The sequence below is a fragment of the Trachurus japonicus genome, chromosome 1 (genome assembly GCF_045865225.1).
Source record: "Trachurus japonicus isolate A0001 chromosome 1, Traja_1.0".
Taxonomy (NCBI): domain Eukaryota; kingdom Metazoa; phylum Chordata; class Actinopteri; order Carangiformes; family Carangidae; genus Trachurus; species Trachurus japonicus.
Window position 1 is genome coordinate 11554636 of NC_140907.1, and position 125401 is coordinate 11680036.

Below are 125401 nucleotides of genomic sequence, written 5' to 3' on the forward strand. Positions count from 1 at the left end.
TAGTGTGTGTGTGTGTGTGTGTGTGTGTGTGTGTGTGTGTGTGTGTGTGTGTGTGTGTGTGTGTGTGTGAACCCATCATGTGGAGTTTGGTGGAGGAGCAGCAGACAGGTGACATGTTCACGGTTTCTGGTCGCCTGCTAAAAGCTTCCTGGGCACTATTTCTTTAGAGTGACACGCCGCCAAGTAAAGCGCTCAGCCTCTAATTGACGACCGTGTTTCTTAAACTCGTCGTTAATTTAGGAATGACGCAGCTGAATTAACAGAGAGGGTGCATGGCGCTGCTGCTGCACGCGGTGCCGCGGGGGGGGGGGGGGACGAGCCGGTGAAGAATATAACGGCTGTTTTCACTTCCACTGCTCGTTAAATAGCATTTGGAGATGATAGACGAGTGAGAATGTGCCAGTTTCGTCTCATTTCGTGTGATATTTCACCGCCGATTTGCACTCATTGCCTTATAAGGAAAGACGGTCGTGCCTTTCTGTAATAGGCCGAGCGCTGCAGCCTGGGAACACTGCACTTTAACCCCTTCGCTGCTGAATTTTATTTGGTGCAACCGCCCGATACAATGGACCCGACGACTGCGGTGGCACATCTTTGTGTTTATTGAGGATGAAATACATCGAAAATGAACCAATACCAAATGTTGGTCGATTAATAACAATAAATACTGGACACATGAGCTGTAATGGCACTTAACACTTGGAAATGTGATGAAGCTTCAACCCCCCCTTTGTCCAGTTATACCAGAATGAATTCTGTGTTATGTGTCACCTTGGGCACTGCCGCGGCCCAGTGAAGCCCAGCTCTGGTGCTGGGTGACGGCTGTCTGTCCCTCCAGGCCGGAGCTGCCTCACAAACGTATGGTCCAGTGTGTGCGTGCGAAGTGCTAAGTGGGCCGTGTGGTGCAGAGAGAGCCTGTCGGGGGCTCCGCACTCAGAAATAACCCCTCTGAGGTTAAACCCGGCGGGGCTAAAGAAGCTGACCTACATCGACTGCTACACAACCAGGGCTATCTTTTAACACCGGAAAATCCCCCCCGCCGCACGGAGCCGTCTGAAATGTCATCTCATCGAGTGACCTTGACTCCGCGGGAGGATATGGAAATGTACTCGTTGTAATGCGCACAACAGCGACCAGGTTCAGGTCGTAATTTAACTTTACACAAGCAATGACACGACCCGCATTATCTCCCTCAGGCGGCTTTATCCCGGCGGCTGTGGATGTGTTTTCCTATTTCACCACGGCTCCCGTATAGAGGAGGAGGCCTTGTTATGGAGGCGGTGATACATCAATGTCAAACACGCTGTGGCCTTGACGGTGGTCGGGCCTATAGGTGGAGGAATTCGTAATGATGGCCTATCAGTTGTCTTTACAGCGAGGCTACAAACGTGTCCCACTGATTCATGCACCCGGCTCATGGACTCTAGACAGGGACCGGGGGACGCGCAGGTGGACGAGTCGGTGTTTTGTTGTGACAGAAAACACGGCACGTCGCGACAGGCCTCTCCGGGCTGCTGACTGTGGGCCGGTGAGCAGCACACACACACACACACACACGCTCAGGCCATCACGGCTGTGGACAGAGACACAGCGACGCTCCTCTTTCACAGCTCCCTCTTGCAGTTGGATCTCGCTTCACATCCACTGACAGAGGAAAGAGACGTGTTGCCTTCACGGTCTCGCCTCAGCTCGTATTTTGGACGATCCCAAATCACTCCTTTAGATTGTAGGAAATTTCCTCGCTCTTAGCTGTCATTGTAAAGGACTTACTATATGATAGTTGTAGGCCTATGTTATGTGTAGTAATGGGAGGTGACAGTTCTTGTGTCTATGCTGGTTTCCTCCTGATGACATGGCTCAGGACAGAGCACCGTGTCATGGAAGGAAAATTACTGTGACACATCTAACCGATTGGATGTGGTTCTCTCTAATGTATGACTGATTTGACCATGGGTTTCAAATACAATCTTTATCTTATAAAACATATGAAAGCTTAGATCTTTTCATACCTTATTTGTGTCGTTTTAATGGTTCTTCCACTTTGAGAACCACCATTATACGCTACTGCACCTGTTAGGTGAGTGAAGATGCCTTCTTAATATGGCCTATGTGTCACATACATGTCAAATGTGTATAGAGAAACAGAGAAGAGATTTACAGACCAAAGCATGAAAAATGCAACAAAATGGTCAAACCATGAATTAGGCCTCATTAAGAAAATGCACTTATGTGTTAGGTTTCCATACTTATCACTGAACGTTAAAGTCATTGCATCAATTTAAAAACTCAAACATTATATCTTCATGAGCCGCGGTGGACACTTTTCCGACCGCACGTGAACTCACCACGGGAACAACCCCCCCCTCCCTTATCACCGCCCCCTTGCTCTGACGTCACGCCAACGGCTATTTGCATGAAGTGTTTTGTTGCTGCAGCTTCAACTCGCCTGCAGAGCGAGAGTCTCCGAGGGGGGAAAGCGAGGGAAGAGAGGCGCAGAGAAAATTAAGAGGAGAGCGGCTCTTGTGTTTCACATCAGAGGAGCAGAAGGAGGGGGGGAAACGGCCTGAGCGCGAGGATAAAGGTGTCAGATACCAGAGAGCAGAGGAGCAAAACAAACAGAGGAGCCGCTTCTCTTGGATTTGGAAAATGGAACTACCCGCCGCGGGAGAGCACGTCTTTGCGGTGGAGAGCATCGAGAAGAAGCGCAGCAGAAAGGTTGGTCTCCAGGCCGTGGAAGGACATTTTTAACGCACATGCACATGGCAATGAGTGTGATTTTTTTTTTTTTTTTCAATTTGCTTTTCTCTCTTTCCGGTGGACTACATGTTTGTTTTTTCCCCCCCACCAGCTAATTTATGAAATGACGGCGCTGTAGTGTGCACATTGCATTTTGCTGCGTAAAGTGACGTTAATCTGATAATCCCGTTTCTGTCCATTCACAGGGGAGGGTCGAGTATTTGGTCAAGTGGCGAGGATGGTCTCCAAAGTAAGTCCCCTTATGCAACACTACACAAGTGTGTTCGTTTGCGATAACACAACATTGAAGATACAAGTATGTTTGTTGAGGTGTGCGTACGGTACGTATACGAGCGTGGACGCGCGTATGGGCGGTTGCGCGTTCTTGCTTTAGGCGCTCGATTCCTTGGCCTCTGTGATGGATGTGGTTTTTTTACCACGCATGCAATCCCCAGTGTTCCAATTAAAAGAGGACATCTCTGTAGCTGGACAAATGTTTAAGAAATGTCCATATATCTACAGTTGAGAGGAGGCTGGGCCGCCGTGTCCCCTCCCCCATACGCCCGTGCGTAAAAGTTACTCATGATTTATTACACGTGCATCCACAGGGAGTACAAGTGTCTCAGTTAGTTGTTGACAAGCGTACTACAAATGAGACATGTGATAAGAGTTGATAAGTTTAAGACAGGGTTTATGGCCATTGAGGGTTAAAGTTGGTGCAGAAATCATCAGCTATTACCAGCTGTATCATTATTATTATTATTATTATTATGTCACCCACTTTTGACTGGCAATGTTTCCTTACTGTTCACATTCACCTCTCAACAGATACAACACGTGGGAACCAGAGGAAAATATCTTGGATCCAAGGCTGCTTGATGCTTTCCAAGCCAGGTGAGTGTAGAATCAGATAAACAGCGTCTGCAAAATGAAACTCACCATGTACGTTACATTCACCATTACTACTGTTCCAGTTCTTGACTCAATGCCATTGTATTTCCTGTCCACATGTGCCAAGCAGGAACTCTGTGTGTGTATAATGAGGAAATATGCAGCCAGGTCACACTGTGTGGATAATCCCATGTTGATAAACTGTCCACACAATGCGTGGGTCAGAAATGCAGTGCCTGGGGGTTGGATTAGGATTAACACTGGTGCCATCAGTGGGTCAGCTTCAGGGTTAAACTCAGGGCACTTTGACACTTTGTCAAGCATCTCCTTTTTGCCATTTCAATAGTTCTTTAAGTGTCAGCATCAGTGTATCATGCTGCAGTGTTGTCCTCTTACCTTCCACAGATCATTGCAACCAATTGAAGTAGCTAATAATAGCCCACATATTATTGATTATACACTTCTCTGTGGCTAATTGGATATTTAGTCTTATAGAAATTTAAACACAACTCCAGCTGTTATTAAGTATTGAAATATAATTGACTCATAGTTTCTTTCATAATGTAGGCTATATGAATATTATTTCAAAAGTTGAACCTTTTCCTACTTCACTGAGATTCCAAGCTTCCACATCACTTGTATTTAGGTGCACACTAACTATCTATGATGTCACACATTTTTGGCTGCACCTGCACTTTAAACTGAGGTTTAGGGTTAGGGATAGTTTAACCACATCAAAGCTTTCTTCCTTCAACTGACAGATGTACACAAACATCACCACACAGCAAAGGTCAGGCATTCAATTGAAGGAACAATAGGCAAAACACTTTCTTTTCTTTTTTTTGCATGGAGGGAAATTCAGATTATGGTGCACATATTTTCTTAATCTGCTCATGATGTAGTGGAAAGGCACGAGGAATAAAGTAAACAGGAAACTTAAGAGTGGTTGAGCAGTTGTCATAAATCACAGGTTCATGCATGGTCTCAAACTTTAAACCAGTCACGGCCTGTGTTAGTGAAAGGCTCTGTGTGTCAAAGTGGCTACCATGGTCACATTAGCTGCTTGGCTAATTCCTAAATAGTCTGTTGAGTGACCGACCAGACAGCTCCACATGAAGGACGGCGTAATTGAATTTCTCAAAAGCACGGCATGTTAAACTGTCACTGGCTTGTCTCTGAGCCTCCCTCAGCTTTTGCTTACAGCAGCCACTCTCTCTCTCGGGCGCAGGTCACACGTTAAAGCAAAACATCGACATCACTCCGCATCTGTTTTTGCAATTACCTCTCTCTCTCTCTCGAAAGGGGAGAGATTTTATTGAAACTAATTGCGTGTCTCTCCGGGGAGCCAAATCGTCTGAATGCCAGGCTATGAAAATACACTGAGTCGTCATTGTAATTAGATGTGAGGGAGGAGGGTGGGGGAGGGGACTGACATCACTCCTGTCTGCGGTATTGAGTTACCGCCTTTGAGAGACTTGCATGGAGAGTGAGGAAGGCCAAGGAAAAGTCAAGACAGGAGAGAGGCCTTTATCTTCTGCTGTGCATACGGACATCATGTGAGATGTTGAATGTAATCTAATTAAGAAAAAAAAACTGACTAGCCCTTTATAGTGAAGAAAGAAGAGCGATGCTGTGTAAGGAAAAGGTTGCTTGTGTAGAGATAAACACATACTGATAAAATAAATACAATGAATGCTCCTTTAATCACTGTTGAACGAGTGTCAGTGTGCATCAGGAAGTGTAACTCCAACCTGTAGCGCGGGCTCGGTGTTTCCTAACCGAGCCTGAGGGGGACACCCGTGACGTTGTGTTGCCATGCAACAGCAACTCATCTCTGCAAGATGGTTTCGCTGATTGGCTGCCGGTTTCTCTTCCCACAGAGAGCGTCAGGAGCAGCTGATGGGATATCGCAAAAGAGGACCCAAGCCCAAGCACCTTCTGGTTCAGGTACGGAAATAATGACACATGATACCTCTCTAATACCTCATGCATAAATCCAAGGAGAATTTTCCCATTAGGAAAATTCAAATATTCACATCAGGGATTTGATCTTGCACTTCCATGCATCGCAAAATCCTTATTTGAGATGCAGTGTTAGGTTCCATTTGAAACCTGCCACCTCCAGATTGTAAAGCTGAGCTGAGATCTGCTTTGTCAGATTGTGAAGTTTAGCATTTACTAAATCCACAGAAGCTGATGCTAACCCCCCTCCACCCCACCACCCCCACCCTCTGGTCATGACATAACTGATCTACATGCTTAAAACGTTCCCCTTCCACCTAGGTATTGGAAGTGCTCGCACATTGACAATTACAGTGTTTATTACAAACAATAAATTTTATTTGGTTCATTAAATTTTATAGGGATCAGTTCCCTGACCTAACAGTTGTAGCTAAGTGACTGTGAATAGTACATTTAACGCATCAATCAGCAGTCCAAAAGGCCAGGGGAATCCCTCAGAGGAGTGTTTTTGTTCCTCTCAGGAGGGTGTTGGTTCTAACACATGGGACAAAGTCAATGACGGGACACAAAGCAGCCAGTGACATTCCTCTGAGCTGAGGTCACAGCCACAGGAGACACTTGGAAATATCACCCTGATGCCCGGGCTTGTGCCTGAAAGCGCCGCTCCGGAGCCGTAGGAGGGCTGTGTGAACATGGACCAAGGCCCCTGAAATAAACTGTGCTTGTTCAGGCCTCAGAAGGGCCCCTTCACACATTCCAAGCACCGCTCACAGATCAGCTCATGGGCCCCAGTGAGCTGTGGCTTTTTGTTGGAGCCTGACACAGACACATGTATAGATACTGTGGACAGTTGCACCATTAATCAAATTCTCCACCCAGAGGGCTGTCCTTTCTTTTTAAACACTCCCTAAAAGCTCCCTAACTCTTCATCACACCATAGTTTTGTTACTTTTGATTCTAATTACCGTCTTGTTTCACAGGTCCCTTCATTTGCCCGGAGATCCAGCATCCTGGCCGACCTCCACGAGGCGTCCCTGGAGGAAGACGGCCGCCAGAAGTCCGGCCCGATCCAGATGCTCCGTCCCCAGGGCCAGCAGTACCAGCTGAACAGCAAAAAGCACCACCAGTACCAGCCGCTGTGCAGGGAGCGCGAGGCCGAGCAGCAGACCAACGGCAAGAAGTTCTACTACCAGCTCAACAGCAAGAAGCACCACCACTACCAGCCGGACCTCAAGGCCCACGAGCCCATGTTCGCCAAACCTCGAGACATCAGGGCCCCGGAGCTGCCCAACAAAGGCTACAGCGTGCCTCCGGTGCTGCAGCAGAAGTGGGTTCGGGACAAAGATTCCGGCTGCTTGACCAAAGTGAAGGACATCACTATGGAGCTGAAGAAACTTCCAGCGGACCTCAATGGGCACAAAGAGCCAGAGAAGGTCAAACCTAAGGAGGATGCTCTGCCACAGTCTAACGGTGTCAGCAGCAGCAAGCTAAAGATCGTGAAGAACAAAAACAAGAACGGGCGGATTGTTATTGTCATGAGCAAGTACATGGAAAACGGAATGCAAGCAGCTAAAATAAAAAGTGGCGAGTCGGAAGCCTCTGGGAAGCTGCCGAGGGGAACTGATGATAGCACAGAGAACCACCTGGAGAAGATGAAACTTGTCAAGAAGCTCGGCCTCATGAATGGATTTGCAAGGAACCCCAAAGACAAACCAATTGTTCCCGGCTCCGGTTTTAACGTCCAATGCCCCAAAGAAAAGGAACAGTCCCCTAAAACGGAGCCAACTGTGACGGAACAGGATAAACATGTCGAGGTCAGGGGTCAGGGGCAGCTTCCCGCGGATCAGCCTATACAACTGACAACCAAGCCTAATCTGCTCACCCTGCCTTTGGATAGGGGAGTTCCCTCGGCACAGGACAAAAGAGAGGCCCAAGGTGGATTTCAAGGACTAAAGCGACACCTCTCTGACACAGACTGTGAGGAGCATGGGAGCAGTAAGAGGTTTTTAAGCTCCAGGAGCGTGAGCGTTCCTAATACGGCGTCTTCACCCAGCCAAAGCATCAGCGTCGACCAAAACGGCCAGCAGAGCCACAGCGGACTGCAGCTCTGCGGCTACGCAGACCAAGAGGAACCCATTGACTTGAGTATTGATAAGTCCAGGCCTAAAGCTGCAGCCGCCGCAGCCCGCCAGCCTGAAACACACACGCAGGCGGAAAGTCTAGCACAGGCTGAAACACACACACAAGCTGAAACACAAACCCAAATGGAAACACGAACAGAAGCACAGCCCCAGACTGAAACACAGAAACCTGCAGAGGAGGTGAAAGTCGACTCGTCGACTGTTTGTAACACTGAAAAGAGGAAAGAGGAGACGTTTCCCTCCTTCCAGCCTTTCCTTGGGAATATAGTGATCACAGACATTACTACGAACTGCCTCACTGTTACCTTTAAGGAGTACGTAGCAGTGTAGCAGAGACAAACATCTACCATGTAACTGTATAGATGTACATTAGATATATTTGATTTTTCAGATGCTTGAATGTACAATTGATCCCTTGATGTTTTTTTTTTGTTTTGTTTTGTTTCATTTTGTACAGTTCAGACAAAAAAGTTGATCTTTTAATGCATTGTTTGCATATCTCTTATTATAAGCGCTATCTCTTGTTATTTCTGGAGATTCTAACACATGCAGTATCTAATTTCAGCAACTTAGTTTAAAAAGCAAAATTAGATCAAATAGATGTCGGAACTTTAATTGAAGATGCACTTAACTCTTGTACATACTCTTCACTTTTCTATTGATATAATTTTGATTTATACATTTGACTGTCTACATCTGAGATAACATTAAAAATGTAGGCTATATGGAGAATTTTGTAAGGAAGAAAAATTATATTGAATCATGGTAAATTACACTGTGTGTGTGTGTGTGTGTGTGTGTGTGCGTGTGTGCATACGTGTGCGTGAGAACAGATGGACAAGTTGAAACAAGGATGCATGCTGCTCGGACACACGCCGTTAGTCATCCTTAAACAAGCAGATAAAGAAAAATGAAGCGCCTTTCTGTCAATAAATGTGATTTGCGTCGAAAAGGGAGAGGGTGTTTTTTAAAGATTGTTCATGGTTAATGTTTGATATCCTGGTATTCAGAGTCCAGAGTGTTTTTGAGTCACGCATCGCCAGATATAGTATGGAGCACAAATCAATTCCATTAAGACAGATGATATTCAACCATATGACCGTATTTATTTTAATATTTTGCAGCAGTGCGGTAACATCATACTGAATTTTATCAGTCACAGATCTGTGTTAACACTGCCAGCTGAGCTGTGTAATCCATTAGCGTCAGCCGCTGGGCGCTCCATGATTCACCTTTTCCCCATTTTCTGACATGTGTAAGACACTCTGTTACGGGAGAAGAGAAAACGTGGTTTTCATGAGAAAATACGAAATATTTGTGTCATATTTTGTGTAACTTTTGCAACAAATTAAGAGTCTGTAAAAGCACACCTTCTTGTCATAATCACATCCGTTCCCTTACATCAAACATGCCTCCTCTCCTCTTTGAAGAAATCCCTCTGCAGCACCATGTGACCTGAGCTGCTCTGAGAACATTGAGATGCACTTTTGATGTTTTATCTGAAGGCTAAAAAAAAAAAAGTCAAGACTTCCTATGATGTGTTTTGCAATAAAATTGTTTGCAAGTGATTTATGGAATATGTCTTTTTTTATAGCTGCTGTAGCTTTATAACCCTAAGACAGCCTCAGAAGGAGAAACCACCGCTAGTGTCCTATCACACGTGACCTTGGCTGAAGATTTTAGCAGGACAGGGCGGCTGCTATATAATGCTTTTTAATGGCTGCCCCTCCCTCAGATGATGCTATATCTGTATAAGGCTCTATTTGTGTGTGTGTGTGTGTGTGTGTGTAGGCTAAATGGGCTGCAGACTGTAAGGCTTATTACAGATCCTGTCAGTTTATTTCCAGATAGATTGGTTTAGAAAGTTAAAAGCCAGGCCTCTCCGTCCATTTATATGATAGAAAAACTAAGCTGATTCAAAATTAAATTCTCAACCCCACATTATGAATTTCATTATGGCGTGTGAATATCAGGTCCTTGCTGGGGTCTATACTTGATCTTCAGCTACCTCCATCCACCGTGACCTGGGCTTTGCTCCTATGTTTTATCACACACTTAAACATGTCTGTGAAGAGGATATAATTAGTGTAAAGCTGGTGATTTTGACCTGGGCAGCTGTTCTTGTCAGACGAGAGTGGAATAAATCCTCCTGACACACTGGGAGCTGCAGCAGCAGGCGGCTGGTTCCTCCGCTCGACCTGCAGGTTGAGTTTAAAATGACACAACACCTGCCCGGCTGGCTTCTATCCTGTTTCCTCTCTTATAGCCTACGGGGAGCCAGTGGCCCGCCGGTGCTCTGAAGAAGAAGAGGGTGCTTTGAATTAAACATGTTCAGCTCCGTCCTCTCCTGCCGAGGAGGACAAACCCCGACCCTGCGCCTGTTGCCTGTTTCGGACCAGTGTTGGGCATGTTATTTTTTAATAAAAGTAATTTGTTTTAGTTAGACTAGTTCCTTCCCCAAAAAAGTAACTGAGTTAGTGGGCTAATTGATTTACTAGCCTAATCATCGTGGAAAGTAACTATTGCGTTATGTAGTATGGAGTATGCAAGCTACAGACATACATCACATGGCATATTGCCTGACCCAATGTTATCCGTACTACTAGTGCCAGCCATTAAAGATAAAACATGTAAAGCATCAAGCTTAGATAATTACAGACCTATTGCTCTGGCAAGTACCCTATCTAAAGTGCTAGACCGGATTTTATTAGGCAGACTCCAAGAATGTATATAACAACGACTGAAAATCAATTTGGTTTTAAAAATGAGCATGGCACAGATCTGTGTGTGTATGCACTAAAAGAAGAAGTGTCTAAATATAAGAGATGCAATATTATATTAGATGCAACTTTAGCTTTCCACCGAATCAACCATGGCAAGCTGTTCACTGTGCTGTACTGGTACACTCATCAAACCATGAAGGTCAGATGGGGCAAGGCGATGTCACCCAGCTTTCCTGTTACCAACAGAGTTAGACCAGTCCTTTTTAATCTGTATATGGATGGTCTGTCACAGAGATTACAAAAATGGATATGGTGGGGAATAGGCTCATCAATCATCTGATGTAGCCTATGCGGATGACTTGTTCTGTGCTGGCCTACAGCAACTACTGAGAGTGTGTGCTGAATATGGAGTGCAATATAACATCAAATTTAATCCAAAGAAGAGAGTGGTTAATGATAGTCAGAACTAAGGAGGACCTAAAGCCAAAGTTGACCTCTTTTTAGGCGTATCTGTCTGAGCAAACACTTCATGTTGTCACCAAAGTTAAATACCTGGGGCATGATCTCTGTGATAGTGATGTGCAATTGCAATGCTGTAAACTGTATATGCAAGAAAACATGATTGCACACAAATTTCACATGTACTCAAAGGATGTTAAAATTGCTCTACCGACAGCACACCTCTGGTGCAATTATAGCAAAGGTAAGATCAAGGTTGCGTATAATGACGCCCTTCGAATCTTACTGAGGTACCCAGGTGGGAAAGTGTGAGCCATTTGTGACCTGTAGCTACCTACATTCAATGCCTTGATAAGGAATTTTATATAAGTTTATGTGTAGGCTATAATGTGTCGATCCAAAAATGGAATTATAATGTCTCTGACTCAGAGTGACACAAGATACACCTTCATGTAGGCTATTGGAAATACTGGCTTGAACAACTGCACCTTTTTAGCTTGTGTGTACTAGTGTGCTGTCTAGCCTATATTGTTTATAAACTGTTTGTCTATTAGTAACCTGTTGCCTGTTTTTTAATTGTAGGCTAATTGGACTTGGAGTAAATAAAGCTATCTATTTTTAATAAAATGCTCAATAGGCTATGTCAAAATTACTTGGACTCGCCCCCCTAACCATAGCCTAACCATGACCTCCTGGTAACGGCGTTATAACGGGGGAACAGTTAGGCCTAACTTTTTTTTTTTTTTTTTTGATTAGCCTATATTGGTTACTGAAAAAAATAGTGCCAACACTACTGGGGACAAACGCTTGATGTTTATATCCGCCTGTCCCTGCGGAGTGTGCGCGCACATGGCCGGTAGCGGAGTGAGCGGGTCGACGGCTGAGAGAGCCGCGGCTCTCGGCCCGGTCCCTCCGCCGCAGCCCGCCTGCAAACAAACCGCGTTAATGTGTGAGCAACGACAGAGAAAATGGCTGTCCTCCTCCTCCTCCTCCTCCTCCTCCTCCTCTCTCCGTGCTCCATCCACTCCGCTGCTTGTCGCCTCGCAGCTGCTGCAGCCGACAGACAAACGCAACATTAGGACGTTTCAGCTTCGGTGGGAATTTCCCCTCAGGATTTCAGTTTCCTCCGAGTATCACAGCTCGTTTCCTTGTATCTGAATCAAACATAAGCCGCTGAAATAAATCTACTGCGTGCCAACAACATGTCTTCTTGACGGTCCACCCTCTTTCTCTTCTTCCTCTTGTCGGTTGAATCTGTGCTCGCATGACTGAGTCAGGCCCGTCACAGTGCTCTACATGCTCAACTTCTTCAAAAAAACAGTTTATTGTTCAGTCTGGAGCTTTGACGGGGACACTGCATGTGGACATTATGGGCCACGCGCCTGCAGCACCTGGGCCTTCAGGTCCCCCACCCATCATATAGGCTGCGTGCGTGCACAGAAATCTGAGGTGCACGCGCTGCAGATTTCTACATCAGCTCAAACCCACTGAATTAGGACCGAGACTGAAATATGTCGTTTTGCGGCAGCTGCAGTGACTACAGTCATTTTAACTGTTAAGAGCTGACCACAAATCAGCCTTTTCCTGTTGTGAAATAACGACAACGCACATTAAGTGCAAATGAAAAAAAAAGAGAACTGCCTAAATGATGAAGAGAGTTGAAGGCTATAAAGCTGAAGAGTTCAGAGAATGGCTCCCACTAAAACGATGGGTTCACAGCCAGAGATGTAAGAGGCTACAAAATATTCTTTTCAGATCTGTTAATAATAAGATATTAATTTATTATAACACTGCACGTGCAACCCAGCCATGTCCCCGAATGTAACTGCATTAGATTCGTTAGAAAGGCAAGGCAAGTTTATTTGTAGCTATAGTCCATTTTACAAACAGTTTGTCTCAAAGGGCTTTAGCATCATAACAACATCCTCTGCACTTAGACCTTCACATCGACTGAGGAAAAACTCCCAAGAAAAAAAAAAAAAAACAGGAGAAACCTCATTGTGAGCAGAGGAGGGATCCCCTAGATGTTGTGTCAAGAAAACAGTTTGCAACATGGAATATGGAAAAACATGGACAATGGAATCGGAAAGTGGACAGTGATTGTGAGAGGCAGTGGGGGAACAAACGGACAGAGTTCATTGATTTAGGAAACAGTGTGGATCACCTTGATGGCAGACAGAGCAGTGATCATCTCTGATCATGGTGCGTCGGTGCTGACAGGTCTTGGTTCGACACGGGGCCTGTCCGAGCGCGTGTCCTCGCTGCTCGTCCATGCACAGACAGGTCAGCCTGTCCTCAGGTTGACTCTGAGGACTGTAGCCTAAATCTGAGACTATAGGTGGGACACTGAATAAATCCCTGGAGCGCAATGTTCAGACCTGGGTGAGAGATCTATCTCATGTTGCTCAGCCTGCGAGATTTCTCCAAATGTTCCCCGTTAAAAGGGTTTTCCTAGAGTTTTTCCTCAGTGTGAGGATCTAAGGGCAGAGGATGTTATTATGATGCTATAAAGCCCTTTGAGACAAACTGTTCGTAGAAATGGGCTATACAAAATGGTCTTGCCTTGCCTGTGTTTATGAGAACCGTAACCTGCTGCTCATGCCTCACCTTTACATTATAATGTAAAGGTGAGGCATGAGCTATAGCGTTTATAAAAGTGAGAAAATGAAAGTCCACGATGGAAGAAAGGATGAATACCCTTTAATGTTGCTGTTTGATGCTCCGCAGCATTAACCCATAGGCATAACCGTTTATTATCCACCTCTAACAATAAAATTAAATCATAATATCATTGATGCTGATGGACATTCTGCCAGCTTTCCTCTACCTTGTCTTTTCATAGAACTGGTCAAAGTGGACCGGGTTTTCCTGGATATTTTTTTATTTCTTTTCTTTTTTTGCGCACACCGGGAACCCGCGTCTTGCCCGGATACAAGCCAACCAATGGTGTTTTAAGGGCGGCAGCGCTGCTGCACTGCAGGCGCGCCGAGACCAATCGCATCCAAAGCGTGAGGTGCGCCCATCTCTCCTTTCTGTCTGTGTGCTGACTGCCTGTTTAGGCTGCATGCGCGCTTGAACATGCGGGAGGGAAAACGGATGAACCGAAAGGTGGACATCCAACTATACACTCTTGTAAATTCACGTCACGCACGTCTTCGTTAATGATATAGGCACATGCTTGCAAAAAGCACGGCCAGGCTTTGTTCCTCTTCTATTAGCGCTGCATCTGTCCGACAGTCTGCAGCCTACACCTCCACAATGTCACTGTCAAACAGTCATGTTCCAAAAACGACACTTATTTCCGTCATATTTGATTTATTTGTGAGTAAAATGTGTGACTGAATGAGAGTCTGGGTGATTTGGATGAACCTTCCAGTCTCTTTGTAGATCAGCAGCTCTGTGAGGACCGAGGCGGACTGTGGTCTGTCCTTCTGTCCGGAGCGCGAGGTTCAGCACATCACTAGTTTGATCTGAATAGTTGTGTCTAAATGAAGACTGCTGAGAACATTCAGTTCACCACAGCACATTTTGTTATGTGTCACACAGTGTTGATCTGCGCTGTCTATCTCTGGTACCATTATCATGGACAGGATCTCCTGATGAGTTTGTGAGATAAGGCCTTTACACGGATCAAAAAAGATGAGAGGAGTGGTAGGTCATAAACCGTTGGTCCTCAATAACCCCACAGTGTCAATTGTCTTGGCCTATGAATAGATTTTTTTTTTCTCAGTAGAATAAAAATAGATCAGGTTAAGTCTGTGTCAGCTGCCAGGTTCTTTAAATCGAGCCGGTGCTGTAGGTCCGGGTCTTTCCAGGCGTCGCCTCTTCTCCTCAAGTCAATGTAGCCTAATTATTTCGTTATAGGTTTTATTTCTTTAGTTTCATCAAGCCCGAGTTCATGAAATGAGTTCATGTCCTCTGCAGCACAGAGGAGTAATAATTGTGAAACAGGTTATGTGATCCTCAGTGACTGACTGCAGGTGCGTGATGCTGCTGCGTTTCTGATGGATGTTTATCTCACGCATTGCTCATCTGAGAAGTTGTGTACAACCTACAACCAAACTGACTACCGCCATTAAAAAAAAAAAACATAATTAAGGAATATAATAATAATCCCATCGCTACATAATAATAGGCTAATAATAATATTAATAATAATAATGATAGCATACTACTACTACTACTAGGCTACTAATAATAATAATGATAATAATTTAAAAAATTTAAAAAAAAACAATTTTATGGGCAAATTATTGTGTCAAAAATAATTGCAGTAAAAGAAAGCACATGGCAAATATCATCCGATATCAAATCGTCAGAAAACAGAGGAGGGTTTTATGAATGAAATGAAGGTGAAATGGTTTCATGATTCAACTAAAAGAAACGTTTTTATCGCCTCTGATATTATAAGCCCGTTCTATTTTGTTTTCTTCTCCGCAGACATAAAAGGAAAAAAAAAAAAGTAGCCTACTGTCAATTTAAAATAGGCCTACTTAAAAAAACAAAAAACAAAAACAAAGGTTGTGATATTTATTTAGGCTATCTATTTTTTTTTTTTTTTTTTACCATAATAATAGCTAATTATAATGATAAGAGTAATAACCTACAGGTAGGCCTAATGGCTTAATGCTTCGTAGTGAATTAATTGTCCTGGTAGTCTTTTGCCAGAATATAACCACTTCAAAAGTTTTTTTATTTTCATTGATTTTAAAAATGTATTTCCCCGTTAGTCTTCTTTCGCCCTGTGAATTACAGTCTTACTCTCACATCACATCACTTTTTTTGTCTCTTTTCTTTTCTTTTTTTAAGGGACATAGGATTGTCCTATATTTTGTTCCGTTGTTGTATTCAGTCTGGTTGGGATGTTTTAAAATTCTAAAATAATAGATTGTTTATTTAATATTTTTTTATTCTTTATCCCTGATATTTGGTTCCATTCTTTTCAGGCTACCTAAATGTATTGGCTGGTGCATTAAAATAAAAACCTCAGGGCTAATAAACGCCTGTACAGACTCGCAGGTCATTTGGGGGTAACGGCCTAACGCCACTGCCTGGAAGATAATAGTAGGTATTGTGTTGCCGCTGTTCACAGTTGAGATACGGCGGAAAACTCAGAAGTCAAAAAGTGAAGTGGTCATTTGGCTGCAGGGAGGAGGCGGTGGAAGGTATTTGCCTTAACGTAGCCTAGAAATGTATAGCTTCCCTCTGCGTCGACAGATAAACACGCATCACATCCTGCTTATTTACGACCATGACAACAGCTTCCTTTGCTGCACTAGATTTTAAAATGCACGCTCACTCTGCGCCCTGTACAATGGGCTGTGACAGAACCCCCCCGGACTATGTTTTGTTTGTTGTTGGAAGTTTTTCCAGTGAACTCCGAGTTCACCCACTTCCACCCGACGTGGAAAATGTGGCTTGAGAAGATAGGAACAAAAGCCATAAATGTTGGCCAAAAATAGACGGGCTGAAAATTTTGCCTACAAGGTTAACACGCAGGCTTTTAAGTCGACGGGCCTGTAATCTGAATATAAATAGCCGACAAAATTTGCTTGACAGAAATAGTGCGTTGATGCTCTGTCTTTGGCCTGACACGCGGGGACAAATGATGGATGCGGGCGGAGGATCATTCTGTAACGAGGTCGCGCAGAGCGTCCCGACCTAAAACAATAAACTCCGCTCATCAGCTGATTAATAAAATGCTGGATGGTCTCAGAGAAAATGAGGGATGTCTCGTTTGTCTCAACTGTTCCTCAAGCGGTAAACAGAAACCGAATAACACTGTTACGCCCTAGTTTCTCTACACGGCGACACCGTGGCGTGTTTATAACCAGGCAACTTTTGATAACCACGTGCAGTGAACGGCTCACATAACTTTGCGCGAAATGATTCACTGTTCGCGCGGGGAAGCAAAAAAAAAAAAAAAAAAAGCCACCATTTTCTCCCCCCGAAAGAATTCACACAGGCTCACGCTCCTCCCCTCACTTAGCAACCCGAGCACGGAGCAACGGTTGGACCAATGGGCGCTCGTGTAGAGGTTCCACCGACTGCGGTTCCTAAGCAACGCAGTAAAAAAAAAAAAAAAATGCGCTGACGTCCATTCTGTTCAGGAGTATTATGGTCTGTCGGGAATTCAGAGCGCCTGGGACGGGAGAAAAATATCTGCTCTGCTAACGTTAGCGTCCGCCGAGCTAACGGTAGGAAGCACTGGGGTAAACATGGAGCTGTCTGCCGTCGGGGAGAGGGTGTTCGCCGCGGAGTCTATTATCAAACGCAGGATAAGGAAGGTAGGCGCCACACGTAACATGCTGCTTTTCTCTACAGCGGTGAATATAACGCACCGCCGCGGCACTCAAATACAAACGTTACTGTTGCCCTGCAAGCTAACCAAGTGATTTCTGTGTCTGGTGGTATGCAGGGTCGAATTGAATACCTTGTGAAATGGAAGGGCTGGTCTCCTAAGTAAGTGCTGCTTCATTGTGTCTCCTGCATGTGTTGTGTTGTGGTGTCTGTACTGTGTGTGTCGGCTGTGGCTGTCGTTAGCTCAGCCAGAGCTAGCGAGCCAGCCAGCCAGCCAGCCGGATTAAAATTGAGGAGGTGCACAGCACACAGCACGATGGAGATTTTTTAGCAGGCAGGCTAACGCCGTGGCCGTCCTCACACCGTGTGTGTCAGCGGCACGCTGCCTCGGTCTGACTGGGTGTTTGAATCCGCAGATACAGCACCTGGGAGCCGGAGGAGAACATCTTGGACTCCCGCCTGTTCGCCGCTTTTGAGCAGAGGTGAGATGTCTCGGCTCGGCCTGTGTGTGTGTGTGGGCAGAGCCGCTCTGTGTTAACATGTCCAATAATAATATATGGTGTCCTCGTTGCACTTTGCTCCGTGACACTCAAAATGGGAGTCTGTTGTGCTGCTGTGTTTTCACAGGGAGCGTGAAAGAGAGCTGTATGGGCCCAAGAAGAGAGGACCAAAACCCAAGACGTTTCTGCTCAAGGTAATCTCAGCACCTCTGTCTCGTGGGTCTGTAATGAATCGCACGGTCACGGCTAATTTACACGACCAGCGTCACCAAGCCAAATTCCTAAGACTTCATTTGTGTCAAGCCTAGATAATATGTGTTGATGTTTTAGCTGTCAACTTCAAAACACTTACAAATTGTTATCGGTCTTTAGCATCGCGGAAAGCTCCTTAATTAGGCTATGCTAATTATGCATATTCAAAAGACAGCGCATCCATTAGTGTGTGTATTCAGCCTGTGTAGAAGATAATGTGGAACTGTTGCTGTGTTAGAAATAGCTAACAAACAGCCAGTCTGGTCCAGACGCACTCACTGCACAGTCCTTAATCCTTGTGAAAACTCGTTTTTGTGCCAAATCCCCTCATTAAATTCAGATGCTGATAGTAACTATTGTATATGGAGGCGGTGGTGGAATTTAACTAATAAATGCAGTTACATGGTGTAGCTGGTAAAACCTATTGGCATATATATTTGTAACTCAGTTTGACTCTTTTCATTGTGTGTAGAAAAAGATATATGTCAGACATGGGCAATAATTGAAATAACGATCAATAGACCTGTTTCATAGAGTTGGATAAGTCAGGAGTAAAAGCTAAGATGTGTTTTATTTGATAATGGATGATTTCTTTTACCTGCTTCACACTGGCTAAACAAAACACAACACCGCCCACACCAGTACATCTTACCCAGAATGAGGAAATAAATTAGCTCCATAAAATGCTCCTTTAAAAAAGAAAAATAGATATATATGAATGATTCCTACCTGAGATCCTCATATAACTCATTTCATACCCGCATAAAACATCTTGCACATTCTCTTTAAATTAAGTGAATTAATTAAAAACATTGCCATAAAGTTTGTGTTGATGTCATGGAAATCTACCTGTATCCAGACTGTTTTTCAAATGATTAAAACATGTCCGTAAAGAATGTGATTTGCAATACATCATGATGGGATGACACATTTTTCTATCTTTACATTAATATACTCATGCCTATTAAGGTGTTTAAACAATTAAAAAAGACTGTAATTTTTTAGTATTTGGATAATGATTTCTCTGTGTTTTTATAAAAATTGTCTCATAGGCTCAGGCCAAAGTGAAAACCAAGTCCTATGAGTTCAGGAGTGAAGCAGTCCGAGGGATGCACATCACCTACCCAACCCCAGAGCCAGTTGTCACCCCCAGAGCTAGAGAGGGCCTGAGAACTGTTGTTCCCACCATCTTCCCACCGAGCACCGTTAACCGTGGAGAAAGCGTTCGGGTTCGACCTCCAGACCTCGGCGCCCGTGAGCTCCAGCAGCCTTCCCTGCAGCACAGCGGCCCTGACGGACTCATTCATGTGCCCAAAAAGAGAGGGCCGAAGCCTAAGCCCCGCTTCAAGGACAGCAGCTACAGCCCCGCGGCCTCTGAGCCGCACAAGAGGAGGGCAGAAGAGCAGGTGAGCCACAGCTCGCACAAACTGGCCAAGCTCCAGGGGGTCGAGGACATGAGGCTGTTCAAAGTGGCCCACAGACATCCAGAGAACCACGGCCACAAACACCACCATCACCACCACCACCATCACCACCACCACCAGCAGAACAGGGAGCACTCCGGAGGCAGCTCCTACAAGCGGCTCTACTCAGACAGCAGCCTGCATCCGCACAGGATAAACGTGGACACACACAGGACTAAGGAGGGACCCAGCTACCTGGCGCCCGCACACTTCAAGCACCAGCCCAAAATGAGCCTGGGCCAGAGCCTGAGCCGCCCCCCTCAGCTCCCGCTGATGGAGAAGCCGTACTTCCTGGACAGGCCGTCTCCGACCCGGCTCGACGACGACCTGGACGAAGTGTCGTGGAGGCCGTCCCTCGGCAGCGTGGAAAAGGTCCTGGTGACGGACGTGACCACCAACTTCCTGACTGTCACCATCAAGGAGAGCAGCACTTCTAAAGGCTTCTTCAAAGACAAAAGATGATTGTTTGCCTGCTTTTTTTTTTTTTTAATGCCACACTTTGTTTTCTCTGACTTTCATCAGATCATTCTTACGTTTATAGGACATAGTGTGATTATTAAGCAAAAACATTTTTGTATGTAATGTATAAAGGCAAATTACATGATGTGCATATGTGTATATATTATAAATTTGGACATCTATTTAATGTATTGACCAAATCAAAATGAAGTCCATTTTGCTCCATGCACAGGTGAACATGAATGGGTTGCATGTTTCCTTTGCAGCAGCTGGCTACTTTCTGTACAGAGCTTGTGAATTTTACTATTTTGCAAATATAACTAACTAGAATGTATTTTTTTTCCTGTTTCCAGCCTGAGCTAATGCTAGAAAGCTATGAGGCGAGATATAAAATCCAGTCTGGATTGAATATATCTCTATAATTTGAATTGATTAGACTGAAGTTACCCTGTTCAATTCAGTAAGGTTTAAATACATATACTATATATATATAAAATAAAATAAAATAAAAACTAAAGCACTTTGAAGTCAAAAGTATTAAGAAATAATCCGTTTGGTAGTCTTTAAAGACTGGGTTTGCAATGTCTCTAACATTTCTAATTGTAAGCTAAATAAATAAATCCAACAGACACTTTGAAAGTTTTCCCAAGGCGCATTGAACTCCTCACCATATGGTTTACATTTTGTTGTAATGCAAATAACGAAGTTGGTGTCGAATTGCTTTTTAGACGCTTTTCAATAAATACGTTGAATTTTCTCATTTCCTCTTGTTTAAATGTCTCAGTCATTTCTGACCACTGCGCCGTCGGCCTTGACACAACACCTTAAATCCATAGATTAGACTGTAGGTTAACTCAGAGCCCGCGGCGCAGTCAGGCTTTTTAGGCCCCAACTAAAAACAACCCGTTCTCCTGTTGAGATTTAATTGCTTCAATTACAGCTCAATGAGAAATTAATCCCACGCGCGGGGGGAAAAATCTCTTCAATTATTACCCAGGAGGCCTCGGGCTTCGTGGTGAAACGTCACTGATCTATAGAGGCTCCACGCGCGGCTGCTCAGAGCTGGTGACAGCCCATAATCCCACGGCCCGGCCCAGAGAGGAGAGGACCTTTTCATTTTATGGTGTTTGTCGGACATGTTCTATCGGATTTTTATAAATCACTTTTGAATGAGACGTTTGAATACCTAAATGTTAAACCCGCGCCTCAGTGCAGCTGTCAGTGTGACAGGCCCTGGATCAGTGGCGATCAGTGTATTGATTTATTTCATGTTATTAGACCAACACCGTAGCTACACACGGAGCAGAGCCACACACCAGAGTGTTTATCATCTGACCCTGTCCGCATCGGGCAGGCCGATCTCTGGACGGGCTGCTAAAATAACCTATTTTCTGACCGGTCGAAGTTCGCAGTCCGCCGGTTCAGCCTGCGGCTCATCAGTAATGTAGGCTGCTGCTACACTGCAGACAGTGACGGTACATTCACAGGTTCATGCACTAAACGTGGCATTAACGAAATAAAAATGTTAACAAGGTTTAAGCTTTTTAATCATACAATCTCTCCCTGTGTGGAGAGATTTAGATGCAGTCTATAATAAGTTATGATAGGCTAATAATAAAAACAAATAGCCTAGATAAAAGGGAGGTTATTTTCTCTGGTTTAGATGACTCACAACTTACGTCATGACGTCCATCAAACTATAAATTCAGTTTTTACATAGCCTATAAGCCCAAGTGTGACCAAAGCCAGGCTCTATAGGCCAGCCAGCCTATAGAGCGTCTCCCCGAGGTAACGTCAGCGCCCCTCCCCTTTCTGAACACTAAAGGAAGGCCGTAACACAGTCATCTCCAACACAAGCGTTCATGCATTTTGCTTTATTTTTAATTGTTCAACAAACTTCCCTCTGAGGCGATACATGATACAAAGGATCTGTATGAAATACATGCAAAAATGACTGAAAACAGCAAACTACACAGCTGTGATACAGCAGGGTTATATAATATATATATGAACATTGACTCAGCATTATGCACATGGTCATTTATATCTCAGGAAAGAGAGAGGAAGTCTTCCCAGTTGCCATTGTTGAGTCTATGTTGTCAGTTCTGTGGAGAGAAAAAAGTCCATTATGACTCATACAAGACACAGTCAACATCAGAAAAAACAGCACCAGAGTGTATCTGTCTATCTGATCTCTCTCTCTCTGTGTTTTAACAATTATTATTATACATTTTTATTGTTATTCTTCTAAGTTATTCTGATTTTCTTTTTTTGATCCATGTATCATGTCATCCTCCAAAACCTAAACATAGTTTTGATTCTTCTATTATGTAAACTGAAAACTACCTGATCACTTTAATTATTATTATTAGAGTTTCTAGTATTGAATTAACTTTCTTTTTCTGCCAGCATGTTAAAATTATTAGATTATTTGTCATAGCCTGCATTAGATGACATGAGCCTGTCAGCCCGACTCTGAAACTGCAGGGTGCAAAAGTTATCATTGCATAGCAGATGTGATAAAATCAGAGAAAAACAGGAAGAGCAGAAAAACACAACAGCAGTGAGATATTTCTTGAACAGCATCAAGTAATTCATCATGAAAAGGAAAAAGGTAACACTTGCATAAGTGTGAAGAAAACTTTGCATACTGCCTGTTGGTAAAAAACAAAACAAAAAAAAAACTGATTTAAATAAAAAGCGATGTTGCCGTGTGCATCCACAGCAAGGATGTGGCTTTGAAAGTGAAAGTGGAGACTTGTGACAACCTTCAGTAATCATCTTCACACAGGGTATCCATAGTTCCTGTTGCAGCGAGGGTAGCAGTGAGGGTTGAGCCAGTTCTCCAGGTTGGTCTCCTGGGCCCTCTGATCCAGAGCCTGCATGTGGAGCAGATGCTCCTGCATGGACAGAGATGAAACAAAGATGTCAAGCAACAGAGGAAAGCACATTTGCACACATGACAGGGGAAATCACCCAGCTAGAATAAAACTCCACAGTCTCTATATGACAATACAAACAGAGAGAGGAGTGCAGCTAAACAGAGGAGGGGAACATGTTGAGACTTGAATAATGATGAATAGCCGCTTTACATTTTCCTCTGGTCAGGCAAGAAATGGAAGAAATAGTGTCACATGTTATTCAGCTGAATTAAATTAGGTGATTTAGATCCTCATTCAATAAAGACACATTACACAGTTAAAAGGGCTGGTGATGTGTCAGGGGGAAAATCTTAGTCTGTTCTGCTGAGAAGCACAATGTGATCAGCTAAAATCCTCCTCAGTCCCACAGTGACCACAACAGATAATTGTTTATTTTTATATCATGAATTCAAATTTCACTTATGTTGAAAAAATAATTTTAATATATTTAATCAAGGTATTTTAGATTTGGATTTGGATACAAAATAAATGAATAATAGATAGATGTTTTTGACATAATAATCTTCTTTACTGATTATAATAAAGTATGAATGAATATTCAGTGTACACATTCACAACAAAGCACCCATTACTTTAGTATTTAGAAGCACTATGTAAACCAGGGGTGTCAAACTCGTTTCATTTTTTTTTTTTTTACGTGCAGTTAACAAGACAAGACAAGACAGTGACAGTGATAGACAAACAAGATGACAAGAGACTCATCACGTGTGTGTGTGTATATGGGTGGGTGCGTGAGTGTGTATGCACGTGTCCATGCATGACATAAGATAAGATAAGATAAGATAACATAACATAACATAACATAACATAACATGACTTAATAAAGCATAGAATAGCATAATATAAGACAAAGATGATCATTCTAATTCGAGTTCTGTATAACTTGGTTAAATGAGATACAATAAACTGAGATATTGGATGATGAGGCCGGACCAGGGGTCTGGAGCACCGAGCGAGGGGGCAACCCGCACCCGGCCCAGCAGCCGGGCGGTCCGAAACGGGGACCCTCAAACTCGTTTCAGTTCTGAGGCCACACAGCGCAATTTGATCTCAAGTGGCCCGGACCAGTAAGATAATAGCACAATTACCTATAAATAACTAGAACACTTTGTTCTAGTGCCAAGAAGTACAAGTAAATTATTAAGGTATTTACAGTTAATGAACTATCATTTTACAAAACATTATGAACTAGGCTACCTGAAAATCCTTGAGAAAAATATGTGCAATTCAACAACAGTCAACACAGTTTATGATGTCATGAAGAATGATAGATGAGCGTGATGGCAAATAAGGTTTCAATATGTTATATTTCATAATAATTCTCAAAATATAATCATTTGATTTTATTTTGTTATTTGCATTTTTTTCATCTTCACTCCAATTTGCTGAGGACCCCCTATCATCCCCAGGCGGCCCCCCAGGGGGCCCCGGCCCCCACTTTGAAAACCACTGGTCTATGTAATTTTCACATGTGGCAAATTCATCCAGATTGGACCCTCTGGTGTGCCGGTTTTGGCCCATGGGCCACACGTTCGACACCTTGATGTAAACCCTTACTGCAGCTTATATAATATACCACAACAGCTGTCAACAGCTCTAACTCCTTAAAATAACTGTCAACGTGAATAAACACTGAGCCGTTATATTTGTTCAGGTACTGTACAGTGTTTATTACCTGCTCATGTAGTTCTCATAAATGCTTGATCGACGGGACTGGACTAAAGCTTTCACCAAAAACCTTTAGGGCTCAGTGTATCTCTGCTTTGTGCTCTTTGCTCAGGATGAACCTTACCCTCATTGGCTCATCGGGGTGGCCGGCCTTCATTGGCCGCTCCTGCCTCTTGCTGCGGAGAAGCTGCTTAGCAAAGCTCTCCTTGATGATAGGACCGGCATCTGAGGGAGAGAGATAAGAGTCAGACTGCAAAGAAATGAGGTGTTTACTCACGATGTCTTGTGACAGACACATCTGATAGGAGGACACCCTGGAGCTGATTCATTGACTCATTTGTTCTAGTCTTGTTGTGTCGCTAGTTTCCTCTATTTTTTTTTACTTCCTCGTTACAAGTGAGTCAGGAGCTCTGAGTTGGACCTCAGCCTGAGTTATTTTGTTTTTGTGATGAACACCACAGCTGTTTGCTGGGTGGCTGAGTGCTGGCTAATCAGGACGACATTCCTCTCACTGAGAGCTGTGTGTGTGTTCAGACCCATGAATTAACCCCTCACCACTATCTGCTACTGGTGGGCTGTGGCTGACCTGATCTGTTTGGCTAGTCCATGTGAGGCTGTTTATTCCCAATGCCAGCCCCGAGGGAGCTCTCCCTCTCTCTCTCTCTCTCTCACACACACACACACACACACACAGTGGCCTCTGCAGAGCGAGGCCACTCTGTCTCTGTCTCCCTCTCTCTACAGCCCAGGCCTGTATTGGGAGGCAGGGTATGTAGTGGAAGGTAACAAAGTGCCCATTCATCCTCCCGGCTCCCCGGGGAGTCGGGCCCGTGCAGCACGTGACCCCAGCAGGCAGCGGGGGCTGAGATCTCTCTTCTCCTGCTGCCAGAGGGAGCTGCTGTGGAAATGAACCCAGCTCTATCAACACAAGGCCAGAGCTGCTGCTGCTGCTGCTGGACCTTCACAGCAACGTGGCAAAACACCCACCACAGTCTGCAGCTTTCTCTTTGAAAAACACGTGTTCCCCCCCACCCCCCCACCCCCCTTTGATAATCTGATAAATGTATAATTGTGAAGATCTCGCTTCATCACGAGTTCACGTTGAAAAACACATCAGTTGTACATGCAAATGCAACACCTGTAAAATGTAATAATGCAAAATTGGTGATGCTAAAAAAAAAGTATTGAAACACAATCTGTCTCTCTCTCAGTTCCGTTATGTACTGTAATGCAGTCATGCAAGAAAATACGTGCAAAATCCATCTGAAATGAGGCCACACATTTACCTCTATTACTCACAACTCATTTCAGATCTAATGAACCTGAATATTCTGATATATTCACTGTCACAGAATCGGGGTGCAGGAAAAGCAACAAAAGGTTATTCTCCTGCTCTCCTCAAACCCCTGAGAATGTCCTACCTGTGTGAACGGTCAGCAGGACCAGGCAGAGCAAAAACACCACCAGCTTCTTCATCTTCTACACTTGTTTTCCCCGCTGCAGCCGTCTCTGCTCTGAGGTCCTGACCAGAGTCCAGTGGGGGTGAAGGGAGAAATTCTCCTCCTACTACCTCCTCCTGCACGTCACCCACAAACTGTCACATACCTGCTCATGTTACCGAGGAGATATTGAAGTTGAAAGTTCAATGGTGACACACCTGTTTTTACATATAAACGTAATCTATATAGATCCATGTGATAGATTTTGTAGTTACAAAATAATTAGGGAAGGACTGAATTAGAGCACCCTGGTGTTATGAGGTCTTCTGAGGCAGGGGACAGTCTGTCCACTAGATGGCAGTACACACACTCATTTAGAGATTTGCAATATGTGAAGCTGTTTTAACCATTGCACTAGGTCTGTTATTATGAGCAGGAGACTGCTGCTCACATTAAAACTGTTTACAAGACAACAGAGGCCTGCTGTCTGGATGTTCAAATTTACTAAAAGGTCAGAATTAGATTTCAGTTTAGGACCAGGGCCAGGGATTAGAAGTGCACTGGTACAAGTTGTTTTCTCTATTAGGGGAGAGCGGGGTAAGTAGTGCCAATTTTTACTTAAACTGCCTTTAAAGCAAGGGGATTATAATAATGCCCCCAACTAATATATGTACATATAGTTTAGGATGTTGTGCATCCCTGGGAACAATCACTTTGAATCTTAAATCAACCGTTTCGGAAATATAGCTTTAGAAAAAAAAAAACACAACTTGCCCCCGGTGCGGGGTAAGTTGTGCCATTAGAGAAAATACACTGGGGTAAATTGTGCCATTGATAATTGAAGTAAAACAGATAATTTTAATCTCACAAATGATAATGCTATATAAAAGCAAGACATTCAATACAAAATTAAAGCCAGAAGCGGCGATGATCGGGCCCTCGCTTGTCCCCATGCAGTCGCGGGGGCCTGAGGCACACTGGGGGCTGTGGCGCAAAGAAACGCCATGTTTTGTTCATCCACCAGGCTACGAGCACAACCAGACTGGGCAGGTGTGTTCAGGGGCAGTCCCTCATCACACATGTCAAGTTTCAAGCAAATCCGTGCCCACTGCCATGTTTCTCCTATACACAGACAGCACTGCCACTGGCACAACTTAACCCAGGCCCTTTGGCACAAATTACCCCAAGCCCAGCATTTTGAGAAAAAAGGATTCCCCAGCTGTTTTGAGCTGGCATCATGCTAACTGCATAGACTCATGGTGTAGCTTAATAAAGCACTAAAACATGTGTGAACTGTTTTCAAAGTTATCTATAATTGTTCAAACACGGCAATCAAAAAACCTTGATCATAGAAATTTTACTTTGGAGGGCAAAAACTTGTTTTTTGAACATAAATGTGCTTTCCTCTCAAGCCATGTGTCTCCCTTCTTGATAGGATGAGTGAAATGGATGCCCCTTCAAAAATATGTGATCACATGACCAACTTCTTCTATGGTTTTCTAGATAACAGGGGTGGAACTACTTGCCCCATGGCACAAATTACCCCACTCTCCCCTACTTATTATCCTGTGATATCTTGAAAGTTCTATGTTTCTAACTGTGTGAAACAAAACTAGAATAAAGATAGATGTCATTCAACTTGAAAAAAAAAAAAATTAAATTATATTGAAAATCTGAAATAAATGGTGGCGCATGGTTAAGAATGATAAAGTTGTATTTTCCTGATATGGGTCTTGAATCTGGATTGTCCGCGTGAAGGAGCAGAAAATCCCACTCAGCCCTCCACCTGCTTAGCTGGTGGAGGGCCTCAGGACAGGGTCAAAGGTCAACATCAATGGGATTTAGGTATGTTTCACTAAAATACTGATTATTAGGGTTAGGGTGAAATGATTCAGTTCAATACATTCCAGTTAGGCAATGTGGTTATGCGCAGGTAGTAGTTCACTAATGTTCAGGATCAGGTAAGTTTAGGAAGAAAATGGGCTAAAAACAGTGGAAGATATAAATGTATGTAACACTGCATAATGGTATACAAACAATAAAGTTCATATGCACACCAATGAATTGAAAAAAAAATCATATTTACCAGAATTGTACTGTATTTTTACCACCCAACCCACCAGACTGTATTCCAGGAAGAGCTGTCACCAAGCATCAAGCATCAAGGCAGAGAACTAAGTATCACATAAATAATAATACACCCTATAAATACATACACAAACACTCTTTTACATTTGTTAATAAATTCAATTGATACATGTGCTGAAATGAAATAATTTTAGTGCTAAATGAAAATATATTCTAGTGCTAACAATATTTTAAGGAAACTTTGAATCAAACTAATTTAGAATTTATAGGCAGATAAAAAGTCATTGAATGATCATATTTTTTCCACAGGTTTTCCACATATGACCAAAGGTGCAATAGGATATATTGTAAATATATAGTACATGTTCTTTGCTTTGAGGTTTTATGAAGGAAATATTTTAGGCCTATGTACAGTAGAGTCACCACCAGTTTCTAAGATTTTTCATTGAGGCCATCATGGTAGTTGACTGATATATTTTTACTCGTATTGTAGCCTATCATTTTCTTTGTGCATTACTCCAAAGCAATGAACTCAGTTTATTGTATATGTGCAGTAATATGGACAAAACAGATTTTATTGGCATTCATTTTTCTGTTTGGTTCAAATCTTCAGTTATTCTAATTCTCAGTGTTGGAACTGAATAGCATAAATTATTATAATGGAGTTCTCTGTCTGATTGGATGACCCTCTCCTGGCTTCTCATTAAAAATAAAAGGTGTGACCGAGCACTCAGGGGTCAGGGGTCAGGGTCAGGGTCAAGTTTAGCATTAGGGTTACTATAAGAACTGGAGTCTGATAATTGGTTGTAATTTTAGGGTTATAGATGACAATATGTCACTGAAGGTCCTCTCAAGTAGCCCACAGAAAGACAAATGTATTCTATTCTGTCTGTTGTGTTTATTTCACTGATTATCTAAATTGAGTCTATAGATTTAAATGGAAACTTCTCCAGTTATACAGTTCAGGTTGCTTGTCTCGAAAGGTACTACTGAGGAGGACCGGGGGCTGTTTCAAGTCGGAGAAAAACCCCCCAGATAAGGTCAACAGGGTTGTCTTAGATGATGTTTAACAGGAAATCTGTGTTATAAGCAGTTTGAAAGATGTGGATGCTGACCACACAAGGACAAAATAGCTACATCTGATATGGTTCATGGGAGAGATCAAATGCCAACATATCTTCTTGTTGGCTGCATTAGACTTATGACCAATCTCTTTTTTTTAAGCCCCCATCTTTACATCACCATGGAACTACAACTGTAAATCACCCTGAAGGCTCAAGAAATGTCATTTATAGGTTACTCAACCTTCAAGGCTAAAAGAGTCCTACAATTTAAGAGTCAGTTAGTGAAAACCATGGTAATAGCAAGAATACTCTGGAAAACTCTCCTTTGATTCGATTTAACATATCATCATGTTTATTTGATTAACATGAACCTACCAGAATATTCGGCTAATTTGATCTCGTGATTTATTTATTTATTTATTTCACTAATGTATTGGCGGATTAACAGTGACGTCCGAGGGAAGACGTCATCGTGCGTCATTTTTTCCGCTTCCGCCTCCCCCCCGTCTCCTGTTAAGTGTTCATGCGTCTCCAGCACCATATAGATTTTTATAATAGCCTCATATGACTTTGATTAATTCCTTGGGCGTAGAGAGCTTTTTTGTTCTCCCCTTGCGTGATCATTGGGGTCTAATGTAGCTCTATGCGCATGCGCACTGTGGAGCAGCGACCTGCACATCGAGCGGTCGGAATCAGAGATGTTCAAAGAAGGTGAGATGCAAGTCTGTACGTACTTCCGTGTTCGCTGACTACGTTTGGCCCCTCCTGTTACATTTAGACTACCTTGTGTAAAGAGCCTGATAACAGCTTCACCAAAACGCTGCCTCAGTAAAATCTAATGTTATATTTTATCAGTGCTGAATTATTCCTTAGATTTGATCCATTTTGTACAATGTGGTATAGGCTTTATATTATGCTTTTAGAAGATAGCAGTTGTTGTTCAAGTGCCCTCACAGAGGTCAGCTCTTCTTTAGAAAGTAAGACAAAAAAAAAATCATCATCTTGTATTACTTTTATTTCCTTACATTTTTACTTCCTGTCTTATTACCCGAACTCCCTTAGTTGGTTTAGTTCCCCATTTTATCTCGGTTTTACTCAGATGTTCTTAGTATTAGGCTACTTTTACACCTTCTTCTATTTTAACTCTTTTTATCCCATCTTTTCTCATCTTATCGTATCCCATCTCATCTCCTTTTATCATGTAGGCTATATCCCCCTTCACCTTTTTATTTAGCCTATTTTAACTAATTAACTGCATCCTGCATTTTCATTTGAGTTCTCTGGTCTCGAGTTGTTGTTGTATTGCTTGGGCGCTCCATCTGCTGGCTTGTGACATTTGTATGTGACTTGTCATCTGTGGTCTTAGGCTATATGTTGCTTTTGTCAAGCACATTTTAAACTTGTGTTTTTAAAGGTGCTACATAAATAAAGTTATTATTATTATTATTAATAATAATAATAATAATAATATTAATATTATTATTATACTCTCTATATGTTGCTGCTATTTCCTCTGTCGTGGGCTCCACAGCTGCTGTGCATCGGGGCTCGCGGCTGTGCGCTTGTGCGACGTCCCTGTCGGTGAGTGATCATCTTGACGTGTACACACTCTCTGGTGAAGCTAGGTTAGCGAGGTAGCGGTCGGCCCAGCGTCACAGAGCGTCCTGCCTGATCTCCAGCTGCTTCTCTGTACAATGTCCAAGTCTCAGTGGGATTAGAGCCGCCCGTCCTGCTCGTGTCTGCGACATGAGAGTCGCGTGGGAGACGTGGAGCTCGTGCCGTCCGCTGTCAGCGTTGTTTACACTCCTCCACGGCTCTGTAGTGCTGATTTCCGCACATTAGCATCGTCGGCCAGCAGCGATGTACAAGGAGGGGGGCGAGGCGCAGGACGACTGCGGCTCCCGGGAGGAGTGGACGCTGCTGTTCTGGACCTCGGTGGCCGTCATCGTCCCGGTCATCATCACGCTGTGGTGCAGCGCGCAGCGGTCCAAGCGGAAAACACACATGAAGGATTTCTTCCGCAAGAGCAAACACGGCTGGCACTACACCGACCTGTTCAACAAGCCCACCTACTGCTGCGTCTGCTCGCAGCACATCCTGCATGGCGCTTTCTGCGACTGCTGCAGCGTGTGCGCCGACGAGCAGTGCCTGCGCCGCGCGGACCGGAGCCTGCCGTGCAAGGAGATCATGGGCCCCCCCTCCGGCCCCCCCTCTGGCCCCGGCCCCGGCCCCGGCCCCGGAGGAGCCATGGAGCACCGCTGGGTCCGCGGAAACGTCCCGCTCGCTAGTTACTGTGCGGTGTGCAAACAGCAGTGTGGAACCCAGCCGAAGCTCTGCGACTTCAGGTAGGTAGAGTCAGTGGCTCAGCCAGATGTGAGGCTGTTGGTTGTGTTGTATTTACAGCTTTGGCAGTGTGCAGATGGTTACTAAGTTACACACTGACATGTCTGCAGTGTTGGGCACGTTACTTTTAGTAATTTCCCCCAAAAAGTAACTGAGTTAGTAACTGAATTAGCGTATAAAAGTAAGTAATTACCAGGAAAACTAACTATTGTGTTACTTTTTTCTGTTTAAAAAAAAAAAACTCAAATATGTTAAAATTACTTGGAATCGCCCCCCTAACCATAACAATAACCCCCCATTTAGCCTATCTGGAAGTAACCAACCCAGTATTCATCTGAGTGGGTTGCTTAGTTCCAGATAAACAGCTTTTATCCGACTAGTTGATGGACCAGGGAAAAAAAGTGTAGGCCTATAGGAGATAGTTCAACATTTTAGCAGATTCGCCTATTGCCATAATCCCTGGCTATAGGTTCATTACCTTTAATGATCAGTGCATGTTGTTTTGAGATCAGCGGGGCAGAGACAGGAGCTGCTCAGTGAACACAATGGAGGTGAATGGTACAGGTCCCCCTGTGTATAACTGTGTAACATTACTACGCATGAAGCAAATACTCAGTTGGCTCCCTCCGCACAGCAGCCGTGTCTGGAATGTAGCCTAGTTCAGTCACTCCATGTGTAACATATACACAGACACAAGTTCCTGCTGCTGCACAGCGACCTCTCCCTTTAATCTGTTTTTCATTTATTCTAATGGACGGCTGCTGCTCTGTGGGATTGTAGTCACAAAATGGCATAATCTGACTCTGTCAGTTAAATTACTCCACTAATCCCAAATGACCCTTTTACCCCAACCACCTTCTCAGGTCCAGTGATGGGATTAGCAGTGTTACTAATGGCACTATTTTTTTTCAGTAACGAGTAATCAAAAAAGTTACTGTTGCCCCCGTTATAACGCCGTTACTTACAATAAAACGCACCGTTTACGCTACTGGCCGTTACTTGACTCAAAAATCCTGTCACAAAAGAATACACCTGTGTACACATTTTGCTTCAGTCTTCAAGCTGTTTATCTGGAACCAGTGTAATAGTTACTAGTTACTTTCCCAAAAAGCAACTAGTAACTGAGTTTCTACATTATTATTAACTTATTATTAACTATTGCCTTACTTCTTTTTTTTAATTTAATGCTCAAATAGCCTATGTCAAATTACTTGGACTTTCCTTCCTGAACCCTGTTTATCTTGATGAACTGAAAAAAAGTGTACCTAACGTACACTTTAACAGGTGTATTATTTTGTGATGGGACTTCTTGAGTCAAGTAACGGCGCATTTTACTGGGGGTTAGGTAAGTTGGTTCCAAAAAAATGGGAGGTTAGGGGGGCGAGTCCAAGTATTTGACATATTTGAGTATTTTATTTTAAAAAGTAACGCAATAGTTACTTTTCCTGGTAATTAGTTACTTTTATAATGTAGCAAATCAGTTACTTTTTGGGGAAAGTAACTAACTAAATTACTTATTAAGTGCCCAACACTGCTGAAGTCAGAGGCCAGTGTCAGAGACGGAGCAGCACCTCTGAGCCTGCAGATTCAGTGTGTCTTTCTTTACGGTGGTTGCATCAGTGTCGTGTCCCTCTCTGTCCCTCCCTCAGGTGTGTGTGGTGTCAGACCACGGTGCACGATGACTGCATGGACAGCCTGCAGGACGCAGACCAGTGCGACCTGGGTGAATTCCGCAGCCTCATCATCCCTCCTCACTACCTCTACCGTGTCAACAAACTCCGCCGCAGGCACCCGGACGAGTACAGCAAGGTGCAGACTAGAGGATGAGTCGGGGCTGTTTGGAGGAGAGGCAGTGTGTTTTTCTGTGACATCCCAGAGCTGAGATGTCCCATGTGCTTGTGTCTCTGCAGCTGGCGTCCTCCTGCGGCAGTGGCTGGACTCCAATGTTGGTCTTGGCTAACACTCGCAGCGGTAACAACATGGGGGAGGCTCTGCTGGGAGAGTTCCGCTCCCTCCTCAACCCAGTGCAGGTCGGTCTGCAGCTCCTGTTTGTCACAGCCAACTTTGTTCTGCGTGAGACACACGACAGTAACCGTCTCTCCTCACCTCTGTCCTCCAGGTGTTTGACCTGTCGGAGCTGAGTCCTTCCAAAGCCCTGCAGCTGTGCACCCTCCTGCCTCCTGGCAGCGTCCGGGTGGTGGTGTGTGGAGGAGACGGCACGGTGGGCTGGGTGCTGGATGCCATAGATACTATGAAGCTAAAGGTGAGACAGGGCTGTCTTATTACACTAAATTAGATCAGATTTGATTTGAACTTTATTGCCATTATACTTGTCAAGGCAACGAAATGCAGATTGCATCTAACCAGAGGTGCATAAGCAGATCAGATAACAATATTTACAGTTTATACAGAATGTACAAAAGTACAATGGTAGACACTAAAAAAATAGTGCAAGCAGATTAAAAGAGAATACTTAGTGCAGTGGTTCGCAACCTTTTTTGGCTCGTTTTTGACATCATAAATTTCTGGCAACCCGTCAGTCAAGATGCGCCAGCTTAGATATTTTTATATGCTGCATTTTATATGAACTTGATTTACATTCAAGAAAGTGAAAGTATAAAATACAGTTGTTTTAGATTGCCGCGAGCTGCTCAGAGCTACACCACGGAGCTCAATGGGATTTCTTGGTTTCCCTCATCAAACTCATCAAATACACAATCCAACAACTCCAAAACGCTCTGGTGGACAAGTTGTGACCTGTACATTCACCACACTATGAGATAACAACGGAACGTTACGAGACAGAGTTGTTTTTGAGGCAAATTCATGCAAAACGCTGATGCGCGTTCCAATCGGAGGCAGTTTTTCGGCAAACAGTCTCTGCATTTGCCTGAACTGAACTGATTCATTTAACCATAACCCAAATAATCAGCATTTCAATGTTATAACGAAATTATTTTAACCTTTGACCCTTTCCTGAGACCTTTGCCAATATTTCCAGGTGGTGTTGGTGTTTGGCACAGACCCAATGTCCTCATTGTCAAGGTCAAAACATTAACATCCTTGCTGCTTTTACTTCCTCCTGTGTCAGGGTCAAGACCAGTTCATCCCCAGAGTGACCATCCTGCCCCTGGGGACAGGAAATGACCTGTCCAACACTCTGGGCTGGGGTGCAGGCTACGCCGGAGAGATCCCTGTGGAACAGGTTCTCCGCAACATCCTGGATGCTGAGGTGGTTAAAATGGACAGGTGGGTGTCTGACAGTGGGACATGACTTGTGTTCTGGATGTGGTTTTATGCAGTGTTCACAGAGGATCTTCTGACATGTCAACATGAAATAGCTCCCGACACTCAAAGGTCTGGACTCACGATGTTTTCTTTTCTTTCTGCTGATGATCTACATCAGATGGAAAGTGCAGGTGGCTTCAAAAGGCCTCTACTTTCGTAAACCAAAGGTGAGTTCGTTTTTTTTTTGGTCTCTTTTTTACTCGCTAATATTTTAGTAAAATGTTTGCAGGCGTTTACTGTGCACTTGACTAACTAAATTTCATAAAACCTACTGTCTACTCCATGTCTGCCTCAGGTTCTGTCCATGAACAACTACTTCTCCGTGGGGCCCGACGCTCTGATGGCGCTGAACTTCCACACACACCGTGAGAAAACGCCCTCCTTCTTCTCCAGCCGCATCATCAACAAGGTCTGAACCACTTCATTTGAACACATGGATCATGTGCAAATTTTTACACGTGCATTTGAATGTGAATGGTAGAGAGCTCGTATTAATGCCTACCTTTCTCTTCTCCCCAGGCCGTTTATTTCCTGTACGGAACCAAGGACTGTTTAGTGCAGGAATGTAAGGATCTGGATAAGAGGATTGAGGTACAGCAGCTTGTTTATGTGCTGAAGCTTCATGCTAATTCTGCCCTGCAATCACGTTTTGTTACTGTTTGTGGTACCCTTTGATAAGAAGAACTGACGTCTGCCTCAGGCTTTTTTCAAAGTGACCTCTCTTGAGTTACTAAACCAACCGTATATGGAAATAATAATACATGTTTTCAGTCGGGATGGCAATTTTCCTATTTCCTTTTATCAGAGATATTTTTTTGGTATTTACGCCTTTATTGAGTACGTAGAGATAGAGAGAGAGGTGTTGACATGCAGCGAAGGGTCGTGGGTCAGATTCAAAGTTGCTTGATTCATGGTCTGTTCTTAAAGGGATAGTTCAACATTTTGGCAAATTGGCCCATTGCCATAATCCCTACGTATATGTTGAACTATCCCTTTAAAAAATACTTAATTGTCGGTGCAAGCTATTTTTAGAACGGTGGAGCAGAGCTGCGAGCTGCGGGGGCTAATGGAATTTCTCGGTTTCCCCGTTTCTCTGTAGCGTACTGTAGCTCTGAGCAGCTCGCGGCTCTGCTCCGCCGTTCTAAAAGTAGCTTGCACCGACAATTAAAGGTAACGAACCTACTGCTATGACTATAGGGATTATGGCAATGGGCCAAAACGTTGAACTATCCCTTTTAAAAAAGTCCCTATGATTTGGACAGTGCACTTGACCATATTGTGATTTTGATCATATTTACATTTATTGTTCTGTGATGGTGAGAAATATTCCCTTCCTGGATTTGACATTATAATTCTCATATTTGGTATTGACTGACAAACCTCCAGCTGCAGTGTCAGAGCGTACAATAAGTACAGAACCGCTCCCTATAAAACTACAACGTCTGAGCTACACCACATGTCAACATTAAACAAAAGAGACAACGTGTTCATTGTTAAAATTGGGAGGTGCTACAGGATTTTTGATCTTTTAATCTGAGCTAAATCATCTCTTAAAAAATAGGTGAAAGTTACACTTCTCTATGTGTGTGTGTGTGTGTGTTCCCCTACCACAGCTGGAGTTGGATGGAGAGAGGGTGGCCCTCCCCAGTCTGGAAGGCATCATAGTGTGCAACATTGGCTACTGGGGTGGAGGCTGCAGACTGTGGGAGGGGATGGGGGATGAGCCGTGCCCCCCCACACGGTAAGACCCGCACAACCGTCACAAAGAGTTTTGATCAGTCAGATGTTCCTCAGGAGCAGAAGATCGTCTGTGATTGTTCACCTCTAACCTCTTACAACCTGTACACGTGCGTTTGAATCGAGTGCTCCTGGTTACCATAACAACTGATAGCGAGCAGCGGTGTTGTTTCCGGTGTCCCCCCGCAGACTGGACGACGGCCTGCTGGAGGTGGTGGGTGTGTTCGGCTCCTTCCACTGTGCACAGATCCAGGTCAAGCTGGCCAATCCTGTACGACTGGGACAGGCCCACACTGTTAGGGTGAGGAAATGACACACACACACACACACACACACACACACACACACCCTTGTTGCTCTGCCCTGCTTCCTGTTTACATCAGTAAGTGGCTTTGAAAAAATACAATTAGAGGTTGAAATGATTTTTTGCTGCTGTTACTTGAGAATCTAATCAGAACTAATGTGATTAAACACACAGCACCCGGCTGCTGCATGTGTTCATGAGCCTGATGAAATCTCAAACCCTGTAAGAAAAAAAACCTCCTGTTGCCTCATTCACTGACTGGAAAGGTTTCCAAAGCACATGGAAGTGAGCTGTTAGTGCTGCCGTCTCCATGGTTCTCACTGAGAACATGATGCAGAGTGTGACCAGAACCACAGCTACAGGGCAGAGATGGAGTAACTTATTAGACTTGTGTTTGAATCCCTTTCATATTATAGTTTGGTACAGTTATCAGAAAGAAAATAAACGTTGTGAATATCAGATCAGCAGATCAGACAAGATGATGAAATCAGTTTTTTAGACCGCCACCATAACAGTAGTTAAAATATTTAGAAATACTAAGTACATTTCTGTAACTTTAATGGCCCTTTTTAAAGAAAGAGAATTCTGTAGTGCCTTAGTTTTAATATTGTGTGGGTTATTGGGTGGGCTGAGAGACTGAGCCATCAGAGATTTTATAGAGCTGCTTCCACCCATTAAAGCAGATATCAGTGGAATGTTTTTGTTAATATAAGTCCTAAATAGTCCTATTTTCCGTCAGCAATCACTTACATGAAGTATTTCAGCCTAAACACGAGTCTCTCCGTCACTCTGCTCTGCTGTAACCCGAGGAGAAAATTTTCCTTGTGGGATACAAGTGTTATCCAATGAGGGGAGAGAACGGCATGAAGGGCTGTGTGTGCAGCCAAGGGATGCGCGTGAATGTGGTGACGTAGCACGAGGACCAATTGATGCCTGACAAGGGCGGGGGCTGCTAACTCATGGTGCGTTCAAGGAAACTCGTACTTTGTGTTTTTCCTTCCTGTGAAGTCATACCAGTTCGATCTGGTACGAGTTCACGGGTCGGAAGTTACGAGTGGCCGTTATAGGGAACTTTCACAGACAACAGGACGGTAAAAACACGAGCTACGGGTTACCTGGAACGCTACCAAGTCGTAGTTGTGACTTGAAGCTGTAACTTACGGTTTCAAAAGCCTGCCTTGAACACAGCATTAGCCGAAACGGCCGTGCCGCTGTTATCTGCTTTAATAGAAGTGTGCACACATTGTATATTGTTAATTCAAATCTCTATTTTATATTTGCTATGAATTCTGTTTTAATCATTCATTCATTTCTTTTTACATTTTTACATGATCTTAAATGTATGTCTTTTTCATGTTAAGTACTGAATAAAGTTGTTATTATGACTATTGTTATCATTATGATTATTATGATGATGATAATTATTCTAAGTATATTTTTTGGCGTTTTTGCCTTTATTTGATGATAGCACACAGTATAGATAGACAGGAAATGATGCAACAAGTTGGATGTAAATGTAGTTGTAGCCATGGAGACAGAAATCAAAACAGAGCAAAAGCATCACAAGTGAGAAAATAATACAGGTGCATCTCAATAAACTATCATGGAAAAGTTCATTTCCAGTAGTTCAAGTCAAATAGCCCCAACCAAGTATTGAGAGCATATAGATGGACATACTTTTCAGAGGGCCAACATTTCCATATTAAAAAAGATTTTTGAAATTGGTCTTTTGTTATATTCAATTTTAAAAAAAATACTGAATTTTAAGTCTTGATTAAATGTAAGCCATAATCATTACAATTAAAAGAAATGTAATAAATTAAGACATGAAATGTTCCATTCTGTGTGTAATAGATCTGTATTAGTAGACATAAACTTTTCCATGATACTCTAATGTATTATGATGCACCTGTATAACTGATGTGGTTCCCTGTGTGTCCCACCCTCCAGCTGGTTCTGAAGAGCTCCAAGATGCCCATGCAGGTGGACGGGGAGCCGTGGGCCCAGGGCCCCTGCACCATCACCATCACCCATAAGACCCAGGCCCTGATGCTGTACCACAGCACAGAGCAGACGGACGACGACGATGACGAAAGCAGCGCCTCCGAGCCGGAGAGCCCCACCCCTCAAGACTCGCCCAGGCCCCCGGGGCCGGCCTCCGCTCGTGCATGACCCGCCCCGAGACATCATGTGGTCCGAGGCTCTTCTTATCTGAGGTTTCTGTCCGCTTTCTTCAGCCCAGTTTCTATTAACCCCTCATCTGCAGTGGCTTGTAGTCGTCCTCCTCTAGGGTTTCTCAACACTCCTAATCCTCAGATCATGTCGGTGAGAGTTCTTCATTTCTTGTGTAATGGTTGCAGGTCTTCTCTGAGGTCAGACTGCTTAGATTTTTCTTTGGGCTGGTGAGAGTTGTTTTTGGTCTTTAACCTCCACACTCCACGTATATTGTAAGCCAGAGCTCAGGCCGTTCCTCCTCCTCAGGTGTGAGGTGGACAGTGAGGAGGAGGTGAATGTTACGGAGAAAGATTGCTGTTTATTTGCACTGATCCCTTGTGCCATAGATATCTATAGTCTATTCTAATGTATTTATTACACTGTATTTACAATTGAATGCTTAGCGCAGCCCTGCAGGTTATCAGTGAGCCATTCTTAACAATTGTCCAGGTTCAATTAAGAAACACCCTCAAAGCCATGTGCACACCGACAGGTGGTGACCTCGTACCACAGGAGAGAACAGCACAGGACTGTTGACAGGAGTGGAGAGGAAGTTTTGCAAAGATTTATTGTCCGTTACTGAAGTTACATACACAAAAAAGCACAAACAACAAACAGCAAACGTATGTCGCGGAAGCCAGAGTGATAGAGGCAGATGGACGAAAAGTGAAACTGCAGAAAGTATGTGGTAAATTTCACTTTGGGCCTCCTCATCACTGTTACAGGTTTTTTTTAATGTCTCCTGCATTTGAAAGCTTTGAAATGTGTGTAGGTCAAAAGGTAAAGAGCAGCGGCTCTGTTACACCTGTGATGTGCTGTCAATCACTGGACATCCATATTGGTTTGTTTACTTCATCATGCACTGTCTCAACCAGCTTAGCAGATGTTTATTCCCATACAGCCCTGTGGCTATATTTAACTTTACTGTAGGAGCCACAGGAAACAGGCTGACTGGTGGAGGTTTATTTTGAAAATTCAAGTAACTGTTGTTCTAAAGGTTTTTTTTTGTTGTCTTTTTCCTCCCCTCTTCTCCTTTGATATTTTTTTTTGTGCTGCACTGTTTTGGCACTTACGCTGATCAACACCTTACACTGCTTACATACATGAAACCACAATGTGTCTACCTATGGTGTTAAAGGTGTACAGAAAAGAAAACTGAATTTGAGCCCACTCTGGATCATAAAATTAATGTGATAACTCATCTTTCAGACGATGTAGGCCAAACTTTGTGCAAAATTCTATTTTTGAGTAAATCCGGGATGAAAGTGTGTATTTTTTTTTTCGCATTGGCTAATGCAGGCGCACAGATTATACGTCAGCCTGTACACGATTCACCAGCCACTGATATTGGATCCGTAATCCGTCATTCAAACGTCTGAGACACGCACACACACACGGAGCTCGGGCTCGCCCCAAGCTTTGAATATCCCGCCCGCTTGATAACGACCAATCAAATTCGTTTTCCTTACTCGGGTAAACTCGTGTTGCAGCTCGTGACAACTCGGCGCGACAAACAGGACAAACGGCCATTTCTGTACACCTTTAACTGCTGACGACATTATGCTCTCTTGTTATTTTACATTTTTGTTTTACCATATTATCACCACAAGGTGGCGACTAAGACAGTGTTAGAATGATATCACCATCACATGCATGTACTTTTTTTTATGTGAAGTGTTTGTGCGTCAGAGTTTTACTGGTTGCATTTTCCTGCGTTCTCCACGGTGTGTGTCAGAGGGCATCTTGTCTGAGTCAGCCTTCCTGTAGGGGAGTTCACTTCACCATTGGAGGTGAAGTCTGTAAAACGTTGGTTTATGCTCTCCAATGAACCTGGAGCCGACATGATGCTCATGAGGCTGAGCAGGGATCAGTTTATTTTGCCACGTGATGCCTATGCTTTTTGGAATATGCACGTAACCGAGTCTCATGATGTCACCACCCTCCGTTTGTTTGGCGAGTGTCTTGTTGCTAAGGACAGCCGTTTCCACCCATTACCTTATCGTCCATGTTTACCAGAACTGTTTGTTTTGTGTTGCACTGAATTTCGAGTGTAACTGGTGTTTATTGTCAGGTTGTTGTTGTTTTTAGCCACGTTAGCAGCAGCAGCATGACTCAAAGACTCAGAGTCCTGATCTTATTGATCCTGTGAGGACTGAGATTTGGAGATTTTATTTGGGCCAATGAAACATTTCAGTTCATGACTTAAAGCAGAAGTAAGCGGAATGTTTGTGTTAATATAAGTCTTAAATAGTTATATCTTCCGACAGCAATCACTTATATAGAGTTTTTGGTCCGAAATACGGGTCTGTCAGTCACTCTGCTCTGCTGTAAGCAGAGGAGAAAACATTCCTTGTATCCTACAACCTTTATCCAATGAGGAGAGAGAACGGCATAAAGGGGCGGTCCTCTCTGTCTGTGCAGCCAAGGGATGCGTGTGAATGTGGTGATGTAGGGACGAGGGCGGGGACTGCTAACTCTCCATCGGCTGACAGGAAGTTAGCCAAAACGACCGGATCGCTTACTTCTGCTTTAATAGTCCAACCACTGACCCAACCTGTCCTAGACTTGACTGTAGTTTGAGACTAATGAGCATACTACATCCAACTGCACAGATGATGGTAACATACAAAAGGTCTTGCAGCTTAAAGCTACACTACCATCTAAAATGTTTGGACACACCTTCCCATTCAATGGTCTGTCTTTATTTTTATCACTTTCTACATTGTAGATTCAAACTTAAGACATCAAAACTATGAAGGAACACATATGGAATTATATAGTAAACACAAAAGTGTTATCTGACCTTAAACGTCTCTGATTTAATTTGGGTGGTTTGGGATGAGTTGGACCGCAGAGCGAAGGTAAAACGGCAACAAGTGCTCAGCTCCTCTGGTAACTCCTTCAGGACTGTTGGAAAACTGTTCCAGGTGACGACCTCATGAAGCTGAATCAAAAGTGTGTAAAAAGCTGTCATCAAAGCAAAAAATATGGCTACTTTGAAAAATCTAATATATAAAACATCTTCTGCTTTAACACTATTTTGTTTACTTCCATATGTGTTCCTTCATAGTTTTGATATCTTCAGTGTGAATCTACAATGTTGAAAGTAATAAAAATAACGCATTAGTCGCTGACTCCCCCCCTTTATGACGGGCAACTTCACTATTTCTATTAGCAGACAGTTGTTGTGGCAGGTGTTAGACACCTGTATGCCCACGTCAAATAGCACAGAGCTGAAGTAGCTGTGCTGGCTCAGATTAATGTCAGTATAGCTCCTCAGCTGTTGGCAGTGGACAGGTCTTTGTTTGCCAATATATTCAGCAATCAGTATATCAACGTCACTGTATTAATATGTAAAACATATTGGGTTATTCACCCTAGAAACCAAAACAAACCTGAAGACGCAGCGTTAAACAGTCTGCGTGACAGATGTGCAAACAGAGGATAAAACTTGCAACATTATGTAACATGGCTTTCGTGAGTGTGTAGTCAACACAGAGGGCTGCTGGCGTGGCTAGTGACTCGTTTAATCGTGGGGTGGAGGCATCTGACCCAGATGTTATAAGTTTTGAATGCTCCCATTTGTGTTACCTCTGACCCTGGCAGATATACGACTGTATTTTACAGACTCAATTTGGCGAGAGAGTCAAATGTCACATTGTTAATCTTGACTGACAGATCATTAGCGTTAGCACTGGGCCTCTGTATTCAAATCTAATCGATCCTCACCTTTTACTATGTTGTGTGTACCAAAATGCTTTTCGTTATTATCAGTATGTTTGAATAGGATTACTTTTATTGCTGTCAGAGATGTGTGTAAAAATAAGAAAAACCCCGGAGGCTGGTGAGAATGTGCAGGAAACATGATGTTAAAGCAGCCTGATGTGGCCTCTGCTGAACACAAAGGAAAAAAAATCCAGAGGAACAGTGTCTGGGAGAAACACAAGCTTTTATTGGTAACAATCATGTGAATCATAGCTGTTTACAAAGATGGAGGTAAAGAAAGTTTTGGCGAATTTGCTACTGTCAGTGAGAAAAACTGATTTTGATTGAATTGAATGTAATGAATTTGACATTCCCATAAATATTTTCATACATAAACCATGTCTCTGTGTTTTTAATGAAATGAAGCCTAAAGCTGCAACACTGACATCATTATATTGGGATGTTATGTTGTGTTCAGTACCAAACAGCTACCACCACAAATTTAACACAACAATCATACGTATAGTAAATGACTTGAAATGATGGTGTGTTCATGCTTATTCTGATTATTTCAACAACAGGACAGTGTCACTGACATTCTCCACATCCTGCACTTCACTGTCCCTCATCATATCAGGACTAATTCTTTTTCTTCGGCTGTGGATGGTGTTTGTCTGAAGGATGGTGGCCTTTGGGATTATCTTTCTTGGTGGAATCAGGTCGTGCCCCGCCTTGTTTAGTCCCACCAGGAGCACTGGGTTTCTTTTTCTCTTGGTCTAAAAGGATAAAATATAAAAAGGTTGCTTTAATAGTTCTGTTTATACTGAAGAAACAAAGGAAACTAGGTCCCAAAAAGGTGCATAATAACAAATAAAATCTTAATCAACTACTCTGATAAGGTCTGTAAAGCTTTCATATTTACTGAACAGATCCACATTGCATTTGAATAACCTCCTGGTGAGATAGCTTTGGAGAAGCTTTAAATGATTCACTAAATAAAATCTGTCACCTCACATGAAAACTTCACAGTTCGTTTCAACATTACAAGAAGTCATATAGTTCACCTCTCTAATTTGAGCATCACCTGAGGTTATGAAACTCTCAGAGCATTGGATTTGGAAATAAAGAAAACAGTTCAGTAAATGATAACAGTTCCAGACCAGACGAGATTTGCAATAATCAGTAATCTGAATTACTTAATAATCACAAATTTGCAGAGAAAGTGTTTGAGATGCATGTGCTCCCTCCCTGCATCATTAAATGAGGCTACTAACACTTATAGAAAAGGGAGGGACTTTAGGACCAGCTGGGCTCAGAAAGGCCGCTGTCACTGATAAACACAAAGTAGAAAATCTTTGCTAATTTTGGCCTCAGAGCAGAAGTGATATTCCCACCCTGGGCAGGGTTCAGGAAGCAACCCAGCCTTTTTATGTGTGTGCCTGTGCCTGCGTATGTGCTTGTCTGTTGCTGTCTGTTGTATAAAGTGTACTCATAGTTCACATATGTGGAAGCTCCCGAATGTGCAGTGATGACAGTGGATTTCTGTTTACAGGAAGCTGCTCTCAAAGCCAGAATCACAAAAGGAAACGCAAACACCTTCAAATCCTCGCTAACAGCTTGGTACAGATGACAGGTAGTTCAGTAATGCAGGGCTATGGTGAACAGAAACAGTCTGTTTTATAACTGGGATGGTCCCTGTCAGTCAATCTCAGTTCATAGCTCTGCTGCTGTTCCACTGACTAATTAACCATGTGACAACGACACATGACACATCGGCTGTGTCTTCGTAGCTGGAGCTTGTTGTAACAATAAAAACCTATACTAGATAGACATTCTCAGTGTTAGACGTAACACATGATGTTTGACAGATGTGCAACATCCTTCCAGTTCAGAGAGCAAACTTAGAACGTAAGAGGAACAACTGTTACAGCAGCAGATCATAATATTCAGTTTAATCACGCTCCAAACAAAAACTGAATTTGAAAAGAAAAAGGCAACAAGCAACTTTTTTATTTGGCAGATTGTAATGTGTCAATATTAAATGGTTAGAATGTTGTTATATCAATGAAGTCTGAGGAGTCATAAAGCTGACCTGGTGCAAGACTACAAGAAAATATATTTGTAACATAACATTTCAGGAGATAGTTTGTAAAAGAATGGAAAGATAAATGACTCACTGTGGGGGGGGTGGGGGTGGTGGCTGTCACTTTTCTTGTCTTTGGAGGAGAAAATGAAAACGGTGACAGTATTTAAGCACATGGAATGCATTTTGCACACAAAACAAAACATTTGAACTGAAGCATGACATGCGGTCATGTGTACCGTCTGCTGTCGGGCAGCAGAACCGAGCAGAGCATTTAACCATCAAAACCAGTTTTGTGTTGTCAACAATATATAATCAACAGGCTACATTTGCCTCTAATGTGTCTGTGTGAAACTGGAATGGGCAATGCTGCCGACTAGTGCTTCTTATTGAATGATGTGCCCAGAAAGAGTGTAAAGGGAAATGACTCACGGTGGGGGGGCTGGTGGCCGGAGTCACTTTTCTTATCTGGAGAAGAAAAAAAACATACACTTACTTACACTTCAATGTGACACACATTTGTCTAACATTTGTCCACTTCATGCTTCTTTGAGCTTCAGTGCAGCATTCACTCAGTTCATGACAGGACACTATGAAGCTGCTATAATCAATATGTGCAGTACGTCATAAGAATTGGAGAAGGTGTTCTGACTAGTGCTTCTTATTGAAGGATGCAAGAGACCGAGTACAACACTTATGAACCACGAGTCAGACCTGCCAAGACTGGATGTCTGTGTGTCAAAAGTGTGCATTGCCCAAAAAAACAAAAACAAAAAACACTGCAGGGGAAGGTTTGCAGAAGCATGTAAAAGAGAGATGACTCACGGTGGGGGGGCTGGTCACTTTTCTTATCTGGAGAAAAAAAAAAAATGAAGAAAGCAACTTACATTTAAATGTGACACATTTGTTCAACTAAAAAAATATATATTTGTACAGTTCTTTGAGGCTCAGTGCAGCATTCATTCAGTTTTTTAATTGGACACCAAGAACACCCCTGGCCTGTGAAGGAATGCCAGGTGGCATTGTGACTGGTTTATTTCATGTTAAACCCCATAACACGTCCATGATTAAAAAACAAACAAACAAATGACAACACTTTTGAGCCACGTGTTGGACACAGCGGCTGATTCTTATGGAAATAAAATAAATAAAATTCGTATGGAAACGTTGTAAATGCATCACTCAGTCCATGTACATCAGTCCATGTACAGTGCAACATGTTGCATCATTACAGTCTGAGACATACAACAACCTTGCATTGTGAGGAGACACCGGCTGCTCTGTTCAGAGAGCTGCAGTGTCAAAAGTCTAAATTGTCTCCTGAAGGAGAAGAACAGATAAGGACTTCAGAAAAGTCAACTGTTGCAGCAAAAATAACAAGTGGAAAAAAGCTGAGCTATTACAGAAATTATGAAATAAAAAATAAGCAACTGAGCAAAGGATCAGAATAAATTATGTTAAGTAGCTTCCTGCCATTTCTATACAGATTTTCCATGAACATGATTTAGTTAAACAGCTTGTTTAGATGATGATATTGTGATCAAGAATTTCAGTATACTGGTTCATTATGACTACTCACTGCACAGCTGAAAGAGAGGCAAGTTTGTATTGATGGATTCAGACTTCAGGTGATCAGACAATCATTTCCTCATGAACATAAAACAGGTGTCCTTCTGTCTCCACTTTTATGGGTAAACTGAAGTCAAAGGTAGTTTGTCACTGTTAATGTTGCTGCTTATCTTTAGTTAAGGGCGATCTAGTAGGAGATAAGACAGGAGGCAGGGAGCTCCCCTCCTCCATCATTAGATAAGTGGGCCAGCTCCTATCATCTCTCTTCTCTGATACTTTAGGAAAAGTTTTTGACCACAGGCTACACAGCATGCTCCTGACATCATGATTATTATTTAAAGTTAGGGACTCTACAATACTACAGTTGTCTTTCTCTACAATAGCTGTGTTTGACCTCTATATTTATGAAGTCCTCATTACTGAACACAACTGCCTCCTTTTATGTATTTCATACTGGCCTTACACCTACGCCTCCACAGAGTCCTGCTCACTATGAACTCTTGTTTCCTGATGCACAAGTTTTGACAGTGTTCATATCATTCAACGTCACCATGTGCATGAGCCGAGACAAAAACACACAGTATTATCTCTGAAAAACTGTTGGAGGAGTGCTTCCTGGACTCAAGGTGTGTAAATACTAAAACCCCTTCATTTGAACAACATGAGATCTTAAAACCAACAAACTGCGACACATTTTGGCATCAAGACTTCATTGGGAAGTCAAACAGATCCGAGAGGACAAAAGGCCCTTTTATATCAGCCTTCCACCAATAGGGACCTAATATTTTGAGTTGTGGCCTAAAAGAGCATGGATATAAAAAATTCTCCCATAGATGGAATAATTTTGCACACAATATACACAACAATTCACACGAGACAAGAAACTGTAAATGTTTACAATAAAGCAGTAAAGTCCAAGTCGTCATTTAGGCCAGGAAGTTTGGTAACGTGCAGTTTAAAGCTCAAAAAAGTTTCCTGTTGGTTAAGTTATTTTGTTATGGAGGAATGTGATCAATGGTTGGTGTTGTGAAAGTCCAAGTAGTGTCTTACCTTTAGGTAGCTGACATTTCCTGTACTATTATAGTATGTCCTGCAAATGTCTTATTGTTCTCTCAATGTAAAAACCTTGCACCTGGGATATTCTACCCTATAGACCACAGATGTGTTTCCAGTTAATGGTGAACTTCTTTTGGGACTTAAAGTCCTGCAGTAGTTGCACTTACAGGGTACTTTAAGTACTTTAAGCCCCACCATGTTGATTGTTGGGCTAACCGCTGCATACCAGTCTGAGTGGGAGCTGGAGTGGTGGGTTGGGGAAAATGTTGAATACCACAGCACTCTAAATTATACCCTACAGTAGTTCCTCCTCTGCCTCATAACTAGGTTGTGTCAAAAAACACTTTCTTTTTTATTTGGAGGTGTTTAATAAGATATTTTCTTTTTAGTTTTACTTTTATCTATTTTATCAGGTCAAGATGAAAAAAGGACTGGCTATCATCTTGCATCAAACCACGTTACATCTCTAGAGAAAATGTTATATTAATTGGACTGTATCAATGAAATAATTTGATCTGATAGAAGTTGGTTTTGTGTGAGATCAACATTAGTAGTCTGACATTGGTGTTATTAATCTTACTTACATGGCTTCTGTCCAGCATTGGAGGGAGGACCCCTCTTAAAATTTGGTGGCATGCCATGTGCATACTGGGATGGATTCCAGCCCTGCTGGGAGCCCATGTAGGAAAACATCGGTACAGGAACTGGCTGAAAGTACGTCTGAATGGGGGGACGGCCTGGACTGTGGGACCTTGGTGGTCTTGTCTGTTCTGGGGGCTCTGAAGCACAAAGTAAGATATTAATAAGTGATTAGTGTTGAACCTGGCGAGACAAAAAAGATACAAGACCAGCATTGAGCATCCAGCACCAGAACAGAGAATGGAGTTCACCGCAGAAAATTGTGAGGTCCAACAGATCCATCACCTTTTTTTTTACCATCTAAAATGTCAACAGGAAATTGTCATGTACTACAGTTGAACTAAAACAATATCTCTGTTTATGGTTTTAAAGGAGGCAATATCTACAGGCTCCAAGTAGAAACTCCTAGGATCCAGGTAAACACAGTAGACATGACATGTGGAGCATCCTCAAATACCATTAATGTCTCTAGAGAAAAGAAACGCCATCATTTTTCAAAGACATCTTGACACTATGTCTCAGTGTTTCCAACGTGAACACAGTTTAGGACTAATGCTGCTGGGTACATTTGCTGACTTCCTCATACATTCACATTCACATCCAACACCGTAACATCAACACATCTCAACACCAACACAAGCACAGAAACTTCCCTATCAGAGCATGCCGGTGGCTGGCACAGATTGTATCTTTAAACATTCAGTAGACCCACTGACTGGGAAAAAGGCTTTCTGTGATTTCAAAGCTGTGTGAATGTTTATCATACACAAATGTTACATTCAAATATGTACAGCAGCAGAGTTTAGATGTTTTACCACAGTTCACAGAGATGAACGCACCAGATTCTGGCTGAGATGCACCATGTGTGGGTCCAGAGAAACGAGCTGTCCTTTCACCTGTGAATGGTAAATGCACTGTATTTACATTATATAGCCCTTTACAATGTGCTTTTCACATACGGTACATGCAAATTTCAACATCCACACAAACTCACCAGACTCGCCAATGCCTGGGTTCAGCTCTGTGACAAAATTGGACACGGTTAGCTTCATTATACTTTGACAATACACCTCCAAATGTAGAGTCCTCCACTGAGAACTGACCCACACATTCACCTGGTTTAGTTATTGGTAGTCTGGACTCGACGGGCAGTTTAAAGCTCTCCGTCAGATGCTCCTTCAAGGCAACAGCATAAGCCTGTGTAGCCGTCACCTTCTTGGAGTCCAGGGTAATACGGGGCACGTAAGGATCAATCTTAACAACCCAAGGCAGGTCAAACGAAACCTAAGAGGAACAAGGGGAACAGAGTAGTTTTAAAATGGGACGTGTTTTTTTGAAGAGAGGGCTGTTGCAGGTGTGAGGTTATTGCATTCTCTCTCTCTACTGAGGGTGTCAAAGTGAAAAATGTTTTCATTAGAACTACGATTAATACTTCAGATTACACTTTTAAAAATGTATATCTTAGACTTTAACACTCTATTCTGGTTTATTTAAGCTAATCCTAAACATTGATTTTCCTCCCTCTCCTCCTCTTCCTCTCTCACTGATCATTTCACCTGGAGAAAGGCTGGGGTCTGGGCCTGACCCAGCAGAGAGTTGATATCTTCTCTGGCTTTTCTCATCTGTGCAGCATTGTCAGTTAACTTCTTCAACAGGTCCTGAAGTTTCGCCTGACCCGTCTCCAGCTCCCGGTCTACTGTGGTTTGGGACTCACGCTCCTCTTGGGCTAACATATCCCGCACCTGCTGGTACATTGCTGCCATGGCTGCCTTTCTTTTGACTGCTCCGTCCTGGGAAAAGACCACAAGGAGCCACAGACAAACACAAGAGCAGGTCAACATGTATAAAGATAAATTGGCTTTAATATGCAATTGCCTCACACTGTCCAGTGAAACTGTTGTCATGAAATATTATGTAGATAGTTTACCATCAGCTTGCTTCGCAAGTCATTCATCTGAAACATAACAGTGTCAGTCCTTTCAATCTTCCCATCCAGCAAACTCAACTTCTCTCTGAGTTCAGACTGTAAAGACAGAAAAACAGCTTCAGGACACAGACAATGTTACCAGGTTTACAGCCTCTCCATAAGCCGACGGCATGATGCAAGTCCACAATGCATGCACTGATGCACACATGTATCAATCCTGCAACACACTCGATTTACATATTGTGTTAGTCTCCTGTGATATGATTAATGTAATCTTGTTTTTCGATGTCCTGAACTGAATAAAGAAGTTTTTATTTCTGAACCATCTCTCCTACCATATGCCCTTTGGACTGATGCCTCTTATGTAAACAGTGGTGAATAGGAAATAACTGAGGATGTGCCAGTGTTTGTGTAAACTCACTGCATGTTTGTTCAGTCTAGTGCAGTGGTTCATACACTTTTCACAAGCAAGGGCCCTCAACTGACACAAAATTGTCCCAGGGTTTCACATGTGATAGAATATCTTCCTATTACATTAAGTGTGTGAAACGCACAACTAAAACAGTCATCATGGGGAGAGAATCACTTACCTAGTTTAAAATTATTACAAGAACTTAAAACAAAAAGAAGGCACAAAGCCACTAACTGCATTTCTCAAAACTGTGCTACACAACTGTGAATTGTGACCATGGACTGATTTGATTTAATGTGCTATATTTTTTGTTGTTGATGTTTGTTTTGTATTAGTTTTTCCCCTTATTTCCTAGATTGTCTGTTCTGCAAATATATTAAAAAATAATTGGGGGAAGAAAAAAAAACTGCGTCACGGCATGACACCCCCACACACCTCTTTCTGGCTCCTCTGCTCCTCGGGGGAGATGAAGGAGCAGCCTTTGTGCACATGTTGGAGGCACAGGCTGCAGATCGGACGGCCGTGGTCGCTGCAGAACAGCTCCATCAGCTTGTGGTGGTCCGGACAGATGCGCTCCGACAGGTCGCCGATGACATCGCTCAGCTGGTGGAGACGGAAGTTAGGATTCTCCCGGTGAGGACGCAGGTGCTCCTCGCAGTAGGAGGCCATGCAGGTGAGGCAGGTCTGGGACGCCTCCGCTTCCATACATGTGTCACAGCGGATGACTTTCTCTTCCTCCTCCTCGGCATCCGGGCTCTCCTCGCTCCTGCTCAGGCCCAAGTTGAAAGTCTCCACCACAGTGCTGAGGACCGTGTTTTTCTTCAGCTCCGGTTTGGTGGGGATGTCGGCTCGACACTGAGGACAGCTGCGGGTTTCCTCCCAAGTGGCGAGCAGACAGTCCTGACAGAAGTTGTGTCCGCAGGGGATGGTGACCGGACAGTCAAAGGTGCTCAGGCAGATGCTGCAGGTCAGCTCATCTTCCAGACTCATCAGAGAAAACTGACTCTCCTCCGTTTCGGCCATGATGAGAGCTGAGCATATGTGGCTGCGAGGGAGAAACCGGGAGAAACGAAACTTAACTGTTGCCCCCCTCTGGTGGGCCAAAATAGCAGAGAATAACAACAATAACAACTTTCACCTCTTCTTAATAATACTACGTCAGTTCACCCACCATCATTTCCTTTATTCAACGCATATTCCACTGCGAACAAAGGGTGACGTAGACTGAACCTGACAAGCAGTAAACCAACATATAATTGCATAATAGTAGTTCACATCTGACTAGACTGAACCTGATCCCATGGACAATAAATGAATACAAAGTTCAGTTTTCCCTGTCAAATGTCGTGGATTGGAAGGTCAAAGTAAAGAAAATTCAAATACCCAACTTCAAAGCATGTCCTACACGTTCAGATAATTGGCTAATTCAAGATTGACATTTCATTAACACCCCACAATGTCTGAACTTGACTCCAGCTTCAAAGACTAGCGTCCACCCATTGTTATTTTAAACAGTCAAATTCAGAAACTCCAAAGGTAAGGAAGTAACTTAACGTAAGCAGAAGTAAATAAAAACAAACAGCCAGCTGCTACTACTCACCCTTTTTACAGTCTATGTACCAGAGACGTTAGTACTCACCTCACATCCACCGACCACGTCATGTGCGCGTGCTCACGAGCACGAGGAAGTCGGCAGTTTAATTCAAGGCAAATAAATGGTACAGTCCATTTTAGGGGTGTGTTCACAAGTAGTGTAGACTGTATATAAAAATCAAAAATGATTTAAATCAAGCTGTTCCCGTTTTTCAGTGTCTGTCGTCAGAGAATGTAAAAAGTGCACTGTCACTCGGTGGAGACCTCACTGACAATGACAGGTGGATCTTTCGAGGTCATGTTCAATCAGTTGAATTTACCACAGGTGGACTCTGAAGATGTAGACAGCGTAAGTATATTCAGGAGAAATAAAACCGTGCCATGAGTGTCAGTCGGAATCCTTTGCATCAGTAGGCATATTGACTGTCATTATGCTGTCACTAGACAAGGGAACAAAAAAAGATCTGACTAAAACGTTGGACTGCTCCTTGGGTCGGGTCCGGGCTATTGTTTTTTGTGGCAAATTTAGGCAAATTTTGAGCAACAAACAGGAAAATATTTAGACAAGCGCAGTTGACCTTATAATATTAATTTTGCACTAGTTGAGGATTGAACCCACAACTTCTGGAATCAAAGACCATTGTCTATGAGCTAATTGGCAATTGGCAAGTGGCAGTTCAACAGTGGCTTCACAAATTGAGTAAGCCATTCATTGTCGCGCAGGCAGATTTGAAACCACTGTAAAAAAAGAAAAGGAAAAAAAAAAAATCAGTTTTTGAGGTAAAATTCTGATATGTATTTGTCAAACATCATCTACTATGAGTCTAAGATTTTGTACCTTTATTTCACAAAGACCATCTGGTATTTTGATGTGTCATCACCCACCTTGCTGGGGCTCGAACCCACAGCATTACCAGTTGAGGACATCTGGCATTTTGATCTGTCATCATCATCATCATCATCATCATCATCATCACCCTTGCTGGGTCTTGAACCCACACCCCCTCGCATCAAGAACCATCTCCTAACTCACTGAGCTAATTATCTGGTAGATAGAAATGCTGTGTAGCTTCATTTATTGACTCAGGGAGTCAGTGTCCGGGCAGCTGTTGTCAAGGCAGATTTTAAAAAATGGTCAAAATGTGAGAAATTCTGTTAACTAAACAAAAATCTGATAATACATAAATTGCATCTTGACAGCATGGGAATGTTGGTGATTTGTTTTTAATGATAAGTGTTTTGCTTCACAAGAGAAAATCTGATGTTTAAAACTACCACTCTCACATTGACTGCAGTTGTTCCCATGAGAGCAGAATTCAAAATGTTCTAGAAAATTACGTTTTTGAGATAAAATTCTGATATTTGCCAAACTTCATCAACCACGACTCCAAGATATTGTCATTTTTTCAGGAAGATTGAAAATGTATTTAGCAAGAATTGGATGGTATATGTTTATAGTACACAGTCAAACGTTTTCATGCACTGTAGGCTCAATTTTTGATAAATCAAAAATCCGAAAAACAAGTTTTGTGGAGGACGGTCTGGAGATGCTCTGTAGCAAGTTTGGTGTCAATTGAGCAAAAATTGTGGGAGGAGATAGGGTTAATACGTTTTAGAGTTATTGAAAAAAACAGAGTGATGGACTCCATAATTTGTAAAAAGTTTCAGCAGTATTGGGGCAACATTTTGGTGAAAGTTGCAAAACTGTAGCATCTACCGTTGGTTTGGTAAAGTTTTTAAATTTAAATGCTTATTGTGTCCCCCCCCAGGAGTGGGGGGGGGGGGGGGGGGGGCATACTGTATGTCCTATATATGGCATATGGCATGGGGTCGGACATTTCTGTAAAGTTTGGTGAGTTTTCGTCCATGCATGGGAAGTATGATTTCCTCGGAAGAAGAAGAAAGAAGAAGAAGAATTCCTCGGAATACAATAGTGTCCTGGCAGCTTAGCTGCCTGGACCCTAATAACGTGTTTAAATAGACATAATTGGTTAATTTGTAATACAGATCATTAAATTAAACACAATACAGGAATTAATTAATTTCAATCATTTTATTTTACAAATTTGACCCATACACTGACTAACAACGAATCAAATAGCAACAAATAGCAGTTTGACTAAAATCCAATCCACGAGAAAATAAGCGATGCAAAGACTAATGGAACAGATTTTTACTACTACAAGAAGATCAGTGCTGTACAAGCAACATGAGCCACTCAAGTCTGCAGTTGGTCAAGGAAAGATATTACTATCAAAACAGAAGCAATGATCAAGAAAGTCAAATGTTGCATTAAAACATAACCCCCTCATTACTAAGCACAGACACCAATACTATGTTAAACAAGTGTCAACACAATATCAGGAATTAAGAAATTATTTATAGTTTGGAAAACCCTTCGAACCAAACCAAAATTCATCAATGAAGATGAGGAACAGCATGTAATAAACACAGTAGATTTCACTGTACAGGTCCAGGCTTCATATTCCATTATGCACTGTGCTTTACCCGATACAAAAATGGCCCATACATGAAGTGCACTGGCAGAAATGCTTTGCAAGAGATACAGCAGTTGTAACAATGCCTGAAACAATACCAGTTTATCAGTGAGGTCCTCTGGACAACAGTGTCCTCTGTGTCTCATAATGCAAACTGAGGTTGCCTTTGTCATCAGGACAAAGAGAACAGACACCTGGCTGTTGGTGTGTTATGCACTGTGTTGCACAGACAGACCTCTACTGCTTGACAACCATATTGTTTGTCATTTCACCTCTTTTAGCACCTGTAAGACACACGCTCAGGTTGCATCTGACTGAGAGTGATCAGCATTGCATCAGCAGTGACCAACCATCAAGTGGTAAATGGACTCCTGTGGTGCCACATTAAGAACTGAGCCACGGTGTCTCATATAACCAGTGTGCTTCAGCAAACACGTCTTGCAGGCCAGGGTAAACTTTGTATCAACCAACAAATAATTTACCCCTGTGCTACGGTGCAGTTCAAATGACTACCTTTGAACTACCGAATGAAAAGTCAACAGAGTATTCTGATGGCCTCTTGGTTTTATTATGCCGTTCCACACATGAAACGGTACAGCTTTTTTATTTCTATGGGCTATACCATCCGAGCATCTCATCCCAGGTGGAAATCTGGCCTAGGATCATTGCTGAACATTATCCCTTCCACTCTCCCCATTATTTCCTGGCTCTAACTCAACCAATACTGGCAAAGGGCCAAGAAAGTAAAAGAAAAGAAAACAACCAACCAAAACGGACTGTCAGAATTTGATACAGAGTCTGTGTGACATCTGTTCTCATTAGCTGATCAGAGAGTTAAGGAGCATTTAGGGCTGGGTGATACAAACAGTACATACATTCACTGACTTATATGGTGGAATGAATGTGTGATAAGATGATAGGACAATGAGATGCTTCAATACACTGTACGCTTTCGAAGAGTGACTGACTGTTCATGTTTCAGAGCTTGGATTGATGGAAGGTTCAGCTGCTCCACAACCACGAGGATATTATTCACATGGAGCGTTTATAAGAATTTACGCTGTTCACAGTCCATCAGTCATTTTCACAATCACCATATATGACTCGTACTGTGATACATTACAACTTACTGTGCCATCATTTGCTGTATCACCCAGCCCTATAGCTTGGTAGGACAGGACACACCATTGTGTGTGCTGTTATAACATGTGCATCACAGTCACTTTGGATGCAGTTTATGTACGTTATTTGTTTTCTCTGGCGTTTTGAGACACCTGCTATGGCAGATGCTCATGCCATTTTCATTTTTGTTGTCGCACTGCATATCCACAATTTCAGCTGCTGTTAATAGTAAGTAGTAAGTAAAGGGAAAAGCTAATCGCAATAGCTATGTAAGGCTATTAATATCCATTTCACCTGCAACACTCGAAGCTCACTGCAAAAACTCAAACTCTTTCCAAAGATATTTGTCTTGCCTTGTCTCAAAATGTCTGATTTCTAATCAAAACTAATCTCACTTAAAATAAGACTCATTACCTTGAAAATTAACTTGTTTTCAGATAATTTTCACTTGTTTCCAACAAATTTTCACTTGGAAGAGTAGAAAAATCTGCCAGTGAAAGCACATTTTTTTTGTGCATGTAATAAGGACGAAAAACTTGCTCCACTATCAGATCTTTCTACTTATTAAGTGAAAATATGCTTGAAAGAAGTAAAACATGTCTGAAAACAAGCTACTTTTAATGTGATGATTAAATTTTTAATGTGATGATTATTATGATTATTTTAAGTATAATGAGATTTGTTTTGACTATAAATAAGACAAATATTCTCAGTAAGATATTTTAGTTTTTGCAGTGCTGTCTGAGTACTTATATTTTTATTTAGCAGCCTTCTTTTTTTGGTTAGAGTGCATGCAAGTGTACATCTATGTCTGGATATTGTATGTACATACTATGCTCTTCATTGCTGCAGCTTGCACAAAGAAACGGAAGAGCCACTTGAGAAAATCCAGAAAGCTGGATACACAGCCTCAGTAAAGGGAAACACAAAGGAGTGGAACGGGTACGCTCTGTCTGCCACATTATAGAACGTGGCCATGCCCCCATCACAATCCAACAGCACACCTACACGCTTTGGATTTGGATTGGCCAGCACGGTCTCACTGCTGTTATGCCAAGATGACAGCTTGACGTTGAACCACTCAACACACCAGGACTGGGCATTGCGGCCCAGACGACTGGTGGGACCCTTGCGGTCGATGCTACCGTACGCTAAGCCAACGCCAATAAAGTTGTTGCTGCTCAGTCGGACTTCCCAGTAGTGGCGCCCACTAGCGAACCCCTTGGAGGTGAGCACCTGGGAGCAGACAGCAAATCGCTCAGGTGAGTCGGGGTAGTTGACGTGATCCTCTGCCACAGACGCCTTTTTGAACTCCTCACTCAGTGCAATTCGTTTGTGGGCGGTCCTTGGATCAAAACAGAGCACTGTGCCATCTAAAAGCAAGGAAAGACCATTCAAATAACAAACCAAGTGGCTACTTCACGTTACTCACATGAGAGAAAGATATCTCCTACACTCCAGCACTTACATTTCAGAAGCTCACTTCTTTTTTCAGCAGATGTTATGTCTGGAGGAATATCTGTCGTTTCTGCAACACATCAAGACAAACAGTCATTTGACAGCAGTGGGATGCAATAGATAAAGAAACACATCCAGAGGTCATGTGGAGTGCTGCTGTGTATGTGAAAAAAACTGTATGTTTTGTAGGTCCCTCTGGAAAGATGTACTGTACCAGGTCTCTGGTTGGGTTCACCTGCTGGAGGACGGCCTCTGGTACTGTCACTTATATCCAGGAGGTTTTCCATTGACTGGGCTAGTTTTTGTCTCGGCTTTTCTTCAGCTGATTGTGGAGGTTTCTTGGTTTGTTCTAAAAGAAAAAAATGTGGTTATTTCATTGCTGATATAAAGATTCAGAGCTGTTAAGGCCTGCAAGTACCTAATACTTTTACTGTATTTTATTGTGTATATCTGTTCTGTATTTTGTTTGTTTTGTTTTGTATTCTCGTCTGCACTGTAAATGAGGCTTGCCTCAGTGTACTAACGAGTTTAAATAAAGGTAACTAAACTAAACTAATAACTAGAGATGCTTTTTTAGTTTTTCTTATTTCAATTTTGCTTATTTAAAAAAATAATAATGTTATTGTTTATGAAGAGGTTTGGATAATCTGGTGTCAACAGGTTTGACAAAGAGGACAAAATGTGGTCAAAGTGGAAAAACAAAAACTGTCTTCACTTTGGCAGAGTTTGTTCATCTCTTATTAATGATAGAAGGAAACTGATTGAGTAAGTGCTCGATGAAAAAAAAAAGAAAAGATAAATGAACAAAAAGTGAAGATTCTAAACTTTGTGAATATGGAATGTATTGTGTGCATTAGTTTCAATCCGATCTACCTAATAAACTGGTCAATTTATCTTAAAAACTGGATTTTTTCTTACTTGGAGGTCTCTTCTTTGGACTTGCTTTGGGTTGGGAACCTGGACCTGGACTGTGGGACCTGGGAAATCTGGGATTCCCTGGAGGGTATTGTGACTCTGAAACAGGACCAGCATTTTATTCTTCCACCTTTAAGTTGTTTTTGTTTTTTGATACACATCACAAAGCATGTGTGCTGGAAAAATGAACATACCAAATTCCTGGTTAGGTCCAGGTCCAAATCCGAAGGCAGCTCCTCTTTCACCTGAGAACATGTGATACAGTCATCTAGTCATCTTTTTCTTTTTTATCTTTATTTTCTTACTTAAAACAATAACCCCAATCATCTCCACCCACCACCGATCCAGCACCGATTACAGGAATACGAGTTCATTTGTCCATAGTTATTGATTAGATTTGTATTTGCACAAATCCACACATGACACAGACTCACCAGATGTGCTAGTGTCAGTGATACTTTCTGCAACAAAAGTGAATATTATTGACTTCACTTTACCTTCTTGAAGAATCGGCAGCTTCTAAAACATCTGCTTGATAGATAAATGTGTATATATAGTAAATATTCACCTTGTTTGATCATTGGCACTCTGGCCTCAACAGGCTGTTTTAAGACTTCTGCCAGGTAATCCTTCAGGGCAGCAGCAGACATCTGTGTTGCCAACACCTTCTTGGAGTCCAGGTTGATTCGAGGGGTGTAAGGGTCAAAGGATACAGCTTGGGGCAGGGTGAATGATGCCTGTAAGGAGAGGAACAAGCCATACTATTTTATAATGTGGAATATAGCAAACACGATAATTTATCTCTCACTGGAATAATTAATAAAGTTGTTTTAGGAATATACTGTTTCAACCTTTAAAGGGGACCTATTATGCTTTTCCAGCTTTTCAGACTTTTATATGTGTTTAAAATGTTGGATAATGGTTCTAGAGGCCGTGGAAGTGTCATATCCTGAGGTTAATGCATTTGGAGGTAAACCCTGCTAGATAATTGGGATTTCTCTACACACCTGTTACACTCGGTTGCGCTGAGTTTTTTTTGACATGAGCTCGCGTCTACGTCATGGCGTGCCGGACTCCCCTACATGGTCATGCCGAGGTCTCTGCTCCAGCCGGCCCCGCCTCCTCCCATGCTGCTCTGTTGTGCCTGGTGTCACAGCGGAGAGCGGAGCGGACTACTTCCTGCTTCTTCCCTGCATGTTTTAGCGCTGTAGCGTCACTTTACTAAGTTTTATTTAGACGTTTACGCCGACGTTTCATGTAAGTGAAGCTGTACCTGTGTGAGGAGCGACGTACCGCCGGGGCGACGTTGTTCGCCGGACCGACGTAACGCTGGACCGCCGGAGCACCGGAGCTCTGGAGCTGCAGCGGCTCCTCACACAGGCAGAGCCCGTCTGCAGGCCTCCTTGGCCGGGCAGGCGTCCGTGCTCATCGCGGTAGAGAAAACCATCGCTAATAAACATACCCGCAGGTTTTTTAGACGTTTACCGCCGTGTGGTTAGTCTATTTAGCAGAATGTTGGTCTCATTGATGAAATCTTGTGGCAGTTGAATTAGTTTGAATGAAAAGTGAAGCTGTGAGAAGGAGGAGAGGAGCAGTGCTGCTGTAGTCTATGTGCACAAATCACCACATTTACATCAATAAATAACTGTTTTACAATGAACTGACCATTCTGCATATATTTTTAATCTATTTTATATATTTATTTTTGCATTTTTATATTACATGTTACATGGTTACAGTAGCCTACATGGCAAAGACTACTCCATACCATCTTTGGTTAGGGTGAGACTAGGTCATGGGCACATTTCATTACACAATGTAGACTGGTCAGATGCAGACTGGAGATGTGGCAATTTGCCTACTGCAGATTTAGCTTTTGTTTGCATACTACATTTTGGCCAAATCAGTATAGGTACTAGTAGTAGACATCGTCATGGTAACGCAATGCTGAGGGAGTGGTTCATTTGCATTTAAAGGGAGGGGCCACTGAAACAGACCGTTTTGCAGGGCCCTGTTTTTGAGAATGCTGTGATGTTTGATCTTTGGGGTATTTTGACCGAAGCACGTCACAGACATGTCTTTAAGACACCCAGGAACTATTTTAGTTTGTGCAAAAAGGAGCATAATAGGTCCCCTTTAAAAAAAAAAAAATAATAAATTTCCAGCAGACCTGCAAATATTAAATTCTTTAAAGTCAATTAAAAAAATAACTGAATTCATAATCAAAAGCTTTCAATTCAATAAGGATTGAACAAATTATTTTCTCCGGCTTATTTGTCAGATGCATAGGGCATCGATATTCACTACACAGGCATAGGGGGAAAGAAACACTTCCTGATGCCGTTTCGGTCACCTAGCAACATGCATGATTTGCACGTTGCGCCAGGGTCCTGGTGCAGTATTGCGCTGTATCCCATGGCGCACATGGAAAACACTGCGTCCTATGTGAAAAGAGCTGAAGATGCCTGCCACACATGAATTTTAGAGTAAACTGAGCTTCTTGATTTTACTTTAAAGTTCAGGACACTTGTAGTACACAAGCAAAAAATATATAAATATAAATAATTGTTTTGAGAGTATGGCCTGATCCGAGTGCTAATTAGGCTGTCTCACCTGTAGGAAGGCCAGTGTTTGGGACTGACTGAGAAGACTGTGGATATCTTCTTTAGCTTTACTCATGTTGTCTACGTTGTCAGTGAACTTCTTCATGAGAGTCCTTAGTCTGGTCTGGCCACTCTCCAACTCTCGATCCACTGCAATCAGAGCATTCTGCTCCTCTCGAGTCAACATGTCGCGCATCTGCTGGTAGTCAGCTGCCACAGCTTTCTTCCTGTTGGTGGCAGAGTCCTAGTGGAGAAGATCCATGAACACAACATTAATGAGTCAAGTGAACACAGAGGAAATCTATAAAAATATATATTTTTTAAAAGTACAATGTTGTTTTAAATGTTAAGCAAACCTCAATTGGTGATGAGGATGGCTTCAAAACGTTTAACTTAAACAAAACTTGTTGAGTTTTATTTATATGACAACCTGTTACTGTACATATGACAATGTGTTACAGTATACACACCCACCCAGCCCTAGTCTCAGCATGTCTCAGCAGCCAGGATGAAGCAACCTCATGCACAGTGGCTGCACTTTCTTGGCTCCTGCAAAATCTACCAGATGTCTTTCTATCAAAGTCTACAGATAGGCTCAACTGTGAAACCACAGCACTCCAAAGTGCACCATAACACTTACCCAATCAGAGAATGTTAAGAACCTAGGTGTGGTCTTTGACTCAAACTTAACCTTTGAACACCACATCAGACATATTAGTAAGAACAGTTTTTATCATCTTAAAAATATTGCCAAAATGTGTCCATTTCTGTCACAAGCCAACACAGAGACACTAATCCATCATGCTTTCATTACCTGTAGGATGTGCAATGCTCTTCTTTTTTGGTCTTCCTAAAAAGAATATTGCACCACCATTACAACTACTCCAAAACTCATCTGCATGTGTAACTAAGTCCCTGCATTGGCTACCTGTGTACTCCAGGATCGACTTTTAAGATTCTTTTATTGGTTTTTTAAGCTCTTAATGGTCTTAGTCCTTCTCATCTATCAGATTTGATTTTAACTTATGAGCCATCCAGAACTCTCAGGTCTTCAGATAGAGACCTTATTAAGACCTGAGAGCAGCTGCGAATGTGGACATTTTTAAGAATAAACTTAACACCTCTTTAGCCTGGCTTTTGATTTATACTTTTGATTTTTACTATTTTTCCTATCCTTTTATTTATCGATTTTTATTGTTTATTTTTTTGTTTTAGCCTATTTATCGTATAGTTTTAGTTATTTTTATCATGTCCTTGCACTTATGCTAACTTGTAGTTACTTTTATTTAGTCTCTGGTGTTTCCTCACGGCAAATTGTTGAGGGTAAGATAGCACTTCAGTTGCCTTCTTTCAAGCTCTATACATATGAGTGTGTGTAGTTGTGTGACTTTGGCTTTTATTTTTGCTTTGTTTTGTCAGCTTTTATGGTGTGAAGCACTTTGTGCTACATTTTATTTGTATGAGAAGTGCTTTAAAGTCTGATTGATTGATTGATTGATTGATTGATTGATTACTTTTCCTCAGTGCTAGGCTGTTGTGGATGCTCTACCAATCTGTAGTGGCAAATGTTCTGTTGTGTGCTGTGGTGACACTGAGACTTGTAGCAGCAAAACACTGCAAGAAGCTAGTGAGGAGAGTGAGTTGTGTGGTGGGGATGATACTGGACAGCGTTGATGGAGATGTAAACAAAAGAGCAGTGGAGGCGGCTTAAGAGCATGTTCAGCCACAGATGCATTCAGCCACATATCTAAAAGCTTTTAGGGTGCTCCTCCCTGGCATCAGACTCCATCTCATAGTACATGTAGACTTTATGCAATCATGTTTGTCTCCGGCCTTCAAGGGCGCTGGTCCCCACTAGTAGCTGTTTGTTTGGATTAAAGTACAGAGCATTTCAAAACAAACTTACCTTCAACTTGTTCTGCGCTTCTCTCATCTGACTTAACACATTCTCATTTTTCATGATCTTCCCATCCAGTAAACCCAACTGGTTCCTCAGGTCAGACTGAACAGAGAAACATGACACAGTTAATTCCAATAGAGGCACACACCCAGTTGGCTGAGTCATGGTCCATTTTCCACATATTACTAGGATTCCTGTAAACTTTGAGCTTAAAATGCATTTGTCACATTAAGTGTATCAAACCTTTATTAAGCCTGCCTGAGTCCTCACTAGTAGAATTTCTAAATCACCGCTATAAAAAAAAAAAGGCCCATGGACTCAGACACAAGGGCACAAGTCACAAGTAAACATATTGCATGTGGAAACCATTTGTGTCAGCAATTTGGACAAATAGTCGTTGGTAGATCTCACAATAATGTAGCCTACCTAGTTTGTGAACAGCAGACACACATGGTTTGGCATGATGGTTTTGTTTGTTTTTTAAACATTGCAGGCAAATTGCAATGCAAAAGAAATTGGTAACACTGGAATCAATGTTATGTATACATGTGTACATCTGCATGCAGGTTTTCCTAAGATGCATTTTTTGTCCTGCACTATTGTTAATCACATGACCTGTCCTCACTGGTTCATGTCTGATGAAGGGCAGCTCAATAAAACACAACACACACACCTCTTTCTGGCTCCGCTGCGCCTCAGGGGAGGTGAAGGAGCAGCCTTTGTGCACATGTTGGAGGCAGAAGCTGCAGATCGGACGGCCGTGGTCGCTGCAGAACAGCTCCATCAGCTTGGCGTGGTCCGGACAGATGCGCTCCAGCAGGTCACTGACCACGGCGGTCAGCTGGTGGAGACGGAAGTTAGGATTCTCCCGGTGAGGACGCAGGTGCTCCTCGCAGTAGGAGGCCATGCAGGTGAGGCAGGTCTGGGACGCCTCCGCTTCCATACACATGTCACAGCGGATGACTTTCTTCTCCTCGGCTTTCTTCCTCTCCTCACTCCTCTGGCTCGCATCTCTCTTGTTCGACCTCAGGGAGAAGGTCTGCACCACAGTGCTGAGGACCGTGTTTTTCTTCAGCTCCGGTTTGGTGGGGAAGTGGGTCCGACACTGAGGACAGCTGTACGTGTCCTTCCAGGTAGCGAGCAGACAGTCCTGACAGAAGTTGTGTCCGCAGGGGGTGGTGACCGGACAGTCAAAGGTGCTCAGGCAGATGCTGCAGGTCAGCTCTTCCTCCAGACTCATCAGAGAAAACGGACTCTCCTCCGTTTCGGCCATGATGAGAGCTGAGGCGAGGCTGCGAGGGAGAAACGAAACTTAACTGGTGAAGTGCACGAAAACGAAACTAGAGTTTCTCTTCCTCCGCAAAGTGAGATGTCATGTATATGTCGACGGTTGTCAGTTTAATTAAGTCTGACATATATGATATTGACAAAACAGCAGTGATAATGACAGTAATGCCAATGACAGTGTACAATGTAAACAAACGTTTCAGAAGATTTGAGCGCGACGCACGAGACTGACGTTCAAATCAAAGATTCATGCATTTCAATAGACGAGGCAGGGTTTCTGCCGGTAAAAGGTTATAATATACAGTATTTACCATAAATGTCCCACAATACCTTAAGTCCTCGAGCGTACGGTAACTGTGAGGTGAAACAGTCCGACTCAGCGTTGCCGGGTGACCTGTCTCTGCTCCGGGAAGCGACTGAGTTGATATCAGTTTATCACCGGACGCGTCATGTCCAGTCCCAGCAGGGGGCGTGTCTCCCTGAATGTTTGATATCTGGATTTTTATATTTTAGCTATTTGATTTAGATTTATGACCAGTAATTTAATGTTGTGTAATGTGAGGATAATTTATATTAGGAGTCAAACGTATTCGTCAAAGCATGCCACACAACGCACTTCAGAAAACAATACACACACACACACACACACCCCCCCCTTTACCTAGTGGTTTCTTCCACAAGTTGTGAGTTTGCTACCTCAGGTGAACCTGTACTCTATCGTGTCCGCGAGACAGAAGCGCGTGACTTCTGAATGAAGCTAATTTCTGAACCTACCTACAAACAGCTGTTGAGCACAATGTACAAACATTGATTACATTGAATTTTCATTCAAATCTCATTAAATTAGAAGAACACAAGTCAGCAGTCTTCTCCATGATAGAGTCAGGTAACCTTTGCAGGTGTTTGGAGTTAATTAGCTGATTAGTGTGACATCATTAGGTTATAATAGTGAACATTTTCACTATTATTCTAATTGCTTGATTTACTGAATTTTGGGTTTTCAGTAAGCCATAATCATTACAATTAAAAGACTTAAAGATTTCAAATTTTCAGTCTGTTTGTAATGAATCTATATAATACATGCATCACAAAAAGTCAGGGATATTTGACCTTAGGGTGAAATTTATGGGAAATGTAAAAAGGTCATGCTACACTGATGAAAGTAGGTAATTTAAGTAGAAATAGGTCATTTCTTCATCTCAAACACTGTATTGAAGCTGACAACGGTGGGTATACAACAACAAAACAGATGTCCACTTGTCTGTCTTTCTGTGACTCTTCCAGTCTCTCTGTGTCTCTGTCCAACCTGCTGATGACACTCTGAGCTCAGTGGACACTTCCCTCTGACAACATCCCATCGTCTGAAGCCTCCACATGTCCAGCTGCTGTTGATGGACTGTTATACAGGTGTGGTTTTGGTCTCGTGATGTCAGAATGTGAACAGCAGGATGAAGAGGACTGTTTCAATACCAACTGTCATTGAAGCAGAACATTTAGTGGTTGATTCATTCATGGATCAGACACTTGTTGTGATGTTTGTGGTTAATCACAAACAACATGTTATGTTATTATACTGAAACACTGAGCAGTTGGACATGTGCATTCAAAAGCTTAGAGAAGGTCACATGAAGTTCAGGTTAGAGTGCATTCTGAAATTTCATCCAAAAGCCCAATATCCCTAACCTTTTGTGAGTAGTATGAGTTTCACTATTTGAATTGAAATACTAAAATAAATGAACTTTTCCATGATGGTCTAATTTATTGACATGCACCTGTAAAGCATCAGCTTTTATCTGTGACACCTCCAACTTCCCTTCACATGAAGCCACTTTCAGAGCAGCACTTTTACATACAGTAGGTACAACAGCAACATTTTCCACTGCAGCTGCACACAATGAAAACCTGGAGGGTTCTTCCTACACGCTTCTGCTTGGTTTACAAATGACCCACCAACAGTGGAAACATAAAAATACTTTTTTTTAATTTTTAATTTTAATTTTTTACAAAGGCTGTGTTTTTGAGGTGATTCATTTGTAGCTATATCAATTAAAACATTTCTCCAAGTCTAAGGTAATTTGTGTCTGTGACTTTTCTCACTGTGAATACAAATGATTAACCACACTTGTCTCGACACAGTGTTTATTGAGGAACCCTCTCTCACAACACTGTTATTGCTCACATTATGAGACACAGGGGGAGTGGGAGGGGGTGGGGTCTTCAGTCCATATAGTAGAAGTAAAGAGGAGAGATGTTGAAGGTGTGCAGTGTTGAGACTTTATGTGCAAGCTTCTCTGTCAGGAGTGTCTCCTCATCTTCCATGCTGGCTGGGTGGGGCGGCTGTTCACAGGGCACGGCGCACAGTGGGTGATGTTCAGACGTCTGTGGCAGGTCGTCTGAGCCAAGCACATGGACGGTTGCTGGGATGTCCTCGTGAGGAGCCTCCACCAACCCTGTTTGTGTGAGTGGATTCTCCACTGTGGGTGTGTGGTGTTTCGGGGCGGCAGAAAGCTTCCTCACTGCTGCTCTCAATGGGCGCAAACGCACATTCATCACCTGCTCTGTGGCTTCCTCAGGTCCAGATACTGACACTGCAGCACAAACAAACACCAATCAATTCACTGAGACTTTAAAGGTGCATACTGCTTCTTAAGTCTCCCACATTTTTGATACCAATAATTTCTAATGTCTTTCTTGCAAGTTATGACCTTGTTTGCAAAGATAAACCCTGAACCTTTCAGTCTAAGTTAAAAGGAAGTGCTGAATGTCACTGTTATTCTCCTAGATGGCTACGACAGCAACATTGGCATCCTTAAGTCTCATTTTCATCCTTCTCCAAGGAACCTTGGTGTTATTTTAGACATTGACTTTAGGTTTGATACGCGCTATAGTCAAAACAAGCTTCTTTCAGCTAAGACTGTTAGCAAGAGCAAAGGCATGTCTCCCAAGAAACAATTTTGAGAGAGTATTTCATACCTTTGTTAAATCACATTTACACTATTGTAAATCTTTGTTTGTTGGCCTAAACCAGTCAGCACTATCCCTATCCCTTGTATGTTTATTTATTTATTATTATAATGTCCATGATTAAAGGGATAGTTAAACATTTTGGCAAATTGACCCAGATAATAACGGAACGTTACGAGACAGAGTTGTTTTCAAGGTAAATTCATGCAAAACCGCTGATGCGCGTCCCCGTCGGAGGCAGTTTTTTTCATCAAGCAGTCTCTGCATTTGCCTCTAAAACAACTCTGTCTCATAATGTTATATTATTATCTCATAGCGTGGTGAATGTGCAGGTCACAACTTGTCCACCAGAGCGTTTTGGAGTTGTTGGATTGTGTGTTTGATGAGTTTGATGAGGGAAAGAAATACCATGAGCCTCTGAACAGCTTGCGGCTCTGCTCCGCTGTTCTAAAAATAGCTTGCACCGACAATTAAAGGTACCAAACCTACTCCAAAGACTATAGGGATTATGGCAATTATGGGCCAATATGCCAAAATGTTGAACACTATCCCTTTAACGATATTGTTTTTTTTGTGTGTGTTTTTTACAACTGTACAGCAATTTGGTTAACTGAGGTTTTTAAATGACGCTTTATAAATAAAATGTGACGTGACTTGACTGTTATTCGTTGCTTCAGGGGGAAGTTGTTTGCCTCATAACTGAAACCCAGTATTTCCTACATGGTCACATTTCATCTAGTTTTTGTCACATCTGACATGAGAACAGACTGTGACTCCCCTTGTCTTACCATCAGCCATGGTGCAAACCTTCCTCCTGTCTCTCTTCATCTTTTTGCCCTGGACATGAAAACAAACACATTAGACTGATACTCTAGTGCAATGATGTAAATGTGGATGAGTTATTTTGGAGTGTTGTGTTACTTACATAGTTGTTTTTGCATGACCACTCAGGGAAATGCTGAGTGTGCAGCTGCTTCTCCTGTTTTGCTTGTTCATAATACTTGGCCTGCTCCTCCTTCGACAGGTTCTTCCACTGTGGGCGCACGACAAGACAGCATTAACAGACACACAAAGCCAATATAGTCCATATGTGCTTATGCCACAAATGGGTGGAAATCATCTGTTTCAATTTAGAAATGTTCTCTGGTCATATGACACTGAATAAAATGTGAACAAACACAACAGAACAGAACAAAAATGACGGTACAGCTGTGAAGATTTGGACAATTTCAAACACAGACAGACAAAAGACACTCACCCTCTTTCCGAGGACAGTATTTGCAGCAGCCCCAGTGATGTCCAGCTCAGCATTCACGCTCTGCGCCTGCTCCTTCCTGAACAGCATGAAGGCGTTGGGTGGCTTCTTAATGTATGGCCTCCTGTCATCTGGCTGCCTCTCATACTCACTTTTTATGTCAGAAACATCATGAGAACATGGATCTGCTCTGCATCAAAATGTGAGGGAAGAACAAACAACCAACAACACTGAGTCAGGATCATGGCAGATACATGACCCAAGGCCTGTTAGGCAATGAAATGTAATGCAGGCTGTGATTTGATAGTCTGTCCTTTGTTCTGCTCTTCCAGTAAATCAGGCTGACTTACTCATCAGCATTGCTTGGAGAAGCAGTTGGACCAGAAGGCTTGAGCACTGGCACGTTGTCACACTGGAGACACACAGACACACACACACACAACAGGTGATTAGACGAGCTGCATCATCAGCTGTTTCACACGCCGTCCACCAGGTGTCAGCGTTTCCCCTCTCTTTAAGTTGCAGTAACCTGTGGAGTCAAAACACACGTCTGAGTCTGTGACACTTTGGTAAATGACAATACAGCAGTGTGTGAATCAGGAGGATGTTGATGTGATTTCTGCTTTGTAGAAACAATCCTGACTCACAGATCTCAGCTGGGACAGATTTTAGTAAAGGGAAGGCTGTCAGTCAGCAACAGAATCAGATTGTGGATATTTCCATTTCACTGATCAAATTGACCAGGTGCTGTGCAACACACAACTGACACGATCCACGGGAGGACAAAAGCCAGCTCGCCTTGAAACAATGACCCAATACATCAACCAGCTGTGTAATAGAAAATCAGTCAGGCCCTGCTCTGCTACACATCTATGGTCGTCCTCCAGAAAGAACACAAACACATGTTCCCTAGTTCCAGCCTAGCAATGTATGGTATTGCTGGAAGATCACTAATGTGATTTTTATGAGGGGCAAGCAAGCAACCTTTATTTATATAGCACATTTCATTCCATGTGGAAGCACAATGTGCCTCAAAGTAAAAGAAAACTCACATTCAGTTTACATCAGAGGACCATCAGACTCAGTTTACCTGCCCTCTCAGACATCTTCACCAACCGATGCAAAGACAGAGCAACCTGCATCATGGGAGACTCCACCCTGTACGTGGACTGTTTTCCCTCCTGTACAGCAGCGTTGGTTCGCCCATGACTGCTCCAACACATAAACCAATAGTCTCCCTCTCTTTTGGCCTCATAGATGTTTGAATCGTCTCACATTCAAACATGAATTTTGAATTATGACTGAATCACTAATTGATAATCAGAGCCTTATAGTTCTGTTGCACGGCTCAACACATTCAGCTTTAACCAGTGATGAATGTGTTCTGACTCAGGTGTTGGTATTCTGGCTGATACATCTCTAACCTACCTGTCCCTGGCTGTGAGCACCTGCCTGCCTGTCCGGGTCACCTGACCGCGTAGGCTCGTAGTTTGTGTTAAACTCAAGAGGTGGAGATGGAGGGTTGGGTGTATTTTCAACCACTTCATCCCAGTCTATCCCTGCAATAATTAGCTCTAATTCTTCAAGGACATCCATCCTCTTTACCGCTGGTGGCGGTCGTGTCTCTACAGCCTGTCTCTTTCTGACTGAGCTCCTGTGACAGTGACAGCAGAACTTCTTAAGTTACTATCTACTTTGCACATGGAGATTTCATGAAAATATGCCTTTTAACTGTAATGAATTTTATTGTAACTTTTAATTCAGGAAAATGTTGAATATACTTTATATGCTCATATTTCATTTATTTATTCACCTTATTACTTTATTTATTAGCGTATGACCTTTCTTGACCCAATTATCTTTCTTTTGAATGACTGTCTTCTGCCTCTGCATTTTTAACTGTTGCTGTTTCAGACACCTGAATATATACATAGAATAAGGTTTCAATCAATTGTGGTCCTGAACCTGAATAATTATAGACTATGTTCCAGTAAACTGAGTCTCTTTACTTTTCTCATCTTCTCATCTCAAACTACAGTAACTGCTCATCTGATGCCCATCAAATAAACTAGTCTATTTGAGCACCCACCTGCTGCCTTCACTGACGGTTCAGTTCACTTGCAATTGATGTTCCGTGTCTTTAAATGACGAGCGCCTCTCCTTGACAAATGACATGAGCATCTGATGTTAACAGTGTGGATGGAGTCTGCAGATGAACTGAAGCAACTCAGTCCTAAGTCAGAATCTACCAACTGTGTGTCACGTTCCATAGAATGTCTTTGTCATCTAAATATTCTTTTTCTATTTCAGTTGTGATTCGTGTGAGTGCATGAAGCAGTAAAAGTATTATTTCAATGTAAAAAATACACAGCCCGTCCAAAAAAAAAGTCACCCCCTCATACTTTGTTGGGCTGCTTTTAGCATTGTGCTTACGGCACGCATTTGCTGTGACATCGTTTCAATAAGCTTCTGCAACATCACAACATTTATTTCTGTCCAGAGCTGCATTCATTATAAGGTCTGGACTCTGTGGTCACATTGGACCACGTTTCTTCATTGAAGATGATGGTTCCCTACTATATCCTTCCAGTTTTTAATAATGCGTTGGACAGTTCTTAACCCAATTCTAGTCTCTGTAATCTCCTTAGATGTTTTATTTGCTTGATGCCAATAATTTGACCCTTCTGAAACAGATAAACATCTTCTCCTCGACCACAGGATGTGTCTTCCAATGGTTGTTTAAGAAACGAGACTGCATCATTTAGGGTTAAATAGGTTGTTGCCAGCTGAAACATAATTATCATCCAGTAGCCTAATTATCCAATGGGAGGTGACTTTTTTTTTGGGGGGACAGGCAGTGTACATTGAATCAATGTGGGGTAGTGCTTTGGACTATTTCTACATTGGGATGTTATTATTTTACTGGAGTAACAGTTCTGAATACCTCCTCCATCATATTCATCTCATATGAACTCATCCACTGCCATTGAAAGCAGATAAAGCAGATAAAAACAGGAGCATCATGTTGCTTTGCATGGATTTAACAAATTCTCACTGGACAAATCAGCCAGCAGGTGGCACTATAACTGTAACTACTGCTGTCATCTTTTATGTCTGGACCATGTTTTAATTCTGCTACAGGGTAATTTAGCTTCCAGCCACTGCCACTTCTAACCAACCACATACATATCCAATTCTCCCACCACTGTTAAATCTTTTAAGAGCATCACAAAACATACTTTAGCCTCTAAATGTGCCTGATTTTGATTTTCTTCTTGAACTTGATGTGACCATGGGACCCTCCGCTTTTCTGTTGTTACTGTCAAACTCATCATCACTAATATCAGCATTCAGATTTCTTTTCTTTTGTGTTTGCTTACCTTTTTGTTGCTGTTTTGTTCTCTTTGTATGTGGAGCACTTTTATTTGGATCAACTGTGCTGTGTATTACTCTAAGTGCCATAAAAAAAATAAAGTTGAGTTGAGTATTAGGGAAAATCAGTAATGGCTATGAGAAATGTTTAAGATCATTTTCTTTGTTGCCTCACAGAAGCTGATGTAACATCCAGTGTCTTCACCCTGGGTCAGTCAGGGGTGAGTAAAGAAGAAAGCGTGATGCAGAAGTGAAAAGTAGCTACATCGCACACAGGGAAGCGTGACACTGTGCTGAGGCGTAGAAGTCGGGCAGTAGTTTGGAGACATAAGGCAAACTGAAGAGAGATGTCTCAGTGCAGGTATGTCGAGGTAGGAGCCTCAAATACGGCTGGAGAGCATCATGAGGTGGTGGACAGGATGATCAACATCTATGAAAGTGTAGACAGTCTGGAGGGTCACAGCATCGGTCTGAATGCCAGAACAGAGGTGACCCAAGGCAGCGTGCATCAGCAAACAGGTGAGTGAGACACATTAATATTGTTTAAATTGATCAATATCAAAATAATTCTTGTAATAATTCTTGTAATAATAATAATAATAATAATTCTGTAATGCAGTCTGGTTGATGGTGGGAAAATAACCATGTTGTGTTCACAGAAGTTTTCCACCCAGGCTGGATACTGTTGAGGTCAAAGACTCTGTGGCTGGGGCTGCTGTGTTTCATCCTCTTGACTGTCATTGTAGTCATAGAAGTTCACTGTAAGAAAAGAATTTGTTATCATATCCTGGAGAATGGTGTGAAAAGTTTTTATGTCTGATGATGGATCGTCACAGGAGTCTCACTGTGAATACTGTATTCCAGCCAGGAACAGACTGCAGACCCACATCAAGAGCGGGGAGGAAAACAGAAAACAGGTTTTGAGTGAGCTCAGTGAGTGCAGACTTTGGTTTCTAGCTTGTGTCTGTGTGCTTGTGAGGAGGCCATTTTAAACTTTCACTTTTCACAATTGTCCACACGTACAGATCATTTCTGCAAGGATGGATGTACAGCATTCAACAACAGTTTTTACTACGTTTCCTCTGCCGTGAAGAGCTGGGAGAGCAGCAGACAGGACTGTAAAGACAGAGGGGCAGATCTACTAATTGTAAACAGCAACGATGAGCAGGTAATTGAAATAATGTTGCCGTCGACTGTAACTCATCCACATCGATGCTGCCATTCTACAGTTTGTTGACTTTGGGTAATATTGCAGGCATTCATCATCTCCCTAAACCAAAGATTCTGGATTGGTCTGAGTTTCAGCGCAGGAGAGGGGATATGGAAATGGGTGGATGGTTCAATTCTGAACAGCACAGGGTAAAATATGTTTTCTTCATTACCAGTGGCATTACCTGTGGATTAACACTTCAATGATACCTGTTGGTCCTTTGGTTGACTGTGCTTGTACAGGTTTTGGGGAAGAGGTCAGCCCAGCACAAAGTCTGGACAGGTGAAGGACAGTTGTGTCGCACACAACAGATATCAGAAAGGCTGGAATAATGAAAACTGTGCCAAAACGCAACAGTGGATTTGTGAAAAAGTGCAGGACTAAATAAAAAAAAATGTGATGAGAACAACACTGTAAGACTCTTCATTTCTTTATTTCTCCAATTTATTTTTAATTAATTATGTATAGGCCAATATAAGATAAGGTAAGATGATTTATTTGTCACACATGTTTTATGTAAATAAAATGTAAGAATCAGAAATAGATTTATTGCCAGGTATAACTTCGTTATACAGCTGCAAGGAATTTGCTTTGAAGATTGGTGACGGACAAGGTGTATGACACAAAAATAATTTTGATTTAATAATAACTTTTATTTATATACAGCCTTTCAAAATACCAGAACCAAATGAGCAGGCAAAAGTCTGCAAGAACAAGGGCATAGTAGCACAATACATACAAGGACATAATATATGTATAATATATTCTTTCACAGTGGGAGGGCTCTGATAGACTAACTATATACAACCTGTTTATTTCCAAACAGCTGAAACAGACAGTGGGAAACTCCTGTAATGGCATCCTTTACAGAGATCTCAGAATATTTGGCTATGTTACATAATACTATAATTGTCTGTTTACTGATTATTTTTTCACTCATTGCATTTTGTCAACCTAAAATAATATAGTACCATTTTACAAAGTTGACGTTTGCAGTGTGCAGCTTTGCTACTAAGACCCTGGTGGGGTTGGGGGGGCTTGTTTTGCTACTGGCCGTCCTCCTGAGACTCTTTGGAGGGGGGGTGGGGCTCAGTTCGCTGCTGGCCGTCCTCATGAAACTCTTTGGAGGGGGGGTGGGGCTCAATTCGCTGCTGGCCGTCCTCATGAAACTCTTTGGAGGGGGGGTGGGGCTCAATTCGCTGCTGGCCTTCCTCATCAGATTGTGGGGAGTGGGGCTCACTTTGCTCCTGGCCGTCCTCCTAAGAGAAACAGGTTTGGTTGGTTTGGAAAAAAACTACCATCCATGTAAAACACTGGACTGCACATCATTTTTAAGTGTAAATCTGCTCTTTTGGAAATCTCATCCTAAGTGTCTTCATTTACAGTAAGAGGAGATTCTTTGGTATCTGAGTATCAGTTAGTATCGTACTGATCAATTTTGAGATTTTGGGACATGTCTTCTTTCAGAATAGTGGAAATAAATGGTAGAAAATCCACATTAAGGTGTTTATTTTACTTCATTTCTTTCATGGGTAGATTTCTCCTTAATTCACCAAAAATTAGCAGTTTACTGTGGCATTCTGTGCCGTGCCTCTTGTCTGACCCAGGTCATGTCAGGTATTATTGTAAAGCTCTATTTCTATATCAGCAACAAATTGTAAAAGTACAATTGACAATAACAATCTGCAGAATTGTTAATATATCATTCGCAGCCTAATTTATACAAAATTCTATTCCTAAAAACATGGTGACATTAGATTTCTTTTTTTTGGGGGGGGGGGGGGGGCTGGTGACAGTATTTTCTCATTTACAGAGTGATTAAAAACTGATATCCAAAATCCCCTCTGTAAAAAACATTTGACTCTACTATGTCAACAAAATAAAACAAGAGTTTTGAAAGTAGCTTTATCCATTGTTCAGGTTTCTTTTCTAGAAATGTAAATTAGTGCATATTTAATTAGATATCGCCTCATCTTACATATCTAAACATAAAATCTGACAAAACTTGAAATACAAAAATGTATTTTCTTAATGTAAGTAATAAACTTTGGAAGTTTCATGGTGATATCTGTTAGTCTAAATTTTTACCCTATTCACTTGTAGTGTCTCATGTTAAGATCGTATGACGATGAAATCTTGAAACAAAGCTATCGGGGTGACTGTAACCGTGGTGTTTGTCTGTACCTCGTAGCTGTCCTCCAGCGCCTGCATGATGGCCCCCACCACCAGGTTCACCAGCACAAACTGGGCCATCATCACAAAGGTGGTAAAGAAGATGGGAGAGGCCCAGGACAGGTAGCTGAGGCAGCTGACGTCACCTGGGCGACACTTCCTCAACGTGTCCTGCAGTGAAACAGAAACACAGAACGAGATTCAGAGAAGTGAAACAAAAAAACAACTAAAAACTGTTTACTGACAACAAGTAGTAGAAAAAATACCATTAAAAACTGAAAAAATAGCAAGAATATAGATAAACAATGGCGTTATAAAGTTGTGTGTGTGTGTGTGTGTGTGTGTGTGTGTATACAGACTTTCATGATCCCACTCCAGTTGTCTCCGGTACACGCTTGGTAGAGTGCGAGCAGGGCCATGCCAAAGTGCCTGAAGTTTAAGTGTCCATGCAAACCTAGGCAGGGGTGTTCTTTGCTGCACTCTGGTCAACAGACAACACACAGCATGACACACACAGACACACACAGACACACACACACACACACACACACACACACACACACACACACACACACACTTGACTACACTGTGGAAACATGGGATCTGCATGCGTGTGTGTGTGTGTGTGAGAGAGAGAGAGAGAGAGAGAGAGACTGACCTAGGTTGCCAAAGAGCTCCACTCCCAGGACAGCGTAGATGAAAAAGATGAACAAGAAGAGCACACAAATATTTCCAACCTGGAATCAATTAAAAAGAAACTCATTGACTCTGAAGGCCTTTGCACACTGAGTCCGTTTTTTACGTCCGAAATTGCCGCACGTCAAAAAATAAATTTGACCTCATGTTGTGTCGATCATGTTTACACACCGAGTCCGAAACCTTCGTCCGTCATTAAACTTTTCCGAACAGGTTCGATTTAATGCGTTTTTCGCCTTTCGCCTTTTGACCAATCACATTAGCGTTAAGAGGCTGGAGAGGGAGAGAGAGGGGGGGGATCACCGCTGAGTGTGTGTGTGTCTATGTCTGTGTGTGAGCGTGCGCCAGCTGCTGTTCAGGATCATGGAAATTGACCATCTTCTGTTTACTGTGTGAGCTAATAATCAATATCTTTCAAACTGGACCACTGACATCCTAAAATAAACTGTTGAAGTGATCATGATAGTTCCCCTGCTCATTAACAAGCAGCAGATCCCCTCGCTGTTGGCTCCTCTCAGGATGGACACTTTTTTTCTTTCAATTCTCTACAAGTGAGAGAACCACAAAGTGCATCACTGCGTGACGATTTTTGCCTCCCTCTCCGAAATTTGGAACACAAAATAAAAACGCATGCGAATAAAACGCAACGGACTCGGTGTGCAAGGAGCCTGTGCGTAACGTTTTTTGTCGGATGACGGATACGAAAAACGCGTGCGAAAAAAAACGGACTCAGTGTGCAAAGACCTTAACTCTACACTTACAATCAATCAACTCTACAGTGTGTGTGTGTGTGTGTGTTTGTGTGTTTACCTGCGACAGCGTCATAATGATTGTCCTCAGGAGGAGTTCTATTTTCTTGGCTTTCAGCACTGGAGAGACACAAGAGCTGTTCACACACTCACACAACACACCTCCAGAATGAATTCAATTTCAACTTGTGTGTGTGTGTGTGTGTGTACCCTGTACTAGTCTTAGTGCTCTGCACACTCTGAGGATGCCGGGATTGAAGAAAGATGCTTTCATGTTCATACTCTTGAGGGAGATGCTGACGATGGAAATCAAGACCACGGCGATGTCCATCAGGTTCCATCTACACACACACATCATGGTAACTATACCTAACACATGGAAACAAGCTCAGAAGTTGAGTTCTCACTAATTCTAGCATGTTACAAGGAGGTGGTGTATCTCTTGATGCCAAAGGCTGTGATCTTCAGCAGGATCTCCATCATCAAGATGATGGTGAAGACGTAGAAGCTCCTCTCTACCAGCATCTCCACCCACTGACAACACACACAAAGAGCCGTTGCAAAAGTTAAACCTCCTCAGCTTGCAGGTCAAAGATAACCAGAGATCAGAGTTTAGACTGGACTTCAAAGTTCTGATGCAGCAGATTTCAATTTTACCTTTTTAAGTAAAAACTAAACCGAGTTTAAAGGGAAAACGAGGAGTTTCGTTTAGCGAAGTGTTTCCACACTACATTTCCCATGAGCCTCCACGCACATGGTTAAATTCATGGACCGGCACAAGACGGACGAAAGTGAAAACATTTGCCAAGAATCAAGAATGAAAGTCGGAGATTCGAAGATGATCAGATATACCGTCGTAGTTCCTGCCCTAAACGGCGATCTGGCAGCGTTATTCCCATGACCCGCCGGGCAGCGCCCGGGAAATCGAAACTAGGAAATGCTGGGCGAGTCGACCACACTTATTAATAATAATATCAAAATAACTATAAAGACAAAACAATATATTTATCGAAAATGGACCCATTAACAAGTGTGGATAACGTAGATTCATCCACATTAATATGAGACTCTTTTATAAGCAAAGGCAAACTCCTCCGGTTCTCTTTAAATGTAATGGTTTAAGTTTGTATCTGTCTGAATTTGAAACTGGTTTAGTGCAACAGAATTTCAGTTTAAACTGTAATAAAAATTCAAGTTTGTTGCAGCCACAGTGCCTGCATATGTGTGTGTATAAGTGTGTGTGCATTACCGGAGGTTGGCCATAGTGCTGGAGGGCCATGACCAGGGTATTGATGATGACTATGGTACTGATGGCGTGATCCAGGGCGCTGCTTATACAAATGGAGTGGATGTACCGACGCAGCGGGGAGTAGTCGGTGTAATACGGCTCCTCCTCGGTCTCTGCAGCTATACATGGGCACAAATCACAAATCACAGTCACCGCTGCACTATACTCAACAGTTTCATGTCAGTAACGCATCACAGGAGTGACTGACTCTCTCTCTATGTCTCTCCTCACCACTGGGTTTGTCTGCCAACGGCTGTGCTACTGCCTCTGCTTCATCCCGTCTCCTCTGCTTCTGCTGACACTCATGGAAGGTGTCCACCATCACACCGATGAACATGTCGAAGAGGAAGAAGCTCAAGACCATGAAGGTGATGAAAAATAGCACCATCCACTTATTGTGGTTCCTCACGGGCTAAATGAAGAAGAGGAAGAAAAGCCATATTGTTTCTAGGCTCAGTATAATGTGGCGTGAGCATCAGGCGTGTCTTCTCCATCCTTTCATCACCACTTTGTCAGAAAAAACACACAGTACCCGTTGATCCACCCCCACAGCGTCCAGCCCGTCGTACATGACAGCAACCCAGCCGTCCTTGGAGTACATTACAAACAGGGTCAGCAGAGCCTGGACAGGAAAAAACAGACAGACCAATAATGTTTAGTCAACATGGGGATCTAGCAGTTCACAAATTCATATGATGGCTGAATATGTCAGGTTTTGTTTATTTGCATCTGGATCCACATCTGCCGACTGGTTTGGAACATTTGACCTGTTTTGATATATTTGTGTGCGTCACCTGAGGCAGATTGTCGAAGTTGTACGTCTTTCTCTCCCAGCGGTAGCCGGCCGACAGGCAGTCACTCTTGTTGGTGATGGTACTGATGTCCTCGCCCACACAGTCGTAGAACATCCCCTTAAACAGCTACAGACAGAGCAGAGACAGTTACTGTTTGTCAGCTGCATTAAAGTGAAACAGTTATGACATCCTCAATGGACAAAGGTAATTAGTGTGACTGCTGGAAGCAGTCACACTATTGTTCTTCTGTTTGGCCATTTTCTTCCGCCTTTTTACGGTCTTCTTCTAGTCCTTCATACTTTGTGCTATTTCAACAATTCATATATCAAAACGTGCAGCTTTTTTTGAACTTTATCGGCATTACTTTTCTCTTTTTAACTATTTATACTTTTTAAAATATTTAACTTTTTCTGATTTTTTTCAGCTTTATAATGGGTGTGTATTGCGTCTAACGAGCAGAGCTAGAGTGGTGTCAGAGTGGATAGAGGCAAAAAAACATTCTAGAGTTTTTCTGGCTAAACTGTCAGCACGGCCACAAATTAAACTCTAGACAAATTATTTTCTCCAGTTTTGTAGCCACACTTGTCTTCTGGCTAAAATTCTGGTCAAAAATGCAAAGAGACTTAGATAATAATTTAAAATATTTTTTAAATGCAGCCAGGGAGCTCTCTGCTCTCATTCAGCCCAATGCATTTTTTTCACATCAGCAGGAGAAGGAGCTCAACTTTGTAACTTGCTGTTAAGTGCTTTTTAATTCATTTTAATTCACCAAAAAATAGTCACAGGTCACAAAAAAGTCCTCTCCTTACTTGGTGTGGCTAATTTATACTCATTTCTTTTTATTTTAAGCATCATTGAAAAATCTCACATTCATCAAAGTCTCAACCTCTCTTCTTCACAACTCCACTGTAGTGTAGGGGATAGGGTGGCTGCTTGCCAGCCCTAAGGTCACTGGTTCGAATCCAAGGGAAGAACTCTTGTTATGTTATGTTGAATTCTGCTCTCCTCCCCCGCCTTCAATTGGTTACAGGTGTTTGTTATCTCCTTGATTACTCATACCAGTTTGCAGCACATCATCACATTACAATGAATGACAACAGTCTTGAAAGCAGTGTGCTCTCTGTAGCCGAGTGGCAGAGTAAAGGCTTAGTGATCATGTGGTCATGGGTTCGATTCCTGCCTCAGTCTTTTCACTTCATTGCTTGACTTTTGATTCCAATTATTCAGCTGTCATTGGACAGTCTTTGATTCCTCATAGTATAAAGCTCATTGTAACTCAGGTTTTCTGTGGCCATATGGTTAGTGTGTTAGGTGTTGTGCTATCTCAACAATTCATATATCAAAACGTGCAGCTTTTTTTGAACTTTATCGGCATTACTTTTCTCTTTTTAACTATTTATACTTTTTCAAATATTTAACTTTTTCTGCAAATTAAACTCTAGACAAATTATTTTCTCCAGTTTTGTAGCCACACTTGTCTTCTGGCTAAAATTCTGGTCAAAAATGCAAAGAGACTTAGATAATAATTTAAAATATTTTTTAAATGCAGCCAGGGAGCTCTCTGCTCTCATTCAGCCCAATGCTGAGAGTTCTCCACAACTCTGTCTGTAGTCCAGTTGGTAAGGTGGCCGCTTGCCAACCCCAAGGTCACTAGTTCGAATCCAGGCTGAGCAATCTTGTTATGTGATGTTGAATTCTGCTCCCCTCCCCCACCCTCAATTGGTTACAGGTGTTCGTTAAGAGACGCATTAATTGCTTCTGCCACCGTTTGCAGCACATCATCACATTACAATGGCAACATGCTTATGTCTGTGCTCTCTGTGGCGAAGTGGCAGAGTAAAGGTTTAATGATCATGAGGTCATGGGTTCGATTCCTTACTTTTTTTTTAAGCAGAAGCCAGTGATCCTCTTATCAAAGGTTTTCTTTACCCCTCACATACTGTCTCTGTCTGTAGCCTAGTGGTTAGCTTGCTGGTCTGGAGACCTGAAGGTTGCTGGTTCAAATCTTGCCTCAACAACAATTATAGTGAATTATTTTCCCAGTTGTCCTCTGTTGACTTCTGATAACTTGCTTCATGTTGAAACTGCTGCTCTCAGCCTGAAATTCACAGAAATTTTAATTCTAAGTCATTCAAGCTTGACTCTCAAGCTTTCTTGATGTTGACAGTGTTTCCAACAGGTGCAGCTTTGGGCTTGTTAACTTCAGAGTGAGACAGAGTGCAGATCATTAACAGACAACAGTCTGTGCAACTGTGTGTGCACCGTGGCCTAGAGGCAGAGTGAAAGTCTACTGACCATGAGGTTGTGGGTTTGATTCCGACCTTGGTCAAACATTGGTATGGTGATCACTGCTAGCACTATTTGCTAATTCTGCAACAGCGTTCAGCTGCTTTCAGCAGTCACACCATTTCCATTCTTGGAAATGCTTTTTCTAGTTTTATTCTATTTTTTTCATTGTCAGTTTGGGTAAAAGAGATTTAGTCCTAATAATGTACGGACATTGACAAAATTGTTCGTATCCTTCAGTTAAAGCAGAAGTAAGTGGTCCGGTCGTTTTCGCTAATGCTGCGTTCCAGGCAGGCTTTTGAAATCGTAAATTACAGCTTCAAGTCACGACTTACGACTTTGTAGCGTTCCAGGCAACCCACTCGTGTTTTTCCGACCTGTTTTACCGGTGAAAGTCACTATAACGGCCACTCGTAACTTCCGACCGGTGAACTCGTACCAGATCGAACTGGTATGACTTGAACGCACCATAACAGTCCTCGTCCCTACGTCGCCACATTCACGGCGTCCCTTGGCTGCACACACAGCCCTGCATGCCGTTCTCTCTCCTCATTGGATAAAAACTGTAGGATACGATAAATGTTTTCTCCTCGGCTCAGAGCAGAGCAGAGGGACTGACAGACCCGTGTTTCAGACCAAACACTCTATGTAAGTGATTGCTGTCGGAAGATATAACTATTTAAGACTTATATTAACACAAATATATCACTTACTTCTGCTTTAAAGAAAGAAACTTGAAACTGACAAGAGTAATAATAAACTAGAAAATTTCCTCTGGGAAATTTTGATAGGACCACGAGGGACTACTGCCGGTTTTGCCATCTCTTTCAACATGGGAATCAAACCCACGACCTTAAGGTCAAGACAGAGCAGACATTCTATAAGCACTGATATTGAGAAGCTGTAGGCTAATCACATTTGTTACCTGTGTGTGTGTGTGTAACTGTAATCACATAAAGTTACCTGTGTGCTGGTGTTTGTGTGTGTGTCTGTGCGTGTGTATCTGTATCTTTAATCACATGAGTGTGTGTTTGGGAGTGTGGGAGAGGAGTGCGCGCGCATGTGTATGTTACCTGTGTGTTTTGGGCCCTGTTTATACGTACCCGGTTATTTTTTAAAACGGAGACATTAACCATCGTTTGCACCCTCAGTTTAGACGCAACCGGAGAAATCGCCCCTGAAAACGATGCTTTTTAAAAACGCCGGCCAGGGTGGAGATTTTGGAAAACTCCGTTTGCACGTTTGCATGTAAACAGAGAAAAACGGAGATTTGGGTAGCCGACGTCAGACCCTGACCTGACGTCAACCGTAACCATATTACATAAATAAATAAATAATAATAATGATAAAATTTAATGCAGACTGATGTGTTCATTGTAAAACATTTATTTATTGATGTAACGTTAAATGGGGTGATTTCTGTACAGAGTCCCGAGGCTGGGCTGCTCTTCTGTCCAATTAGGCCTACACACATAAAGCTTCACTTTTCATTCAAACAAACTAATGTTAGTGCCACAATTGTTAGATTTCATCAATGAGACCAACATTTATCTCCTAAAAATAATTTAACCAGCCGGTGGTAAACCTCTAAAAACCTGCGGGTAAGTTAAATAGCGATCGTTTTGTCCCCCGGGAGGACGACGGAGGCTGGCCGACCGAGCAGCATCGCAGAGCGGACACCGTCTCTGTGATGTCCCGGTCGTTGCTCCACAGGTGGAGCTTCACTTCTCCGAAAAAAAAAAGCTTCACCTCTCCGAGAAACATCGGAGCAAACTTCTAAACAGCCGTCATCTGGATGAACTGGCCGTATATTTGGCATCTAAACAGTTACTTTCTCGCATGAAAAAATATTAAAACTTTACACACAAGGAGGGCAAGTGACGTTGTTGTTGTTGTTGCTGTTGCTGTTGCTATCCGGTTGCTATGCGGGATCATGTGCGGGATTCTGATTGGCTGACGTGGGCTTGAGCTTCTCGCTACACTGCCACCTGCAGGTTTGGCATGCTCTTGCCGGCATATATACATATTAGGGTAAACGAAAAGTTTTCTGAAAACGGGCTGGTGTGCACGCAGTTTTTTTTGTAAACGCCACGGAGAGGGTGAAATGTCCGTTTATGAAAATAGCCGGGCAGTCAATGAGGAGCAGAGACAGACGGTCTCTCTGATATTTTGAGCACATTGTGAGAGAGAGAACAAGATTGTCTACAAATTTGGAAAAAAATCATGTGTGTGTAGAGTGTAAATTGTGGCCGGGCCGAGTGTGGAAAGAGAAAAACTCTGGAATTTTTCTGGCATCTCTCCCACTCTAACCAATGATGTCACACACTCTGACACGAACATTCTGTGCAATACACACCCATTATAATCTCATAATTTCTCCAGAAATGATCATGGTCATTGATCAGGGATTGATCAAAAACTATATGACCTATCAAAACGTGGAATAATACATCAATACACAAGACTTGTGTCTACTGTTTAAAGTTCAAATGAAGTTTCTAGGTGAAAGTATGCCTGAGCAGTAGACGTTTGAAAAACTCCAATGATTTTTCTTTTTTGCTCTTTTTTTTCGCCCGTCCCATTGACTTCAATTTTGCGCATATTATCGTTCACACACAGACAAGCGTGCATCCATGACAGTAGTGCGCGGTAAAAGCGAAACTCGAAGGATCATGATACGATGAGCTGATATGACTTGCCAAAAAGCTCCAGTTTTGTCCTTTGGTCCTTTACTTTAGTCAGTTTCAAGTTATTTCAGTGACAATTCTTTTTTTTTTTTCCTCAACAGATGGGTACCAAAAATTTTGTCCACATCTGTATCTGTGTGTTTATGCGTGTGTCTGTAGCTGTCTCCCAATTAAGGGGCTGCAGCCTTCGGAGGCTGCATTTGAAGGCTGATTACGTCACAGCGCTGCGCGAAGGCTGTCCCAATTCAATTTAATTCGAAGGGTCCTCCAAATGCGGCCAACGAATGCAGCCTTCCTTCGCCTGTTCTAGGAGGACGCACCGCACCTATCCTTTGTGGATAGCAGATTCTTTGCGCGCTGTTGTTGTTATTAGCAACGTAGCATGCTATCGAACGTTAGCGGCTCTCCGCCGTACCCCCCGCTTTGCGGCCGGCTTGGAGGCGTGGTTGCCCGCTGAGCCGGGCTCCACTGGCTGCGCTGGTGAGGAGCGGAGGAACAGAAGAGCCGTTGCAAGCGGCACTTTCAAATGTTTAACGTTAGGACGTTGTTTACATTCGGACGCAATCAGGAAAGACCGTCTCATTTACCGACGGTTGACGCAGCCTCCGGAAGAGCCTCCGAAGCCGTTGCCTCCGGAGTCCGCGTAGGCTGGGTCCTCCGAAGGCTGCAGCCGCTGAATTGAGACACAGCTTGTGTATGTACCTGCACTCCCAGGACACCGTAGAAAAAGAAAAATGTGCAGCAAATGAGGGCGATGTTCCCAAGTGGTTTGAAGGAGGCCATCAGAGCCTCCACGGCCAGCCTCAGTTTCGGGGCTCGCTTGATCAACCTGGTACGCACAAACACATTTGTTAAAGCCGGCACAACTGAACACACACTAGAGCAGGAAATCTCCACACAGACTGAGCGCGTTAACATAAATAGATGATGCACCTCAGAGGGCGGAAGGCTCTCAGCAGACGAAACACCTTGAAGATTCCCAGACTGTTGGTTTTACTGCGGGTGGCCAGAGGGACGATGATGCCGACCAAGGACAAGATCACCAACATGCCGTCCATGGTGTTCCAGGTGGAGTGGCAGTAGCTCTCCTTCCCGTACAGCAGGCCAAGTGCTACAACCTGGTGTGAAAGTAACACTACATTGACGTACTTCATTTAAAAAAAATATTTCAAAGAATATGAATGAAAATCAGCTTGAGATGAGATCAATTAAGAAAATCTAAAATGATAAAAATCCAGTCCAGACCGATCTGATGTCAGCTGGGGTCAGAAAAGTCATTCAAACAGGTGTTCACCTTGAAAATCATCTCCACCAGGAAGACTGCAGTGAAGACGTAGTTGGATGTTTTTAGGATCCAGCGCTCCTGGAAGGAACAGGAGATTCATTATGATATATACTCATGTGTGTTTGAGTGGATGCGCACACACACAGGTCAAGTGTCTCACCGTGCCTGCTGGGTCTATACCGGGCCTCTCCATGGCAATAGTGACACAACTCAGGAGGATGAAGAACAGGATGGCAAAGTCAAACATCTTGTGGGAGATCAGACGTTGGCACAGGACACGGAACCTAAACACAAACATAAACACATGGGAGGTTTCCTGATCTAAAGTAAGAGTGTTGAGCACTCAGGGCCACCGAAGTTTAAGCGTTGAGGTTCTGGCACATTAGATTCAACAAGCATCCAATCATACCTACCTGTTGTGTGGGGAAAACATGAAGAAGGACCAGTCTTTGTGTTGTCTGCACCAGTCCAGCGCTCTGCCAATCCAGCTCAGAGACGTCTGCGCATGTGAACAGTTACATGGATCAGCAGGAACCACCACAGAGGAGTGGTCCACCAGCAAAACATTGCTTAGAATTAAATGCAAAGATCCCAAAACACTGATCTGAGTAAAGCCTGACTACACACATAAAGATTTTATGAATCTCAACAGATTTTTATCTGTGAGAGACCCCACACATTTAGATAAAAAAATCTTTGATTGAACAGTTTTGATCGTGTTGTGTGTGGTGTGCTCTGATATTCCAAATACAGCACACCACACACATAAAGATTTGTCTGATAACACACTAGAATCTCATCACCCACGCCAGAAATCTCGCGTGATTAAACGTGATCTGACATACTTTGTCGGTGGTAGCCATGGAGCTGTTAGCCACACTGGTTTGTTATGCTACGTATGCTGCAGTCAGCTCGCTTCTTTATTGGTTACATTCAATTTCACGTCACATTCAGCGGAGTTGGTGACTCGGGATTGTCGGCTTCCCCCACACACAAGCCGACTTTTGATCCAAACGGTGACGATTGTCGGGGGCGACAATCGTGAATATTGAACATGTTTAATATTTACGATTGTCGGCGCTGACCGTTTTACGAGCCGATTGTCGGGAGAATTTAACTCTTAACACGCCACACACCACAGGATAATCTCATAAAATAATCTTAAAGGGATAGTAGCATTTTTTTTAAAGTGGGGTTGTATGATCTACAAATAGCCCCTAAGTACTTTAATTGCAGTAGCAGACTCTCTGCGCTCCTCCCGTTAGCAACGCCAGCCCATAGCCCTGCCCAGAGATTTACAACATACATTGTTGTGAATGGACCCAAAGAAACGGCCTATTTTCGTGGCCTAAAAGAGGTTTTACCTGAAAAAAAAAAACACAGTTCCATTGTTCACTATAATACAATTTTTTCCAGCCCCTCATAGTGCAGGAAAAACGCAGTTTTTATTTGGACCTAACCAACTCACGTATCCCTCCGGCCCAGGGTTAGCGCCCGCCAATCAGCAGTTGGTTAGGTCCAAATAAAAACTGCAGCGTTGCTAACGGGAGGAGTGCAGAGAGTCTGCTACTGTAATTAAAGTACTTAGGGGCTATTTGTAGATCATACAACCCCACTTTAAAAAAATGCTACTATCCCTTTAAGAGCCTAAAATAATCAGGCGATTTTTGTCCTTGGTCGGGAGGGGGAAAATCGGGGCAAAATCAACCAGATTATCTTTATGTGTGTGGTAGGCTTAACTCACCTTGTTGTTCCGTAGCGGGGTGGCGTTGGTCGTTCTGGGGCTCCTGGGTCCAGACATAGAGGAACCCTGAGACAACATGAGGTGGAGTTGAGTGAAGGTGTAAGTTGAAATGTGGATATATTTGGGGGAATATTTGAGGAATTTACATCTTGCTCAAATGTCTGGTCGGGTGGAGAGGAGCTTCTATCTTCATCTGGAAGGCGCTGAAATGAACAGAGTTTGACATGAGGGCGTATGCAGGTCCCTCAAAGCCCGGCTGGGTGTGGTATTCAATAACTGATAAAACATCACCCTCCTGCAGAGCAGAGGTGGTCTCACCTCGGTCTGGAAGCCCTTGACCACGATGCCCACCATGATATTGAGGAGGACATGTTTCCCAATCAAAATGATAACGAAAAAGTAGAGAAACGCCCACAGGGAGGTTGCAGCCACAGCATCGTATAGCACCAGGTTCCAGTCCTCCTCCGTCAGGACCTGGATAGAACAGGATAAGATAAGATAAGATAAGATAATACTTAATTCGTCCCACAGTGGGGAAATTTGTGCACAAATAATGAATAACAAGTAAGAGAGTATGGTTAATAAATAATAAGAATAAGAAAAGAAAAGATTATAGGCTATATATTCTTTTCTATACACATTCCAGTCCAATCATGTTTAGTGCAGAGAACAGCTCTTGTTGGTGGAGTCTTACAACTGCAGGGAGGAAGGACCTGTGTTAACACTCCTTCACACATTTTGAGTGAAGGAGCCGGTCACTGATAGAGCTCTCTGGTCTGGTCAGTCCATAAGGGACATCCTGACCGGATGGGGTGGGATGTCCCTCATGGTTGGTTTATTGGTTTCGTAATAGAGAACAAAAGACAGACAGACTGATGCAGAGACAGTGTGATGATGGAGCTGACCTGGAACACAGTGACCATGGACCAGTGGAGGGAGTCAAAGTTCATGCGTCTGGTGATGGTTTGTCCGTCCTGGGTCTGGAACTTGAATTTCCCTCCAAACAGGGTCCTTCCCACCACGCTGCAGAGAGACAATCACACCTCATCACAGCATTGTCATGGGACAGGTGTCTATCGACAAAAAATAAGGATTTGGTGTGTGCACGTGCCTGAATATGAGGATGACATATATAAGCAGCTGGTAGAGTAGTCTCCCCTCCTTCATGGTGCTGACCAGCACCAGCAGCTGTCGCTTCAGGTTGGGCATGAAGCGAAGCAGCCGCACGAACCGCAGCAGGCGCAACATGCGCAGCATCGATGAACTCCCATAAGCTTTGCTGCTGATCTCTCCAAGACTAAAAACAACAAGAAAGCACCACTGATCAGCTTCAGGAGACATCCTCAACCCAACAGTCAATAAACACGCTCGAGTCTCAGGGACGGATCTAGGATTTGAACTCTACCTGACGACGACGACGATGAAGTCAATGATGTTGTTCCAGTCCTTAAAGTATCCCCACTTGAGGGCCAGCAGCTTCAGGCACAGCTCCACGCTGAATATGGCCGTAAAGACAAGGTTGCTGTTGTGCAGCATCTGTGCCACCTGCTGAGGCTGCAGGAAGAGAGAGAGAGAGACAGAGAGGACATAAACAATCAATATGAAATGAGCGAGCAAAAATAAAACATAAAACCCTGTGTTACATTGTTGATGAGACAGAGTTGCTCCTCACCTGTTCGTGGTGTTCCACTGCCATTGTGAGGACACTGAGGGAGACGATGAACATGATCAGCCACTCAAACATGCTGCTCTCGATCATCCTCTTGATCCCTCTCATGATCGGCCTGTAGGCTTCTCCCTGGGAAGACAGGTGGAGTCAGTGAGTGAGTCAAAAGCTGCTGCCACTGCTGAAAAAACAAAACGTCCCACAAACAGCCTCACCAGTACACCTTCGTTGCTGCTCCCACTGCTCTCCTGCTGCACCCTGTTGCTTCTGTTGGAAGGAGGACATGATGTTAAAATTGTTCAGGCGCTGGGAAGAGTTTGACCATCAGATCACAGTCTGACCTGATGTATCTGCAGGTGGCGGTCCACAGCCAGCGGAGGAAGCGGACACAGAGCTGCCCAATGGGGTTGGCTGTCCGCACTTTCGTCTGCCTGGTCATGCTCTTGGAGAATTGCGTGGCGATGACAACGGCACACACGTTCATGATGATGAAGTAGCCTATCTGGTTGGAGGAGGAAGCACACAACATAAGCACGAAGCCAACTGAAACACAACATTACTAACCTTGAGCTGCTGCTTACAATGGTGGCGAGTATGAAGACTATCAAGCTGCTAAAGGAATGAGCGTCCATCACAAGAAACATGATGTCGGTCCAGCCCTCCAGAGAGGCGGTCTGCAGGAGGAGAGAACATCAACACTTCAGTACTGAGGAGTAATGATGGCTCCTCCATCCAGAGGAAAACCACACTTACCTATGGTGATATATAATAATAATAATACACTTTATTTATAAAGCACCTTTCAAAACAAATATTACAAAGTACTGTACAACAAAGTGACAACAAATAAAATGACAACCAATACAATTAAATAAAAATAAAATAATATCAGGAAAAGCTCTCTGTTAAAAATGAGTTTTTGGTAGAGATTTGACACATGACACTGATGTAGCTGACCTAATGTCCTCTGGCAGGTCGTTCTATGGTCTTGGGGCCCAAACTGAGAACACTGTGTCCCCCTTTGTCATCAGTCGGGCCCCAGGGACAGCTAAAAGACCTTTACCTGAAGATCGCAGAGTGCGAGCAGAAGTGTAAGATGAGAAAAGGTCAGCGATATACAGGACCAGGACCATTGAGTGCTTTACAAGTAATCAATAAGATCTTAAAATCAATGCTTAAAGGTACTGGTAGCCAGTGTAGGGAAGCTAAGCCAGGTGTAATATGCTCATGTTTCTTAGTTCTAGTTAAAAACCTGGCAGCAGAGTTCTGCACCAACTGGTGCCTGTCCAAGGATTTCTGATTAAGACGAGTAAAAAGACTGTTACAGCTATTCAATCGTGATAAAATAAAAGCATGTAAAATTGTTTCAGTGTCTTGAAAAGAAAAACACAAATCGTTGAAATGTTTCTAAGATGATAAAAGCAAGTTTTGTAGTATGCTGTTCAAAGCTGAAATTGCTGTCAAACCAGATGCCGAGGTTTTTCACGAATGGTTTGACCCCATCCACTAACGTCCCAGCAGATGACAGAATTTGTTAAGTCATCTGATGGGCCCCAATTTCTAGAACCTCAGAACCTTCTGCTGTTATGAAGTTGAAGAAAATGTTGTGACATCCAGTTTTTGACGGCAGTGATACAGTCTAATAAAGCACTCAAATGCCCAGGGTCAGTGGATTTCACGGGCCGTTACAGCTGAGTGTCATCAGCATAAAAACAAAAAGACACACCATGTTTTTGTATTATGTGCCCCAGGGGAACATAAACCCTAACCCTAATTAAAAAGATAAAGCACTGATGGACAGGTGATAGAGGAAGGAAGACCACTTGCTCTCTCACCTGGAACATGGCGATCATAGCGAGGCCGGTGTGGTCGAAGCTGATGGCCCCTTTGTAGGGGTTTTGGTCCCCCGGGCGACACACGTTGTAGTACGCATTCCAATTGACACAGGCATCGGCAGCCAACCCATGGTTCAGAGGAGCCGACAAGCATGGCCTCCCATCCTGGACGTACGGCGGCACGTCGTGGCAGTGGCGCATCCCCCCACTGTTAAGGGAGCAAACGAACGCGCCCCCTTTGCCACTCACAGGTTCAAAGTACGGACTCAGGGAAACGCTGTGATTTATGGACAGAGAAAGAATTATTCTCACAGACAAAATCATTCAAATTTACACATTTTAAATGGGACAGAAAAGATGGATGTTATCCTTCATCATTTAGATTTGATTTTGAAATCATTTTAAAATGTTTTTTTGGCATTTAAAAACACTTCATGAACAAAACATACTAGACACACAGACACATGCACCTTCTTCACCTTAGATTGGGTGCAAGGTGAAGAAGTTACTTATATGTACATACATGTGTCAGTGTGTGTTTGTATAACCAGGCAAAGTTTCTGTATCTCAGTTCATGGAGAGAAAATAAAGTTTATTTGATCCTGGGGACCAGGATGTTAAAAATCAGTTAGATTATTATCAACCAGTTTCTTTACTTATGCTTTTTATTGCCTGTAACCATTATTATTATTTTCCGCCTGACTGCTATGCTTAACTTCTTTGTTTTTAACTATTATTTCTTGTCTGTTCAATGTAAAATAAACATTTAGTTTTTTTACATGGGATTTTCAACAAGTGACTTTATCTCAGTGTACTCTACATGTTAAAGGTAGAGTCTACTCAATATCACATTATTGTGTTTATTATGTGTCTCTAATTATCAATATAAACAAATGCAATTGAGATTTTAAAGGTTGAGTCAGGAGTTTTGTGCCCAAAAATAAACGTTGGAAATTAAGTTTGTCAATAATCACCAATGGGCTTCTAGTCCTGTGTGGTGGTGACTGTGTCTGCAGCGCCCCCTCTCCATGCCTGTATTTTGTTCTTTTGCTTTGTTTTGTTGTGCACAGGGATGTTTCTGGGTGGAGAGCGAGAGAGTTTGTGTTTTCTCTCCAGCCACTGAGCTGCTGAGTGCAGCAGAGTAGGAGGGCTCAGGGCTGCTAGCCGCACTAGCTGTCCCGGATGTTCGCGAGTGCTAGCATGTCTGTCTGACCGCAAAGAAAAAGAAATATGATCTAAAGCCGCGTTTCCACTACATGGTATCGGCTCGACTCGACTCGACCTTTTTGTGTTTCAATTACGTAAAAGTAACTGGAACCTGGTACCCGTACTATTTTTTTAGTACTTGGTCGGCCGCAGTCCCAAAACGGGTGAAGCGGTACTAAAATGTGACGTGTAAACATTGCAGACCGCTGATTGGTCAGAGAGTCGTCACCAGTGGCCGTGGGTCATCAGATATCACCACATTTCAATAAATACATGTTTTAAAATGAACAAACTATGCGAGTCAGGTCGTTTTTTCGCTGTTTTGCTACCCCTCCGTCTGGCCATGTGGATTTGTTTACAATGAAGCCGGCGAAAAATCAATATGGAGCGGTGGATACCGTTATATAACACTATGATGTTACGACGTGTGTGTAGTCTTAAAGGAGCATTATCGCAAATCCAAATTCTTAATTCGGTCACTAGATGGAGCCAGGCGGAGCATATCAGATATAAACAAGTGGGCAGCTGTCATAGAGAGAGCAGCCTCGTTTAGTCCCTCCCTCCCTCCTCCCCCCTCCCCCTCCCTCACCAGGCTGAATGAACGTGCAATCGCGGGAAAGGAAAAAGAAAACTCGCTAGTGGAAGCGGCAGCTCTACGTCGCGCACAACCACAACAACGGCAACAACAGTTCTGCAACTTCCTCCTTAATAACGCTGAGAGGACAGCTGAAGAAAGACACGGGGACGTGGAGACAAAGTGTTCTACCGAGCGATTCAGTGACTGTAAGCAGCCTAACACTGCTACATTACAATTTACTGTTGCATTTTTCCGGTTCGGAGGTCGGATTTGCGAGTTCCGAGTGCAATCGAACGCAGCAAGCGCCGGGCCGGCTTGGATCATAACAAAGACAAATGCTGCATTTGCCCCACGGACACTATACTGTTGGCGATTTTTTTTGTAAATTTAGTTATGGCTCCCCCCGACCTATCTTTTGCATATTTCAGCTTATTTTATGCTATTACTGCTGTATTTGCGATAATGCTCCTTTAACTGTCAAAAACAAAGGCTTTACGCCTGGGATCCACTGCCGTTCGTTGCGTCCACTGCGACGCGGCTGCCTGTTAATTTTCTATGGGACACGTCAAACCGTTAATGACGCCCCCACAAAGCATTCTGGGTAGGCGGTGTTATGATTGGATGTTATTACATGTTTTACCGCTACTGGTTTGTAGTCAGCTTACCGTACCATATAACAGAGTAGAGCAAGACTGCATGGAGCCACATGTATGTTATTGAGAACGTGAGACATTAAACTAAGTTACTTGCTATCAACACGGCCTCATCCTTGGAACACGAACATGACATGGTACCAGGAGTAAACTCGAATGGGCGACATGGATTTAAAACCACCGGAAAGTTTGAAACTGACGGGGAATGTCGACAAGAACTGGCGCACCTTCAAACAGCAGTTTCACCTTTATGTTGCTGCTACGGGACTCGAGGCTAAGCCGGAGGCAAGAAAGGTAGCGCTGCTGCTAACAATAGCAGGGCCACAGGCCATAGAAGTATTTAACACGTTCGTGTTTGACAGTCCTGAAGATAATGAAAAGTTGGATGTAGTGCTTAGCAAGTTTGATACTCACTGTTCTCCGAAGAAGAACGAGACGTACGAGAGGTACGTGTTTCGGGCTCGTACACAGCGGCAGCATGAGCCCTTCGATAGCTTCCTGACGGACTTGCAGCTAAAGGCGCAGTCCTGCAACTTCGCGACGCTGAAGGACTCCATGATTCGGGACCAGATTGTATTCGGTGTGGAGGATAAAAAGGTCAGAGAGAGGCTACTACGGGAGATGGAGCTGACGCTGGCAGGAGCCATTAAGATCTGCCAGGCCAGTGAGCTGTCCCAAAGGCACGTGAGGACGTTCAGCGAAATGTCTGCAGTCGCCTCGGCACAGAGCGACAGCGCGGCAGCGGTTGGAGCAGTGTCGTATCAGCGGAGACGGCGCACACAGACCCGGCCTGCACAGCAGTCGGACATAATGATAAACTGCAAGCGCTGCGGCTCACAGCACAAGCCTAGACAGTGTCCAGCGTTTGGTAAGCAATGCTCCACTTGCCAAGGCAAGAATCATTTTGCTAAACAATGCTTCTCCAAACGGAAAGAGGGGAAGAAAGGAAAAACTGTAAACTTAATAGACGAGCCTGATCTAAGTGACACGTTCTTTGTTGGAATGGTGAATTGTGAAAGTGAACAAATAAATAAACCAGACAATGTAAATGATGTCACTAGAGAAGATAAATGGATAGCTCCTCTAATGATAAATGGGACTGTAGTCACCATGAGATTGGACACTGGTGCAAAAGCAAATCTCATAAGCATGTGTGATGTGAAGGCAATGAAAAATAAGCCACAAATAAAAAGAAAAGAATCTGGACTGAAAGACTACAATCTGCGGCCTGTCACCAGCTGAACTGCTGATGAAGAGGAAGCTCCGAACAACATTGCTGAGTCATCAAAACGACAAATTAAAGCAAAAGAATCACTCAAAGATTGAACATAAGCTACGACAACAGAAAATGATACAAAAGTCATTCTATGACAGAACAACCAAGCATCTCCCTCCACTGACTACCAACAACACAGTCAGGATTGAGGATGCTGATGGATGGAGTACAAAAGCAACTGTCCTGCAAGAAGTTGCTCCACGATCGTACACGGTGAAAACTGATGATGGACAAATCGCAATCGTCGCAGTCTATTAAAGACTCCTCAAGGGACTGTTGGTGAGCTCAGTGTAACCTGTGGTGAATCTCAGGTAATTCCCACACCTGTTATGGACTGTAACACTGACTCTCACACACCTACTCCAAGCGAACCTGAGTTAAGAAGGTCCACAAGAGAAATCAGAAAGCCTGATAGACTGAACTTATAAACAAAGAAAATTCAATATGCATGTTAAAGATGTTGAACAAAATGTATATTGATTGATGTTGTGAATGTGTTCTAAATGGTCTAGTGTTGGCTTAGAGATGAGTTATGCAATCTGATGTAAACTGTTTATACTGCTTATGTGTTGCAGAGTTATGCTGAATGTGAAATGGTTGAAATAACTGACACAGCTAATGTGATGATTCATGTTAATGCATTTTACCTTAGGAAAAGGGGGATGTTATGATTGGATGTTATTACATGTTTTACCGCTAGGCGGCAGTACTGGTTTGTAGTCAGCTTACCGTACCATATAACAGAGTAGAGCAAGACTGCATGGAGCCACATGTATGTTATTGTACGTATGAGACATTAAACTAAGTTACTTGCTATCAACACGGCCTCATCCTTGGAACACGAACATGACAGGCGGCGTGTCCGTTTGAGCAGTTGCGTCGCGTCCAAAAGTTGACACAGTTCAACTTTATGCAAATGAATCCATCAGACGCGAGGTCACTGTCCAATGGGGAGCGAGATAGAGAACAGCTCGGGGGGGCGGGGGTCTGCTTATTCACTGTCCGTGCCTCTCAGTTAACACGCTGATCTGTGTTCCCGCCTAAGAAATCGCATTGACGCCAGTGAATCCCAGGCGTTACAGTACGGGTTACGGAGCGCGTTTGTGTCGCGGTGTTCAGAGACGAGAGCTGGGACACCGGGGCAGCGACCGAGTTACCACACTGATGTTGGTTTTCAGCCGTGAGATGCCAGGTGGAAGACAGAGAGCCTCTGTTCTCAATGTAACAAGTAACTCCGGAGGTTTTTAATGGTAAGGTAAAAATGTGGCATAACCACGGGAGAAAGCTTTGTTTCATTTTATTTTGTTAAGCGCCGTCGCTATGACGACCGGCTACTCTAAGGGCCGTGATATACTTGCTGTATATGTATATCGCGAATGCAAGCGTGTCATGACTGCCACGCGTTACCTGCGTCCGTTTGATGCGTCGGCCGCGACCAAATGCACATCTCCACGCGAGGTGACGCACAGCAAGTATATCACGGCCTTAAAGGCGGTACTATCCTGTAATGGAAACGCTCTCTAGAATAGCACCTGGTACCAGCAACGAACTGCAACGAACAAAACTCCAGACCCTACCTTTAAACTATTAGCAAATTAATTATTTAGTCCAGTGGAATAATATTCACGATAAACACGATAGATTCAAAACAAGCAATGCTAGCAATTTTCTAGCAATAAAATAATAATTGCTAAAATAGCTGATAATTTGTTCCTTACTTTGGGATGTCAGCTCCAAGGAAGCAGCGGTTGCGCAGCGCCCCCTCCCACAGCTGAACTCCCAGGATGCCGAAGACGATCAGGAAGAAGATGTACAGCATGAGGACATTTGTGAGCATCGGCAGAACGTCCAGCAGCGTCTCCACCAGATCCTGCATACCTGCAGAGGAGGACTCTTGTCAGCAATCATCATTCTGACGACACTTCACAGACACAAACTAGGACACAGGTAACATCATGGATATGAGGAACATGTTTTTGCACTAGGTTCTAGGTAGCATCTTCAGGTAAGGAAACGGAGGATTAAGGTGAAATTCACATTTGACACAACCGGTTGTTGACAAATAAGAAGTAAAAAAACATTTTTTGAAGAAAAAAAAACATTAATGTAGTTCGAAATCTGATATTTGAGAATACATAAGTGATCACTAACTTTTTTTGAACATCTTCTTTGACCTGCACCATAAATGTGTCCTATGGTGTGACGTAAAAAAAAATTAAGAAAAAAGAAAACTTAAATTCTACACAAATAACATGAGACAGATTTATCTTAATTGTGAGACACTTATTTTCATATAGTGTTATCTATTTAATGAGAAATTATGAATAACATGATTTCTTCCCCATGACTTGTTGACCGTTTTCAATAAATACAATGAATGTGAGTCAAACTTTGATGTCAACCTTTCAAAACTGTTGAAAAAAATTAAAATAATTCAAGGTGAATGATGATAATATATGCCCTAATGCAATACTCAACCGTTTTTTAAGATATTTTCGATATACAAATACATTTTTGGTTATGTGTTACACCATAGGACCTTATGTCACACTAAAGGACAGAAATAATCATTAAAGAGAAATTGACAGTTTTTTTTTTTTTTTACAAATTATCAGCCAAATTTTTAAACAAAACAAAAAAATAATAGTTTTCACCTAACTAACGTAGCAAAAACAGAAAATATTTAAATTAATTTAGCTATTGCATTTAAAAACACTGAAAATGGGCAAGGTAAGAAAAATTGTTTAAAAAAACTTTATTTAATTGTTTAAAATGCTTTTTTAAAGAGACCTTGTCCTCCACTGTGACATAGTATTTGTCCTTTGGTGTGACAGCTAAAGGTGTCACACTGAAGGACAAATATGTCACACTAAAGGACATTTCAGCCTTTTGTGTTAGTTAATTACCGTGCTATTCCTAGCCAACCTGTCTTTATAAGTTTTTTTCTCTAGAAGTAGCATTTGTATAATTTTCCGGAATTATGTAGTTTAACCGACAGTTTTTAATCAAAAAATATAATTTTGTGACGTCACACCAAAGGACAACAAAACTGAACACTTTCATGGAAAAAGTTAAATATTTGAATAATGCTGAGCCAAGAACTTACCATGTACTCATGTCATTGGCTTCATAAGAGGCTTCAGTAACAGGAATTTGATTGGGGTCCTTCAATTAAATAAAGTTGTTTGTGGAATTGCCCGATTTAAAATCAGAACAAGGTGTCACACTGAAGGACATGGTTTTCTGTGACAAAATGTATCAAGTTCTTGCATTTAGAAATATATGGATGAAAAAAGTGATTGCCATTTATTAAAATAAGCACTTGTAAAATTATTCCTGAGTTATTTATAAACAAGTTGTAATTTGTTTAATTATGCATGTGACAGTCACACCATAGGACAATTTTGAGATTTGACTAAAAAATAAAAAAAAATCTAATAACAAAGCAGTTTTTATAACAACAGGTCCATGTAGACCCACACGGAAAGAACCTATAGGTTTTAATATAGGTTTGCTGCATACATGGTGCATATATACACATACAGTATATGCAGCATATACGCACCATATTTTATGCCAATTTTATGTATGTCACATATATTCAAACCTATATTAAAACCTATAGGTTCTTTCCATGTGGGGAACAAATAAATGTTTAACCATTTACTGTATTTTAAATGAGGAGAATACGTATTATATACATTTTTATCTTCTGTGACAGTGAAGAATACATGTCATGTCAACAACCCACAAATGCACATTAATGATTTGAGATACAAAATAATGTATGCCCAATATTCTTACACGAACAAAACAAAATGAAATACATTTCAAATAACTGCAAAAAAGAACAGAATGAGATCTGTGTTTTCTTCAAATATCACTTACTTGGGACTCTGAGGATGAGCCGCATCAGCCTGAGCGCAAAACGGAAGTGAAGTCGGACGCCACAGAGAGCCAGGAAATAATCCAGCACCCTGCAGACAATAAAGAGGGAGGACATCATATATATATCTACTCACACACATGCAAACCTCATAAAATGCTCAGTTACAGTGATACAGTAAGTATTGCAAGTATGAGAAGAAACTGTAATGCACTGCTGTTGTTTTCCAGCAGAGAAAAGCTAAAGCGGACAAGAGATTTGTAGACTACTCACTCTCCAGAGTAGAGGAAGATGTCCCACTTGTTCCAGTTGCTGCTCAGGTAGCTTCCTTCATAGCCATAAAGCCCCAGCGCCAGCACCTTGATGGCCATCTCCAAAAGGAAGAAGGCCATGCTGAAGTGATCCAATATCTGACCACATGTGTAAAAAAGAAATAAATATATGTGGTTAAACATATGATACAAAATCGTATCCGGCTATTTAATGGCAAAACAAATGAGTCCATGGTACACATCTAACTGCAGCAAAAAACAGTGGTGTAAACTGTGTTGAAATGTGTGGTGACTTCTCATGCTGAGAAGTTAAAGTGTTGGCGGTGCCGTTTGACTCGGTGGGGAGAGCAGGCACCCCATATGCAGAGGCTACAGTCCTCGCTGCAAATGTAGATGTCTGACCTGCAGGTTGGTCACGTTGTCATGGGGCTCATACATGCCCAGGAACACGCAGTTGATGAGAATGACCAGTACAGACGCATTGTCCAGCCACGTGGAGGAGGAAGGTTAAGGTTTAAGGTCACAGGTTGAACACACATTCATTCACATCCTATCATGAGGTGTAGTATTATTCACATAAACACTATAGTATTTAATAATGGCTGAATTATTACAACACACAGTGGTACGATACTAAGTTTGAGCTAAAACAAATATTATAACACATATCAGACAAGATCATAGTCACAGCAGTGTAAGGATATAAGGTGCAGGTCAAGTTGAGGCACCACTTCCGTAGGAATGCAGATTGGTTGAATCCCAGGAAAACTGGGGTCACGTCCTGGTAGAGGAGCTGCTCCTCCTTCTTCTCCTCTACTTCAATAGGGACCCTGACCGCACCATCAGCCATGATGATGTTCAGCTAGGGTCTAGACGGAGACAGACATCATCATCAAGTCCCTGGGATGTTAGTGTCTCATTACACTGTTCGTTCATTACATTACAGTGGACTACATCTCACATAATGTTGGGTCCTCATGATCAGACTCCACTGGGTGTTTTTATTTTTATTCTATTAAATGTATATTACAAAGAATAAAAATAGCAGAACTGAAAATATAAAAATTAATCTTAGTCTTAAAAAAGGGACAGGAGAGAAAATACACAAGGATTATAAGCAGAAGCAGAATCACACAAATGACTGTTTTGCCAATTTGTACAATAGAGTGCATCATCTCATGCTGTCGGCCTTAAGACTATCCATTCATTTCCTGACATGTATTGCTTGTATTTGAGGTTATTGATTGATTAATTGTTTTTTTAATTGTAATTGTTTATCTTTACTATTGATTGTTATCTTTAATTATCAAATGAAGTGGTTCATTAGCGTACTGTCTGTTTCAGAGGGAAAGGTGATGAGCAGCAGGTAAACATCACTTTCTACTCAGCTGTTGAATCTGTTTCTGTTCTATATCAAACATGCTGCAAATCTGAATCACTGGTTCAAACTATAAAGACCAAAGTAGCCTACTTTCATATCACTCATAGCCAATGTTGTAGCTATGAAATCACATTAGCTAAGCTGACGTCAGCTTAACTTTAAAAACATGAGAAAGGCACTTACCAGAATAAAAGTAGCCTATGTAGCCTATGTAGCCTAGTTGTGTCGTTTGGCCAAACGCGTTGATGATCAGAAGTAGGGAAAAGCTTGGTAGCAAGTTTTATCCTTGTCGATCAGTATCAAATGTTCAGTGACTTGCGAGTGGTCACAAGAAAAGCAGTGACGGGTTTTTGAATGTCAACAAACTCGCATTCTGGGACTCTGTATAAATTCAAACAATAGCATCACTACCATTCTATCTTCTTTCATTTTTGTAGGCTAGTTCTTTTGTTGTTGTTACTGTTGCCATGGTAACAACTAATGAGCATCTAAAGGATTATCGCTGACTACCTGACTTCTCATCCAACACCATCTTTCAGTCAAAATAACTAATAACCAATAATTTATAACCGTTGCATAGGCACAAAACGAGGCCTGAAAAGACTCTGATCTGGTCATCAGTGGCTTCGGAGCACCACATCACCTTGATTGCATAAGGGAGGTGACGGGGAAAATATCCACTGCTCCCTTGCACTGATTATAGTCTAGGACAGGGATGGGCAACTTAAAGGTGTACAGAAATGGCCGTTTCTCCTGTTTGTCGCGCCGAGTTGTCACGAGCTGCAACACAGAGTTTACCCGAGTAAGGAAAACGAATTTGATTGGTCGTTATCGAGCGGGTGGGATATTCAAAGCTTGGGGCGAGACCGAGTTCGGTGTGTGTGTGTCTCAGACGTTTGAATGACGGATGACGGATCCAATATCAGTGGCTGATGAATCGTGTACAGGCTGACGTATAATCCATGCGCCTGCATTATCCAATGCGAAAAAAGAAATACACACTTTCATCCCGGATTTACTCAAAAATAGAATTTTGCACAAAGTTTGGCCTAGGCCTACATCGTCTGAAAGATGAGTTATCACATTAATTTTATGACCCAGAGTGGGCTCAAATTCAGTTTTCTTTTCTGTACACCTTTAAATGGTGGAGGGGGCCACAATTTTTCATCCACACTAACATGGGGCCACATAGGACCGCACACTTAACCAGATATGATAAAACTGCCATTTTAAATATGTTTGCATAATGTTTATTGAACCAACATACAGTGCAGTAGGGGAGCGCCGGGTCGATTGATACACTTTTAAACGTCTTTTTCAAAGATGACATTATGTACACAAACATTTTTATCATGTGATCAACGGGGACGGCTCTCCATTCCGACACACCTCCACTTCGAAACACCGCTGTTCCGACACCCTCCCCCCCGCAGCTGTCCAATGTCCAAGGTGCTGAACCGCGTGACGTTGTTTACACTCTGTGTTGCGGCTTGTCTGTGAAACGTGCGCTGCCCAGGAACTGGGCAGATCTTTCCCATTTGCTTTCTCCCTGACTCCGTTGTTGGAGATCTCCCGCACAGTAATAGAAATACACTCCCCCCCCGCTCCGCTCGAGCGCGGCTGGACCCGGCTTGAGCTCACAGGGGCGCGAGGATGCTGCAGCCGCCGCTCGTGCTGACAGCTGACTGAGGGAGATGCTTTGGTTGGGCTTAGGCAATGAAGAAAGGAGTTGGTTAAGTTTAGTAAAAAGACCAGGTAGAGGCTAGACAGGCCAGAAGCATAATGAACATTATATGTCATTAATATGAAGTAGGCCTATTTGCTTGTTTTGCAGTTAATTATGCACATGATCCGTTTCAACCCCAAAAAGGAAAAAAGGATCAATGCGCACTGCGCACTGGGGGTTTCCCCCAATAGCCTTTTCGGAATAGCGGGGTCTTTAGAAAAAATAGAAAACCCCGCTATTACGATGAATGGAAGTCTTTGTCGGAAAGGCGGGGCTTCGGAAAGGCGGGGTGTAAGGGCCGAGATATACTTGCTGTTAAGTACGCGTACGCGAGCTGCCGCGCGTATCCTGCGTCCGTTTGATGCGTCGGCTGCGACCGAACGCACATATCGACGCGAGGTGACGCGACGCAGGATACGCGCGGCAGCTCGCGTATGCGTAGTTTACAGCAAGTATATCTCGGCCCTAACCGTGATCAACAACTCACATGTGTATTCTCTTAGTTACAAGTGTAATTTAACACTATGTTGGATGATCGCGCTGTTTTATAACTTTGGACGTAAGTTGACATTTGTCTCAAACGCCCCACCTATGCGGGTCGTTTGAGACACAGAGGAGGGACGGTTGAAACAGCATGTTTTAAACAGAAACTACTGACCTTACTCTCGTTTTTATGAAGCATATCGGACAACATACTAGTGTACACGTCATTGCCAAAATGTCATATAATTTCTCACAATATAAATAGGTCAAACAAATATTTTTGTCCCGTGCGTAATTGTCAACATCCGCATTTCGATTAAATTCACCTTTCTTCTTCTGTACGAGTTGTTGGACGACTGCATTTTCATTTCATTGACTTATTTCCCTGTCCTAAGTCATGTTTATGGAGTTGAACATATTGTCATTTTACCCTCGGCATTTTCCCCTCTTTGCTGAACATCTGTTGATTCATGTCATAAACATGTTTTGTTCATTAAAAAAATGTGGTGTTTATTAAAAATACATGTTGTTCATTCAAATCGGTTGTTGTTCATTGCAAAACAGTTATTAATTCGGGGGTTTATATAGATATTGATCACGCAATGTGACCACAATTACCACGCACGGTGGCGTGAGGGACATTTGAAACAGCTGTATCAATCGTCCCTGCAGCGACTACTGACACTTAAACCTGTTTTTCCTCTAAACTTCAAAACTATAGCTGTGTCCCAATTCAGGGGCTGCATCCTTCGGAGGGTGGATTTGAAGGCCGATTACGTCACAGCGCTGCGCGAAGGCTGTCCCAATTCGTCTAAATTCGAAGGGTCCTCCAAATGCAGCCTCCAAATGCGTCCTCCTTTCCCCTGCATTCGGAGGATGCATCGCTACTATCCTTCGCGGGGGCGCATGACGTCTGTCCGACTACCCATTTCTCCGACCACCCATTTCTCCGACTCCGACCATACATTTCTTTATTTTTGCGTCATCAGTCCGACCTCCCACTTCTCCGACTTAAGTAGCCCTAACCCTTAACCTTACCCTAAACCTAACCTCAACACTGTAGAATGGGTAGTCGGAGAAATGAGCCGTCGGACTTGTGGGCAGTCGGACTGACGTATGCTCCCCCCTTCGCGGCCTCCCGTATCCCAAGATGCTTTGCTGCACCGTTGTTGTTATTAGCAACTTAGCCGTTAGCTATCGAACGTAGCAGCTCTGTGCTGTAACCACGGTAACCCGGCTCTGCGGCCGGCTCGGAGGTGTGGCTGCCCACTGCTGAGCTCTGCTCTGGCTGCACAGGTGAGGAGCAGAGGCAAAGCATCTTGTGTGTGACAACTTTTAAGAAAGCTATGAAAACACATTACTTGTGCTCTCTTTATTCTCTATTCAATAGCCTACCCCCCTGGCTGCTGTTCAATGGTTTGTTTATTAGTATATTAATGATAACTGCCCTTGTATTGATTCTACTTCTTAAAAAAAAAAAAAAAAAAAAAAAAGTGAGGGGCGGAGGAGCGGTAGAGCTGTTGCAAGCGCCACTTTTAAATGTTTAACGTCCGGCCGTTGTTTACGTTAGGCCGTTGTTTACGTTCGGATCAGGAAATGCTCTGAAGGCTAGACCGTGTCATTTACCGACCGTTGATGCGGCCCCCGGAGGAGCCTCCGAAGCCGTTGCCTCCGGAGACCGCGTAGGCTGGGTCCTCTGAAGGCTGCAGCCCCTGAATTGGGACACAGCTTATGACATTGCATAGTTTAGGACCTGTTTATGTACGAATTCATCTGTTGTTAGGTCATATCAGAGCCAGTCTATCCACAAGTTTCGAAACGTCATCTATGGGCAAACCCGGAAGCCGGTTTTGCCGGTTTGGTGGAATTGTGCGGTTACGTTTCCATGGTTTTCAGTCGTTGTCATAGTTGCGGTAAACGCATGGATCTATTAACGCTGGCTTTTAACACGGATGTCAATTTGTGTGAGATCCACTGTTAAAAGCTGGTGTGATGATCCATGCGTTTTACAGATTTTCATTGAAAAAAAAAAAAAAAAAATCCATGCATTTACCGCAACTACTGAAACCATGGAAACGTAAACATAAAACCGGCAAAACAGGCTTACGTTTTTGACGTTCGGAAAAAGGTGGATTGACGAGCCTTGCCACTCTCCATAAGCCCCATTGTATTGAACTTGGTTGCAGTTCCACCAGAATTCCACTAGGAGTACTCGCGGGCGAGTGCAGAACGAATGGGGCCCTATGGAGCTAGAAGGCTAAATTTCCCCCTTTCACCTGGTAATCGTTGAAAAATCTTAAATATTGTTGTATTTTCTGTAAGTTCAATATGGATTATAGCTGCTGCGCAGCGATGGGTCGGGTCCGGGCTACTTTTGGGCAAATTTAGGCAATTCTGAGCAACAAACAGGAGAATAGGAAGACAGGACAGTTGTCCTTATAATGTCCAATTTGCATCAGTTGAGGATTGAACCCACAACCTCGGGAACCAAAGACCGTTGTCTATCGCACTGAGCTAATTGACAAGTGGCAGTTCAACAGTGGCTTCACAAATTGAGTAAGCCATTCACTGTTGTGTAGGCAGAAAAAGAAAAATCAGTTTTTGAGGTAAAATAATGATATGTATTTGTCAAACATCTACTATGAGTCTAAGATGTTAGGAGCCTTCGCACATGGTCCAGTCCAAGCTATTTGAATTTTTAAATTTAGAAGCTTGCTGTGATGCCACCATTAGGACAATTGTCTTGTGTTTTGTGTTGAGGACATTTGACATTTTGATCGGTCATCATCAATATCACCCTGGCTGGGTCTCGAACTCACAACCTCTGACACCAAGAACCAGCGCTTAAGTCAGTGAGCTAATTATCTGGAAGTGAGGCATGGTGTGTGTCTTCTCAAATAGACTCAGGGAGTCAGTGCCCGGGCAGCTGTTGTGAACGCAGATTTCTGTTATCTAAACAAAAATCTGTTAATACATAAATTGCATTTAGACAGCAAAATAGCTTGAGAACATCTGACATTTTGATCGGTCATCATCATCATCATCATCATCATCATGACCCTCGCTGGGTCTCGAACTCACAATCTCTGACACCAAGAACCAGCTCCTAACTCGCTGAGCTAATTAGCTGGTAGTGAGACCTGCTGTGTAGCTTCATTTATTCACTCAGGTGAGTCAGTGCCCGGGCAGCTGTTGTGATGAAATGGTCAAAATGTCAATAATTCAGTCATCTAAACAAAAATCTGATAATACATAAATTGCATCTTGACAGCATGGAAATGTTGGTGATTTGTTTTTAATGATAAGTGTTTTGCTTCATAAGAGAAAATATGATGTTTAAAAATTCCACACTCACATTGATTGCAGTTGTTCCCATGAGAGCAGAATTCAAAATGTTCTAGAAAATTCAGTTTTTGAGATAAAATTCTGATATTTGCCAAACTTCATCAACCATGACTCCAGAATATTGTCATTTTTTTTCAGGAAGTTTGAAAACGTATTTAGCAAGAATTTGATGGTATATGTTTACAGTACTGTTTACAGTCAAACGTTTTCATGCACTGTAGGCTCAATTTTTGCTTAATCAAAAATCCGAGAAACAAGTTTTGTGGAGGACAGTCTGGAGATGCTCTGTAGCAAGTTTGGTGACAATTGAGCAAAAATTGTGGGAGGAGATACATTTTAAAAGTTTTACAGTTATTGAAAAAAACAGAGTGATGGACTTCATAATTTGTAATAAGTTTAAGTGGACAAAAGTTTCAGCAGTATTGAGGCTACATTGTGGTGAAGTTTCAACACTGTAGCATCTACCGTTGGTTTGGTAGGAATTTTTAAAGTTTTTAAATTTAAACGTTTATTGTGCCCCCCCTAGGAGGGGGGGCACATGTCCTTGGAGTTGAGTGAATCTGGCATGGGACTGAACCTTTGTGCAAAGTTTGGTGAGTTTTCGCCCATGGGAAGTATGACTTCCTTGGAAGAAGAAAGAAAGAAGAAGAAGAAGACTAGAAAAAGCATTTCCAAGAATGGAAATGGTGTGACTGCTGATAGCAACTGAACGCTGTTGCAGAATTAGCAAATAGCGCAAACAGTGATCACCATACAAATGTTTGACCAAGGTCGGAATCGAACCCACAACCTCATGGTCATTAGACTTCCACTCTGCCTCTAGGCCACGGTGCACACACAGTTGCAGAGACTGTTGTCTGTTAATGATCTGCACACTGTCAACATCAAGAAAGCACCAAGAAAGAAGAGGACTTTTTTGTGACCTGTGACTATTTTTTGGTGAATTAAAATGATTTAAAAAGCACTTAACAGCAAGTTACAAACTGTGGCACTAGCAATTAATGCGTCTCTTAACGACCACCTGTAACCAATTGAGGGTGATGGAGGGGAGCAGAATTCATAACAAGAGTGCTCAACCTGGATTTGAACCAGTGACCTTGGGGTTGGCAAGCAGCCAACCTAACCACTACACTAGAGTAGAGTTGTGGAAAGATCAAACACACACACATTATAAAGCTGAAAAAAATCAGAAAAAGTTAAATATTTGAAAAAGTATAAATAGTTAAAAAGAGAAAAGTAATGCCGATAAAGTTCAAAAAAAGCTGCACGTTTTGATATATGAATTGTTGAAATAGCACAAAGTATGAAGGACTAGAAGAAGACCGTAAAAAGGCGGAAGAAAATGGCCAAACAGAAGAACAATAGTGTGACTGCTTCAGCAGTCACACTAATTGTGTGTGCAACTGTGTGTGCACTGTGGCCTAGAGGCAGAGTGGAAGTCTACTGACCATGAGATTGTGGGTTCGATTCCGACCTTGGTCAAACATTTGTATGGTGGTCACTGCTTGCACTATTTGCTAATTCTGCAACAGCGTTCAGTTGCTATCAGCAGTCACACCATTTCCATTCTTGGAAATGCTTTTTCTAGTTAGTTCTTCTGTTTGGCCATTTTCTTCCGCCTTTTTACGGTCTTCTTCTAGTCCTTCATACTTTGTGCTATTTCAACAATTCATATATCAAAACGTGCAGCTTTTTTTGAACTTTATCGGCATTACTTTTCTCTTTTTAACTATTTATACTTTTTCAAATATTTAACTTTTTCTGATTTTTTTCAGCTTTATAATGTGTGTGTATTGCGTCTAACGAGCAGAGCCAGAGTGGTGTCAGAGTGGAGAGAGGCAAAAAAAACATTCTAGAGTTTTTCTGGCTAAACTGTCAGCATGGCCACAAATTAAACTCTAGACAAATTATTTTCTCCAGTTTTGTAGCCACACTTGTCTTCTGGCTAAAATTCTGGTCAAAAATGCAAAGAGACTTAGATAATAATTTTAAATATTTTTTAAATGCAGCCAGGGAGCTCTCTGCTCTCATTAAGCTCAATGCATTTTTTTCACATCAGCAGGAGAAGGAGCTCAACTTTGTAACTTGCTGTTAAGTGCTTTTTAATTCATTTTAATTCACCAAAAAATAGTCACAGGTCACAAAAAAGTCCTCTTCTTACTAGGTGTGGCTAATTTATATTAATTTATTTTTGTTTTAAGCATCATTGAAAAATCTCACATTCATCAAAGTCTCAACCTCTCTTTTTGACAACTCCTCTGTAGTGTAGGGGTTAGGGTAACTGCCTGCCAACCCTAAGGTCACTGGTTCGAATCCAAGGGAAGAATTCTTGTTATGTTATGTTGAATTCTGCTCTCCTCCACCGCCTTCAATTGGTTACAGGTGTTTGTTATCTCCTTGATTACTCGTACCAGTTTGCAGCACATCATCACATTACAATGAATGACAACAGTCTTGAAAGCAGTGTGCTCTCTGTAGCTGAGTGGCAGAGTAAAGGTTTAGTGATCATATGGTCACGGGTTCGATTCCTACCTCAGTCATTTCACATCATTGCTTGACTTTTGATTCCGATTATTCAGCTGTCATTGGACAGTCTTTGATTCCTGATAGTATAAAGCTCATTGTAACTCAGGTTTTCTGCACATTTACAAGCCTAATGTAACTTGAGTTCAGTGAGCTGGAGCCCAGCCCGAACTCACAAGACGGGCAGGCTTGCAGGCCTAGATGTGGTGTTGCACAGATGTGACAGTGACAGTTTTCCTCATCATTAATCCTCATTATTATAGTAAATGAGGTTGCTCTTCAATATATTTCCAAATTTAAATAAAGGTTATAATAATAATTAAACCTGGGCTATCATCCTATCCTTCCTCGTTCATGTTGTGAGGACAGGACAAAGTCTCTTGGACATGAGAGGTGGGCAGGTGCTTCTCTTGCACTCCTTCACTCACCCACTCTTGATTGGCATATAAATGAATGTTAAATGAAAATAAAAACTAGTTTGGAAATAATACATACCGTACATGCAAAAATGCGAAATTTAAATAATATAGGTTAATATAAAGTATTTTCTATTCTATAGTGACTACAGCTGGCCAAAATTGGCCCCCAGCTTATCATGCCACACCTGTCATGTCTTAGATGTTATGAGTATTTCATGATACAATGTAGCCTAATAGTCTATATTGTTGTGTCTAGGGGTGTCCTCAACTCAGAATTGTGTTTATGCTGAATAGAAACTTCAAGTATTCATTGTGTGACCATGATATGATTACTTGTTTTGCAAAACATCAACAAGACATTATAACATCTGAACTGTTTATGATAGAGACGAGCTGTAAACATCATCTGAATTGTGAGATTATCTACTTTCCCAGGCTCCTTGAGTGGTGCCTCTATGACAAGGGACCGGGTGCGTGTAATCATGTGGTGCAGGAACAGATGCAGAAATTTTTCTGGTCTTCCATTTTTTTTAACAGATTGGCTATTTTACAATATACAGTCTGTCACAAAAGTTCTTCATATGGCTCAGAGTTGAAAGACTTGGCAGCTCGGTGTAGCTCTCAAGGTATAATAGGTATAGCTCACCTGGTAGAGCAGCTTGCACTGTGAGCAAGGACTATGCTCCAGTCTGGGATCAAATCCCAGTGGAGAGTTTTACACTAAATGCGCTGAATCTGTAATTATACAATGTCCAGCTGTCAGCAACCGGGGGGTGGGGTGCGAGGAGGTGGCTGGGCGGGTGCAAAACAGTGCAGTCTCCGCCCACCCCCCAGAGGTGAATTGCTAATGTGCATGGCTAATGAGCTGGTTTTAAAATGGCCGAAAAGGGTCGGGGGAGTGAGACTTTAAGCATCATTGAAAAATCTCACATTCATCAAAGTCTCAACCTCTTCTTCATTGGAAGTGTTGGAATGGCCTAGTGGATAAGGTGCTGCCAACCAATCACAAGGTCACAGGTTCAAATCCCACCTGAGCAGTCTTGTTAGTGTCAGCCACTTTGACCTTTAACCAATACCACTTGGTCTGGTCACAAGATCAAACTTGTTAATGCATATGCGCCCCCACCTATTCTCTTTACCTCTTTCAATCTTGGTTTATGTTAACATGTTTCTTGTTTATACCACTGCACTAAGATTGATTTGCACTGGAACTACAGCTTTGGGCTAGTTAACTTCAGAGTGAGACAGAGTGCAGTTCATCAACAGACAACAGTCTCTGCAACTGTGTATACACTGGCCTAGAGGCAGAGTGAAAGTCTGCTGATCATGAGGTTGTGGGTTCGATACCTACCTTCGGAAACCATTTGTATGGTGATCACTGCTTGCACTATTTGCTAATTCTGCAACAGCGTTTAGCTGCTTTCAGCAGTCACACGCATTTCCATCAGGAAATGATACTTTATCTAGTTATAGCTGCTGCGCAGCGATGGGTCGGGTCCGGGCTACTTTTGGGCAAATTTAGGCAATTCTGAGCAACAAACAGGAGAATAGGAAGACAAGACAGGTGTCCTTATAATGTCCAATTTGCATCAGTTGAGGATTGAACCCACAACCTCGGGAACCAAAGACCATTGTCTATCGCACTGAGCTAATTGACAAGTGGCAGATCAACAGTGGCTTCACAAATTGAGTAAGCCATTCACTGTCGTGTAGGCAGAAAAAGAAAAATCAGTTTTTGAGGTAAAACTAGAAAAAGCATTTCCAAGAATGGAAATGGTGTGACTGCTGACAGCAACTGAACGCTGTTGCAGAATTAGCAAATAGTGCAAGCTGTGATCACCATACAAATGTTTTACCAAGGTCAGAATCGAACCCACATCCTCATGGTCATTAGACTTCCACTCTGCCTCTAGGCCACAGTGCACACACAGTTGCAGAGACTGTTGTCTGTTAATGATCTGCACACTGTCAACATCAAGAAAGCTTGAGAGTCAAGCTTGAATGACTTAGAATGAAAATGTCTGTGAATTTCAGGCTGAGCACTAACCATATGGCCACAGAGAACCTGAGTTACAATGAGCTTTATACTATGAGGAATCAAAGACTGTCCAATGACAGCTGAATAATTGGAATCAAAAGTCAAGCAATGAAGTGAAAAGACTGAGGCAGGAATCGAACCCATGACCATATGATCACTAAACCTTTACTCTGCCACTCGGCTACAGAGAGCACACTGCTTTCAAGACTGTTGTCATTCATCGTAATGTGATGATGTGCTGCAAACTGGTATGAGTAATCAAGGAGATAACAAACACCTGTAACCAATTGAAGGCGGGGGAGGAGAGCAGAATTCAACATAACATAACAAGAATTCTTCCCTTGGATTCGAACCAGTGACCTTAGGGTTGGCAAGCATACACCCTAACCCCTACACTACAGTGGAGTTGTGAAGAAGAGAGGTTGAGACTTTGATGAATGTGAGATTTTTTGTGAAAAAGTTAAATATTTGAAAAAGTATAAATAGTTAAAAAGAGAAAAGTAATGCCGATAAAGTTCAAAAAAAGCTGCACGTTTTGATATATGAATTGTTGAAATAGCACAAAGTATGAAGGACTAGAAGAAGACCGTAAAAAGGCGGAAGAAAATGGCCAAACAGAAGAACTAACTAGAAAAAGCATTTCCAAGAATGGAAATGGTGTGACTGCTGATAGCAACTGAACGCTGTTGCAGAATTAGCAAATAGTGCAAGCAGTGACCACCATACAAATGTTTGACCAAGGTCGGAATCGAACCCACAATCTCATGGTCAGTAGACTTCCACTCTGCCTCTAGGCCACAGTGCACACACAGTTGCAGAGACTGTTGTCTGTTAATGATCTGCACACTGTCAACATCAAGAAAGCTTGAGAGTCAAGCTTGAATGACTTAGAATGAAAATTTCTGTGAATTTCAGGCTGAGAGCAGCAGTTTCAACATGAAGCAAGTTATCAGAAGTCAACAGAGGACGACAGGGAAAATAATTCACTATAATTGTTGTTGAGGCAAGATTTGAACCAGCAACCCTCAAGTCTTCAGACCAGCAAGCTAACCACTAGGCTACAGACAGAGACAGTATATGAGGGGCAAAGAAAACCTTTTATAAGAGGATCACTGGCTTCTGCTTGAAAAAAAAAGTAAGGAAAGTGCAGAAATTAACAAGAAATTAACAACAAGTAAGTAGAGGACACTTTTGTAAAAAATAGTGCAAGCAGTGATGACCATACAAATGGTTGACCAAGGTAGGAATTGAACCCACAATCTCATGGTCAGAAGACTTTGACTTTGCCCCCCGGTTGCTGACAGCTGGACATTGTATAATTACAGATTCAGCGCATTTAGTGTAAAACTCTACACTGGGATTCGATCACAGACTGGAGCATAGTCCTTGCTCACAGTGATAGCTGCTCTACCAGGTGAGCTATATCTATTATACCTTGATAGCTACACTGAGCTGTCCAGCCTTTCACCTCTGAGCCAGATGAAGAACGGGGCGGCAGCTTGTAGCACTAGTGCCCTCCCCTGGAGCTGTGACACATCAGCTCCAGTCTCCCTGAAACTGCCAGTTTGAGTCTGCCATTGGTTCACAGCAGTTTGAAGGCAGAAAAACTCAGAAATGCAATTTTGCACTTCCTTTTCTGCTGATATGTGCTCTAACACAAGAAAAATGCCACAGGAACATGTGAAAAGCTCAAAAAACACGATTTTCACGGGAGTGGGTCTTTATAAAAGCATCATAAATGAGCCATTAGAAGTTTGTCTACAAATCAGAATTTGAATGAAGTCTCTAGCAGAAAGTACAACATGAATGAGGCAGGAATCGAACCCATGACCTCATGATCAGTAAACCTCTACTCTGCCACTTCGCCACAGAGAGCACAGACTTAAGCATGTTGCCATTGTAATTTGATGATGTGCTGCAAATGGTGGCACTAGCAATTAATGCGTCTCTTGACGACCACCTGTAACCAATTGAGGGTGATGGAGGGGAGCAGAATTCAACATAACATAACAAGATTGCTCAGCCTGGATTCGAACTAGTGACCTTGGGGTTGGCAAGCGGACACCTTACCAACTGGACTACAGACAGAGTTGTGAATAAAAGAGGTTGAGACTTTGATGAATGTGAGATTTTTCAATGATGCTTAAAATAAGGAGAAGTGAGTATAAATTAGCCAAGTAAGGAGAGGACTTTTTTGTGACCTGTGACTATTTTTTGGTGAATTAAAATGATTTAAAAAGCACTTAACAGCAAGTTACAAAGTTGAGCTCCTTCTCCTGCTGCTGTGAAAAAAATGCATTGAGCTGTATGAGAGCAGAGAGCTCCCTGGCTGCATTTAAAAAATATTTTAAATTATTATCTAAGTCTCTTTGCATTTTTGACCAGAATTTTAGCCAGAAGACAAGTGTGGCTACAAAACTGGAGAAAATAATTTGTCTAGAGTTTAATTTGTGGCCGTGCTGACAGTTTAGCCAGAAAAACTCTAGAATGTTTTTTTGCCTCTATCCACTCTGACACCACTCTAGCTCTGCTCGTTAGACGCAACACACACACATTATAAAGCTGAAAAAAATCAGAAAAAGTTAAATATTTGAAAAAGTATAAATAGTTAAAAAGAGAAAAGTAATGCCGATAAAGTTCAAAAAAAGCTGCACGTTTTGATATATGAATTGTTGAAATAGCACAAAGTATGAAGGACTAGAAGAAGACCGTAAAAAGGCGGAAGAAAATGGCCAAACAGAAGAACAATAGTGTGACTGCTTCAGCAGTCACACTAATTATATGTATTTGTCAAACATCTACTATGAGTGTAAGATGTTAGGAGCCTTCGCAGATGGTCCAGTCCAAGCTATTTGAATTTTTAAATTTAGAAGCTTGCTGTGATGCCACCATTAGGACAATTGTCTTGTGTTTCGTGTTGAGGACATTTGACATTTTGATTTGTCATCATCATCATCACCATCATCATCACCCTGGCTGGGTCTCGAACTCACAACCTCTGACACCAAGAACCAGCGCCTAACTCAGTGAGCTAATTATCTGGAAGTGAGACATGGTGTGTGTCTTCTCAAATAGACTCAGGGAGTCAGTGTCCGGGCAGCAGTTGTGAACGCAGATTTCGCAGAAATCTGTTAATACATAAAATCCATTTAGACAGCAAAATAGCTTTAGGAAATTTGACATTTGGATCTGTCATCATCACCCTCGCTGGGTCTCGAACTCACAATCTCTGACACGAAGAACCAGCTCTTAACTCGCTGAGCTAATTAGCTGGTAGTGAGACCTGCTGTCTAGCTTCATTTATCCACTCAGGTGAGCCAGTGCCCGGGCAGCTGTTGTGATGAAATGGTCAAAATGTCAATAATTCAGTCATCTAAACAAAAATCTGATAATACATAAATTGCATCTTGACAGCATGGAAATGTTGGTGATTTGTTTTTAATAATAAGTGTTTTGCTTCATAAGAGAAAATATGATGTTTATAAATTCCACACTCACATTGACTGCAGTTGTTCCCATGAGAGCAGAATTCAAAATGTTCTCAAAAATTCAGTTTTTGAGATAAAATTCTGATATTTGCTAAACTTCATCAACCATGACTCCAGAATATTGTCATTTTTTTTCAGGAAGATTGAAAATGTATTTAGCAAGAATTTGATGGTATATGTTTACAGTACTGTTTACAGTCAAACGTTTTCATGCACTGTAGGCTCAATTTTTGCTTAATCAAAAATCCGAGAAACAAGTTTTGTGGAGGACGGTCTGGAGATGCTCTGTAGCAAGTTTGGTGTCAATTGAGCAAAAATTGTGGGAGGAGATACATTTTAAAAGTTTTACAGTTATTGAAAAAAACAGAGTGATGGACTTCATAATTTGTAATAAGTTTAAGTGGACAAAAGTTTCAGCAGTATTGAGGCTACATTGTGGTGAAGTTTCAACACTGTAGCATCTACCGTTGGTATGGTAGGAATTTTTAAAGTTTTTAAATTTAAACGCTTATTGTGCCCCCCCTAGGAGGGGGGGGGCACATGTCCTTGGAGTTGAGTGAATCTGGCATGGGACTGAACCTTTGTGCAAAGTTTGGTGAGTTTTCGCCCATGGGAAGTATGACTTCCTTGGAAGAAGAAGAAAGAAAGAAAGAAGAAGAAGAAGAAGAAGAAGAAGAAGAAGAAGAAGAAGAAGAAGAAGAAGAAGAAGAAGAAGAAGAAGAAGAAGAAGAAGAAGAAGAAGAAGAAGAAGAAGAAGAAGAAGAATTCCTAGGAATACAATAGTGTCCCGGCAGCTTAGCTGCCCGGACCCTAAAGAAGAATTCCTAGGAATACAATAGTGTCCCGGCAGCTTAGCTGCCCGGACCCTAATTAGTGTGAATGCTGGAAGCATTCACACTATTGTTATTCGGTTCGGCCATTTTCTGCCTTTCTTTGTCATGTAACTAGTCCTTCATACTTTGTGCTATTTCAACAATTCAAATATCAAAATGTTCAGCCTTTTCGGGACAGGTGTGCTATGTCTTTTCTCTTTTCAACTATTCATACTTTTTGCAATATTCAACTATTTCTGATTTTTTTTTCCCCATAGAGAATGCATTGGAACAGTCTTGAAACTCTTCAAATCTTCTTACTTCTTTCAGCCTTTAAAGCGTCCACATACTTTCAGCTAGAGACTTCATTCAAATTCTGAGCTGTAGACAAACTTCTAATGTATTCATCCTGTATTTACAACTTTTTCATAGCTTGTACCGTTTTTGAGATAAATCCTTTAAAAGCACATGAGGATTTCTGACAAATTTCACACTTTTCAATGAGTGTGTATGGGGTTGGGTCAGAGTGAGTGACATCATCGTTAGAGTGAGAGGGATCGAAAAAACATTCAGGATTTTTTCTGGATAAATTGCCAGCACGGCCACAAATTAAACTCTAGACACATGATTTCCTCACTGGTTTGTAGCCACACTTGTCGTGTCTCATTTAATGTGCTCAAAACAGCAGACAGACTTACAGAATTGTCTCTATGAGCCTAATTGTGCAGTTAGACCCGCTCCAGTGGCTCATCCACTTCAATAGAAAAGTAGGAGCTGATTTTTTTAGAAAAGCAGAAATGCCCCCCTTTTCTACCTTGCGATTCTGAGAAAAGTTTTTGCCCTACAAACATTTAATGCACATCAATGTGCTCAGGAAGGTCTCCTTGCCCCGATGGTCAGGACAGCACATTCTGATAAGAGTTACGGTTCTCTTTTTATGGGCTGTTTTCGGAAGCTGCACAGAGCTCAAATCTCTCTGCTCTGCTCTGGTTGGTCCAGCTGTAGCGGCCAGCTCGTTATCATGTCTATAAATAGAACAGGTGCAGGTGCAGCCTGGCCGCTCGTTAAGATGTTTTTAAACACAGCCCCACACACACACATGATAAACCAGACTGACAGAGGATGTCCACGCACAAACACAGGCATCACACTCACACAGACAGACACACACAGACAGACACACACAGACACTCACACACAGTCTCACACACACACACATACACATACACAAACAGACAAACACACAAACACAACACTGTTCCACACAGTAAAATGTAAGCATGGTAGTCGCCATGGTAACTTCTGAGGGCAGGCTGCCAATCAATCAGATCATTAGGGAGAGAGGAGTTTTGTGGCGCTTAACAGTTTTACTTTCTGCACATGTACACGCAGACAGAGAGACCGTCAGACTCACACACCCAGACACACACACACACACACACAGGTTTTCAGCTCAAATTCATCAGGCTCTCAATTATTTTATACTTTTGATGTAAACATCTCCAACAATTTATATTTTTCTCATGAATTTAAGTTCAGACGTTTAGTCTTTCCAACTCTATTAAAGGGATAGTTCAACATTTTGGCAAATTGGCCCATTGCCATAATCGCTATAGTCATAGCAGTAGGTTCGTTACCTTTAATTGTAGGTGTAAGCTATTTTCAGTACGGCGGAGCGCAGCAGCTGGCTGCTCAGAGCTACGCTATGGAGGCTAACGGAATTTCTTGGTTTCCCTCATTAAACTCATCAAATTCAACATCCCAAAACTCCACAGCGCTTTTGCAGACAAGTTGTGACCTGCACAACCACCACGCTATGAGATAATGACGGAACGATACGAAACGGAGCCGTTTTCGAGGTAAATACAGGGTAAATACGGAGACTGCTTGCTGAAAAACTGTCCCTGAACGCAACGCGCATCAGCGGTTTTGTATGTATTTACCTCGAAAACGGCTCCGTTTCGTATCGTTCCGTCATTATCTCATAGCGTGGTGGTTGTGCAGCTCACAACTTGTCTACAAAAGCGCTGTGGAGTTTTGGGATTTTGTATTTGATGAGTTTAATGAGGGAAACCAAGAAATTCCCTTAGCCTCCATAGCGTAGCTCTGAGCAGCCAGCTGCTGCGCTCCGCCGTACTGAAAATAGCTTACACCGACAATTAAAGGTAATGAACCTACTGCTATGACTATAGCAATTATGGCAATGGGCCAATTTGCCAAAATGTTGAACTATCCCTTTAATAGTAGTACAATTACAGGTGGAGCCAGGACATAGGATGCAGCTTTTAACATGTGTCCTATCTATCTATCTATCTATCTATCTATCTATCTATCTATCTATCTATCTATCTATCTATCATCTATCTATCTATCTATCTATCTATCTATCTATCTATCTATCTATCTATCTATACCCCTCCCTATTTTTTAACCCCTCTGTCTCCTTTTTTTCTTTCTTTCTTTCTTTCTTTCTTTCTTTCTTTCTTTCTTTCTTTCTTTCTTCTACTCCTTCATTTGTATTTTACGTAACTTTTTATATCCTTCCCTCTCTATCCATCCATCCATCCATCCATCCATCCATCCATCCATCCATCCATCCATCCATCCATCCATCCATCTATCTCTTTCTATCTATCATCCCCCTCTCTCTTTTTCTTCTTTCTTTCTTTCTTTCTTTCTTTCTTTCTTTCTTTCTTTCTTTCTTTCTTTCTTTCTTTCTTTCACTCCATTTCTGTCTTTTTACTTCTTTGTTTGTTTGTTTGATTGTTTCTTTCTTTCTTTCTATTCCTTTTCTCTTCCTTTGTTTTTACTCCATTTCTTTTTTTCTTTCTTTCTTTCTTTCACTCCATTTCTGTCTTTTTACTTCTTTGTTTGTTTGATTCTTTCTTTCTTTCTTTCTTTCTTTCTTTCTACTCCTTTTCTCTTCCTTTGTTTTTACTCCATTTCTTTCTTTCTTTCTTTCTTTCTTTCTTTCTTTCTTTCTTTCTTTCTTTCTTTCTTTCTTTCTTTCACTCCATTTCTGTCTTTTTACTTCTTTGTTTGTTTGATTCTTTCTTTCTTTCTTTCTTTCTTTCTTTCTTTCTTTCTTTCTTTCTTTCTTTCTTTCTTTCTTTCTTTCTGTCCTTTTCTTTTTTCTCTCTTGTTTCAATCTTTCTTTCTTTCTTTCAACAATTTCTTCAGCTCATTCAGCATTGCTTCCAGCATTCACACCATTTCCATTCTTGGAAATGTTTTTTCTAGTTATAGGTTAAAAGTGAAATTTCCGAGAAGTTATGTCCTTTCGATTCCCTACAGGTCGGGCTGTTGTTGGCTGTAACACGCTAGCACTCTGCTAATGAATGCTGATTGGTCAGTTACGGACCTGCGACTATTTACGACCAGAGATCCCACCTGATGACATCTGAAGACCAGACAGAGCCGGCCGGTCAAGAGAATCAGAAACAGGAGGATTTTTAAGGAGGATTTTTCTGTCATACTTAATACAGTAATGCCCCCCCCCCCCGCCGTGGGCCCATATAGCTGTATGTATTTTGAAAGTACATGGGTATAAAAGAAATTTGACTCTATTCATTGTTGTGTTCATTGTTTCAATATATATTGTAGCTACACCTTAACTAATACATTAAATATCCCGCTTGTTGTAAATATCCCGCTCAATAATATTAAACATCAATCTCGGCCATTTTCAACAAAGGGTTTGAAAATGCCACGATCTGTGCTGTCTTTAATTGTTCCAACAGTGGGAAACGGTGGTCTTTCTTTTCGTTTCCGAGAGACAATTTAATAAAGTTCTTCCTTCTGTATAAATGAGCCAGACTTAAAAAATGATCTCATCACGTCGCACAATGGCATATGTCGTTGGGACATCAGCTTTTAACCAAAGCCAGTCTACTCAATATTAGTTCTCTGAGTTAACTTACCTTAATATATTGCTCCATTAAGATAGTTTTGTTAACCCTTTAGAGATGGATTTGTTGTAAGCCATTGCATTTAATTTGAATTAATTTTGAATTTAATTTTTTTACTTAATTTTATTTAAAGACCGGGTAAACCAAGAATAAATATGTGTTTTAAGTTTATAATACCACAGGAAAATATATTATTAACCACTCTGTCAAATTTGGAGGACTAAAAAAGTCGTTAAGTATATAAAATTCTGCATCAAAGTTGTCAATAAATGAGCAGTTTTCCCTGCTTCCGGACGGTGGGGGCGTGTCGCGATATGGTCGTGCTGCAGGCAAAGAGACCAGCCCCATGGCAGCAGAGCTGGACCTCACTGACCGTCTCTGATACACACCCTAAACGTGACCTCAACACTCCACCACACACCCCAGTCCTCAGCACTGACACAGCTGATAAACCTTAAGGAAATATTTCTTCCCTTCACTCTTGGTGTCTAAAACAGTCCCAGCAGCAGCAGCAGCAGCCATCCAGCTGCAACAGGTTATAATCCACCATGCTGCTCCTGTTTACATCTCGTTACCCGGTCAGCGTGTTGCATCCATTTGCATTGTGTGAAAAAATAAATAAAGTTTTTAGCTAACGTTAGCTTAGCTTTAGCTTCAAGTGTCCTGACAGGAGAAGCAGTAGCAGAGACAGTGAATCATCTCTGGACCTGGTACCGAGTCCAGACCCGGTCCAGACCGGCGCCGTGACACCGCGTCCGAGCTGAGCAGCAGCCGTGTCCCGGTGGGAGGAGACCGGGGGAAACAACACAGTGGACCGGGGATCAGAAACAGACCGGGGGAAACAACACGGTGGATCAGAAACAGACCGGGGGAAACAACACGGTGGAGCGGGGATCAGAAACAGACCGGGGGAAACAACACGGTGGAGCTACGGCTGCTACCGCGGCTAAAAAGTTTTTTTTCTCTTTCACACAATGCAAACGGAGGAAACGGGCAGACCGCGACTAACGATCAAAACGGGAATAATATCGATCTGTGGATTATTAACTGGATGACTGATGCTGCTGCTGCTGCCTGTTTTAGACACCAGAGTGAAGGTAAGAAATGGTTTGATCAGCTGTGTGTCCGCTCGGACGTGTGGTGGACTGAGAGCACGGCGGAGTTTTTTTTTTTTTAACGGTGTTTTCTGTCCGTGATTGTACAGTAAGTTATGGCTGCTCTGGTCTCCCGTGTGTCTGGTTGTGTGGATGAGAGGAGGCTGTTTGGTCGGACAGTGTGTTAATGAGGGAGACTCTGGTCAAAAGACGGTGTTGTAGCTGCTGCTGCTGCTGTGTGTCGTGTGTAACGTTGTGAGGGGTGTGTGACCGGGGGAGTCAGCCTCTCTCCCCGCGGTGACGGCTGTTCATCACGGTGTGAATACGTTAACGTTAGCACTGTAAACTCGTTGTATGAAGGAACAAGACAGTAGTGGTCTCCCTGTGTGAACATGAGCTACGGTTAGTTAGCTGGCTGTTGCACGTGTTTCAGCTAGACTGAATAGCAAGTGGGACGGAAAACCTCTGAAGTCAGTTGGCTGAATGTATTTATAGGAAGAGCAGAGCAGGGGGCGGGTTTATGTAAGTATGACCGCTTTACGTAAAGCGGTCATCGATTTAAGCCCGCCCATTCTAAACCTGCACACAGAACAGTCTCTGAGGCCTAGCTCCTCAAGGAAATGATGAATGGGAAAAATATTTTTTACATGTTTTGAGGGACACATTTAAGGCCTAATTAATATGATAAGAAGAAAAATACTGAATTTGGTTTACCCGGTCATTATTTATACAAAAAAAATCAGAATTAAAACATGTGCCATATGTCATTACGGTCACTCACCATTATCATGAAGACACCACAATCATTGCCATGTGTCTGCTTAGGAACATCCTGTGTAATGAAAATTAGGGTTAAGGAAAAGTAGATTACTCTATTTGATAGTGATATTGCAGGCAATACCTCCAAATCCAGAGCAGTCTTCTCTGTCCAGGCTCCCGGAGCAATCTGCTGTGCAACCCCTCTGGGAAAACACAGCAATGTAAAACATAAAAAGTATACATTGCTATGACTCTGTTTGGGAGAAAAAAAAACACGAACTGATCAAATATGATCAATCAAAATCTGTAATCCACAGAACAGGGAACATGTCCAAGAACTGGACCATGCAAACGGGTAAATTTCAAGTTCAACAAGGAGGATTTCTGTCAGCCTCTTTTTCTTTTGATTTTACTGACAATTTGACTATTTGAGTCAATTTTAGTTCTCTAGAAACAAATCTTGTCTGACCCTATAACAATCTTTCAGCGCCCACATTGCCTCCTGATTGAACTTAGTGTGTTTGGAAATGTTTCTAAACATTGGCAGGTCAGGGTAGGGTCAATGACGTATAAGGTTTTTCAACATGCCAGTTTTAAAATACCAAAAATAAGAATATATTTTGCATCTGTTCAAACATTAAGGATGTTGTGTATACAAAAATTAACGTTCAATTTTAAAATTTAATAATTTTAGTGTTTTTTCATATAGATGAATTACCCGTGGCCTTAAAAAATGTCATGTGGTGCGACCATAATTTATCTCAAAATTAATACATTTTCTTAACACACTTAATAGTTTTTTTTTACAAATTGTCAGTAATATCAAGTACATAGAAAGAAGGTGTTTGCATTTCATTTGAATTTTTGTAAATAATACTCTCATATTTTAGCTCTATAATGTCACGGTCGCTATATTAAATGTAGTTCACCAACAAATTTTTTCTTTAAATTGCATAATACTGATAAAAATGTTTTAAAAATACCTTTTACTTAAGCATATTGTATCAGTTGTTAATGTTTCAGACACAGAAATTAGGTCTTTTAGTTTGTATTTAATATAGGTATTGTTATTATTGGTCGCACCACATGATGGGTGGTCGCGCCAAATGACCTAAAGACCTTGTATCTTTAAAAATCAATTTAAAGAGACCAATAAACAATTAATTCCATGCAAATTTCATATTTAAAACAGATTTTATTAACATTTCAAACATGAAAACAAACATTTCATTTCATAAACATATTTTGACAAAAATCCAAAAATCTAACTGTGTGTGTGGCCCAGGCCTTTTTAAACTTTTCCCAATCTTTACCCAATTCTCGCATGAACAACATGAATACAAACTTTCATTTCATAAACAACTTTTGATTTTTTGATGAAAATCTAACCGTGTGAGTGAGTGAGAGAGAGAGTGTGTGTGTGCATATGTGCCACTAACTCCAGGCCTTTTTAACTTTGCCCACTCTTGGCTCAATCTTTGCCCAATCCTCGCATGAACACAAACATTTCATGAACATTTTTTTGATTTTCTGATAAATGTGTGTATGTGTGTGTGTGTGTGTGTGTGTGTGTGTGTGTGTGTGTGTGTGAGAGAGCTCCTGGTGCTGAAGCCTCAGCATTCAGAGCTGCTGCTGGTGTCACATTTCATCACTAAAACTGAACCAGTGAGTTAACGACAAACAGGAAGTCAGAGCAACAACAACAACAACTGCTGTTTGAGTTTCAGTCTGTGTGACCAGCAACTTATGGAAACAAACATCTACAACACGTCAGAAAGCTGCAAATGGTTTTCACTTAGGAGGAGGAGGAGGAGGAAGAGGAGGAGGAGGAGGAGGAGGAGGACTTTGCTTAGCTTCTGATGGAGGAGTGTGTGTGTGTGTGTGTGTGCCACTAACCCCAGGCCTTTTTGAATTTTGCCCAATCCTGGCTGGTCAATTTTGAGCAGCGTGAGGTTGCTGGCTCAGGTTCTTCAATGACAAAGAGCACGTCTTTCTTGTAGTAATATATAATATCTGGCACTTGTGGCCACATGAACAAGTTATTTTCTCCTGACTGTCGCATGGAGGTAACTTGTACTTCCTCTCCCATAACCTGAAGGACCTGGCCAACATAGGGAAGTTCATCAGGTGACTATGACAAACTTTCCACTCAAGTCTTGAAGAGGTTGTTTCTTTGGTGGCTCAGGAGCGCTTATGGGATCGTCGGTGGTTTCCCTCAAATCTACTTTCACTGGCTGGTAACATAGGCATGTCTTCATTTCTGCATGCTGGCAGAAGCACGAGACCTCCCTGTGACTGATTTGTGCAGCTTGTGAAGACATCACCTGGTGTATTTTTAAGGTTCCCTTCACAGCCCTCAATTTCCCTGGAATCAGCTCATCATATTTCTGGATGCTCTCTTCGCTTACCCAGTAATGAGTAATGGTTGACCCTGATTTTTTGGTCAGCATCTCGTACAAATCCAGTGGAGTCTGCAGCTCACCTCCCCGACGAACATAGAGATCTGCATCCCTCTTCACTGCACCACCGATACCATCCGGGGCACCCTTTCCGTGTGACTTTTCTGAATAGTTCCATGTAACATGCTTGAACCCAGAAAGGAAAGGCACAGTACTTAGGAGATAAAAGTTAGCTTTGTTCCTGTACTGTGTAACAGGTCCGTCACTGATTATATTTTGGGCTGTAATCTCTGGGTAGGTTGTGCGAAGCTCTTTCAGTATGGGCTCCAGGTGTGCCCATACTGCCCGCTCATCATGGCGGAGGCTGTCGGATACTGATGTATATGATTTTGTCCCATGGATTGTGTACAGAACAGCTGTGTGAATTGTTGCCTGCTTCCTGCTGCCTCCAAAGTGATTTGCTTGAATTTCTGTGCTCAATTTGCAGGAGTAGTTCTCAGAAAAATCAATGTGAAGCACTGCTTCAGCTTCTGTGAGATTCTGTTTGAGGCCACGAAACTGTTCCGTTTGATGGATCCAGTTGAATTGATGTATTGCTAAACATTCTAACTTTTTGTGGAACAGCACTTTTAAGTCCTCGATTGTCCCTGTATGTGTTTGTTTTAAGACATTTGCAAAGACTTTCTCTCCATTTGTTGAAGTTACTCGCTCCCATTGTTCCCAAGAAACCTCAGCAGAGGGTGTCTCAGGTAATTCCACTTCATCAAAGCAGCACTGTGGGCATACACGATCCATGCATGCTTTGTTTTTAGGGTCACAAACAATCATATTCAATAATTCTGAGATGCTGGTTGTCTTCAACAGCCCTCTCTTGGCAAGTTTGTTAATCAGTAGCCGGATATTCTCATGCTCCACACATGCACATGTATCTCTGTCACTGGTCTTTGGCTCTGTGATATAAAAAGGCCGTCTTCTGACAAATTGTCGGTAAGACATGGAGAGATCCTGTTCCTCCTCTGTTTGATACTGAGCATGGAGCTCAATCAGGGGCTTTGTTAGAACTCTTCTTTGCAATTTCTCTTTATTTTTGGTAATGGTGTCTTTTTTCCCTGCTAACCGACGGCTGTTTTCATCTCTGGACAGAAAATTTATAACTGCTTGGTTTCTTTTTGTTGACAGTTTTTTGTGCCCCCTTGGCTTGAATTTTTCACTTAGGCCAGTGGTTCTCAACCTTTTTTGAACAAACGCCCCCCTGACCATACCATGATCCTCTTACTGCCCCTCCCCCCCCCCCCCAAAAAAAAAAAAAAAAAAAATCTACTATACTGTATGTTCTGGTGTGTGATGTGTTCTTGTAGTAAACAGTGTGTTAAGACCAGAGGACTTCAATTGACATCGGGTTTTATATGATGAGAGAAGCCATTCGTTTGCTTTAAAGTCCCTGTTTTTATTGGATTGGAGTTGTATTTATGCCCCCCAAAACATGATGTGCTGCTGAGCAAGTCTGACCATTTTATAGGAAATGAAAGCATGGATTTTAATTTGAACATTGCCCCCAAAATGTATGTTTTTGACACATATAGTAGGCCATGTTTGTATATTACTCAACACTATGTCTGGAGAAACTGCAAACAACATGGAAATGTTATTTTTGTTAATGGGACCCTGAGCTCTTGAATTGCTAGGACATTTCTGAAAAGAGCTGTGAGATAGAATTAAAGTCAAACTGGTGTTTCTACTGAGAGAAAGGCCACACAGCCTTTGAGGATGATGAATGAATTGCATATTAAGTCTGAATGGTTAACGTTTATATCACTTCACAATATCACAACATTTGAAAATAACCTCAGGTGTATTAAGCAACATGGAACTTAGGAAGAAAAATACCACCACAGCAGAATTTGTTGAAGAGTAGTTTTAGTAGGGCAGGCCAATGTATGCCAACAACACGCACACTTCACGTGAACAGGGCCGGCCCTGTACATCTGGGGGCCCTAAGCAGGATAAAATTGGGGGCCCTGCCTCACAGTGTACGTACCGTCAAATATTTATAAAAACCAGCTGCAATATGCAACCCTTGAGTATTTTATTGTGGGCTACCTCCATCGACATGATAGTGAGCAGATATTTTATTACTAATTAAACTGTCACTGAAACACTTAAAGCTGTCTAATTGCACTTGTCATTTTTTTCAACTTTGTTTTTGCATGAATCTTAATGCTAATATTGTGAAATGGCAATAACTGTGTTTGTCCACTAGGCGGCTCCAAACCTGCAGTATTAAATCACTACTTTTGATGTAGCAAAAAGATAAAGGATTCTACAAAAGATTACAGTTTGAACAGATTTATTTTTTAAAACAAAAACAAAACTTCAACCTCTATACAATTCTGTCCTGTGACAAGTAAACAAACAAACCAAATACTGGTAATACGGTATATACTGTACATAACTGTAACTGTAAGTTAAATGTTACAACCCAAAAATATCAAACTCAAACAACAACAATCAAACAAATAAGCTTAATTCACATCCAAACAAAATAAACAAGATAAAATAAATAAATAAATAATTGAGCAATTATTTAGCAAATCAAAAGTCTAAAACTCTACAAAACTCTACAAAAAACAACCTTCATTACACCCTTATCCACTTTTTTTCCTTCCTTTGTTCCAGTTCAGAACTTTGCTCTTCTTGCTTTTTGGGATGCAAAGTCATTTATAACATCATCATAGGAAATCTGGCTTCCAATCTGGTGGTTGATGCTAATGACTGCCAGTCCACTGAGGCGTTCCTCTGACATGGAGGACCTTAGGTAGGTCTTGATCAGTTTGAGTTTAGAGAAACTCCTTTCTGCAGATGCCACTGTCACTGGTAGTGTGCAGGCTATCCTCAGTGCCACCCAAAGGTTTGGATAAAACCCAGTCAGATCTTTTTGGTGGAGGAAGGTGAGAAGCTCAAATGTGGTCATATTTGGCTTCGGTAGGTTAGGAAGGCTCTGCATTTCTGTGGCTAGTTCTCGCCAGTCCAGGTCAGTCTCCCCCCCATCAGTGAGTGTGTTTCCAAGCAGCTCACAGTGCTCTCTGAGTGTCTTGTCATCCATGTCAGAGAAACTGAGTAGCACACCAAAGTTATCTCTGACATCCCTCATGGACGTGAAACGGTCCTCCAAAGACTGAATGGCAGTGTCAACGACAACATTAAAGAATGCTATCTCCATTCTTTTTAATGCATCACTCACAGTCGAATCTCTTGCTTCATAGCTGAACTGCCTTTTGGTGTTTCGAATCCTCTTCTGCTTGAGCTCTGCCTCCACATTCATGTTCTCACATAATTCTCTTGCAGTTGTCTGGGCATCAGAGAATCCTGTGAGCCTGTACTGCTTCAGGGATGTGTTTGTTTGGTCAATGAGG

The 125401-nt window shown here is 42.3% G+C and overlaps 8 protein-coding genes across 13 annotated transcripts; 3 read left to right on the forward strand and 5 right to left on the reverse strand.

Annotated features, from left to right (window-relative positions):
• The first annotated feature begins 2631 nt into the window (after positions 1-2631).
• LOC146991422 (E3 SUMO-protein ligase CBX4-like) lies at positions 2632-9307 on the forward strand. Its single transcript, XM_085771519.1, has 5 exons — positions 2632-2715; positions 2943-2986; positions 3565-3630; positions 5508-5574; positions 6570-9307. The coding sequence occupies exons 1-5, from the start codon at positions 2647-2649 to the stop codon at positions 8058-8060; spliced, it is 1737 nt and encodes a 578-aa protein (XP_085627645.1). The 5' UTR covers positions 2632-2646; the 3' UTR covers positions 8061-9307.
• A 7689-nt stretch (positions 9308-16996) lies between these two features.
• Positions 16997-20650, forward strand: cbx8b (chromobox homolog 8b). Its single transcript, XM_085771637.1, has 5 exons — positions 16997-17199; positions 17331-17374; positions 17629-17694; positions 17840-17906; positions 19017-20650. Exons 1-5 carry the CDS (start codon positions 17131-17133, stop codon positions 19887-19889), a joined length of 1119 nt encoding a protein of 372 aa, XP_085627763.1. The 5' UTR covers positions 16997-17130; the 3' UTR covers positions 19890-20650.
• A 1095-nt stretch (positions 20651-21745) lies between these two features.
• On the reverse strand, positions 21746-26052 carry c1h17orf67 (chromosome 1 C17orf67 homolog). Its single transcript, XM_085791342.1, has 4 exons — positions 25918-26052; positions 24621-24721; positions 22655-22786; positions 21746-21991 (listed from the first exon to the last, which is right to left on the reverse strand). Exons 1-3 carry the CDS (start codon positions 25970-25972, stop codon positions 22670-22672), a joined length of 273 nt encoding a protein of 90 aa, XP_085647468.1. The 5' UTR covers positions 25973-26052; the 3' UTR covers positions 21746-21991; positions 22655-22669.
• A 4642-nt stretch (positions 26053-30694) lies between these two features.
• On the forward strand, positions 30695-39416 carry dgke (diacylglycerol kinase, epsilon). Its single transcript, XM_085771736.1, has 11 exons — positions 30695-31432; positions 33080-33239; positions 33341-33460; positions 33550-33693; positions 34522-34679; positions 34837-34885; positions 35014-35127; positions 35238-35309; positions 36332-36459; positions 36645-36756; positions 38710-39416. The coding sequence occupies exons 1-11, from the start codon at positions 30948-30950 to the stop codon at positions 38929-38931; spliced, it is 1764 nt and encodes a 587-aa protein (XP_085627862.1). The 5' UTR covers positions 30695-30947; the 3' UTR covers positions 38932-39416.
• A 5350-nt stretch (positions 39417-44766) lies between these two features.
• LOC146991426 (E3 ubiquitin/ISG15 ligase TRIM25-like) lies at positions 44767-51400 on the reverse strand. Of its 3 annotated transcripts, none has more exons than XM_085771849.1 (10): positions 50800-51400; positions 49953-50048; positions 49582-49815; positions 49141-49309; positions 49020-49046; positions 48865-48921; positions 47971-48165; positions 45587-45613; positions 45194-45229; positions 44767-44894 (listed from the first exon to the last, which is right to left on the reverse strand). In XM_085771849.1, the coding sequence occupies exons 1-10, from the start codon at positions 51385-51387 to the stop codon at positions 44782-44784; spliced, it is 1542 nt and encodes a 513-aa protein (XP_085627975.1). In that variant the 5' UTR covers positions 51388-51400; the 3' UTR covers positions 44767-44781. The 3 variants fall into 3 exon arrangements, with proteins under 3 accessions (XP_085627975.1, XP_085627966.1, XP_085627993.1); XM_085771840.1 differs by having other exon boundaries at positions 48841-48921; XM_085771867.1 differs by lacking the exon at positions 45587-45613 and having other exon boundaries at positions 48841-48921.
• A 4835-nt stretch (positions 51401-56235) lies between these two features.
• LOC146991427 (E3 ubiquitin/ISG15 ligase TRIM25-like) lies at positions 56236-64144 on the reverse strand. 4 transcript variants are annotated; one of them, XM_085772001.1, is made up of 11 exons: positions 64071-64144; positions 63127-63745; positions 62460-62555; positions 60564-60797; positions 58519-58687; positions 58385-58411; positions 58145-58195; positions 57954-58049; positions 57271-57384; positions 57046-57105; positions 56236-56950 (listed from the first exon to the last, which is right to left on the reverse strand). In XM_085772001.1, the coding sequence occupies exons 2-11, from the start codon at positions 63724-63726 to the stop codon at positions 56418-56420; spliced, it is 1980 nt and encodes a 659-aa protein (XP_085628127.1). In that variant the 5' UTR covers positions 63727-63745; positions 64071-64144; the 3' UTR covers positions 56236-56417. The 4 variants fall into 4 exon arrangements, with proteins under 4 accessions (XP_085628127.1, XP_085628068.1, XP_085628237.1 ...); XM_085771942.1 differs by having other exon boundaries at positions 57250-57384; XM_085772111.1 differs by lacking the exon at positions 58385-58411.
• A 1789-nt stretch (positions 64145-65933) lies between these two features.
• Positions 65934-69610, reverse strand: LOC146991428 (uncharacterized). The gene is made up of 6 exons (XM_085772197.1): positions 69388-69610; positions 68310-68371; positions 67963-68149; positions 67630-67737; positions 67493-67541; positions 65934-66328 (listed from the first exon to the last, which is right to left on the reverse strand). Exons 1-6 carry the CDS (start codon positions 69553-69555, stop codon positions 65958-65960), a joined length of 945 nt encoding a protein of 314 aa, XP_085628323.1. The 5' UTR covers positions 69556-69610; the 3' UTR covers positions 65934-65957.
• A 5043-nt stretch (positions 69611-74653) lies between these two features.
• LOC146991429 (voltage-dependent T-type calcium channel subunit alpha-1I-like) lies at positions 74654-98463 on the reverse strand. The gene is made up of 31 exons (XM_085788924.1): positions 98302-98463; positions 98016-98117; positions 97615-97751; positions 97344-97432; positions 95174-95333; positions 89744-90020; positions 88490-88582; positions 88250-88410; positions 88124-88175; positions 87915-88040; positions 87648-87796; positions 87354-87539; positions 87148-87265; positions 86561-86716; positions 86389-86445; positions 86243-86308; positions 84912-84997; positions 84659-84782; positions 84508-84576; positions 84147-84331; positions 83916-84042; positions 78241-78366; positions 77979-78068; positions 77678-77858; positions 77408-77565; positions 76583-76692; positions 76369-76499; positions 76220-76278; positions 75372-75450; positions 75073-75194; positions 74654-74884 (listed from the first exon to the last, which is right to left on the reverse strand). Exons 1-31 carry the CDS (start codon positions 98461-98463, stop codon positions 74654-74656), a joined length of 3969 nt encoding a protein of 1322 aa, XP_085645050.1.
• Between the last annotated feature and the right edge of the window lie 26938 nt (positions 98464-125401).

What these genes read in the sequence shown, in the direction of transcription:
- LOC146991422 (XM_085771519.1), top strand. Translation starts at nt 2,647, where the DNA reads ATGGAACTACCCGCCGCGGGAGAGCACGTCTTTGCGGTGGAGAGCATC. An exon ending in AGAAGAAGCGCAGCAGAAAG is followed by an intron (nt 2,716 to 2,942) that starts GTTGGTCTCCAG and finishes GTCCATTCACAG; the next exon opens with GGGAGGGTCGAGTATTTGGT. An exon ending in CTTGATGCTTTCCAAGCCAG is followed by an intron (nt 3,631 to 5,507) that starts GTGAGTGTAGAA and finishes CTCTTCCCACAG; the next exon opens with AGAGCGTCAGGAGCAGCTGA.
- cbx8b (XM_085771637.1), top strand. Translation starts at nt 17,131, where the DNA reads ATGGAGCTGTCTGCCGTCGGGGAGAGGGTGTTCGCCGCGGAGTCTATT. An exon ending in TCAAACGCAGGATAAGGAAG is followed by an intron (nt 17,200 to 17,330) that starts GTAGGCGCCACA and finishes GGTGGTATGCAG; the next exon opens with GGTCGAATTGAATACCTTGT. An exon ending in TGGAAGGGCTGGTCTCCTAA is followed by an intron (nt 17,375 to 17,628) that starts GTAAGTGCTGCT and finishes TTGAATCCGCAG; the next exon opens with ATACAGCACCTGGGAGCCGG.
- c1h17orf67 (XM_085791342.1), bottom strand. Translation starts at nt 25,972, where the DNA reads ATGAAGAAGCTGGTGGTGTTTTTGCTCTGCCTGGTCCTGCTGACCGTT. An exon ending in CCTGCTGACCGTTCACACAG is followed by an intron (nt 24,722 to 25,917) that starts GTAGGACATTCT and finishes TCTCTCCCTCAG; the next exon opens with ATGCCGGTCCTATCATCAAG. An exon ending in ACCCCGATGAGCCAATGAGG is followed by an intron (nt 22,787 to 24,620) that starts GTAAGGTTCATC and finishes CTGTCCATGCAG; the next exon opens with GAGCATCTGCTCCACATGCA.
- dgke (XM_085771736.1), top strand. Translation starts at nt 30,948, where the DNA reads ATGTACAAGGAGGGGGGCGAGGCGCAGGACGACTGCGGCTCCCGGGAG. An exon ending in CCGAAGCTCTGCGACTTCAG is followed by an intron (nt 31,433 to 33,079) that starts GTAGGTAGAGTC and finishes TCCCTCCCTCAG; the next exon opens with GTGTGTGTGGTGTCAGACCA. An exon ending in ACCCGGACGAGTACAGCAAG is followed by an intron (nt 33,240 to 33,340) that starts GTGCAGACTAGA and finishes GTGTCTCTGCAG; the next exon opens with CTGGCGTCCTCCTGCGGCAG.
- LOC146991426 (XM_085771840.1), bottom strand. Translation starts at nt 51,387, where the DNA reads ATGGCCGAAACGGAGGAGAGTCAGTTTTCTCTGATGAGTCTGGAAGAT. An exon ending in AGACCCCAGCCTTTCTCCAG is followed by an intron (nt 49,310 to 49,581) that starts GTGAAATGATCA and finishes TGTTCCTCTTAG; the next exon opens with GTTTCGTTTGACCTGCCTTG. An exon ending in ACTACCAATAACTAAACCAG is followed by an intron (nt 49,047 to 49,140) that starts GTGAATGTGTGG and finishes ATTTTGTCACAG; the next exon opens with AGCTGAACCCAGGCATTGGC.
- LOC146991427 (XM_085771942.1), bottom strand. Translation starts at nt 63,726, where the DNA reads ATGGCCGAAACGGAGGAGAGTCCGTTTTCTCTGATGAGTCTGGAGGAA. An exon ending in TCCAAAGAAGAGACCTCCAA is followed by an intron (nt 57,385 to 57,953) that starts GTAAGAAAAAAT and finishes TTTTTCTTTTAG; the next exon opens with AACAAACCAAGAAACCTCCA. An exon ending in TGAACCCAACCAGAGACCTG is followed by an intron (nt 57,106 to 57,249) that starts GTACAGTACATC and finishes GATGTGTTGCAG; the next exon opens with AAACGACAGATATTCCTCCA.
- LOC146991428 (XM_085772197.1), bottom strand. Translation starts at nt 69,555, where the DNA reads ATGGATGTCCTTGAAGAATTAGAGCTAATTATTGCAGGGATAGACTGG. An exon ending in TCTCCAAGCAATGCTGATGA is followed by an intron (nt 68,150 to 68,309) that starts GTAAGTCAGCCT and finishes ATTTTGATGCAG; the next exon opens with AGCAGATCCATGTTCTCATG. An exon ending in GGTCATGCAAAAACAACTAT is followed by an intron (nt 67,542 to 67,629) that starts GTAAGTAACACA and finishes TTTCATGTCCAG; the next exon opens with GGCAAAAAGATGAAGAGAGA.
- LOC146991429 (XM_085788924.1), bottom strand. Translation starts at nt 98,463, where the DNA reads ATGGCTGATGGTGCGGTCAGGGTCCCTATTGAAGTAGAGGAGAAGAAG. An exon ending in TCAAGGGCTTCCAGACCGAG is followed by an intron (nt 86,446 to 86,560) that starts GTGAGACCACCT and finishes TGTTCATTTCAG; the next exon opens with CGCCTTCCAGATGAAGATAG. An exon ending in AGCACTAAGACTAGTACAGG is followed by an intron (nt 76,279 to 76,368) that starts GTACACACACAC and finishes GTGTCTCTCCAG; the next exon opens with TGCTGAAAGCCAAGAAAATA.